This window comes from Apteryx mantelli, chromosome 5 (genome assembly GCF_036417845.1).
Source record: "Apteryx mantelli isolate bAptMan1 chromosome 5, bAptMan1.hap1, whole genome shotgun sequence".
Classification (NCBI taxonomy): domain Eukaryota; kingdom Metazoa; phylum Chordata; class Aves; order Apterygiformes; family Apterygidae; genus Apteryx; species Apteryx mantelli.
This window is the reverse complement of record NC_089982.1, coordinates 42,785,880-42,910,995: the sequence shown is the minus strand read 5'-3', so window position 1 is coordinate 42,910,995 and position 125,116 is coordinate 42,785,880. Positions and strand designations below refer to the sequence as shown.

The 125,116-nt window shown below is 38.9% G+C and overlaps 3 protein-coding genes and 1 long non-coding RNA gene across 15 annotated transcripts; 1 reads left to right on the top strand and 3 right to left on the bottom strand.

Moving 5' to 3' along the window:
- Positions 1–8,905: 8,905 nt before the first annotated feature.
- MSMO1 (methylsterol monooxygenase 1) lies at positions 8,906–17,670 on the bottom strand. Its single transcript, XM_067297887.1, has 6 exons — positions 17,599–17,670; positions 16,301–16,610; positions 14,452–14,600; positions 13,536–13,662; positions 11,573–11,727; positions 8,906–9,872 (listed from the first exon to the last, which is right to left on the bottom strand). Exons 2-6 carry the CDS (start codon positions 16,553–16,555, stop codon positions 9,665–9,667), a joined length of 894 nt encoding a protein of 297 aa, XP_067153988.1. The 5' UTR covers positions 16,556–16,610; positions 17,599–17,670; the 3' UTR covers positions 8,906–9,664.
- A 1,665-nt stretch (positions 17,671–19,335) lies between these two features.
- KLHL2 (kelch like family member 2) lies at positions 19,336–83,459 on the bottom strand. 10 transcript variants are annotated; one of them, XM_067297885.1, is made up of 15 exons: positions 83,340–83,459; positions 80,483–80,608; positions 75,957–76,063; positions 71,193–71,314; positions 44,852–45,014; positions 33,130–33,239; positions 31,591–31,707; positions 30,436–30,585; positions 29,421–29,538; positions 28,565–28,762; positions 27,693–27,794; positions 25,632–25,760; positions 21,127–21,267; positions 20,816–20,959; positions 19,336–20,136 (listed from the first exon to the last, which is right to left on the bottom strand). In XM_067297885.1, the coding sequence occupies exons 2-15, from the start codon at positions 80,518–80,520 to the stop codon at positions 20,108–20,110; spliced, it is 1,668 nt and encodes a 555-aa protein (XP_067153986.1). In that variant the 5' UTR covers positions 80,521–80,608; positions 83,340–83,459; the 3' UTR covers positions 19,336–20,107. The 10 variants fall into 10 exon arrangements, with proteins under 10 accessions (XP_067153986.1, XP_067153979.1, XP_067153981.1 ...); XM_067297878.1 differs by having other exon boundaries at positions 83,344–83,457; XM_067297880.1 differs by having other exon boundaries at positions 21,127–21,234; positions 83,344–83,457.
- Positions 83,460–93,199: 9,740 nt separating this feature from the next.
- On the bottom strand, positions 93,200–95,147 carry LOC106484027 (uncharacterized). The gene is made up of 3 exons (XR_001292500.1): positions 94,918–95,147; positions 94,102–94,274; positions 93,200–93,768 (listed from the first exon to the last, which is right to left on the bottom strand). It is a non-coding gene; the product is annotated as an uncharacterized lncRNA (long non-coding RNA).
- An 820-nt stretch (positions 95,148–95,967) lies between these two features.
- TMEM192 (transmembrane protein 192) lies at positions 95,968–120,731 on the top strand. Of its 3 annotated transcripts, none has more exons than XR_010884389.1 (7): positions 95,968–96,042; positions 99,354–99,500; positions 103,635–103,899; positions 106,034–106,168; positions 110,733–110,835; positions 113,002–113,251; positions 120,331–120,731. XR_010884389.1 is itself a non-coding variant. In XM_067297877.1 (6 exons), the coding sequence occupies exons 1-6, from the start codon at positions 96,001–96,003 to the stop codon at positions 113,123–113,125; spliced, it is 816 nt and encodes a 271-aa protein (XP_067153978.1). In that variant the 5' UTR covers positions 95,968–96,000; the 3' UTR covers positions 113,126–114,799. The 3 variants fall into 3 exon arrangements, 1 of the variants encoding a protein (XP_067153978.1); XR_010884390.1 differs by lacking the exon at positions 120,331–120,731 and adding an exon at positions 116,357–117,702; XM_067297877.1 differs by lacking the exon at positions 120,331–120,731 and having other exon boundaries at positions 113,002–114,799.
- Positions 120,732–125,116: the final 4,385 nt, after the last annotated feature.

The window sequence follows — 125,116 nt, the reverse complement described above, 5'->3', positions numbered from 1 at the left end:
CTTCCATTCAAATTTATTTCCCCAAAATACAATGTAACTAAAAGCAAAGATAAAATTAGGCTCAACAAATCAGTTTTCTTGTTTTAACTATTCAAGTAATGAATTATTATAATTCCACTACACAGAATTCAAGTCTCACAATTAGCCTTGAATGAATTTACATTAATTTCCATACTGGTTAACCTGAAAAAAAAATTAAGTGAATGTGTTCCTGTAAAAATAGATGCATACACACATCCTATGTAGAATGGGGTGTTTTATAAGTTATCAAATAAATCTTTCATTCTGAGTTCACACATGCTGATTTCTTTTAATAAGGGATTTAGAAAGATTAGATTCACAGAGAGCTTAGGAACATTCACAGACCTGAGTAGGTGGAATAAATTGTTGACTTCCTTTATACCCATTCCCTTCTCCTGTTTTCCATAGTTCAGAGATGAGCACAGTCATCAGAGATGAAGGTCAAATTTCTGCCTAATATGGAAAAAGGTTTTGCACTTGCCTGAGTCTCGGAGTAATACCCTAACCACAGCTGCATTCCCAGGCCATACCATAACCAGGCTCCTGGATATTCTAGCATAAACTAGTAATGCTAATTAAAATGGGAATAGATCTCAGGTATTCCCTGTTCAGACAAATCATCTACCAGCAGATTTCAGATCCATTTTCTCTCTCTCTTTGGTGAATGTGAACAATTTGGTGAATGTGATACAAATTTTCAAGTAGTTCTGGCTTGCCTGAATTTTTCTTTTCAGCAAATCAGTGATTCAACAGCAAGTATATACATATCTTTTTTAAAAATTTCCCCACACTCAGACAATTCTACTTTCAAGACTTCAATAATTTCGTACTTTTTCACTTGTGTGACAAGACAAGCAGACTGAGGCTATCATATTCTTTTCTAAACTTAAAATGAGAACCCTAAAGCTATCTACCATTTTTAAAGTACACAGTAGGAACAATAGAAATCTTAACAACACGCTATGATGGAGATCAGAGATTTACTTTATTAATAACAATATACTGTTAATAAGGATGATACAGAAATATGCAGTAAAGTTTTCTGGTTTATATTTGGAAAGTAGTAGGATGGTGCACTATATTGTACGAGGAAGAAGGTATTTTCTAGCACACAAATAACCAAGCAGGATGCAGAAGAGAGTATGTAAGGGAGAAGCATATTCTCAGTAAGAGCAGATCAGTACATCTTTAAAGAACTCCTTAGAGGACTATCTTTGGCCTGCTAATATTCAGTTACACTGCATTTTGGAATCTTGGAAAAATTCTGAAAGACTAGTTAGGGCATTAACAACTATTCAGAAAGAATAGCTATAGATCATATATGTTCTAAAAGACAAGGTCAGATAATGAAAAAATTGATAAAGGATTCAGTTAATCAGGAAATTATGGATAGGAATACAATAGTTAAAATCAGTTTAAAAAAGAAAACATTTGATCTCATTTTTGATAAATTATTGGACAAGTAGGTAGAGATAACTGAAGATATAATAAGCTTTTACAAAGCTGTTTTACTGCTGATTCTGCACACAATCTCAGATTATAGACCTCTCCCTACCTGGCAGCTCTGGTCTCTTGAGGATATCTCTTCAACACGGAGGCTTGTATTACCAGCCTCCAAAATGTCTTGCACAGCTCAGCAGTTCTATTTCTTGGATACCTGAAAAACAGTATTGAGATATGGAAAGTCATGGCTTTACCTAGCTCCTTGAGAGCAGGCTTAATATAAGGCAGGTCAAAGGAAATATAAACAAATAAAGAATGAATTTTAAAAAATCCAAATACAAACAAGGCACAGGAGAGGAAAGAAAACCACCTTCAATTTATTTATTCCAACCTACCTTTTCCTCTCTGTCTCCACCTGACAGATATTTGACTCACCCATATCACCAAAACTCAGCCTCACCAGATATTTAAGGGCTTGCTGTGCTCTTGCTGGCGTGGGGAGCTGAATATTGTCATATATGTAAAAATCTATATAGAAACTTTTTATAGACTGATACATAAGATTCATATAAAAGGTATCTGACAATCATACTGATGCACTATACCTACATAAATGGTAGTGGTTTATTACTGCCCCTTGTTTCAGATTACACCAGTAATCACTCCTTCTGAGGTGATACTAGGTTTGAGAGACAACATCAATGCTGTTTTTGAGAGATATCATGGCGATACTGCAAACATTCTTATACAGAAAAAGTACCATGCAATATCATTTTCAGCATATTGAAAACTGGCTGACAGGTTTTTACAAAGTGGTGACTCATTGTCAAATGAGTTTTTTTTTTCTGGTCTTCCACAGGGATTGGTATTTCAAATCCAGAGGCTAATTTATTCAATTATTACAGAAAAAAATATGAATCAAACCTGATAAAAATTGTGGATGACACAAAGATTGACAGAATGGTGAATAATAAGGATACAGGAGCTCCGGGATGTGATCTGGGTTACTTGGTGAAGCAAGCCCATTTAAAGAAATAATATTTCAGCACAGGAAATTGCAAATTAAACCTAAGAGCAAGAAGTACAAAACACACTTATAACAAGGGGAAGAGCTAACTATCTGGCAAATAATTTTTCTAGAAGGACCTAGAGATCACAATAGATGAGTAACTGAAAACATGTTTTCCAGCATAATGCTGTGGCAAAAAGAGCTGATTTTATCTTTGAATGTTTGTAGACAGAAGGACAGTGGTTAAGAGCAGGGATGTGATTATACCATCAACGTGGTATTGGTGAGAATGACTGGGAACTGTTACACACAGTTCTCATGTCTACACCAGAAAGAAGATGCTGAAAATTCAGACACAAGCCACAAAAGGCATTTGAGAAATAGAGGAAATGTCTTGCTGCAACAGAGGGCATGATATGTTCTGATGTGAAAAATATAATTAAAAAGTGATTTGATTACAGGCATACCTCGTTTTATTGTGCTTCGCTTTATTGTGCTTTGCAGATACTGCGGTTTTTTTCTTTTTTCTTTTTTTTTTTTAAACAAATTGAAGGTTTGCATCAACCCTGCATCAAGCAAGTCTGTCGACACCATTTTTCCAACAGCATGTGCTCACTTCGTGTCTCTGGGTCACATTTTGGTAATTCTCACAATATTGCAAACTTTTTCATTATTATTATATCTGTTACAGTGATCGGTGATCAGTGATCTTTGATGTTACTATTGTAATTGTTTTGGGGCACCATGAACTGCACCTGTATAAGACAGCAAACTGAATCGATAAATGTTGTGTGCACCCTGACTGCTTCACCGACCGGCCGTTCCCCCGTCTCTCTCCCTCTCCTCAGGGCTCCCTTTTCCCTGAGACACAACAATATGGAAATTAGGGCTCCCTTTTCCCTGAGACACAACAATATGGAAATGAGGCCAATTACTAACCCTGCAATGGCCCCCAAGCATTCGAGTGAAAGGAAGAGTCGCACGTCTCTCACTTTAAATCAGAAGCTAGAAATGATGAAGCGTAGCGAGGAAGGCATGTCGAAAGCCAAGACAGGCCGAAAGCAAGGCCTCTGGCGCCAAACAGTTTGCCAAGTTGTGAAGGCAAAGGCAAAGTTCTTGAAGGAAATTCAAAGTGCTTCTTCAGTGAACACACAAATGATAAGAAAGTGAAACAGCCTTCTTGCTGATACGGAGAAAGTTTTAGTGGTCTGGATAGAAGATCCAACCAGCCACGACATTCCCTTAAGCCAAAGCCACATCCAGAGCAAGGCCCGAACTCTGTTCAGTTCTGTGCAGGCCGAGAGAGGTGAGGAAGCTGCAGAAGAAAAGTTTGAAGCTAGCAGAGGTTGATTCATGAGGTTTAAGGAAAAAAGCCATCGCCATAACATGAAAGTGCAAGGGGAAGCAGCAAGTGCTGATGTAGAAGCTGCAGCAATTTATCCAGAATATCTAGCAAAAATAATTGATGAAAGCAGCTACGCTAAACAACAGATTTTCAATGTAGATGAAACAACCTGGATTCAAGTCATAAAAAAAAAACCATACACACTACCTACCTAAAAAGACATGGAATAAATAATATGCTACCATTTCATTTATAATTCTAAAAACCTCTTGAAGAATGGAATATTACAACTCTAAATCGTCATATTAAACTTTTAGTGCTTTGAATCATCTCTCCAATAGTTGATGAGACACTGATCTTTCACAGATACCTTGACTGGAATATTTAAAACTCATAGTTGCATGTAATTTTGTGACAGTGTTGGTGCAGGCACAAAGCAATAGGCTAAGAACCAATGAACAGAATCACATGTGTGATGAAAATCTGAAACACTGAAAGCTCCTTGTATTTTCAAGCTAGGAGTTCAATAAAATAAAGCAAGGTATAGGTGCAGCTCCAGGATGACAGTGGGAGCTGACAAGGCAAAGAGGATAATGGCAGTCTTTGAAACCTAGTTAAAGAGGCCACTTCCACTATGGAAACAAATGCGTTAGGAAAAACAGCTCAGCCAGCAAAACATGGCAGCTGTTTCAACATTATAAAGCAGTAATCAGCAGTCTTGAATACATATACCTAATAGGAATTAGTCACTGTTAGACTTCTCCAGGTCCTACATCACAGGGTGGTTTCATGATACGACTCGAGTAGATCTAACAACTTTCCAGCTGTCAAAAGGGAACAGTCAATTTTTCCTCTTTCCTGTTCCTGGCCATTTGCTCCCACAGCTTATCTTGCTGACAGCAGACTGCTTGACAAACCAAGACAACCCACCCATCTGGCAGAAAACTAAGCAGGTGCATGTGTGCGGGTGAACAGCAGGCAGGTTAGAAAATGCAATCAGCTTGCAACAGAGTCAGAGGAGACCAGCACAGAACTAGAGAAAGTAGCTGGGAACAGTGAGAAGGAGGATCAAGATGTCCTCGTCCTTCCAGAGTGAGGAACCATCAGTTTGGCTCAGCCACAACATGCAAGCACTTTTTTCAGCTTTTATTTTCTCACGACTCCAAAAAATGCATTTTCTTAGACGATGAAAATGACTAAGAGTCTATGCAACTGGTTGGCTCACAGGGTCTGACTAACACAGAATCTGGCAAGTTGTCTTCAACAAATGTCAGCCTCCAGCAGGAAGCCAGAAATATACACTACTTTGCTTCTCAGGCTGAATAAAATTACTTTATTATTAGAGAAAAATAAATGAGCTTTTCATACAGCATGATAGTAAGTTCATCGGAAAAAAATAAAGTACACAGGTACCACAGCAGGAACAATTCTTCAGCTGATCCACAAGATAATGCCACTCTTGCAAACCAGTACAAAATAAATAATAAAAAGCCCCCCCAAAAAATCACAGAAAAGTAAAATCTATAACCAAAAAAAATAAAATATCATCATAAAACCTCATACATTAACCAGGAGCATATAAGCCAGGAAGACAGAACTCTTACCTCAGTATTTAGTATCTCTTCTCATAAATATAAGCTTGTTATGAAATGGAATTTGTGTAAATATGGCATAACTATCTCTATCAAAATAAATGCTGGAAAAAGAATAATTCACTGTGAACATCAGAACCTGTTTTTTTCATAAATTATGATCTGTGCTTATAGACATCTAACAACAACGATCTCATCTTTTTCCATAGCTACTATCTGTACCCCTGTCCAATGAAAGAGCTGCATCCCCTTTCCCACCCCGCCTTAGGGGTCCTTAATCCCTACAGTCTTCTACAGTATCTTCAGCTCTCTCCAACATCCTCAGGTATCCTACTGAGCAAGAGTACACAGCGGCTGCTCTGTCATACACACAAGTTCATTGCTAGTTGACAAGAAAAACAATTTTTTGAGCTCATGTTGCAGCCCATTTCTCAATGGGTGCATTAGCTTGGCATTATCACTTATTAACCCTGTCAACTGAAATGCAGAAACTCAGCATCTTTTAGATCCTTACCTGTCAAATTTAAAGCTGTGCAGTAGGTTAAAAAAATTACAGTGGTGAAGGGATAAGATAGCAAACAGCATGAGGTGCATAAGCTGGCCAGGAGGCTGAGAATGCAGCTTGCAGAAAAAAAACAAGACTTGATTGGTCTGTTAAGCTGTGGTACTCCTTCCTGCAGAATATGGTAGTAATAGATTTACAAAAAAATTTCTGCATTAATTCATGAAAGAAAATGTCTTTAAAGACTTTAAAATACAAAGATACCAGCTCCACCTCATGAAGTCTCTGACTGGAAAAACATTCAGGAAAAAGACTTGCCCTTTTCTCTTATGCTGGCTATCTGCTAATGGCCAGGATACAGGGCTACATGGATCTTGGTTCTGGTGCGTCACAGCCATTGTTAAGCTAGCTCTAGCTTCTTCTAGTCATTCCACAATATGGGATTTGGATCAGACATGGAGCAATTACTGAATTTATCAGGAAGTTTGAAGCCTTTTTGGAACATTATTACCTGTACCACCTCTTTAATACGTCATTTTTTCCATAACCTCTATTAGTATTCTGTGTGTCATTACATGATGCTGTTTGATGTAACCTGGATAATTCAGCTGTAGGTTCACTTGTGAATAGAGTTCTCTCACACTCACCAATAACTTAGTACCATTTCTTCTAACTCATGGGCTGTATATGCACATACTAAAGGAATCTTTCTTCAATAGAGGTTCTCACGTATAGGTAGTGTGAAGAATAATAGGGCAACATCTCTAAGCCTCAATACTTGGTTTGCTGTTAAAAATAAATTACATTTTGTAAATCCATGCTTATTGTGTAATTTAAACCTAGAGCTGTAAAAACTAACACACTTTAAAATAGAGTTGATCAATATTTTAAATTTTGATAAATATTGCATTCTTCAGCTACTGAACAGGGAGAGTAGCTGAGTCAATGAAGCAATAAACTTGAATGTTACCTAGCATTACAACTATTCACATGGCAGGGGGTGGGGTGCAGAGGCTTTGTATAGAGAAATCAGCATTTACATGCTATAAAGCAGATTATTATGGTGGACAAAATGCACTGCACTGGAAAGCAGGCAGTCACTGTGGCAGCCCATGTAAATTTGAAGTTAGAGAATTTTTAACTTACAGAATTTGATAATGTGAACAAACAGATATGTCACTGTCAGGTGGTTTTTTTTTAATTAAAAGAATCTGCACAGTAGCACAGCAAGGAGATGAATTTTTACATGTGGAACAGTTTTTAAGTTTACTAATGGAAAAAACTACTGTAGTTTGTGTACTAGAAAAAAGCAATATGCAATTGAGAAGTTAAATGAATAATGGACACTTAAGAACAGTCACCTTTGATGCAAGGACAGCACCTTCCACTTGAAGAAAAATAGCCATGAGTTTTAAGCTAAAGCTATATGAAAAACTTGCTGTATCTTAGAATACAAAGAATTGTTAGCTTAGTAATTAAAACAATTGTTGCTTTTCCACCCTAGGTTTTGAGAGAAGTTGACCAGAATACAAGCCCAGACTCCAAACAGGCAGGTGATAACTGACCAAAAAAAACCCAAAACAACACCAAAAAATCCCACTACCTCCCCCCCACCCCCATCCCATTATTACTTAAAACCAGCGTTTCTCTTATGCCTTGTATGTAGTGGCAAGGTATCAAGATTTTGATCATAATTTTCCTCCCCTCTTGTAACGGGAGAAGTTGTCTTTTAAACAAACAAAACCAGTGTGTATGCTCCCAGTCTTCGTAGCTGTAGAAGAACTCATCTCAGCTGCTGGGCTGGAGCGCTCTGCCACCTATAGGAATCCGTACTCGGGCAAGAGACTGCTTCCTCATGCAATAGATGCAGGATCAAGGGCAGCTTCACAGGAAACAAGTTTAAAGAGGAGCTACCCAGCAGGTAATCCTAAATCCAGTTAAAACCTAATGGTGGCTCAGCTTTTTTAACTCTCAACTGCTTCAGCAGTCTTTCTATTGCACTGGGTGGAGTGTCTTTCATCACTGGTGTAAGCACACCCCATGCTTTCAGTAAGCTCTCAGAATGGCTTGTTAGTTCAGGCTGGTAGCGCATATGGGCTCAGAAAATCCCAAGTACAAGTCCCTGCTAAAACTGAACAATTAACTGAACAATCAACTGCTACTCACCTGCCATAGCCAAGTGTTTTTTCTTCCTTTTTGAGGGAAGGGGGAGGACAAAAAAGAATCTCACTTGACTGTAATCAACAGGGGTAGAGATAGAAGAAATAAAAGGTACCACCAAACACATGCAGAAGAAGAATCTGAACCTCCACCACATCACAAGTAATATTCCAATCATTCTGTTTGGGCTTCTAACAAAACAGAGGAGCTAATGATATTCATTCTGTACTTTCATGGGAGCACCTCTTTTGAGGATTACATCAGATTGCAAGTGAAGCAGCAGCAGGATTTGAGTGGTCTTGAGTAAGGAAAAGCTGCAAGCATCTCTCAAAGATTTCTAGGATAGATAAAGTGGTATTTGAAATCCAAAGAGCAGCAGACAAATTCAAATGCAAGGTGGAAGATCTTTATGAACATTTAGCCCTAAATACTTTCACTGTTACTTTTGTGCAACACATAGACAAATATTTAGAAAGTAGATTCAACAAAATTAGAATTCTGTTTCTCTCAGTAGTACAAACCAGAATCTTAACATCTAGTGCTTGACTTGTAAAAGCTGTAGCCTAACTTGAAAGTGTGCTTGGCTCAAGAATTGCAGCTACACTGAGTAGCTGCATGTAGTTAAGTCCTTCAAAACATAAAACCAGCAGAATTTACAAGATGTTCTCAGCTTCTATTTCTTACTGCTGCCTCTATAAAACCATTTCAGCTATAAATCATTTAGAAAGCTACTTAAAAAATAATCCTTCTTCATTAATGAACAGAGTAATACACCATATCCTACAGTTTTTGTCAACTTTGTTTTAAAAACCATATGAAAGGTATAATACATCTCAAACCAAAACCACATTTATTCCATCAGTCACAAGTGCAAATATAGCAACAAGTCAGTTCAGCAAATTACAACACACAGAAAGGAATGTAATGTAAATGCTAATTACACTGACAGAGCAACTTCAAAGAGCAGCAAAAATGGTTTCTTCAAATAAAAATTTCTATCTTTTTTTATCTGTAATCTAAAATAATGTAATAAATCAAGATCAGGAATGTCTCTGCTAACTAACACTTAGCCAGCTCTTCTGGTATTAACAGTTCTCATTATTCAGTGTGCAAATGGCCTGCCCAAGCTCCTTATTAACAGATGTTTTGGTTTTAAGCAAATTTTACCCATTATGTAAATAATATAGTGCTGATACCAGTTCATATGTTCTGCTATTTGATATTACAAATTTGAGAATACATATTTTTAAAAAGTTAAGTCCAATTTCAGTATATATTTATAATTTTACCTAGATCCAAAGTGGGCAATATTAAAGATAAAATTGAATAAAATTCCTGCAAACAAGTGGACCCAAGTAATCTAAGATTTTTTGTATCGTCTTTAAGTCTGTAGTTAAAATATATATGCAGTACTTATGTATAAAATAGAAAGCATTCCCATTAGGAAGATACTGCAGTGTAATTAGCGGTTTTTCTCTACCACTTAGTAGCCAAGGAACAAGATTTATGCTTAATACCCGATCACCATTTTGCTTTAAAGAAAAGCAAAAGCAGACTACCAGTATTAGCATCAGAATGTTTACACTGGAAGTTTAGTTAGCCTTCTTTTTCATTATGAGCTGCTGTTTCTTCTCTTTTTCTTTATAGGCAATGAATTGAGAGTCTGTACCAAAGATTCTGTCCCACCATGTGAAGGTTGAAGCGTAATTGCCGATAAAGTTCATGTGATGGAAATCATGAAAACGTGCCCCAGCATAGAAAGGCACCAAATGAAGAGGGTTCAGAGGAACATCATAGCCACTACAGGGAAGGAAAAAAAAAAGAGAGAATTGTACTAAGGTTTTCTTCCCCCCCCCCAAATATATATATATATATATATACACACACATATATATATACATATATATATATATATACATATATACATATATACATATATATATATATATATATATATATATAAAAACTTGTCCTTTTTATAAAATAAAAAAGATTTTTTGATATTCTAAGGCCCAGAAGTAATCACCTTAATACTGGCTTAATAGAGGAGTTACAGTGAGCATTTCCACAAAATGAAGTAAAACAGAAGTTCATTGTTTCTGCAGGAAGAAAGGAAAAACAAAACCACCTCCTATCTTAGCCAAATGCTTCTGTAAACTATCCCACATTGGCTTTGGCACTTGCTGATCTCTTCAATTCAGTTTACTAAGCCACTCAAAAAATCTAAGCAAGACACCTATAAGACTACAGTGGATGACTTCCTGCTGGTTTAGCAGATCCAGCTGGCTCAAAGGGCTCTGTCAGGAAGAAGAATAAAAATTAAAACTATCTTTTAGTGTCAGCAAGCTATTAACATTTTCTCAGCTGCTCATCAAACAGCATCTCAAATCAACTACAGCTGTTTCTCTTGAGTGGCTGTTAATCTCTCTCCTTTCTTAAGGCAAGGACTTTAATTCAGTGACTGAAAGGAGAAGTCATGCTGAGCCAAGCTTGCGGTACTTCTATTCTTAAATTATTTTCAGTTTACTTTTAATGTGTAAATGTTTAATGTTTAAAATTCAAAATATAAAATTACAGTCATATTAAAACCAGAACAGTTTGCTTTAAAGGGTTTTCAACTCTGTTGCTTAGTATTACTGAAAAGCATCCTACCACCACCTAGTGGGGAGAGTGCAAGATAATTTGTTATAAACACCTACAGACAGCAAACTGAAATTGCCAAAGGAGATTCATATCTTTCATCAATCACTTAATGATACATTACAGCATATACTTCTCAATCTATAATGAAAAGATTCCTAAAACGGCAATGATTTGTACAATGAGTTGGTTAGCAGCTCATGTTCCACTAAATACTTGAAAATCAGCTTACAATAAAATACTATATGCTTAATATTGTGTTTACAGATACAAAGTCAAGTATGATACCAGCATTTCAAAAATGAGCTCTAACTTTCCCGCTCTTGAGCGCAGGAAATAAAAGCATGCTCATTTGCAAATGAGCCTAGATAAGCCTACTGGGATTTGTACTACCATTTTGGAGCCAAATTTGAAAGAAGTTACACTTCTACTACAAAGACAAATAAGTCTCTCCAACCCATTCTGATTTTTTTTTTTAAACAGTCAGTGGTTGCATATTGTAATACGCATAAGATGATTTATACACTGGATATCAAACATGAAGCATCAAATCAACCATCATAATAATATACCTAGCATTTGGGGCACTCTTCAAGATACTGTAGTTGACAATCTACACTCTTTCAATCAGCAAGATTTGCTATTAACACTACTTCAAAACAGAAGACAGTATTACTGTTCATTTGCTAGTGGTACTGCAGAGAAAGTCTAGAAGAAGGTGAATATGCATCGACTTCTTTACAGTATCCATAAAAGCACTTCAATGCAAAAGAAAGAGTAGAAAGCTCAGTGGAAGAAGAGCCAGTTAATTTTAAAACAGACTTGGGGAGAAAAACTTAAAAAAATAATGAGGACTTCACCTGTGTACGTCAATGGTTTCCATCAAGCGACATATTACCCATGCCCACAGAAGAATCACGTGGTTACAGAAAACAACAATTCCAATAAAAAAGCCAGTTCCAAGGATAAGCGTTTCCAGAGGATGTGCATACTCTGCTTGCATTCCAAAGGGAGACTACAAAAAACAAACAAAAAAAAGAGAATGAGAGAGAGAGAAAAACAGTTACAATTTTCAAATTTCTACACCTCAGATCAGATTCACCCTTTTGTGAGACTCCCCTCTTCCTATCATCCCACAGTACTGCAACAGGACATGCAGAAATATCTTGTGGATAGAGGAAATGGTCTGACTGAGCAAGTGCCTGTAACACAGATTTTCAGCTCCTCATTGGTAAAACAGAAAACAATACTTCAAGTTCATAAGGGTTATGAATCAATTAGTGATTCCAAAAACTTCACTGCAATAGTTCAAAGTATTATTTAGGTTTATCACTACCTCAAGCCAAAGAGTTATTTCAAGAATATTAAAGTGTTTGGTAAGTTTCTATCAGCTTTGCTATACTTCTAGGCATGGAAGGAGAAGAAACTGGAAGGATACTCAATGTTCTCAGAGCCACAATTCACTTAGAAATTTATTTAAAAATATAAAATAAACAATACAGGAACCCCCCCAAAAACACTCTTCGTCTTTGACACTTTGTAAGTCCTTGCAGTTCAAAATATTATTGGGATATTGAAATAAAGCATTTTCTTTCCTTTAGATATATACACTAAACAGTAATTCCTACATCTGGTTTACAAAAAAAATTCCATATGAAATTTTTAAAAGTAGAATGCTTAGAGAAAAATAATAATTAATTTAAGGCTAATACTGAAGGATATAAGTTTATCTGAAAAAATAAAGTACACTTTGGCTTAAGGAAGGTTTTAAACCTTTTATTATTAGGGAATGTTTTTAGTAAAATAACAATTAGTCTACAGATCACTTCCAAGTGAACTGCTACCCATTCTCACAAGAAAAGTGTCCAGAAGCTGTTCCTGTTTCTGCTGGATACAAGACAGCCCCCTGAGGGGTTGCCAAGATCTGAAGGAAAACAGTAGCTGCTACTGCAGATGTATGCACATATGCATACATTAATTAATATCATGTTCTCTGTTATCTGCAGTCCATATAAACTGTCCCAGACACAGTAGCCTGCAGTTTATTTTGGGCACAGTATAGCTTATAAATTGAACCAAAGTAGTACACAAACGCAATAGCACCTGACTCCTGTGATCCAGAAACCCTGCCACCTAAAGACAGCTACACTAACTATAGGATACAAGCACTGCTGGACCCTGGCTGCTTCAGAACAGGGCCACCTCCAGTCCAGCAGGGCTCATTGCCTCGTGTGCAATGTCAGTGCCAACAGTGATAAACGCACCACCACCCAAACTCTCTCTATTGCACTGTGCGCTTCATAGAGCATCACGCGCAAATGACTACAGCACTTCCAGAGGCCCATAGCCAAGCTATAATCCCTCCCTAGATCAAACACACTGAGCATATGGCACAGACACGCAGGCAGCTCAGGAACAGCCTGTACAGAGTGTTCTGGGACCAGTAAATTCTGGATAACACCCTAGATGGTGGAGAACTGACAAACAAATCAAAACCAGAAACATACCATTCCTCCCTCACTCCTCTAGCAATAGACATCAAAAATAAGTTTACAAAGCTTGATCTCACCTAGCTCAACGGATATGATCAAACTTCAGCCAAAGACTTGAGTGCAATTTTTCATTCTAATTAAATGAAATAAAACTATACATGTTTTCAGAAAGAAAATGGATGACTGTTTTTGTCACAGAGCTCAAGACAAGATATCTATCCCACTGTCAAAAGGATGCAGAACCCTGAAGGCATCCAAATATCACCTTTAAATAAGCTGTATGAAACTGCATGTATTAAAAGCAATTTGAAAGAATTCAAGGAATACATACTACAAACTCATGGTGAACTTTATGGATGTACTTGTATATTCTCTTGTGATGCAACAATCTATGCAGGAAATAGTGCCAGGCATCCTCGATGACTGCACATCCAAAACATTGGGCAAGTAGAACATACCTTTAAACAGTAGAAAAATTATTAGTTATAGAATATATTAGCTTATGCAGAATCTTGAAATATAAAATAATTTATATGCTAATAAGGGTGCAAAATATCTGGGAAATGTCAGATATTACTACTGACTGAATAACAGTGCATAAGCACTACCTATTCAACATACTAAAAATATTAACAAGTACATTAGCCTTTGTACCTATCAGCTCATCAGTTCCTATGGCTACACCTGTAGTCAGTATAAGACCTCGATATACAAAGACAGAACTGTACCTGAACCAGAGGGAAATAACATTATGAGAAAGGTGACCTACTGTTGTAAAGAACAACTTCAGGAAAAAAAGAAAACACAAGGCACTTTTAGCTAGATTTGGTTTTGTGTAAAACTATTAATTTAGAGCAAAAAAGGGGGAATGAGAAGCAGGTGGTGCATTCTCTCCCTTGAGGAATATACTGCTGCTATGAAATAAGACAACAGGGTGGAGGAAAGAAAAACTTAATAGAAGTCACGGGAAATCAGAACACATCGAACTAAACAAAAAGACGCACAGTCCAGTATCTAATCCACAAACTCCCTTCTAATCCCCCTCTTCTCTGAAGAATTTGGGATCATTTAAAAATATACTCTAGAAAGCTCTAATTAGCTCTTGCAGCAGTTAAGTATCAACCAACACAAAATTAGCAGAGTTTACACAACAAAAAAAATCAAGTTATAATACATAACCAACTGTATGCCTCCAACTTGCCTCCAACCGTATGCAATTCAGTATCAACAAAGAAATATCTACCTACCATCTAGGCATTTCTTCCCACTCATATGGGATGTTAAAATATTCTGTGAAGTAATAGGTACCACAAATCAGAGGCAGCTGAATGAAAAAGTGATTGAAGAGGAGTGTTTTGAAACACTTCCACTGCTTTTCCCATGTTTCTGGTTTATCCTAGAAAGAAGCAGAAAGAGACAGTTCTGTTATGTACTTTTATAGCATAAATTTGAAGTGCTGAAAAAAAACTGTAAGCAGTTTAAGATGATATAGCAACTTAGAGACTTTAGCAACTTACATACACTGCTACTCTGCTGGAACAAATTCTGCTTGATAGGTATAAAGTCTCTTAATAGCTGATGGACCACCCCTGAAAAAGGCCATTTCTTGAGAAAGTTTTATCACCATTAAGTTTCAAGACGTTTTTGAAGTAATAGTGAAAAGAGTATGACCTTTCTTGCTCAACCTATGATTTATATGAAAACCCCAAAACTAAACTGTTAGATAGCTTTTAAGGGGGAGGAGAGGAGTCGAGAGGGAAGCAGATTATACCTGCTTCAAAATGATCATAGACTCTGCTTGATACTGTAGTATTATCCTAAACATGTGAAATCTATCCAAGAAAGAAATTAGCTTCTCAGGCTGCTTCTGAAACATCTACTTAAATTTCATTCAGAAACTACTTAGGAAAAAGCCATTTAAAATGTAATATTCCATTCATATAAGAACTGCAAAAGTGTCCAGGCCACAGAACAGACTGATGCATTTCAGTCTGTGGTTCCCTTTCCCTTCCTGAGGACTGTTCTTTTGTGCTGTATTTCTTAAATCCTTTCACCTTAAAAAATAGGTAGTGGCTCCTTCCATAACACAAATCAACTCAGGCAACACAAACTGCATGGAATTAGACTCAGTTTCATCACGAATTCCAAAACATCTCATTTTTCTAAGATAGCTTTTCATAAAACTTAAAGTAAGGATCTCTTAATAAAGTTGTTCTTTACCAGTCACCCCAAACAATTCTTGTTATTTCGCTATTTGTAATTAACAGTAGCATTTCGGACTTAACAGTTTAATGCAAACCTAATTTAGCTTTTCTTTTTCACACCACAGCATGCATTTCCACAGCAAAAAGAATACAAAGAGAAGCTGAAGATGTAAGCATATGAAGAAATAAACTGTTCTGAAAACATCCAGTTTTTGCAGGGAGACATATTACCAGTTACTGTAGTAATTTCAGAAACTAGTAATGTTTCATTTTAAATTCATATCACAAGTAAAGTTAAAGGAACTGGGGAAAAACAAAAATCTTGGCATACTGGATGTGCATTTGCCACTTATTCATGTTTAAAATCCAGTTAGGAGCGGGCAGCCCATTCTAAGCTTTCTCCACTATTAAAATACTTTGAAATCCTTTCAAAAGGGTGTATGCAGAGAAACTTTAAAAGGAACCCCTGCTATTAAGTCTCAACACCATGTAATTTCACCGTGTGAAAGAATTCTTTCACAACACTAACTCACATCTCTACTACAAGCTACCATGACTTTATTGTACCTTTCAGAGATCTTCCTCATCCATGTATAAACTTGCCCAGAGGACAGTTAACTTTGCTAGTACAAAGAACAACACCCTATGTTCTCTCTGTATCACCATGGTGGACAAAATCCCCTCCCTCAGCAAAAGCTTCTTTCCTTCCCCAAATTCACTTCTATTCCTCTCTTCCCACACATTGCAATTTTGTCCTGTCACTTCCAAGGCATCCACAGTTAATAGAGAAGAACACGTGCTCATCTAAATCAGAAATTAATATACCACAGTTATCTCTACTTTGTATGTTAAAAGAAAGATCAGAAATGTGCAGTTCAATGCTCTATCTTACCTGTTGAATTTTGTATTTTTGCATGTATGGTATAAACTGGAAGACAAATCCAGGTACACAGAGCAAGAAGTATGAAGCTTCATGAACTATAAGTGATCCCCAGGTTGCAATCTGGAACTTTGTGTAGTTATCCAGCATGTAGTTCCAAGCATTTTTAAATGGTTGCTGCAGTGGATTATCAGGCAAAAAAGAGTCTACGTACTCCACTGCTAGATAAGCAGAGTTCAAGATATTAACGCTATCGTTCATTGCCATTGTTCAAACATAAAACATCACAGTTACAGTTCTTCTACAGTTGTCTATAAATAACCTGCAAGTTTTGAGAAAAGAAAATTTGAATAAGAAGCAATGTTTCCTGAAAAAACATTACTTAAGTTTCATTTACATACAAGTTGCATACTGTAATAAAAGAGGAAAGGAAAACTCAAAACAGATTTGGAAATCGAACAGTGCATTATGATCTATTGTTTATCCAACCTTGTTCTTTTCATAGCTGTGAGCCAGACGCCATGCAAACTACCTCAGCACAAAAGCCAATGTCAGGCTCATCAGCTTCATATCTGTACTATACTAACCATCTGAACAGCTTTCGGATTGCAGCTGGCTTGAAGCAATCCACCTTTCTGCAAGTCGGAAAGCAGAGAGGCAGCATTCCCACAGGTGCTTGGAACTTCTCCCACTTTAGTAGAGTAAGGTGGGTGCTCGTCTCATCTCCCACTCTCAAATGCGGGTGTAATTCACACACCAGAGGACCCTGGTTAGTCCCAAAAAGCCTAGCCCAATTAATACACTTGGAAAAAGATCCGATGCAAAGAATGTACTGAGCTCAGTATGAAACAACGTTAATCATCGTTTTCTTTATAACAATAACATAAAGACAGCATTATTTTTATTAACAGTCGGTCCCTTATAGCAGCCAGGAAAGCAGCTTGGGACTCGAGCTCTTGAGCCGAAGCAAAGGCTCGCTACTCGCCTTCCCCCAAACGCAGCCGGCCACCCAAGAGGCCAGAGGCGAGGCTAGGCCTGGGGAGACCTTCCCGCCGCCCCGCCGCGCACGTGCGACCACCCTGCCAAGAAGCGGACCCGGGCGCTGAGGCCGAGGCGGGAGAGAGCCCGGGGAGCCGCGCGGCCCCACCGCGACGCCGAGGGCGCGGGCCTCGCACAGCAGCGCAGCCCCACCGGGAGGCGCCGCGCGCGCAGCCGCCCGCTCCCGCGCCCGGGCGACGGCACGGCCCTCCCCGCCTTCGCCTGCCGCGACGGGGCCCCGACCGCCCCCGGCGGGCCCCGCGCCCTCTCACCTCGGTAGCGGCAGCGGCAGCAATGACGCCCGGCGCAGCAATAACAACCGCCAGCGCCGCCGGCTCCTCAAGTGCGCCCTCCCATTGGCCGCGCAGCAACCCCCGGCGCGGCGCCGATTGGCTCGCTGGCGTCAGCGGCGGAGTCAGGCGTGAGGAGGGCCGGGACGGAGCCAGCCCTGCCGGGCACCGATTGGCTGAAGGGGTGGAGTGAGTATAGTGAGATCTCGGCGCGCGGCCAATGAGGCGGGAGGAAGGCCGGGTGACGTCAAAGACGTGATGAGGAGGTGACCGGTTCCTCAGGTGGGCAGAAGCAGGCGCGGGGTGAGGACGAAGCGGGCGCGGCCCTTCCCCAGCGCCCAGGCCCGTTGCCATGGCGCCGCGGGCGGGGGGGGCGGTGGCGGCGGCCGCCGGGACCACTCCCCCCCCCCCCCCCCCCGAGGACCGTTAGCACCAGTTGGGCGGTTTCACAAGGCCAGGAAAGCAGAGGCTGCTGCCAGCCGCCGGCCCGGGCAGTAACCCGGCAGAAGGGAGGATGTGAGCCCCCCACCCGAACCCCTCCCTCGGGTTTTTCGCGTGAAGCGACCGTTATAGCCGTTCTGCCTCCTCCCTCCCCCACCTTTACCTTTGGCCACAAAGGCAACCGTCCCTGCAGGTCTGCCTAAAAATAAAGAGAAAAGAAGGGGAAGTCGGAGGTAGCGTTACCCCTTTCCAAAACGGAGACAGAGCCACGGCAGCACAGCACGGTGGGCTTTTCTCAGACAAGCTGTTGGGGGGGATACATACCTGTGTGAACATAACCTCTGTTGTTAGAGTTGCCCACGATTGCGGGGGACAGGAACCAGCAGTGCACGAAGCCATCCTCTTCCCCTGCTCCTACACAGAAGCTTCCTCGCTCAAATAAATACGAGTGAAATACCAACATATGTCACGGAACCCCATTGTTTGGTAACATGCAAATATACAGCAAAAACAAGGTTTCTGTTTCAAATAAAACCTACTGCCTAAATTCACAATGCATCATACAAGACCAACAGTTAAACAACTACCATCCATTTAACATCATCTCTACCAACAGTGTCAAGAACAATATTGTTATTCTAAGCTCTAATATTAATTTCACAGCTCAGATTTTTTTCCACGAGAAATTAGATGTGTAGATTAGATGTGTAGATTAGATGTGTAGATTAGATGTGTAGATTGTTAACTAAAGATCAAAGCTTTCAGAAACAAACCAGCAGCAAACTAGTGGTATTTATGTTACCAATTCCTACACTTTAATAATAATTCTCTTCAACTCACTTTCATTCAGCTCTTTAAAATGCCATTCCCCTCCAAAAAAACCCTCTTCACTGATGTCAAATTACTTATGAGACTTGTATTGAGAAACACAAGTTTTAAGCAATTTTTCTGGCATTATGAAACAATATACAAACTTTTATTTAAAGAAAGTCTCAAATATGACAATAACTTTGGTCATGTAGAAAGAAGGCCATCCAAGAACAATAAAAAATGAGCTGTTCTACAGACATGGCCACATACAGTATATTCAGATATTAGCTAGTAGCAGCTAAGGGTACACACATAAGTAGACCTTAATACCATGCAAGTTCAACTTAATTTCATACATTCATTATAAATTTTCAGTTATTTTCATGCCAAATCACCTTTTGGATAAAAAGGTAAGAAAGGAGTAACATCTAAACATGACCAAGATTGAACAGAAAAAAAAATCATAAATAAGTACAGACAACATTTTTATTAAAAAGATCTTGGAACTACACCTGTTCAAGGAGCATTACACCATCTCCAATCTCATTCAGTGAAAATTAGTAGTGTTAAGCATTGTTAAATATCAAAAAATACAACTCTGTTTTACAACATAGTACTGGCATATTCAAAGTACTGTGCCAAATTATAAATAGTAAAACCAGGTTTTGAAGAATTTTAATGAAAAGCAACTTATGCACACACATACATATGCACGTATTATAGTTATGTAACAAAAGTTTTATAAAAGCAAACAAATTTACCCCATGCCAGCTTGAATTACTGAGGTGGGATTAAATATCTACTATGAAGACTGACAGCTCATTTCTTTAAATATATTTATTAGTCTCTGGAAAAAATAAGACAAAAATTTACTTTCACCAGAATACACACCATTCTTCACTGACACTCCATTTCTCAGTCATGACTGACATGAGTTGGTCCTTATGAAAGTGGCTTGTTTTGTTTGAAGACCTTGCAATCAAAAAAATTAAAAAAAACCCTGTCCACTAGCCTTTAAAAAAATCAATCAACTCCTGCTCAACTGCAGAATAATCCTACACATTGCTTCTACCTAGAGTAATCTTCATTATCTGTCATCTGTAATTGTAGACAGTCACATCTTCCACTGTGACTCAAGGTGCAGCTACAAGTAGAGAAGTGCTTAGATACTCAGTCACTTCAAATACACTTGTTGAAGACTGCTTCTAGTGCATAATCAAGTTGAAAATCCCTTTACAGATCATAATGGTTTGTCAATAACTGTTACACCTAAAGTGAGGAAAAAAAAGGCATAAAACCTTAAGTAGTATCTTTGGAGAAAAATCATCATCAAGAATATGGAAAGATTTAATACAATAATTTACAACCAGCATAAAATTGAAAAACTGTGCAGTGTTCATATTTTCCCAAAGTTATCTCTGAGAAAAGGTTACCTGAGTCAGTAAAACTCTGCAAGTTTCTGTGATTTGAAGAAATTAGCCATTACTCAAAAGTTTACTTTAACTTTTCTTATCAGTGAAATAAAACTATAACATACACTTAAATAACTCATTTGAGTAACTGCATTTATTAAAGGAAAAGAACCCTGAAACACTTCTGGTTTTCTAAATATTGAATCCCTTTAACAAAGTTCAAAACTGGACTTCCACGGATTGAGACACATTACAAATCTATTGTTAAAAAAAGGCTAGTCATAATAGAATTTTCTTTTACACTGACCACTTAAATGCTAAATCAGCCCTGAGCAGAGTTTAATACCATCTTTTCTTTTTAGCGAATAATTGTTTAAAGCCAAAGTGAACCATCACATTTTTCATACCATTCTAGTATCTTCATAGGTTTTGACTTGGACAGTACTTTGTCTGAATGCTTTGTCAAATTTCTTATCCTATCATGCTACTGTTTAATATACTGTAAAAATTCTATTAAAAAAAATTATACACATTACCTGCATAGCTTCTTCCTGTACTCATACAAGATGACACAACTGTCCATTTATCAGTTGTTGGATTATAATATTCCACTGTTGATAAATTACAGGAACCATCATCTCCTCCAACCACATACAAGAGACCGTTTACAGCACAAACGCCTAAAAAGGACAGGAGATAAATTCTGAAAATTAACAAATGACTTGTTCACACCATGAAAGCATGTTTTTTATTCTGTGACACCAAAGAAGCATAAATATTTAAGAAAAAAGGAACACGTTTGCACCAAATTATATTACCAGTGTTTTAAAGTAACTGTAGCACATACCCGCATTCCTTCTGCACATGTTCATATCTGCAACTTGCTTCCACGTACTGGCAGCAGGGTCATACACTTCAACACTTTTTCTTACCAAAGGACCATCATGACCACCTACTGCATACAATAAATTGTTTAACACACCAACACCTGCGAATATATGAAAATACTCAAAATTAACTAGAGAATGGTATGACTGATACAAGGGAAGAATAATGAATAGCATGTCTACTAACATAAATCCTCCATCCAGTCAATGTTAGAAACTATTTCAGAAGATATTTCGGTCAGATGCATTAAAGCAAAATGACAGTAACTAAAGCAAGACACTGATAAAATGCCTTGCATGACTTCCTATATTGCAGCATACAAAGACAGAGCTGTTCTGCAACAGAAGATTTAGAAAATTTGGGGAGAAAAGTGATGTGCAGGAAAATGAGGACTGTTGAAATTTAGGACCAATTAGAAGTGACAGTAAATGACACAGTATGCTCAGCCAGCATAACAGAAATCTGACATGATGATAAAGCATAAGTGAATTTTTAGAAAATAAAAACTACAGAGTAGAAAGGATAAAAGCAGAATGGGTAGACATCGTACAATAGGAGTGTTTACATTAAAGTGTTGGAATACCTGATAAACATATAAGAAACAAAAATAAAGAAACAATTACAGTGAGTACCTACCTCCTCCAGGATTGGAGGAGAACAAACTTCCTTGAACCAAGCTCCAGTTATCAAAATATCCAAAAGGTGCTGAAAAGTTTGAATATTTCTGGGGTCTCCTTTACTTTACAACAAAGCTTATCAATCTATAAGCATGGGATGAAGGAACAAGGTAAAGCTAGTCTGGATTTACTTGCTAATTGGGTTGAACATATTGAAAAGATGGTAATAGGGAAACCAGAGAGGAAGGCCTGTTTATTTATTCATCACTTTATAATGTGGTATGATTATCCGAGCATAATAGATTTTAGAAATGCAATTTTGGGTCATTAAAACTAGTAAGTAAGGGGCAAGAGCATTAAAATTCACTACTATGAAAGTACATTGGGAGATCTAATGTATGTCATATTTAAGATTATGAAACTCAAAGCATGATATATAGATTTGCTAATATAGTTCTTAAAGGGTTCCATGGAAACAGCACGGTTTAAAAATCTTTATTAAAGATTAAAAGCAAGCGAAAAAGCAAACAGGAATACAAAAGACTAGCTAAGTCCTTCAGAGAAAAAATGATGGGTAAAAAGAAAAAACAGAACTTAAATACCAGCTGAAAGAGCTGTGAAAACATATCACTAAGATTGTGTATAAAGACTAGTCATATATGGGAAGAGAAATGACCTCTGCCGAAATAAATAAATTTTCTTATTAAAAAGACAGATTTTAATAATTAAAGGAAGAGGGGAAAGAAACATGGAAAAGTTGCGTGGTGCAAATCTAAAAAAAAAATCTTCTTAATATAACACTGACTTATAAATCATGCTATCTAATGCTTTATCAGTGATATTCACTACTATCATTTCCCCATATCCCTCCCAGTTAATTTCATTCCTGTTGGATTGCTATTATATCTTGCTATCATGTCACAGCATAATGTGATGGCTTTTCTTTCTCCCATTCTGATCTCACTTTATTAGACAGGATAATATAACATTCGTCTTTTGTAGCATTAAACGTTACAGAACTGGAAGGAGGGCTACAATTTTTAGTTTAAGTGTGTAACGTGCTATAAACCAAGAAGATAAGTAAAGAAAGAATGTACTTCATTGTTACTTTATCCTCCCCCACCCCATCTTCCAACTTTCCTATTTAGTGTATATCATTCTTCCCTCTGCCGCCTTGCCATCTTTTATTTGATAGCTCCTTATTTTTAATGACATCCTCTGTTCCTCTTTGGTCCTTCATTTGCCCTTAAGCCCACACCCAGTTTCCAAGTCCTACCTTATTTCTTGCTCCTTCCATCTGTATCTTCTTGTTGCCGTCTTCCGAGTTCTCCTTTGTTATTTTTCTTCCCTGCCCATTTTCAGGACCCTGTCTTATATCTCTCATCCCTCCCAAATGGCCTACATCTGGATTTGAAGTTCCTCATCCCAATATCTTGCCGGAAACAGATCTGTCCCCATACTGATCAACTGAGAAGCAGTTGGTACTAAAGAAGAGTAACCGGGGGTTAACCTCTGAAGTTGCTTTTGGATGAAGCTGAAGCAGTAGGAACAGAAGAGATGGGCTTAAGTTCCTTGAGATGACTAGAGATCCATAGGTTTAATACAGGAACACAATTCTCTTTGGTTAGTACCTATAACAACACTAGGACTGACTGCCAATTGAAACAGTTCTGGTGGCTTGTGGTATTTGGCCACTGCAGCCAAGCTCGATCAACAGTCATGATTTTAACATCATCCACTCCCCCAAGTACAAATATAATTTCCCATGTATTTAACAGAGTGGCACTGAAGAATGTTGATTTTTTTTTTTTTTACTCAGTTAAATAAATCTGAAAAAAACTGACTATATTTACTTTTTTCCTTTCTCTTTTTTTTTTCTTTAAAAAAAAAACAACAACAGAGGACAGTGCAAAAGGCAGCAGAGACTTGAGTAAACAAGCAAGGTCCTGATCTCTAGGGCAAGGGAAGGGAGGAGAGAGGCAGGAAGATTCTAGTAGTGTACCTAAAGCACTAAATTTCAGTCTTGTAAAAGTAACTGAACATCAAAAAAAAAATCTGAAAATATCTAGCATATAAATGGGCTACAAGGACAAAGGCAGTGTGAAAGAACAGATTTTCTTTTTTTTAAGCACCCAGATAAAATGGGTGTGCTGGCAGATTCCAAAATGAAGCTTTGTCGCAACCCATCAACATTATCTGTCTTCATAACAATTCAAATAATTTGCCTGATTTATATAAACGTTCTCCTCAAAAAATGCCAATATTAGCCAAGAGTACTTAATAGTACCCTTACTGCAACTCTGGCCAGTTTTTAACCCAGCATTTACTTCCAAGATACACAAACTAAATAAGCAGAAGTTTCACAAGACGGCTATGTTAAATACACCCTACTATGTTTCCTTTATTAACTGTACAGCTCTATTTTGAAAATACAACCAAAGTATTACTTTTAGTAATATGAGACAAATCGACTTACCAATTTTGTACAGGTGTAACGGAAATATTAGAGACTGAGTATTTTAATTTTAGTAATGATTTTAAAATTATTATAAATGTCTGTTGAAATAATTAATTTGGACTGAATTTAAACATCATTACACAGATTAAAAACTGTTCAGAGTTAATAAATAGAGAATAATGGAAGGCAAGATGGAAAGCTGGGATAACTGTTAATCATCTACTGAGCATACTAGAAATCCATCCAGTTTTATTTGGAGCAACATCTCTTCCAATTATGAAGCACATTAATGCAATCACCAGTAGGTATTTGAAGGGTGTTGCTAAAAAGCACCATTGAGTACATGGCAAAAAAGGGACCTAAACAGGTAAGAAATAAAGGCAGAAAAATAATATCATGCAATTTGACTTGAAAAAGTCCACGTGAATGCATCTAGAGAAATAAAACAACTTCAGCAAGTTGAAAAAACCTGAAACACCAACAGACAAATAGAGGACAGTGAACAGTAAATGAGACTTGAATCCATAATATAAATAGATAATGAAAATGCTAAAGTCATTTTGGAGCTGTGGAAGCATCATTTGATTTAAAAAAAAAAACCAGAATACCACAGGCACTTTTGATGTTATTAAAGAGAAATAGACATACTCAGAATTTCAAGAAGAAAAAAATAAAATACTAAGAAAAAATTAAAAGGGGATTTTTAAGATTATGAAGAAATAAACAGATACATCTTGGCTAAATGATAAAGAGAATAACATGTAATAGCCTATAAATATCCAAAGGATGTAAACATCAGGTGATGAGAAGAATTACTGAAGATGAAACAAAGGGTACAGAAGTGGAAATAATAGGATAGAACCAACTGTACAAAATAAAGAATGAACAAGGACAATTTCCTACAGTAAACCAGAATGCAGAACAAGTCCTCCAAAGAGGTGGAAATCTAGTCACAGTTCACATATAAAGTCAACCTGAAAACAGTATTAGAAAAAGTAGCCCTTCAGTGGCAAAGAGATGTTTTTGAAGAAATGACATTTTTTCACCCTGGGCATGAAGATTTTGATAGTCATTTCAGTATTTAGCTGATACTGCATTAATTGTCACAAGCTGTGTATATTAATCTGTATGTTAAGAACATTAGAAGCTGGGGGAAGAGAAGGGAATATGAAAAGTACAAAAAGCAAAAGGAAAGATGCTTACTATTAACAGACTCAGTCTTAATCTATAGGACAGTTCTGTATTTATAATCTGCAATACATCTGCCATCTAAGACTAACACATTCCATTAGGCTCAGATGTTAGCTTACCTTTTGTATTTTTTAAATAAGTTTTAAAACCACAAATTTTTTCAGTCTTACTATGAGCTTACTATTCTTGTTCACTCACCTGCTCCACTCCGCCTAGTGCTCATTTCTGCAACATAGCTCCACTCATTTGTATTAGCATCATAGCACTCTACCGAACTAAGGCACTGACGCGACGCCCCATCGTAGCCACCGACAGCATACAGCTTACCTAGAAAAGTAACCACCAGAAATCCACAAGTTTCTAATGCACATTGCATGTGTAACAGCATAGCCTGAGGGGGAAATGTCACTCCAAATTAGCTACTAATCAGCATCTGTCATCAATCAGTTATTGTGGGTTTCTATTTTTTAAACAGTTTAAGATATTACCCTATAGATCTTGTGGGAGATAACAGGCAGCAAATACCTCATATGAACAATGTAAATCAAAAGATTTTGAATCGCCTATCTGAAATACAAAGGTACTTTACCCCATTTTAACTTAAGAATTGTCCAAAGGCAAACTAAGTATGTCCAACATTGGAAGCGAGTTAATAGGCTTCTTAGACATATCAAAAAATTCAGATGAAAATTACTTTTATGCACTTGGTCTATGCTTTCAGATCAGAAACAGCAGAGGTTCCTATGCAGTTAAAAACCACACCTAAAGCTGTTTCAAGACCTGGGAGCCAGTCCAGGTCCACACTATGCAAGCAACAGCATGGCTATTAACCACCGACCTGTCCTTGGAAGCCTGCAGATTTCACAGCACCGTGCTTAAGATCACCCCCAGCATGTAACCAGGAAAACCAATCACATATAACAAGAGTTGACTACAGTTCAGTGCTACATCACTGAAGATTGATTTATAATGTTATCACTTCCATAATCAAGCACTCTAGCTTTGCTGGTATGCATAAGGTAGAGCGTACACGCTTAGGGTGCTTTTCCTCAGTTTGTCTCAGGCGCACTGGACTCAGCATTGAAGCTCTGGCTCCCATATAACTTGTGCCTGAGCTCCAGTACTGCCACTGACATATACAGTGACCACATGTACCTTTCCCTGCAGCTTGCTCAGCAGAGAGTACTAACAGATGCCCCTCTAACACAGTTGGGCTGTGAACGGTTCATAGCCTTTTTCAAGTACTTCCTAAGGTATAGACTTTCTGGACAGATCTACTGTAACACCTTGGGGTTACTTTTTATTTAGTCTACAACAGGCAGGGTACAAATGTAAGCTAAGATGCTCTCAGCATTTAAAATAAAGAATTGCTATTACAGAAAACAATTTATTTACGCTTTTATTAAAAACACTAAAGCAAAAGCAATTTCTGCTAACCGTTATACTAATGGTGAAGGATAACCAGTTTAATGCATAATCTCACATTACATAAAGTGAATACCTTAGCACAGTAATAAAAGAAATATTGAAAGCAACTATGCTAAAAGCTAGCCAGAAACAAGCAAAAAAACTGTTTTGTTCATACCATTTCAATTATAAGGTTGAGCAAAAACCTAAATCTGAAGAATTTTTTCTAAAATGGAAATAGATAGTAGGGTGAAGATTACATTTCACCCTCTTATTTTTCATCTCATTTGTCACTGACTGAAAGTTTTATTAATAAACCCTTTTGATCTTGTTCTATTCCACCTCAGTTTTAGACACTAGCAGAGACTAAATATGGAGCCTTTTGGACTATACTAGTATTATTGTTAGTGAATATGAAGCAAGCTAAGATATTTGCATAAGTATCATGCAAAAATTTATTTCTTCATTTCAGTAACTGAACCAAAAAATTTAACAATTACTTTGAATCAGATCGCTCAATCCCAAAGGGCTTTTTCTTTTAAAAATGGATTGTATTGGGGGTTTGGTTTTGGAAATATTGTTTTAACCCATTTCTGGAATTTTTTTAAACCCTTTATACATCTCCTGACCTTTCTGAAATGATTTTTTTTTTTAAACAATTACCCCACTTTTGCCAAAACTAGTTCTCATAGATGATCCAATTTTGTAAGTAGTCCTGGTTCCTAAGCATATATGCAGAAAAAAAAATTCTTTCAGCATATACATATTGTGTTGATTTGGAAGGTAAGATCCTAGGAATGTCCAAAGTCACATAAGCAGAGAACGAACTTTGCGGATAGCAAAAGAACTTACCTCCAACAACACCTACACCAACACTACTTCTTCTTGTGTTCATTGGAGCTACATGAAACCACTCATTAGTCTTTAAGTTGTAAACTTCAACAGATGATAAACCTATTAAAACAGTAGGGCATTACTTTCTCTACAAATCTAGGAGCAATACGCTGCCTACCTTTCAGAAATTATTCATTATATCTCAAAACTCAAATTATTATTTCATTTTAAGAACTGTGAATTACTGTGCAAAAGGCACAAGTGATGTCCTTTAGATAGCCAATTACAGTCATCACATTCTTGGTATTTGAAAATGGGCAACTGAATAACAGCTTTTGTGAAACTCAAAAATTCTTCCTTGGATTTTTTCCTTTTACTTAAGTCATCCAATGCTCTCTACACAAGTTCATCAGAAATAACTCTTAAGGAAAAGGATTATCTCTACACAAATGGTTTAACGCATCTGTGAGGAGAATGAGTTGTGTGTGTCCAAAGCCTTCCCACAATTCAAACAACTCTGTTTATACTCTTATTTACACTACAGAAAAATTCAGATGTATATCCCATATGCAAACAGATGCCAGATTATTTCTCTGCTTATGTCTTCCGTGAAGTTAAGGAGTTGGAATACAGAAAGAATACTGAAAGGGAACTTGTCAAAGATTCAATGGTTATTAGGCCTAAACTCTAACAACTGAGGGAACAGTCTACTGTTCAGTACCAGGCAGAAGAAGGTGACCATTAAAGCATGTTCCATGCCACAAGATGCAGGCTGTCCTCCTGCTTCGTTTCATCACAACTACCAGGAAAGAGAAATTCAAATTTGATACAATTATGTCTAGAGCAGTCAAAACGAATCAGTTCAGCAGTGTGTAAAGGCAAAAAAATACCTGTACTTCCATCAAATCCTCCCACAGCATAAAGAAGTCCGTTTAATACAGCAGCTCCCAATGTGCTTCTCCTGTCTTGCATATTAGCAACACTCGTCCACTGGTCCTTCGCTGGGTCGTAGGAATCTACTGTGCGAACTCTCAAAGAACCATTGAAACCACCAACAGCATAAACCATGCCTCCCATGTACACCATTCCTAGAGCAGGGGAAATGGGGAGAAAAGCTGAGTGCTGTCTTCTCTTTGTCAATTATTTTATTCCATACTGTGCTAACTATGAAATACTTGACACAATTTAGAGTACTCGGTACACTATCAGGCTTTTAAAGTGTCCTAGAGCCATACTTCATTCAGATTAAACACTAAAAGTTTTGATACTTCTCGCTACTAATAGCTTACACTTCTGAAAATTAGGCTTGCTAAATTTCTTCTCGCTTAGATCTCAGCTGTTTTAAGATAACATGTTCACATTTTTAGTATCAAGTGGCCACTTCTTCAAATTCTTCATATCATTTAATGATAAGGTATTTTTAATAAAACAATGCTCATTATAATAACGCATCAACACATTAATTTATCCTTTGTATCTATGTGATGTAATGAAGTGGTTTATTTTACAGATTAGGAAATGAAGGACAAATTAAGATCAAATTATCAAACTTGTATAGTCCCAGATTAGCAAGTAAGTAAGTGAATTTTCAGGATGATCAACACTCACAACACCCACTAAAGTCAAGATTTAGCCCTTCTCAGGATAAGTTTCTTAAGTACTGTTCCAAAGAACAGAGGATGCTTTAGACAGACACCTAAATTCTGCAGCATTACAAACTGCAACAAAATATTAGATGTCATTTACCCGCTCTACATCTTCTGGAAGGCAATTCAGCCACCTGATGCCAACGCTCTTCTTTAAAGTCATAGCATTCTACGCTGCGAATAGCTTTTGGTGCCTGTCCTCCAACTACCATCATCAACTAGAAGGGAGGTAGTAACATGCATTAATTATTTGCACATATGAGAGCACCTGAAAGACGAAAGAAGTGCTAAAAATAAAGGAAGCTTCTGTACAAGAAATAATTAAAGGATGATTCTCCTAAATATGCAATATGGATCTCGCAAGCTAGGCGAAACTAATTTTTTTTTTTAAATATGCAATTTGTAAACATTGTGTCCAGTGGAAATACCTAAAGTAGAAAAGCAGGAGGTAATTAGAATCTAAATAGAGCTCCCATGAATGAGGCAGATTCTGTTGTATCTTCAGAGCATACTCTGACCTCGCATATGAGAATTCATCATCTATGAAATTCAATGGAGCTGTGAATGACCATCACAGAACAGCCTTAGCTGGCTCTTTTGAGAGAAACGTGCTAAAATCTGCTGAAGTCAAAGGAATGGTTCATCTGACTAGTTCCCATGCCATCATTCCAGAGTTGCCATAATGGTAATATGAGAAAACTTTTGTACTTCACTGGAAAAAAAATAATATCTAGTGCTTGTTTTCTTTATTTTTTTTCTTCTAAGATCGAACAAAAGATTATATTTAGCTAAAAATTAAGTGAAATGCCTCAACTCAGAAGCATCATTCCATAATTTTTACCAGGCCTACCTCTTCTCTAACACCAGATGCATGACTGTGTTTTCCTCAAATGCTGAAGAACTCACCCTAGATAATTTCTTTAAGAGAAAAACCCTATCCATATCAAAGCATAATATAGATCTAAAACTCAATCACCTGCTATATCTTTATGAGGAATAATTCTTGCAGAAATTTTTTTACTGGAACATATCAACTGATAGTCATGTTCTCATCAAATCTGTTAAATAAAATTGAATTTGAAGAAATAAGCAGACTGGAAAAATAAGGGTCTTACTTTTGGAAGGCTAGCAGGCGTTCTCAATTTTGTTCGAGTGCTTTTCATCAATGCTCGTTGCTCAGTTGGCAGCAAGTGATACTTCATAGCTTCAATGAGGTAATCTTTACAAGCACTGCTGTTCTTAACCAGTATTTCCTCCTCAACTCTCTGTTTATTAACAGAAGTTTGACAAGATCTGAGCATGTTAAGGAAGTAAAACACAAATCACAACTTAAAGTAAAATAAGTCTGCATCACAGGAACAAATGCAGATCACTGAATTTTTAGATCGCAGTTCAACCACAGTTAGACACAAAATTATGTGATGACAATATGCAATCATTTAAAAAAGAAAAGAATCAGATGTAGATTCTCTAGAATCTACAAAAAAGTAGTGTTAGGCAGTGGTAAATCACTTTCCTCACAGCCATGCACATTTCTCAACTTTTCAAATACTGAAAGCACAGAGCACTTAAAATGGGGAAAAAAAAAAGAATTTAACGAACCAGTAAACCACCCTACAACAATAAAAACCCACAACAAAAAACACAAAAGTGGAGGAAATTCATATCATGAAAGATAAAATTTCTAACATAAGCACCCACCAACATGCTACTACACCTACTAACTAATGTTAATAGTGAAATGATATTTTCAATGTTAAGTATTTAACCTGACACCAACACATTCAAAATGATCTTATAAAATTTGAAAAAAAATATAGCATATCTGAACCAGGTAAAGAAATATGCTTCCAGACTTCCTTTGTCAGTAATTTTTAACCAACTTAAATAATAGATATATTTAAAATAAAATTCTGAAATTTTAAAATCACTTATGAAAAGTAGTACTGTATCAGAGATCATATTACAAATGAAAACTAACCTGATATCAGCAAATTAAATAATTTCAAATTACTGGCCTAGCACAACAATTAATCTGCCAAACAGAAAAATTACTTCTATGTGGTAACCCCCTATGCTATCCTTCACTTGCCTGAGTGTATGAGCATGTAAGCATGTGGTGGTGGTAAAGGGCAGGTCTTTAGGTTTTTATTTCTATTATCAGTAACACACTATCTTACACTGTCTTTAAAATTACCCATTTGGCATTAAAACAAATAAAGAGAAAGAAGTGTTTGTGTGCACAAGAATTAGTATTCCTTTTTGCTTACCTGAACTAAATATTCCCGGGAAAGCAAAGGCAGCCGAACATGCTCCATCAGGCGTGCCATTAGCTCCTGCCTTACATCTTTGTCATGGTTTACCCACGCTATCACTGCTTCAAATACCTTCCAGAAAACAAACAAATGCGAGGCCCTTGGCTTACAAATTCATGAGTATGAGAGTATCAGTGTGCCTCCAAAAACAACTTTTGCTTAGACTAAAATTCCTATCATAGGAAAAGAGCACAGCAATTACAGCTCCCATTATTTCCATATTTATCCAATGTAAAATTCCAAAGACACATTAGCCAGTCTCTTTCGGTATCCTCCTTCTACTCATGTTTCAAGGATAACTGCACTACACTTACAAAATGTGTTGAGAAAATTAATACCAAAAATCCAATAAACTACATAAACAAACAATAGAGCAAAGAGATTACAATCCACATTTTTTCTTTCCTGTCCTGGAGAATGGACCTTCCACATCAAATAACATCATTATGTCTTACTACAAGAAGCGATCCTAAGCCTTGTTTCTCCTCTACTGCACACAGTTCATTACTTGTATAGAGCATTAAAACTTTAATTATACTCCACAGAAACAGTATGGTAAGTATTAAAGTCAGAGATCTGGATCTTCAAGGTATTAGGGGAATAGCAACATGGCTTTGCTCATTGCAGGTTAAGCAGATAGTTCTTAGGCTCAGAGTTTCTACAATATGCAAAAAAGGTTTTAACACAAAACACTAGCTAGCCATTAAATTGGTGTTCAGACATGTTTTTTGAATATGATTTAGCCTCCTCTTGGAGCAGAAGTGTTAGAATGTCTATATATTCCTTCAAAAGAAACCAATGTATTTTTAACTGCTCACAACTGGATACATAAGCTCAAAATTAATGCAGCTGCACGTGAAAGCCATTGCAGGTTCAAGGACATGGTGCTGGGCTCACCAAAGTTCAGAGTTTTACAAATGGCTTTAAAAGGATGAGATCTAGCTACAGGTGAGCCAAAGACTATTTAAGCTTAGTTTGATTATACAAGCTACCTAGCCATCTCCTTTGCAACAGACATTTGTTCAATTAGTCTCAACAGTCCATAAATACCTACTAACAGAGCTTTAATATCTTTGTAGGACTGCTCACGTTAAAGTTAGTAGGTGGCATATACTCACTCTTTATACTACTGTTTTAGAGTTACTTATTCCTTGGTAAACCAAATTCTTGTGTATATGACTCTTAGCATGTGTTCCGTTTGTTCTACCCAAAGATGAAAAGGAATTTCAATTTAATTTAGCTTTCATTTTTTCAAAGAACAATGGATTAAGTGATTTAAATGGTTTTAGAATTCCTAAGAGCTAAGATTGATTTTCAGCATCAAATTGACAACACTTTGGGGAAAAATCCTTTAAATATGAGCATAATATAGGTTTAATTTCACTGAGTAAACAAAGGATTGAGCCAAACAAGTATACAAGAGCAGTAAGAATAAGCCTTTATTCCCTCTCATCCAAAAGGGTAAAAAGAATACTGTGATACAGATGATCTTACCTTCTCTTCCGAGACAATTGTAAGTTTGTCGCTGGATATCAAACTGCACACCTGCTCTACACCAAGATTGAGGTATTCTTCACTAAGTACAACATCAGAAAAGTGCTGTTCTGTTTGGAGGAAAAAAAAGTACTCTAACATACAGTGCTGCGTGTAACCCAAAATAAGCATTAAAACAATACAGAAAAAATAGAAGAATTTGATTCAATATGCATGCTATTTGCTACATCTTAGAAGCAATACTTTAATTTAAAACATTTTATATAAGTTAAAGCTTTGTCTCACAAACAACTTCTATATTCAAAGGTTCCTTAAAATAATGTAAATACTGAAACACGTTATACTCTAAGTAACAGTTATAGCAGTTTAACATTTTCAGTATTACTTTAGCTCAGTACCTGTCCTTGACAATAACTTAATTCACATTTTGCTAGCTTTCTATTCAAAAGAATACATGACTACATCAAAAAGATGTCAGAAAAAGAATATGCCCTATATGTTGTTAGCAAACATATTTTAAACCTGCAGTTCAACATAAACAATTGCTGATTCATTAGAATTAAACAGCAGTTTCACAATCTAACACAGGTCAAATCAAACCACTGTGCAACAGCTTTGGATCCTGTTGCATCTCTCAGAACTTCCCCAAGCTCAGAAAAATACTACCTGTCACAATCTCCACAAGCTGTAGAAGCTGTGTAATTTTTGTACAGATTTTTTAAATGCCTCAGAATAAACTACGTGACAATTTAGTGATTTGACTGTAGAACCAGATGTTTTCTTTCAACACATAGCATGTATCAAGCTGTCCTTCACTTATTCAGTTGTCTTCTCCCTTCCTTAATATGGCTTTTTAAGTCATTCAACTGCTTAAATAGTAGACACTTCCAGTTAACTGGTATTTTTTTTTGCTCTTCAGCTACACTTAACAGAAATCAAAAGGGGCAGTTGATACTGGGAATTTAAGAATTTGCTCAGAATTAGAATAAGAGTTATCAAACATATTCAAAATAAATAATTTTCTAAAGGCTTTTCTAGCACTACACTAGGCTACTATAGTTCCCCATGCTTGACACAAACTGTTAACAGAGAAGTTAAAAAATACTGAAGTCTTCCAGAACAAGTAGTCTAATTTTTCAGTAGATTAGCTTTGCAAAGCACAGGGGGTTTTTTTTGTACTGAAACAAAGATTAGAGAGCATAAGAAGATAAATCTAACACAGTATGATAATTCCTGTCATCCATCCAGTTCAGCACCCAGTTCCTTGAAAAACACAGCACAAAACCCTTCAGATAAAAGTCCAAGAATACATATGACAGGTAAACATGATGGTAAAACCTCCTCCCGTAATGATGTCACTACAATCATGAAAGATTCCTGGTAGCAGGAAGAACAGTATTTTACCTACCTTACTACATGTCACTAAAACTGCTATAAAGCCCAGCCCCCTTGAACATGCTAAATTCCTGACTGTGATGCCTCCCTATAGTCATAATTCTACAGTCTCATTGAAAAACAAACCCCATGTCTAAACTTAACATAGTTTACTATCAGTTTTCAATGAATGTCCCCATGTTTTAATCCTGAAATACAATGATAAGGAAAGCTTTGGCCTGTCTGCTCAGTATCATTCATTATTTTATATTCCTTTCTATCTTTCCTCTGTTTCAAGTAGACAGTCCTCATTTACAGTCTCTCACCCTGCGAACCTCTCCGGTCATGCAATCATAATCACTGCAAGTCCCTCGAGTTCTGCAGCATTCTTTTAAAATGGATGGATAAAAACTCCTGCAATATTTCAGGCTATGGGAGGGAAAGGAAGAGGAGAAGTACCATTGATTTATATAACAGCACCATTACTCTTTTACTCAGAATCACAGAATCGCTGAGGTTGGAAGGGACCTCTGGAGATCATCTAGTCCAACCCCCCTGCTCAAGCAGGGTCACCTAGAGCACATTGCACAGGATTGCATCCAGGCGCGTTTTGAATATCTCCAGAGAAGGAGACTCCACAACCTCTCTGGGCAACCTGTTCCAGTGCTCTGTCACCCTCACAGTGAAGAAGTTTTTCCTCATGTTCAGATGGAACTTCCTGTGTTTCAGTTTGTGCCCACTGCCTCACGTCCTGTCGCTCGGCACCACTGAAAAGAGTCTGGTCCCATCCTCTCGACACCCTCCCTTCAGATACTTGTACACGTTGATAAGATCTCCTCTCAGCCTTCTCTTCTCCAAGCTAAACAGGCCCAGCTCTCTCAGCCTCTCCTCATAAGAGAGATGCTCCAGTCCCCTAATCATCTTTGTGGCCCTTCGCTGGACTTGCTCCAGTAGTGCCACATCCCTCTTGTACTGGGGAGCCCAGAACTGGACGCAGTACTCCAGATGGGGCCTCCCCAGGGCTGAGTAGAGGGGGAGAATCACCTCCCTCGACCTGCTGGCAACACTCTTCCTGATGCAGCCCAGGATACCATTGGCCTTCTTGGCCACAAGGGCACATTGCTGCCTCATGCTTAACTTGGTGTCCACCAGCACTCCCAGGTCCTTCTCCGCAGAGCTGCTTTCCAGCAGGTCAACCCCCAACCTGTACTGGTGCATGGGGTTATTCCTCCCCAGGTGCAGGACCCTGCACTTGCCTTTGTTGAACTTCATGAGGTTCCTCTCCGCCCACCTCTCCAGCCTGGCCAGGTCTCTCTGAATGGCAGCACAGCCCTCTGGTGTATCAGCCACTCCTCCCAGTTTTGTATCGTCAGCAAACTTGCTGAGGGTGCACTCTGTGCCTTCATCCAGGTCATTGATGAAGAAGCTGAACAAGACTGGACCCAGTACTGACCCCTGGGGGACACCGCTAGCTACAGGCCTCCAACTAGATTCTGTGCCACTGATCACAACTCTCTGAGCGCTGCCATTCAGCCAATTCTCAATCCACCTCACTGTCCACTCATCTAACCCACACTTCCTGAGCTTGTCTATGAGGATGTTATGGGAGACAGTGTCAAAAGCCTTGCTGAAGTCTAGGTAGAAAACATCCACTGCTCTCCCCTCATCTACCCAGCCAGTCATTCCATCATAGAAGGCTATCAGATTGGTTAGGCATGATTTCCCCTTGGTGAAGCCATGCTGACTACTCCTGACCACTTTCTTGTCCTCCACATGCTTGGAGATGGCCTCCAGGATGAGCTGCTCCACCACCTTTCCAGGGATGGAGGTGAGGCTGACTGGCCTGTAGTTCCCTGCATCCTCCTTCTTGCCCTTTTTGAAGGCTGGGGTGACATTGGCTTTCTTCCAGTCCTCAGGCACCTCTCCTGTCCTCCATGACCTTTCAAAGATGATGGAGAGTGGCTTAGCAATGATGTCCGCCAGCTCCCTCAGCACTCATGGGTGCATCCCATCAGGGCCCATGGATCTGTGGGTGTTAAGTTTGCTTAAATGATCTCTAACCCACTCCTCCTCCACCAAGGGAAAGTCTTCCTCTCTCCAGACTTTCTCTCTTGCCTCCAGGATCTGGGGTTCCTGAGGGCTGGCCTGTACTCCTTACATATCTTTGCCTATTTGCTTTACAGACTGCAAAGATAGTTTCTTAAGTTGAAGCAGAGTTTTCTGAGGTGTACCCCTACTGAATAAAATACCTGGGTTTTTTTGTTTGTTTGTTTGTTTTTTTACTATTTGCACATGGCTAACAGAAACGGAGAAAGGTAACTTGCATGAACTAAGTTTATGAGGTACTCCAAATTTCAAGTGACAGAGCCACAAAACAGTGTGTCTGACTGCCAAGAAGCTGAGTTAGGAAGGAAACAGAAAGGGGAAAGAGTTATATTTAAGCAAAACTCATCCAAATCTCAAAGAAATCTGAGGTTCAGAAATCTTGTTCATCTTCCCTTAAGAATGGCAGTTCAACAGCTTATCCAACAAGATACACTTCATAAGCTAGAAATGCCCAGTTGATTTTACAAACTCATATAAATAAGCCTTCTTTTTTATGGAGGTGATTTAGATTCATGCTGTAAAGACATGCTGTAAAGAATAGGAAGAGAACCAGTCCCTAATAAAAAAAAAAGTTCAACATTTTTGAACTAATACAATAAAAGTCAGGCCCTCTTTTGTCTTCATGATGGGAAAAGAATTGTAAAAGAAAAGCTAAAAAAAATAGAATGAAAGTAGTTTAGAAAAAGTAAGAGACTATTTTACTGGATGCCAGCCACTGTGTAAAGCATACAATGAAGCACATGACCTTAAGAAAATGAGGCAAACAGATGAAAAGTGAAAAAAGGAGAAATTAAAACAAAGTCAATAGCTCAAGTTCTCAAGCAAAAGTTGGAAACAAATCTTTATCCAAATGAATCACTGAAAACAGAGAAAGAGGAAGGCAGATGGCTGTATAAATTTCAGCTATGAAAAGGGTAAGGTGAAATCACTTGTCTCTTTAGAACTAGGATGTCCTGTTGTCAAGGAGACCATCTTAACTACTGAGACATATCCTTTTGTCAGAAGCCAATTGAAATTACAGCTAAATGAATAATTCAAAATAATTAGAAACTGAAAAAGAACGAGGAAACTCATAAGCACCACTTAAATAATCTGCCAACAGTAATTTATCTTAAGCTGTTCAAGCACTGAGGACAGAAGGCATTATTTTATTATATGTAAAAATAATGTTTATGAAATTCAAGCCTTTCTGCTTCCTCTTCACAAGAAGGGTATCAGCATCTTACTTTGAAATAAAGTGATTCAGTATTACTAAGTTTTACAGGTTCCAAAAATTCCATTTTAGAGCCTCTTTTTTCAATAATCATGACAGAAAAATAGTTTTTGGGGGGCGATACTATTCTTTTTTTGCTTCTGTGTTTTAAAGATGTTAGGATTCATATTATCCCATATTATTGTCCGAATCTTCGAGGATTAAATCACTCACCTCATTTTTCAATAACATTTAAGATTCCCATATAATTTTATCACTACATAATCTGAGATATTAACATCAAACATCATGAAAATCTCAGCAAAATTGATCACTCTTGTAGTCCATCTAATACTTTATGACAAGACTAAACATTTCATGCATCTGTCTCCTGTAAAACCTCAACTTAGCTTTGGTTTTATTTGGTTCATTTCTCAGTGAAGTCAGTGTACTTCTCTCTTCACAAACATCTCCCAGTTCTAGATAAGCAGATAGCTATAACTGCCTGGTTGGAAGTTTTTATGACAGAATTATTTTTTCCAAATCAAAATTTTCCACAAAGTGAGAGACTTAAATTCATATTGGAGTCCTGCCTTCTTGCCACCTTGCTGAGATAACTAAAGACAGCTGGCTCCAGAGTCATGCAGCCTGGAAACCAACTGGCTTGGGAGCTGTAGGGGCTTGGCTCCCAAATTCGCACTTCCTAAGCCAGCAGAATTTTGCTTCATTATTGTAAAAACAACCCCCCCCCTTTTTTTTTTTTAAACACATCCATACCATTTTAGGAAGTTTCTAAAATATCTGTTCCAATTGCATATGAAAAGCAGATTTTGACATTTTCCACAAAATGGCATTGCTATTTTCTTCATAGCTGGTTAAGACAGTTTCTATTTGGATAGCTAGAGATCTGTCCTTGTCTGCCCTGTACCAGCAGGATGGGACTTCAGCTTCAGGGGCAAACCAGAAGGACAGAAAGGAAGTTCTTAGCAAGACGAAAGGGGCTAGTAACTTGATGTTTGGAGCACAATAAACAATGCCAAAGTGGATAGCAAATGAAGATAAGAGGAGCTGTCACCCACTTCTTGGTACTTTTCATTCTGAGTTCGGAGGTGTGTGTTCTACAGACAGAAGCAGTAAACAGCTGACCTCCTTCTTCTAGCCAAAAGGTGCATAGTCTTGCTGACCCTAAAGATATTGTCATGAAATTTGTGCTTTTTAGTTGCATAGGAAGGAATGCTACATCTGAAATCAACACAAGACATTTTATGCTAGAAACATTTGTGGATTAATTCATAAGCACAATTACACTAATTTATATGCCTATAGTCAAGGCCTTCTCTGGATTAACTGCCTTCAACTGCCACAAATACAGAAGCAAAAGTCTGCTTAAGTTCCCCACAGAAAAAAAAGAATTTCAGAGAATCATGGTGGCAAAATCACCTGTAATCGGTCTTCTGTTTTATGATTTATGACAGTGACTGTTCTGAGCATTTGCCTGTGGGTATGGTCTATTGTTCAAGACAGCTTAAATATCTATTCTGTCATTAACAGATTTCAATCATTTTCTAACATTTTTCCAATGTGTTCCAGCAGTTGATGATAATATCCATTAACATCCATTTCCATAAAACTTTTTAATATTTTGTACATTTTCATAAATCTTCTCCCAAAGACCTTCCCAAATCCACATCAACACATATGACAAAATTTGGCCAGAGCTTATCAGCACCAGACACTGCAGCTAAAAGAGGAAAAAAGCATGACGACCTCACAAAACTCCAGTGTTTGTTAGTTTGTGAAACAAAAGATCATGATCACATAACCTGAGTCTCACAGATATCTTTTGTCTGTTCTGGGCCAACTGTTTCTATTCCAAGAAGCAGATTTTTATAAACCAAATGGAGTACTTGCATCTTTCTGACATGATAATGCTACAGACTTAGCTAGAACCTCCCAGAAATGTAGCTTCTTTCTGAATTAATATCCTCTTATTTTACAGAGATGCAGAGTATTGAACTTAGGAAGAGCCGAGTGGTAGGTTGGCATAAAAGAACAATAATAATTACTCAAGCAGATGAAACAAAAAATACCTACCAAGAACTATTTTTAAACTGATTTTTTTTGAAATTTTACTTCATTTCACGTTGTTCCAACCAAAAAATCATTATGTGGCAAAAGGTCTTTGCTAATGGCCTAACATAAGGCACTGTTCAAACATTGACCCAACCTTATTTTAGAGGAATAGACACAAGGTCTGCCAGTTTGAGGACTGTCAGAAGGTAAATGTTTCAGAATCAAAAAAAAAAAAAGCTGATTTAGTTGTCAATTTTATGCTCAAGTAACTGCTTTTTAGAGCACTATGAGATTCCTAGCAACCAAGGTAACAGCAGCATAGCAACAGAAGTTGCTACTCAAAATAGAATTGTAAAAAGATTCTGCTAAATATGTCCTTTAAATCTCATGCATACCAATGTACACAAGTCTACAGAAGATAGATATGTTTCTAAATCTAGTCAGGATTCAAGTGTTGGATACAGAGCACCTGAATCCAAAAATGTTATGTCCCACAGTTAAGTACAATACAGCAATACATGCTTCTTAATTACATTAAGAATCCACAACAAAGTTCCTTTGACAGCTCCCCAGCATGATGCTAAAGGCCAAGAAGCTTTACGCAGTAATGTGTACAAGTGGTCATCAAAAGACACTTCTTCCACAGAAAATCCAGTGTTTCCAAATACTGTATTGGCCTATACAGCTAGTGGAACTACATTATTATCCTCTGGCTGCAACAAAGAAATATGTCAAGCACTGCAGGAATGCTCTCGTACTGTGGTGCTACAGACCACAACACTTGCGGTAGTAGAACTTCATAGGAAAAGTGGAATATATTCATAGGATTACTGGAAACTCATTTTTTTCCCACAAGATTAAAGGGTAGAAGAGCACTTCTACCTAAAAGCATAAACTTTTAACAATGAAACATTACAAAAAACAACATAAATATTTTATTAGCAAAGATGGCAATAAGAGTTTTTCTTCTGCTTCACAGTGTCAGCTGGCTTGTTAGGCTGTCTGATTACCCTCTCTAGTTTATCCCAGGACTGGCATGACCTAGAGAGCTATGTGTTCCCTACCTCTCTTGTTACAGATGCCTGAAAAAGTCGTTGAGATCAGCTGTTTTCGGCAGCTTGCTCTCCCTCTAGTCCAAGATGGCATGCCCTGCTAAACTTTCTCTTCTCCTGCAGCGCTCTTTCAACTGGAGATTAATTCATTTCCTTCCCCAAGACCTTCTATATAGCATTTCTACTGCTTATCTTACTTAGCACCTTCACAGAGTCAAATCACTTTCCTTTATCATAAGGTTTTAGCAGTCTATCTTGAGAAGGTTATATATAACATTATGACAAGTATAAAATGTACCATGTTCTCAGGAACAATTTTTGTTTCATGAACATTCTCTAAGACTAAATAAGATACATCAGTGAGTAAAACTGAGAATGGGTGCTCACTGACTAACAGCGTTCACACTGCATACTCTTAGGAATCCTTCTGGATTTCTGCTTATGTTCTCTGATACATCCACTTAAATCAGAACTGGAATGGCCTTTCTTTCACACAAAAAGAGCTCACATGTTGTAAACTTGTCACTCAGTGTCCCCTGAAAGTATCAGCAGTTAAGCATTCAACCCTTCTCTGCCACATTATGCATTCAAGTTAAGATACTTGAGAATGGAATATTTCCTCATAAAAGAAAGATGAGAGCCCTCCTTGTTTGTATTCCCCACCTAGGCAAGTGTTATAAGACCCAGACTAGGACTGCATTCTGAATCACCACAAGAACACTTAGAATCTCAGTTACAAAGTTTAATTGTAACAGAAGCTAATTCCAAGTAATTTGTATCAAGTGTCTGCTATTTTCAGACTCCCCATATGTATCACAGATGCATATAAATGACTAAGTTACAGAAATCTAACACACTGCTACAGCAGGATGAAGCCCATCACAGGACTATGAAGCTCCAATTTTAATGAAAGTTGGGTTTTTGCTCCCACTGCAAGGCCACTCCAGAGTCATTATAGTAAATTCTGATCTACATTTGCATCCATATGTTTTTATGCTATCATGTTCCACAGCACAAGTACCTTTTTGCCTCTTTTTCCTAAATATCAAATAGCAACTGTAACAAAATGAAGACTGGGAGAAGTTAAGCATAAGTGCTTTCCATTTTCTGTAGAAAGATGAAATTCTCACAGCTCTTTAAATCTAATAATCCTCTCCCATACTCATTCTAGTTTCTAGAACCTGCAGTCCCAACCTTCCTCCTCCCAGGGGTTCAGCTGTCTGTGATCCAAGGCCTAACTCTGAAATGCCACAATTGCATCTCTTTGGCTCAGACCTTTAAGAAAATCATTCAGTTGTGAGCAAGAGCCTTGACAAAGTACACGGAGCCATTCTAGATAAGAATTTGGGGGGGGGGGGGGGGAGGGAAGCAGGTAAGATGACTAAAAGGTGGACAGTTACAAGCCTGAGAAGGCAAGAGAAAAAACACTGACGTGAAAATTAAGAGCAACTGTATGAAAGTAAGAGTAAGGTATAAAATTCTACAGAAGAAAACCAGGGAGTCAGAAGACAGCAATCCAGCAACACTGAAGATCCCATTCGGAGGCCAGCCCTTCCTCCTGACTGAGGACTGCCTGGCCAGCAAAGACTCCCTGGGCGCTTTTATCAGGAGTAGTGAGCATGCAGGTGCTCAGCCTAGTAGTTTGCAAGTCTTAGCTAGGACTTGCGGGTTTAACCTTTTCAGTTATCTATACCCTGCTTGCAGACTCTCTCTGAGCACAGCAAAGGATACCTGAGCAAAATGACCCAGAAAGGGAGGGTTACAAGCTGTACATGGTTCCTATGCTCTCAAATATATTTAATAGTATTCCACTCAAGGCCTTGCTGAAGTCTTATGTTTTATATTTATGGTAAATAATCTACATAAATATTAACCTCAAGTACTAAATTTAAAGATAATTTAAAAGTAACTGAAGTAGCTTAGAAGTCACTAAGTCAGAACAGAAGTTGGAAAAAAAAAAATCAAATTGAAATTAAGCAACCATTATGTCAAAATAATGTCATGGAGATATAAAATATTTAGACTGCCCTAATATTCTTCAAATGTATCAGGATACTTTGTTATTTCTTCTATTTTCTACACTACTTGCATGTACTAAGCTATGTTTGCCTGACAAAATTCTAGGGATCAATGAAGACAGTGCAATGCAATGAAGTAGCTCACACCCTTGGGCACAGCATATTTATCTTAGGAGCAAGAATAGAGTACTCATTGCTTTAAAACCTACCACACAGATGCATCAAAGTTAAAATAGGAGTTGAGCTGGCACCTAATGTTAGGGGCCAGCAATATTCCAAAAATAGGATGACAAAAAGGGAAGCATATATGAGGGAAGTACTTTCTGAAGGAATCCAAAATAAAGAGTGTAGCTTGAATAAGGAAGAAAGAGAAAGTTAGGTGCAAACACAAAAAAAGTAAGAAGAGAGATATGAAATAAAAGATTCCTGTGGGGATAGTGAACTGGAAAAGCCAAGGATGACAGGTTGGAATTTGATCGGGGGGGGGGGGGGCAGGGGGAGAGAAGAATACTGCAAAAGTAGTAAAATGACCTTAGCAAACAGAGGGGAAGTTAAGGCAGAGGTAAATATCTAGTACAACAAAAGGGAAATAAGGTGTAGAGGTAGGGAAGTTTGGTAGAGAGGGAAGAAACAAAACATGGGAATAAGCAACAGAGCAGTTGAGGAAAAATGGCAGAGGAGAGTTAAAGTTAAGTCTACAAACCTAAATGACTAGGAGAACACAGAAGTGACAGAGGAAGACAGAGGGAAGGGAAAGGTATTTAGAGGGAAAAATAATTCAGTTTTGCTGAACCTGAACTGGAAATGAGACACCCAAGAGACACTGAAAAGACAGTAAAAGATCTGTGACTGGGCAGATAGTACAAGTTCCATCTAAAGAGGCATACCTGAGGGTCACTCAACTTCTGACAATACACAATTTCTAAATTAGCAGTACATTCTAAAACAAATTTGTCCTAGTCCCTAAATATTCTCTCCTACAGCTCCAATCAAAATTTACTGCTTTGCTGGCTACTAAATTAAACCCTATAAAGGAGGGGTTTTTTTGCTCACTGTAACAAGCTTCCATTAGAAGGAATTCCTCAGTATAATGTCTTCCACCTCAACTCAGACATCAAGACCTGAAGGCACTCTACACAAAAGAGCCAGTAAAATCATCCCTACCTGAACAAATTTAAAAATGGTAGTTTTGGTCATATTGTTATGCTATAAACTTACTGCTTTGTGTAAAGCTTACACAATGGCTTTGCGGCTTTGTTTATTTTTTAGTAATCTATATTATGCAACTCTTTCTTGGTGTCAAAACAGTTCAAAAATCAGTAATCTGGGTGTACTAGACTGTATTAACAATTACTGATTTGGTAATACTTTCTAAAACTACCTGTATATCAGTTTCATCACCTTTATAAGGCTACAATTTACAATAGAAAATATATTTAGAAAATAAAGAAAAAAAGGATTTTATCCTTCAGAGAATCATAGAAATGTAGGCTAGAAAGAACTTCAAATCTTCTAGTTCTGCACACAGGTATGATCTAGGTCAATTCAAATGAGAAGCTGGTCTAATCAGTTCTTAAAGCTGCCCAACAGTGGAGGCCTCATAACTTCCACAGACAGCCTGCCATCTATGGTGCAAAATTTTAAAAAGCAAGCAAGGTTCTTGCTGAATCACAAGTTGTTTGGATTCTGGCCCTGACAGACCATGAAGACGTGCTTGGTGCTTATTTTAACTGTTTCAGCCAAGAGACTTCCTTTCTCTGGCAGACTTTTCATATCTAATACACTCTTCTTCATGAGAAATATACGTCTGCAATATCCTGGGTAAAATTCAATTTCTGGCAGGGGGTGGGGAAACACTCATGCATGTGTATCTACACAAGCTATATTCTATGCTAGTGGTAACTTGCCTGCATATGTGTTGGCCTTGTTCAAGAGATCTGTGCAAGCATGCATGTCAGCAAAAGCACGAATCCCCAGGCAATTGACAGGATGAAGCTGAGATTCCAAAAATTCACAGCAAGTCCTTTTCACATCCTGCAGTTGCAAGAGACCAGCTGCTGGGAGCAGTACCTGTAAGAAGCAACAGGTGGTTAGTATCCCATTCAATTCTGAGCTTCTACAAGAGTACTGTCAATATTAACAAGGAAAATGCAAAAGAAAAAAAAACTATTAATAAACTGAAAGACTAAAACATAGAGAGGAAGATTTCAGAACTTCAGGACTTAAGAACTTAAAACCTAAGGACGACATGATTTACCTCCCTGCAAATACAGTTTAAGATCTAAAATCACAAGCAACATCACTTCCCAATATTCATCCTCAAGTTCCCTTCTTACTCATCCCAAAATGCCGTAATTATACCTCATCTCCAATCCTTCACAATTAGATATTTCTTTAAATCAAAGCTTTCTAGACCATAATAGAATATGTGAAACTTATTTCCATGCAACCATTTAGGATAATGTCCAATTTCTTTTAGCACAAATGATAGGTATTTTTATGCAACTAATTCCAGTAGGGACTCAATTCAGTTTCTGAAAACGTCCGAGACTTTCATGGAAGAATGACAATCCAGACATTTCAAAGTCTGAGCACATAAAACTCACTCATTAAAAATCTGTACCAGAAAGATACTAGTGTAAGTGGCATATTCATCCTTCAACTTTCACAAAGAAAGCAAAAAGTAAAGAAGAACTTCAAAAATATCACAACATACATTTTACTTACCCAGCAAAACTTAAAAACAAGCTTTAGGTGAACTATAATTTTGCCTTTAAGCAAGATTCCATACCGTAATCTACAATTTCTTCATAATATTTTTTTTTCTGACAGTTATTTTAAGGAGATTTCTATTTTAAAACATTCAAGTGTGAAATTAATGTTAACTTACATCTTCACTAGATGATATCTGGAAAGATTTTAACATCTAGAACAGTCTTGCAAATTATGTTGCTTATGTATAAAGAAAACATATATACCATAGGGCAGTATCAAGAAGCAAGCAAAAAATACATGAAACAATGGCTGCACTACCTTTGTTAACTATTACTTTCACTTAATTACTTGGAGAGAATTAAAAAGAGGCAGACGAGAAGAAAGCTCAAAGAACAAGAAGATGGAAGAACAAGAAGAGAGATGGAAGAGTAGGGTAGAAGAAACAAGGTAACTCTTACTACACTGAAGTTGCAGAATATACTTCTAAGTTACTGCTCTTCAAAGGAAGTTTTAATTTTAGTAACTGCCTGTAGAAACAAGTACTTGTCATTGTCTCTGTAAGCATCTACCTTGCTTCTAGAGAATTACTGTTATTGTCTACACTTTAGACTTTTTTCTTTAAGTAAAATTAATAATTATGACCCAAACTAAAACAAATGAAAAAAGAACTTTGTGTGATGCAACCTTGTAATACCTTTAAACTTCATTTTTTGGTTCTACTTCTAGTGTTTACAGCTTTTCCTCTCCCTTCAGCCTGTCATATATGAAGCCTGCTTGAAAACCATCTCACGTTCCTCAAGATACTAATTAATCCCTAATTTGAAGCAATAATCCACCATAACCAAATGTTATCAAAGGCTATTGCTATAGTTAGCAAAAAAGAAAGATCATGTCTTGAATAATAGTTTGCTTTGAATATCTACTGTTAATGAAAAAGAAATGAAGGAAACAAACACATATATAAAATACACAAGATTAAAACAGTCCAAAGAACTTATTTTATATTAGCATATATAATATGTTTATGAAAAAGTGAAGATAATGTTAATAATATAATTTCTATTACTAGAACTACAGTATGATCAGTTATATCACTTAGTGGATAATTCATTTGATAATGAATTCTAGGATGAGATAAAGTCATGAAATTAAACATCAAAAATCAGGGCTAGAATTCTAAACACAAGAATTTATTTACACAAATTGTTCCAATGAAGCAAACATGTCACTAGGGCTTACAAATTCAGTAAATAATTCAAACACACTCCTAGGTATTTTCAAGCAGGTTATCAGTAGAATTGAGCAAATAACTCCAAGAACCCTTCTTGGCTGTGTAAGTGAATTTAGTGGAAAAAGATGTACTATTATCATCAAAACAGTAAAAGAAACTGAAAGGTGAAATTTTAGAAGTTTTAGAATATGCAGAAAAGAATTTAAGATTTATATGCACAAATGTTCACACTGAGCAGTTTGCTCACTCATATAACCAGTAAAGAAAAGTTACAAGAACTAGAAGATCAATCTTTATTAGAAGAAATTTAAGTGAGGTCTTAAATCATTGTAATGGAGCTTGTCTGATAACTAAAATGTATTAGAATCTGTAACTTTACAATAACACATTTAAATCTAAACATATCTATGTGTATTCTGCTAGTAAAAAGGAAAAGAGAGGCAATATGCATCAGATTTATCCAATTAAAATTATATGCTGAGCTTTGGTTACTAGGCAACAGGAGCTGTGATAACATCTAGTCATTTCCATTTATACCTATAGAAGTACAGGAAGCTACAACACCCTGCATTTAAAAACAGTTTCACCCCAGGAGGATTCATTCTGCTGAAGCCAGGGACAGAGGCACATGAAAAACAAAACTCCTCCCAAAACCTATAAAAAACTACATTAAAATTGCAGCAGGAATTAACCTTAGCTACTGCTGACTCCAAACTCTGGTAGCATATAGCTCAGATTTATTTCCCAAAATAACCACTAGAGGGTATCCTGACTTTCCTCTAAAGATCATAAATTCTTTCATAAGCATATCGCCTTGTAGCGCAAGAGATGCAGAGGGGAAAAACAATTTCCAATCAGTTATACTATGAAAATGTATCCTCATCATGGTGGTTGTTGTTTCACTAATCAGAGCAACTGAACAGATTATTATTACAGATAGCAAGTAAGGAATTACCTTTTCTCTTCCTCCGCCCCCATCAAAGCAGTAGTGATGACTCTTGGAGGGGCTGCTAGTGTTTCTAGGGCAGATCATTTAACCATTACAAGTCTTTGAGGACTATTTTCTGGCTATCTCCTCCTGATTCTCCCTTTCCAAAGCTATGTGCATCTGCCAAATACACACCAAATACACCTCTCCAACTCCAGAGGCAAAAAGGACGGTGACAAGGTATTACCACATGTTTTAAAACCCACCCACAGGGTCACCCATGTAGTCAAGAGAGATCCACTTAAGGCCCTAAACTCTGGTCCCTATTTTCACTGGACTGCAACATAACCAGATCATCGGCCTATACTTGAGGCTGCTGCCCTCTCTTGTGGCCCTTCAGATACATGCACGGAGTAGCATTGAGGGCTAAGTGCACTGATGTTGCCTGCAGCTTTTCTTCCTCTTTTCTTTTTCCAGACAGCACCACAACTCTATTCACCATCATGCAGCTGGACATACGTACCTCCCATGACCAAAATATACACACACTGAGTTCTAAGACAAGGGGCAGCTGGTATACCCTGCTACACAGCCAGTTACTTGCTTGTTATATGAGGCACATATCCAGTTGTACATGACGTATCAGCTCAGAAGGGACACGGCTGCAATCATGTCACAGCATATACAGCACCAGACAAGAGAGACCACCCTACCCGAAAGCTGCACTAAAAAACAGTATGTGTTTTGAATCACAAAGCACTCCCCCATCTTTTTATATGGGACACTGGCAAGTGAGATGAGCTAGATGACCTAATGCACATCCCGTCATCACAGCATTTCTGCTTCAGGAAGTTCGGTGTTACACTCCCCTTCTCGCTCCCACCAAACACACATGCAAGTCAGCACCACTTTACGCAATGCAGGAGCTCGCAGCATCTGCCCTGCTCAGCTGAGAAGGGAGGAAAACTCACTTATGGGAGCAAGTCCAGGGGAGGGGGCCACCAAGAAGGTGTGAGGGCTGGAGCACATGACCTTACTGGGAGATACTGGGAGAACTGGATTTGTAGTCTTAAAAGAGAGGGCTAAAGGGAGATCTTACTACTGTCTGCAGCTACCTAAAGGGCAGGTACAGAAAAGATAGAGCCAGACTGTTCTTGAAGACGTAAAGTGATAGGACAAGAGGCAGCAGACACAAGTGGGAAAACAGGAAGTTCTGATTAAATATAAGGAGGGTTGTGTGCGCACACACACACACACGTGTGTGTACATAAAACATGAGGGTGGTTAAGACCTGGAACAAGCTGCCCCGAGGAATCTCCATCCTGGGAGATACTCAAAACTCAGCTGCACAGGTCCCTCAGCACCCTGCACTATCTGGACCTGCTTTGAGAGGAATGACCTCCACAGATCCCTTCCAGCCTAAATTATTCTATAAATCTATGAAAATAAAGAAATCCTTACACATAGCAGTAGGATTAATCAGTAGGAATGATAACACACTTATCTTCTGAAAAACAGAGTTTGGAATCATAACATTAAAATCTAAATTTAGTGTAACTGTTTGAAAGGAGCACATGAAAGTTGAGCAAAACACGTTACGAAGTTCAAAGGGAAGATTGCTGCAAAGAGTCACTGGCTAAGCACTTGGAATCAGTTTGATGAAGTGCTAAGCCAAGCTTTGATAGCTGTCGCCTCTCCTATGAGGACAGAGAACATTTTTCCACTTCAGTTTCTTCTATTTATTTCAGTTCTCTATTAATTCATTGAAAATTGAAAACTAAATGGAAGTTTGAAAAGAAAGAATCTTTGATTTCCAAATGCATTCAACTGACCAACTATAGACAATACTTTGTTTAGAAACAAAGTTTGTTTGAAATGCAAAACAAGCTTTCAAAACTTAATTTCTTACTCATCCAGTATATTATAATTGCAATAAAATATGCAGAAAAATGTCATTTTAAAATTTATTGAAAACTGATTTTAAACTTAAAGCAGTTTGGTACAAATCATGAATAAATATTAAATCATTTGCTATAAAGAAAATACCAACTACAAAATTGTACTGTTATTTAGTTGCTTAAAGAAATATTTAATATTTGGTTTAAGCACATAGAAAAAAATGCTATGTATAGTTGAGAAATACTGTGTCCCAATGGTTATTATTCAGCTAAGAAAATAAGCCTTCTTCAGGCAAACTTTATAAAAAGTTCAATGCAAAGTAAAATTTAAATTGATTAAAGTTTGTTGACTGCTGATTTAAATCAATTTGATTCAAATATTGGAGCTTTGTATTAATCCATCCTATCACCTTTGCATTCCTCTTTGAACCACTATATTCTTCTGACCAGAACACATTGTGCTACCGGCTGTACAGATACAGCATGAAGGCAGTATTTAGGCAGTATTTTCATTTCCACTATTTTTAAATTTCCTGGAATTTCTTTCAGATTTCTTTCATAGATTCTGGCCCAAATTCATAGCCACCAGTAACGCATTAAGATCAGTATGCACATTTCCCAGATCACGTTTCCCAGAAAATGTGTATTATTATCCTTACATCAGAAGAAAATATTCACAAATGTTAATGAGACAGAGATTTAGCACAGATTTTTCCACATATGAGTTATTAATCTCACAGTGGAGATAAGGAAAGAACCTATGGCAGGTGTTAGGAATAAAATCTCATTCTTTTCACAGCGTAAACAAGCATATTTTTTTCCATTTTCTGGCATACTTAAATGTTCTGAGAAATTTTAAGTTCTTTGCACACAAATAAGCCAATAAAAATCAAATCAGCTTATGCCAACAGGAGTGAACAACATGCTGTCTAAAAATGGAAAAGTGTCATCCTTTTTATCACGTGCAGGGGAAAGAAAAACACATCAATAACACAAGAGAAAAACTAACCTTGGAAAGCAGATGAGTGAGAATACAAACAACACACAATGCAACATACATGCTCAGTACAGCAAGTTACATGCTTATTAATTGCAAATATTCCATATTTTCAATTATGACATTAAAATGATATCAATTTCAGAGACCAGCAGGCCAGCTATGTTAATACCCCTCATAAAACATAAATCTTGAGAAAACACAGTAAAATTTAACCTCTGTGTTTCTAAGGTTTAAATAACCATTTCAACAACTTGAGTCCTTCACCTGATGTTTATACTGCCATGGCATGAGGAAGAAGGATATTAAGAGAATGGTCAGAGACCATCCAAATTAATCTTATTTTTTTATTCTTATCTAAATACATCTGTGCTGTAATTACAACTGTGGTTTGTAACTGAAGTGTAGTCCAAGTTTTAGTGAAACCACTGAGTGTTGTAATGAAATTACACATTGGGAGTAAGCATATAAAAACACTAAAATACATACAAACATTTGCATCTGTGCAATAAAATTTGAAGTTCCAATTTTGAAAAATTCAACTATTCTGCATTTTTATATGGTCAAGATGTGCAAGTTAAGTGCACTGTTCCAATACTGAAATACACCCACAAATAAAATGCTGTACTGGATTTAAAGATGCACATGAATTGCAAGTTTAGAACATGATACAGCGTATCTTATAAAATGTACCTTTTGGGTATCTTTACAATTCTTGACTATAGGTCATTGTGCAATAAAGTCTTGGATGTGCAAATTTATCCTTTAGCTTAATGAGTCCCATCCAATTAAAAAAATACAGCTGTGAGTGACAGTTTCATAGTATCAGAGGAAGGAATCAAACTACTAATCAAGATACAGTCCTACTCTTTCATATTCCTTCTCAGAACTAGCCAAAGTATTGGTAGAGCATCATTTCAATTGAAAACAAGCAAACAATAGTGATAATGTAACATTTTGAGTGACTGACAATATACAAAATATGAAGTGGCTCTCAACTTGGAAAGCAGTGTAACAGATTAAAATGAAATGCAAGGAAAAAGCAACTGCTTTAGATACCTGCTTTTTAACTAGTGTACATAAACTTTACATAAAAGTCCATTGCAGTTACAATGATAGGAAATTTACAGCAAATAACTGATTTGCTCAAAACCTGGCTTTAGAAAACATACCACTTTAGAAAATTAGGCTGCATGAACTACTAATTATTTGTTTCAGTATTTCGGGGGGAAGGGGTTTGGCAGGGAGGGGGAAAGGAGGTGGAAGGTGGTGGATTTGGGAGGTTAGGAGCTGCTGAAGTGCAGAAACAGATTCACAATGCAAACAAAGTGGAACAGTAGTGGAAGGTCAGTTTGATCGAGTAATGCACTCCAGCTGTGGTGCCCATGTGGGCTACAGGAGCCAACCATGCAGACCTGCTTGGCTGGGGGATTCTCCTATATCCTCCTTCTCTCTCAGAGCAGTGCTCTAATCACCGCGTAACAGCATGTTTTGGATTAAGCCTACATACAAGAGATGGTTTGATTTTCTATCCTGATGGATATTTTTGTTAACAGTGATCAGCCTAGTCTTTCATTTCCTCTTATTCTGTTAAAAGATATTAGAAATAGAAATGAAACATTTTTTTTCACTTTAAGTGAAAAATATTGTTGAACCTAGAATATTTTTAGTTAGAATTTTAGATTTTTCCTTCAGTGAAAAAAAATCCTAGACATTTTGGTTTGATAGAAATAAAGGTTTTGACCACCAACTTTATGTACAGTAAGTCATCTAAAATGAAAGTTCAGAATTCTTCCTCATATTGTAATTCAGTGCTTAAGAGGTTGCACAGCTGCATACAAATGCCTTCTTATTTTCTTAGGGACAGGATGATTTAACCAACATAGTCTGAACAAAGCCACTTGTGCCGATACTTTGTCATTCAGAGACTGGACAATTTATTCTATAACTATGGGAGCTGACATGCTAACCAGCCAAATAACATACAAAGTTTCCCTGAAGAAGGATTTTAAAAAGCTGAGAAAAATTAAGTAGGATAACATAACTCACAATGCGTGGTTTTCCATCTCTCTGTAAGACTGACCCACTTACTGAATTGCTAAATTAGTTGATGCTTTTAGCTAATGTGCTTAGTCTACTGGATTGACCCATAACATCTCACACCTTCAGTACCAGACCAACCTCAGTTTCAAACCCCACCAATAGATAAACTGAGTTTGGTTATACCAAACATTATTATAACCAACAGAAACATTTAAAAAAAATGTTCCCTAATTATACACATAAAACTAAAGATGTAAAAGTCTGACAAAGGAATTAAAATGCTTGCTAATGCTGAAGCGCTGTATTTCCTAAAGTATAAAAGACAACTTTGGGGGGATGGAAAGGTCAGGGGAAGGGGGTGTTTTTTTTCTACATTACAGACAGACTTAGTTGTAACAAGGCTTGTTCTACTAGTGTAATTGAATATTTGCTGGCAACCTTAAAGAGAGGAATTGAAGTACTGCTTGCAAAACCCTAAAAGCATGTGCTGAAAATGAATAGCAACATTACCTGGAGAGTAGGTTGTGAGCCTGTGCTAATCAGCTAACCTATCCTTAGCATCCTATACTCAGGTACAGAAGCAGTATCCATACCACCAATTTGTATATTAATACAAAACCAAGAACTAAGGACAACAGAAATACACACAAAGTATTTCTACTTCAGGTATAGTGCTTGCCCTCAGTACAAAAATTGAGTCAAGATCAACTTCTAATGTACAATAAATGGCACTTCAGGGGACTAAAAACACATTTGACTGAGCTTTTAGCAATACAGTTATGTTTTTATATCATACTGAGAAAAACCTTCTACTCATCATTCAGTTCTTTCTAGCAGATCATATTTATATTCTCTTAGAAATTCATAGCAGAATACCTTCTCAGAAAAAAACAAACGAAAACTTTTAATGACAAATTTCACAGTCACTTCAATCTAGATGATATGCTTACAAAATTCAGTTAGGTATGGGTAGGATTTTCAAAGCAACCAGGATCTCTATCCTCCCATTTGGAAATTCTTTAAGCTGAAGGTTTAATAAATACATTTCATTTAAAACATGACCAATATCCCAAAATAGAAACATTTGCATTAAAGCCTTTATTCCAGCTTCCACAAATTTTACCTTAGGAGCAGATGCACACTACTGAACATACTTGCAGTGAGAGAGGTCAAAAACACATTCTCTTCTTTAAGTGCCTTAATTTACTCGTAAGAAGCACGCTGAATTCCACATGGAGGTGGATGGACACACATACTTTCATTTGCATAGAACACTTTAAAGATGGGCAACTGCCTGCTGCATTTTAAGCTTGCAAAGGCTGTCCTTCAAGTTTTGCCACAGGTCGCTTCATTACCATACACTGAAATAGACCCGTAGATGCCTATGGCAAAGGTCAGAGCCGAGATGAAAGAAGTTTCTTTCATCCAACTCGAGGGAGAGAGAAGAGTCCATAACACAACCTAGGAGCATGATGATTTTAAAGATCACAGACTCACAGAAGCTGCACAAGCTGCTCAGTCTGAGAAGGCAGTTTACATATGAAAGTTCTTATTCATCAGTATCTAGTTAAAGGACAACCACATCCTAGTGAGGCAAAACGAAGGCACCAGATTTAAGAATTAAAAAACTTGTGATCTCAGTCCTGATTACTTCAGATCTATTTATGGTCATCACTGGCATCTGTTTCCCTTTGTTTCATAATTTACTTAAACCTGTAAACTTCTCAGAACAGGGCCAAACTTACAGCTTGTTGCTATACTACTTGGCACAAAGGAATCCCAATCCTAATAAAATAGTTAAAAATATTTTCCAGGCTAACCTAAAACTCTACAGTTTTTTCAGTTAAATGCATGTTCAAATAATGGGTAAAATCTGTCTGTTAAACAGAAAAAAATGAGACATCCCTCCCAAGTCAACTGCATGAAAATAGAAATTATTCATTAATTATCCATTATTTAAACATGCAGTTATATATGTGCACGTGTGGTTTTGTGCATCTCTCTCTCTACGTATCCTAAGGAAAACCTTATTGCCTTTCAGTGCAAGTAAATAATTTGCTCTTGTACCATTAAAAAGGATAAATGGAGTCTTTGAAACAAATAGATATGGAGGAAAAAATATTGAGTCCTTGTTTAGTCATCTCATAGTCAACCTAAAAAAGCCTCTCTTCTGTCCCTCTGTGCCATGCCTCTAACAGCTTTAGTCCCTTTCACCCAAAGCGTGCTGCTCCTGCCATATGCTAGATATCCAGCAAAGTGTTACAGGTGAGGACACTGATTTATATAATGACATAAAGAAGCTGCTATACCATTTCTCACACTCTTCTTTTTAAAGCTCCTATTTCACAATGAGCAGAAGTTTTTTTCTAAACTGACTACAGTATGTTATTCTATTCTAGGAAAAGTTGTTAATGTAGAACACAGCAATATGTAGGAGTAATTCAAATTTTTCTTTTTGAGCATTACTTTACGTTTCTCGGCATTAAATTTTGTCTGTCATCATGTTAGCCCTAGAGCTATCTTAGAAAGCAGTGAAATTTCCTATTTTTATCTGATCTTGACAAATTCTTAATCCTGTTTTATCATCTGCACCTTTTGCTACCTACTTTTCCAGACTTAAAAAAAAAATCTGTCCTTTTCTGGAAACTTGTGACACTTTACCACCATTTTGATACAGTGAAAGCCAACTATTTATTGCTTTTTCTTCCTGTGCTCCCGACAGATTTTTGATCTATTTATTGCTCACCATGGAACAATTTAGAAGGGACTATAGCTTGACTTTCAGAAGCCTTTGATGTGGTTATTTCTGAACACTTAAAGAATTATAAGAGGCTTTAAGGAGATATATACAACTCAAATAGAATTATAAAACATACACAGTCTGAATCCCTTGTGTTACCTGATACCAACCAAAAAAGTCCTTGTAGTCTCTCTAATACTCAGGATCACTAGTAGCATTGTGCTGATTTACTACAATGTGAGCTGAAATTGTAAGCAATATCCAGTTATAAAATAAAACATTTTTATAGAATCTCAGTCACCTCACTTTAAAAGTTTCTTCACCACCCTTGTGGGTTTTCAAGGATATATATATATATGAAATATATATATCCTTGATATACATCCTATATATATATACATATATATGAGGGGGTGGAGGAGAGGGAGAGCAAGAAAGATGGAAAGAGAGGAATAGAGAAAATCCTTTTTGCCTTTGTGACCTGATATTCAGATTAATTTGCTTCAGTACTGCATCTTTTGACCCGTTCTCTAATCTTATTCTTGATCTGTAAGAGGATGCACCTTGAACCATACATTGGCATAACTGGGACTTTTTACCTTAATTAGTTTCTAGCATCTTGCATGTGCGTGGCTCTGGAAGCCTACATGCTCTCTTTCTAAATCACTCATTAAAGAAAAAATATGCAAGAAATGAACAGCTGTTATATTTAGAGCTGCAGTTCTGAGTAAAAGTGTTTTATTCTTTTTATCATTTAAATTAAACATGCCTGTTTAAATCCCTCAGTGACTTCCCCTTTCCCTCCCACGGTAAACAGAATCACATGCTTCTCAAATACAGGATTACAGCTCAGTATCTTTTCTGTAATACACTCCTGTCTTAACCCTACTTCCTTCTCACCCCATCACCTCCTCCATCAGCTTCTGATTCATTACGTGAACTGTCCAGTTGCTTAGACCATTCTGATATATTCAGGCCACAAGTCTCTTCACCTTCTTTTGCCCAGAAATCTCTCTTCCAAATAAGCAGAAACTTATTATTATGAGGGGAAGCTTTTTCCCCTCAAAACATCTTCTGAAGGAACAAAAATTCTGAGATAAAGTCCTGTGATTCACACCATAAGATCTCAGTCTTTTTTTCATAAGAAATTCCAGACTCTCCACCTCCCCTCCACACAGGCATTCAATAGTCCAGGATTACCCAAGATGATCATCTTACAGCTCCAGGAAAATTTTAATTCATTCCTCATACTTTTTGATCCATCTTTACTCTTTATCATTTTTATCTCCTTTGCTTGTCCTTAGTTCTTTCTCCCCTGCATATTTCTCTTCAGAAAACTGCAAAGTGTTTTGCTCAAATTTCCATCCAGATTTCTCTTCATTCTTGCAAGGCTAATACCCTTCTGTCTACCCAATTCTCTTCAATGAACAAAGTTCCAGGCTCTCCCATTCAGCAACACCATAGCATAAAGGATGTTATAGAAAGATTAAATGGCTGGAAAATGCCAGTGCAATGTGAATAAAGCATCACTTGGAAGGCAGGGATAAAGAAGGGCAAGATATCTTCAGCAGCAAGATATATTCAGAAAAAAGAAAAAACAGAAATGTAAAAATGTGAATATCTCAGAAAACAGTAGTTACCACATCTGTGCAACACCTGCTTTTGCCAGCTCTGATGCTCCTGCTGTTATTTACTTCTCTGTCTTAACCAAAGCTTAAGCTCTACAGAAACAGCAGTTGCCTTCTCTACAAACTCCATTTGCTCCCTGCATAGGACTTCACCCTATCATTCATGACTATTCCCTCTTGTTTCATTAGTTAAGAAATTTATACTAAACAAAGCAGCATTAAATTATTCAGCTTGTTGCATAAAACAGTGTGGGAAGATCTAGTGTAGGTCTGGTGCCACAATGCAAAAGAAGGTGTTGGTTCCAAGGAGATAAGACACATCCAAGAGACCTTTTAGGAGAATAGCCCAGTACAGAGTGGAATTCAGACAACAGCTTTCTTTCAGGCTCTGTGATAAAAAGCTTGTCTCCACACACGCAAAGGAGCAGAGGCACAATGGCAGTTGGGGGAATCCCAATAATCCCATCAGAGAAAGGGAGTACCCTGCCCCAGCAACTCCGAGGGCTGTCATAGGAGAGCTGTCAGCCTCACAGACCTGGGAAAACACCCATCAAGACAAGTCAACAGAAGGGCTCTCCAGATCACCTTAAGATTGAGGCAGGTCACTGCCTACAGGGGTATGGGACATATTATGAGATGCAGGAAAGATCATTTGGGGATTATGCAAAGCTTCCTATGGGATGTTTAGGGGAGGACCATAGGCAGAGAAAGGGAGGAATCAAGGAGGTTTTGAAAGGAAATGTGGGAAAACAGAGGGATAAGAGGATAAAAGGGTCCAATCACAGGTTGCTGCTCAGTATGCTTGTCTGGCCATGCCCTGTGCCTAATAAGCACAGTCTGTCCCGTCTTCTCCTTAAACTCCATTTCCAACTATTTTCCTGGGTGAGAGGACTTTCTCTTCTGTGTGCACGTGTGTGTGGAGGTGCCAGCAAGTGGAGTGCAACCACAGGTCACAGGGTCCCATGTGTCCATGGTGCCAGCAACTCGAGCAAGTGAGGGTGCATAAGTCAGAGTGCAGTCATTAGCAAGTATTGTGGAGGGCCATGACAGGGTTAAACTGGTGGAAAGTTGCAAGTAGCAAGCAACAGGAGTCTCAGACAAACGTACCCAAGGACACTGGTGCAGCTGGAAATGATACATCCTGAGAAAGTACAGATAAACTAGCAGAAGCCAGTGGGAACCAAGGTTAAGGGCTAGACAGTTTTGCTAAATAAGTAGCAAGGTACAAGGCATGACCGCTGCGTGCGTGATCGGTGCCATGATTGGCTACCTGTGACATAATCTGTATGAACCACCAATCAAGGGCCAAAGCACCGAATACCTGTACCTATAAAATGGGCAAATTGCTGAATAAAGATGGAATTGAATCTGCATTCTGTGAGTGCGTATGATTCTTTCCCATCACTCCCGCGGACCGCGACAAGTATCAAGCCAGACTAGCCAACGAGTAGGTGAAGTGGTTGGGGAGCCAGGTATCGAAGAGACCGTAAGTCTGGACTGGACATGTGTGCATCTCTGGGTGCGAGACAATTGGAGGAGATGGCTACTAGAGGGAACAGGAGGTCCAAACCAACTGCCGGAGAGAGCAAGGAGTCTGGGGTTGCATGTCTGTGTGAGAGGCAACTGGGCAGAGCCAGGATCTAGAGTCAGCTACTAGATGAACTGAATGTCTCAGCCCAGGTAGTGGAGGGACCCACAGTGCACTTGTGCATGTGCAGGTGTGCGTAAGAGGGGTCTGTACCAGCAGCTGAGGACCGCGGGGGTTTGCGTGCCCAGGTGTCAGCAACAGGGGGACCGAGGAACCAGGGCCAGTTACTGGATGGACTGAGCGTCTGAGTCCCGCTGCTGGAGGGATCCACATTGTATATATTTCCGCAATGGAGCTCCATCTTGATCAGCCAGAGAAGAGAACAGAATGAGGTCGTTGGTGCTGTTTGTGTGAGTGCTGAGTGTTTCCAGCTATGTTGATCTGTGTGGCTGGCCATACATATATGTTTGTATACGTGTGTTTGTGTGTACACCTACTGGGTGTGCTCAGCCTTACTACTGGTTGGACCTGGGGGTACAGAGCTGCATCAGCCTTACCTCTATCAGGCTATCAGATTCAACAACCCCGAACACCTTCCTCATGTCAAGTACATTTAGTGTGATTTCCTTCTACCATATATCACCGAATAAGCAAAATCAGAAGAGGGTAAGTTTTTACTAGGGCATCCAAAAAAAGACATATAGATACACACGCACATCTCTATCAGCCAGGAGTGAGGCTCTGGAATATATTTTCAACCAGGGCATTTACCAAAATGAAAACCTCAGTTTTTCAGTCTTTGGAAAAACAAACACAGAAAGGGGAGCAATGATACGAACCGTATCTAGCCTTCAGGGCACATAATGAACTAGTATTGTGCATCAAGAAATGAGTTTCTGTCCTGCGTGTACATAATAGTTAAATTCACAAAAGATAGGCAAAAGGAAAACTCTGTATAGTCAAAAATATCTACTACTCAATACACATCTGAAAACTGACACAGACAACAAAATACTAAGTTTTCCCACAAAGTTATTTGCTCAGTATTTTGGTTAGCGGACTCTGAGGACTATTGCTTTTTATGCAAGTCTTACTCATTTAAAGCACGTATTAATGAAGCTTATATTGATAATAAAACACAGCTATAGAAAGATCACCTTCCTCTTTTCCCTTCCCTCCTACACTCTCCTGACAGGCAGTCATGTATAAGCAAATGAAAAAAAGCATAGTAGGATTTTTTCACTGGAAAATTAGATCGTTTACTGTAGCCTGACATGTCTTACAATGCATATAAATTCTAGAAACGCGCCACTGTCTCTCCTCCAGCTAAGCCACATATAAGTTGTGCCCTCACAATATTAAAATCCTCAAAGCTGTTGTCACAAACACCAAAAATTGGGTCACAAGAGGTAACCAGATGGTTGCTGGAGGCATAACATATAAAATATGTATAATAGCAAAACACAGTGGTACTCCATTGGTATTCTTTCAGCACATGGTCAAGCCATTTAAAGAGACATAGCATAAGGCTATTTAGTCCAACATTAAATTTGTGCCCAGTAAGACTTTAAAATGTTTCTGCAAATAGGGTTTGTAATGAAACTCCTGTCAGCTTGGATTTAAATATCTCTCTGCAGTGTCAGCAATCCCCTATTATAAGAACTGTGCTGGTATAAAAGAATAAAAGTAAAAAAGTTTGGATTACCATATAAAGAGTGTTTTCAACACACATTAGGATTAACTGATTTTAGTTCAGTTTTAATCATGAAGTCATTTGGATGAGCCAAATAATTTTAAAACATTAACGTGAATGACTCTGTATGACCTCATAAACGGCAAGATCTTCCAGAATACAGTAGCAATGTCACTGTAGCCATGATGGAGATATGCAGAAAGACAAAAAACTTGCTTATTTTTCCTGCTCTGTTAAGATCATCTAATAAAGAATTCCCTCTCCTCCTAAAGCTTTAATAATATCTGTCTCAGGGAAATAAGTTCACCAATCAATTTTGATATTCAATAGCTCTATTACATAAAATGCTGTAAGTAAAAATGCTTTCAAGCATCAGTGCAGTTGCCTGAGACCTATTAGCAAAGAAAGAATGAGTTTGTTTATGGGCAAAAGGTTCTAGGTCTCCACAGAGGCAGCGATGATGGTAAGCTGAAATATGACAATGAAAAGCATAAAAAGGTTTCTGAGTTTCAAAGTCAAATTGAATCCACCAAACATCCACTGGTGGAGGCTATGGAACATGAAGGAGCAGAAGACTGCAACAAACATTTAATTTCTTCAGAATTAAGCAGGACTAACCTGTGACCTCAAGGTTCAAGAGTTAGTACCTTACTAGTCTCATATTGAATCAAGAAGTGGGTGCTTCCAAATATTTCACATGAATTATCACACAAAAGATTGTTGAAGGAACACTAAGACTGCCCTATCAATTATGAAGTTGAAAATATCAGAGCTGAGATACCCTCTGCCCTTAAGACCTTAACACATGCTACTTTCAACCCTTCTCCTTCCTCTCTTCCCAAAATGTTGTCATGAGGACATAACCCCAAAACTTCAGCGAAGAGAACAAGCAGTAAAGCTGCACAGCTTTTCATTCATGGAAGCACCACATGGTCTTCAAATGCTTCAGTGCTCTTAAGACACAGGACAAGAGTTTTGTATTGGCATTCCTGAGTTTTAGCCTTGATTATAAGCGCATGGTCCCATAATTAAAGCAGTAGTTACAGACAGCATTGTTAATTGTACATTTTTGACAACTATATTTCATCTAAAAATTAAGGCAAATGATACAGTTTAGTCTGTAGGGGTATAATCTGTCTCTGCCTGATGAGACAGGATGTACCTGTACCCCATTTGTAAAAGTCATATCTGACAAATTATCTTCTGCATAAGGGAGATCACAGAAGTAGTAAAAAAGTCCAATTACACGGTTTAACATTCAGTTCTTTACACTTCAGTTAAATTATTTTGGAGAGAAATATAGAGAAGAACTTGAAGGAGATCACGGGGGATCACTTGTTATGCCTAAGACTTCACTGGCTACAGGAGCATGTATGACAAGCAGTTGTGACATTCTGCAAGATGATTATCAAGTCTTAACATATACATCAACACAGGACTGCCCATTTGAGGCACCAGAACGCAGTGCAAAGATCACTTTTGTTTAAATGACGCAGAGAAATTATGCAGTAGGGCAATTCAACATTTCATGTTATTTAACTTTATATGGAAAGAAAATCCATTTTTGAGCAACTCTCTCAATTGCTATTGACCAAAGCTGTCCAAAATGTTCAGCTTTCAGCAGATTATTTGGGCATTAGATATAAATTCAGAAAAATACAATTATATGAACAGCTTGAAAGATATCTGTATAGTTTTAATAAACATTTGGCCTAACAGTTTGTCTAAAAAAACTGCAGGCTGTACCAGTATACTTAGCTGAGAGTTTTTAGCATGTTAAATCTAAGTCACAGGAAGTACAAATTCACAGATTTCAGCTCAAAAGATGCTTAGATTGTCATCAACAATATTTATGAATTTTAATGTATGCTACATAAAAATGACAGCCATTTTATAAAAAAAAAGAAAAAAAATCTACCAAAACCAGTACCAAAGAAATCAGTGAAATATTGCTTCACCATTTTTTGAGACAATAAAGGAAACAATTAACAATTAACCGTCACTCAAAAGAAGTGTTTTCTAGAAGATAAAAAGGTATTCTGTTCTATTTTACAGTGTTGATATTATCTGACATAACTTCATTCTTCTTTAAAAATATCCAGAGTTTAGCAAGCCACTCATAAGAAAAGCCGTACGGGCTCAGAACAACACTCCACGCGGCCCAAGAGTCTGTTCCCAACAGCAGCAGCTCAGCAGTGAGAACCCAGGGCCACAAGCCTCCCGTGCTCCCTTCTCACCCAGAAATGGGCAAGTGCCCACGTTTGCCTGGTAAGGCTTTAGAAACTACGCCAAGACCAGAAAGTTTTAAAGAGTGGCTCTCTGGTACTGTGGAGACACACAAGAATAGCTGTGCAAAGAACTGGGGTGGAAGAAGGGGAAATCAATCACTGATTTAAAACATACATCTAGTAACCCAAAACTCACATTCAGTGAATAAATAATATAGTGAAAGTTTCAATGGAAACTATAGGTATACTCTGAAAAATAATTTTAAAATGCTCCCACAGGGCAACTGTAGCCAGTAGACATGATTGAAAATAATCAAAAGGGGTTTATCAACAATCAGCCTGCAAACTTCTGGGATCAAGAATTTAACTTGTGGCACAGCACTAACCCAGTTTCATTAAGTTATTTGCATCTGCTAGAAGGTTTTGACTTTTTCTAGCCACAAACATTGCTATCATTACCCATGTTTTCATCGCCAAACTGCACTGCCTATTGTATAATATTGTACTTGGAAACTAGAGATCACTGTTAATTCAGGATACAGTCTGCTTAGGGAGCATTGCATTTCAGGAGAGTACATGACTGGGGAGGTGCTGGACCTATATTAACTCTCTGCCGGTCTCTTGGTGACATGCAATTTGTTAATTATAATCGATACACCTATAACTGCTTAGATGCAGCCTACCTCACACTATTACTCTGCAAGATATACTTTCACTTAAAGCTGTTTCACTTTCCCTGATTATCACAAACTCCTTAAGACGTGGACAGAAAAGCACATCTGCAAATATATCCAGATAAAACTCATTCCCTTCCTGCCATTTTTAGGTTCCTAAACCAAGTGTAGCAATTTTTTTCCAGGCATTTCTTTCATAGGCTCTCTGAATAGCCAAGTTCCTGTGGAACTAATTTCAGCATTACTTTGACTCAAAGCAATTTTATTTTTGTGTGTATATATATATATATATAAAAAATATTTTCATAAAGTAGGCTCTGTTTTAAATAAAAGATTCAGTTTAAGTTTCACAACAGTCAGTTCAGTTGAATAAATATTTCTTTTCTTGCTTCCACCCACTTACACAGCAGCATGCTTACTTCCAGGACACAGAATGCACTTCTCTGTTCAAATACTTAAATGGACTCTCTCTTCTTATGATATCCAACCATGTGCTTGAAAAGGACAGTCTTTGGTTTTAAAAGGGAAAAATCCACCCTGTTCAAAATGAAACATTTCCAGTGTTCATAAAGAAAACTAAAAATATCCCTTTGAGAGGTGAGGTGCATCCTTTGATTCAATAAGGGAAAAGAGATGCTATTTAGTGTTCAAAGGGTATAATTTATTGATAGGCTTTGGAAACTCTTGAAAAGAAATTCTAAGTTGGGTATTTAAATTGAATCTAGTCACAAAAATATGCAGCATGTGTTTTATGCTCTTTACACATCACAATGCTGCTAACTCATACAAAGACTGCTAGTTTAATCACCAGCTTATAAACACAAAATATTTCTTCTGAGGATAAAGCTTGGTAAACATCAAAATATTCCTAGGTGTATTTTGACTCTTAGCTCAGATATAAAGACATTACTGCTCTGAAGCTTACTGGAATTTAAGCTATAGTAATTTGATCATGTACTCAAAGACTGGCAGATACCAAGTAAACTGATGTGAGTCTTAAACTGGCTTACACAAAGTCATTTTATACTTTCTTCAAGCTGAAAGCACACATAAACAGCTACTGTCGTTCAACTGATGTGCAGCAACTTGTTAAACAGGTAATTCCATCACGATCCTGAACCCCTTTGGAATTAAACTTCAATAAACCAGTGAGTTCATCCCTTAATGAAAAGAGCAGTGAAGGAGGGAATTTGAAACAGTCACGAGAAAGAGGCATGGAGGAGGGGAACCCGAAAAAAACAGCCATTACCTAATCAGATATTCTGGAAATACAGCAGTTTCAGAAGAAACTGTTAGCCCCTAGAAGAGATCATTTTACATGTCCCACCCCCATAAAACTGTAGGTGACGTATCACAAGGGGACCACTTCTAAATGTGATATAACAATTTATTCTGAATATTCTGACCCTAAGTTTATCCTAGTGTTAAGCAGAAAAACAAATAAGAATTTATGTTACATGCTGCACAGAATTTTTTTTTTTTGCTTTAAATTCGGACTACTTTTAGCATGACTGTTCTCTGTGGGATACTATATTTATGTGAACTTCACACTGATAGCACCAATTTTTATTACAGTCTATTGCAACTAAAATTTATTCCTTGTATTTTGCTTTGTTCTCAACAGAAACAAATATGAATTATTCATGTCTGCATTCTATTCCATGTAATGGTCTCCTCAAAAGATATTCTACATATTTCTCAAACATTTTTAAACAGCCTTGCACACATTTTCTTCTTGCTGTCCCCCCACCTTGCAGAAGGTTAGAGATAAGTTTACACAATCTTCAATAGTTTATTCTTTTCTGTTCTTGCTGAGTTTCAAAAGATAATTGAGCATTTCTTGAATTCAAGGTTATGAGTCAACCAAAACAAAAATAGTTAATTTTGTTACATTTTTTTATTTAAATCAATTTTAACACATGGCTGTACTCTGAAAACTGACTTGCAAAATGACATCTTTTTGTAACAGATCAGTTCCTGGTGTGAAATTGAACTCTTGCCTAATAAATTTATTGAAAAATACTTTACTATAATTCAGATTATGACTTCTGGTGGCTCTGTTTTCAATGTATTATTAGAAGTATTACATTAATAAGTATAAATATTTAAAACAGACTACTGAAGTTAGCACATATCAAAATTAAGGGGAACCACAAGTCCCTTCTCCCACTGACCTCCACTGCATGATGACCTTATATGTTCATTCTCTCTCCCCACTGGCATATTTTTATATTCTCATTCTCTTTTTCCACTAGCATAAAGAGACTGCTGATGTCAATGTGATGTTATTGGAAAAGAGATCTCACCCAACGACACAGTAAAGAATCCTGCCCTGTATTTTACACAGAAGCTAGCAATTTCACTCTAGTCTGCATTAGTCAGGCCTCAGATGGACCACTGGCTCCAGTTTTGTATGTTAAAAATGTAAATGTAGATTAAATAGGAAGAGTCCAGGGCAACAAGAATGGTAAAAGATTTAGAAAATATCGTCTCCAAAAAAAGTCAATGTTTAGACTAAAGAAAACAAATTAAAAGAAGATAACAGAAGATAATAACAGTCTTTCAACATATAAGACTTATAACAAGACTAGCAATCAGTTGCTTTTCAATACAGCAGAGTCAAGTACCAGAAATTGCTCTAATCCAGAGCAAAGACAACTCAAGTCAGATATTACCTTTTTACCTATAAAGGGTATTGAAGCAAACTACGTAAGAGATGTTATAAAATTTCCATTGCTAGATTAGATATGCTCTGTCATGGTTAGGCTAGAAACACACTGCCACTGTTTCATGTACAATAATGGTTTACACTATTCCCACTTAATCTTCTATTCCTTCTTCCTTAGGGTTCTTTAGCACACCCTGCGTCCTGCCCATCCAGTGGTTTGCAGGGCCATGACACAGACAAGATTAAGCAACTGACCATCTAGAAAAACACACCTGTTCCCACAAATTTGGAGATTTTTCTGGTGCGGGGTATCTGTTCATTTTAGAACTAGAGCGCTTTCCTGATCTGGACTGAGACACAACCCTGCAAGTTGTTCAGTCAGTAGAACCTAAGGCTGACCAGGTGCCGCAAGACTACTCCAAGCCTTCATTACAAGTACCACACTAGAGAACCACAGCCTCAGTAAGACATTTGGACAACATGAGGGCCACTGCCATCCTTTTTTCTATTTCACTACAATCATTTCTACAATAATACACATGTAACTCAGGACTTAACACAGGCTATCACATCTTTATTAACGGTGCCATGGAAGAATTGTTTAACCCTGTTTAACTTAATACTATTTTCAGTTGCTATAATTTAGCAAACAGGGAAACCAAACTGTGAATTGAGCTTTCTTGCATCAAATGAAGACATGCCTAGAAATCAGGATGCAGCTTTTTCATAATGGAAATCAATGATTATCCAAGGACTGCTTAACAATAATAATATAGAAAGAGACTTAAATAGTAAGATTTAGTATGTAGTTCCAAAGCCCTTTCAGACTTCTCCCTGATGGAGCAGCTGCAATATAGTACAGCCCTTTGTATAAAGGAAAACACACAAATTTATTTGTTCTGTTTGTAGAAATGGATTGTTTGCTGGCTAAGAACAAATCTCTGAATGAAGGCTTTTATCTGCAGCTGGGTCACTGTTCTTTTCCTCATGGATCAGAGATACAAATACAGAAATCTCTCTTTTACCCCATATCCTGTAAGTTGATGTCTGCACTAGAGAAACATTTAGCTGAGATTGTCAGACAAACTCAGCAGATACCTCACTGCTTCTCTTGAAAATTCTTAAAACTTCATGAGAAAATAAGCTGCTTCTTTGGTCTTTTTGTTTCAAGAGCACCTCAGACTAACTATGCTGTCAACCCTTATGACCACGTCCTATGATAAACACTCCTATTCACATGGAAGCACATGTTGTACTTTAAGTGGCAATAGGTGCATGAACCGTAAGAGTTACAAAGGAAATATATACACACGTATTGTGTGTTTCTGTGTATATAATATGCTCATTATATAATATGCTCATTACTGTGCAAACATTGTCATTGAATGATTTCAAAAAATGAACACAAAAACCGATACATACTAAAAAAGATCCTATTCAGGATTTTGGATTTTGTGTTGGCTATAACTAACAAATTCTTTAAAGGGAGGGACATGCCAGGATAGAGCTCTGTAAAAATAGTATTATTTGTGATTCTCTTTTTTGTTATCTCTTGTGCACACTTCTTGTTCAAAAGCAAGACAGCATGTTTATCAATAGGTCCAAAGTGAAGCTACATGTAATGTTTTCCTTAGGCAGTAGGGAAATGTCCACTTCCACCATGGGTATACATTTCCACACTTTAATACACTAACCCACAATATTGCATCAAAAACAGGTTTATAGCCATGCTATAAACCAGAACCTTGGAAAGATCAAGGTTCAAAATAACACCTCAAAAAAAAAAATCTGTTCGGGGAAAGGCCCTTTTTTTTTTTTAATAATAAATTCAGTGATCTGATTTATAATGCAATCCAGCAAAAAGTTGTATCAGCACAACCAAGGGAACAGAAAACTGTAGCACAGAATCCTAAAGGAATAACTAACTGCCAGAACTTTATAACATCTTTCCACAATTCCATTCCACTTACCCTGAACCAGACTGACTTCTAAAGCCCTTAAGGTCACAGCTCTTGAACGAATCCAGGGATTTCTCAAGTTCCTGCTCTCATATTTATGCTCAGTAGAGGCCCTAGGTATAAAGCTGACTAAATACATGCTGGAATGCACACGCATAGTGTGGGAGAGTTATTCATGCATGAGCTTCTTATAGTAACTAACTCTCCCACATTGTGCATTGAGTGTAGTTAATACCTATATGGAAATTGAAAAAAATTTGATGTGTGAGAAAGTTGATTTTCCCTCTGAAAACATTAACTTTGATGTTACCTTCTTAAAACGCAAAAATGTTATATTGCATTAAGTCTGGCATTTAATTTCCTTTCTGAAAAAAAAGGAATGTAGAGAGTTGAGTACGTAGAAAAACGTGACATAATATGTAAATATGATAGAAACATTGGTACAGCATTATGCAAAGTGAGTGTCATTAGAGATGAACGATGTACGTAGGTTCTTGATTTCCTTCTAGTATTTGTTCTTCATTTAGAATGAGTTATTTTATCATTTTCATATACCAGATGTCTTATGCTGGGGGAAAAAAAACACTATTGACATTGAACTAAAATTAAAGAAAAGAACAAATGTTCTCTTTTATGTTTAATTAACATAGTGACAACAACCGCAGGCCTCCAATGTTCATAGTTCATGCTCTAAATTAACATGTTTTTCACTCACTCACTGGCTACACCTGACTTTTCTCCCTCCTCCTTGCCCAAAAACACATGAGAACTCAACAATGGAAAACTAAAATAATGGTCTTTATTTAGAACTTCACAAGGCACTTTACGGAAACAATTCCCTGCTCATGTCTAAATCAAGTAAGACATTAATGAAAGAAGGTCATAGTTATTTGCCTGTTGAGGAACAACTTGTGAGCTTGGCTATACTGTGGCTATAGATTTTATAAACACACAGTGTAATTATGTTAGTGCCAAAGTATTTAGGAATTCTGCATTACTTAAATGTGAAGGGCTCAAAAGGGCTCATGCCCTTTTGAAACATTATATCATGTGTAAGAAATTAATTCAATACAACTTCTTACTATGGATAACCTGAAGAGACAGAATAATGAGCTTGAAATCCCACAAAGGATATCAGATATAAGAAACTTAAGTAGCTACCTACAAGCTGAAGCTCTAGTTAAGCACTGTAACTAAATATTAAAAAGTTAGAGACAGTATTATTGCATCTTTGGTATTCAAGGTTTTGTATTCCTACAAGAATTCTTAATCATCAAAATATTTCACAATACCTTCCAGCTCTACTTAGCCCTGTTATACAGATAGGAAATTGAGAGCTAGAGCAAGTCTTAAGACCATGCAACTTGTTTATGGAGAGAACACAGTTTTAACTGAGGTCTGACAGTCTGTGCTAGGATTCTAAGTTTTCAGAAATTCACAATAACAATTTCCCACCCTGGCTTTTAAACTTAAAGAAAAGAACTTGCATCAGTTTATTTGGTCCTACTCATAGTGTTCAGCTCTACCCTACTGCAAACAAATAGTACATATTTAGTGCTGATAGTACAAAGAGGATGAATGACAAAGGAAGAATAGCTTTACATTTATTACAAGTATATCCAATATCAACATTAAATTAAAATGCAACTATTATTGCAATAAATCCAAATCCACTTAAAAGCTCAGCTGTCTTTCCAGTACCCAAGAAACTACAAACTTGTAATATCACTCACCAGGTCACATTATTTATATTATCAACCCCAACATCATTAGATATATCTTCAAACAGCCAGGTAATCTGGAGCTGTGAAAATGAAAGCCTGCATCAGACTTAGGAGTTTTAAACTTGAAGCTTTCTGGCCTTTAATGAGTCTTGTATGAGGAAGAAATAGAAGACTGATTTTTCTTCCCCATGAACATAGAAGAGAGTCAACATTGTCAACATCAGGCTAAAATGCATCCTCCTAGACAGAACCTGCAGTCAAAACACACTAGACTGCTTGTTAACCAGAAACAATCTCTGACACCTTTGGATTTGGCAAGAGGTCTTTTGCAGCATGACTGAGATTTGTACAACTGATAGATTGGCAAAATACAACACAATTTCATACAGGTTTTTCACTATTCACACCTGTCATCTGACCAGGAGTAAACAATACCTTAAGGAGTAGGTAACAGAAAATTAACCCTGCAGAATCAGAAGACATGTGGTATGACCTAAAACATAGCAGTTCAGTAGTAGGGTATTTCATTTTGAGTTGGTAACATGAAATCTCATTCTAAAACCTTCAATCAAACATAGCTAAGACAACACCTGATTCAGCAGCCAGTAAAAAGTAATTAACTTCAGCCTAGCGCTTAATAAAAGCGATTAATTTCAGGATGCACAGTTGCAATAGAAGTTATCAATGCCATATACAGTAACATGTTTTTGTCCCCTGCAAGAGCAGCAAAATGACTGCTAGTAATCTAGCACTGAGCAAGAGGAGAAACAAGGGCATAGGATCAAGGAGGAAAACAAGAGAATTACATATGCCACCTGTTAAGCAATTAGAATTAAAGTTTAAAAAAAAAAATCAAGGCAGATCTCAAAAGATATGAGGGGGAAGGGGGGGGGGGTTTACCCTGCCCATCTTCAGGATTTGTAGTTAGAAAACATTAATGGCATTGAAGCTATGTTTTTCCTAGGCTTGTGTTTGTTCTATTCTGTTTGAAGCCTCAGCTTTTAAAACAGTTCTGATAAGAAAAACTGATTAGCTCTATTTGTATGGGATGGCCAAAGCCTTCATGTTAAAAATCAGTTGATTAAAAAAAAAAAAAAAAAAAAAAAAAAAAATCAAACCAACTAAAAATTCCTGAACAGTTGGCCACAGATAAGGTAACAATTTATTTTTTAGATTAACAGGAAAAAAAAAAAAAATCAAACAAAACACTTATATTGGAGGACATAGTTTCACATTTAAGAGTAAATCTACTTTGTAAGTCACTAGTAAGTTGCACTGAAGTCTCAGGGAGGGAGCAGTATAGATGTGGCTGACAGCAGTAATTTTGGGCAGAGGAGACCTTCTACTCTGTTGTATTAAATAAGGATTGTTTCTAAGGGTCATTAAAGTCAATTGACCCTTTTTATTTACTTCAGTAGTCTCTGAATGTGGCCCAGAATTTAAGCAGTATGGCTACTTGCTTTGTAGGCATGGGGTCCGAAAAAGCTTGCAGTTTGCAGATGAGATTTCCCATGTCTGAGTCAAAACACATTGGCAAACTAAAGGATTCTGCACATTAACATCTCTTTTGCTGTAGAAAATATCCTCACTCTTACCTGTACATTTTCTTCTGTAACTTGAATTTCAGCAGTGTAAATATAATCAATAAGCATTCTTAGCGTCCAGCCATCAACTTCCTTTATTCGAACTCTCTTCGCTCGGCTTTCACTCATCTCACCTAAAAATAGAGTTTGGTAGTCAAGTAAGTTAGATTAAAACAGAGCACAAATTAGAAAGAATTTAATAGTAACTGCTCTTGCCTGCAGCAGAAATTTTTTGTGCATGATCACTTGTAATAATAAAATCACTGTAAGAAGAATTCAATTTCCTTCTTTCCTTCCTCCCTTTAGGAGTTACCATCAGCTGAATGCTACATGGGTTAATACTATTATTGCAGGTGACCTATTTTCTCCAGTGTATAATATCAGTAAAATATGGTTATGAGACCTAAATAACACCCTTCAAATGCATACAAAAATATTTTGCTAGCATTGTAAACCACTGAAGTACTTCTTGCATTATTAACTCCTTAATTGAAGGAGCATATCAAACAGAGTCTGTAGAGATTTTACAAAAAAAAATTTTTTAAAAATCTACCCCCAAAAAAGAATTAATATACATATTTCTTTGCTTGCCTACTTATTATTCCCTCAGCAATTGCACCTGTGTTACAGATCTGATTTAATTGTGAAAACTCAAGCTAAGATAAAATGGTAAGCAAGGGAAAACTTGTTGGGTCTTATCTTGTGGAGGCTGAAATACTGGCCATATTCCAGAATTAATCTTCACAGAAAGGCCTGCAAAATAGCTTCTGCCTTCTGAAATATAATAATTCTCAAAATGCAACATTTTGTTTGTATCTGAAATAATCGCCTAAAAATACACTGAGTAATGACCACAACCTTCTCCATGACTACTAAGCAAACATCTGGTCATCTGAGATATTTAATTCTTTTTTCATTGATTATAGATTGGGAAGTGAAACACAAACTACACTGGTCATATTGGTAGATATATAAACTTTGGCTTCAAAAAAGTGTATCTCAATATTGATACATCCATTTCTTATTCTTATATATTGTATATATTCCTATTTCTTTCCCCTAAGCATCTAGAGTAAAGGGTACTGATGAGGTAACAAATTCAGTCCATATAACACTAAAAGCAGACAGGATGGGGAATGATCAAGAAGATGGCTATCACTGCTGATATTTCCCTGCAAATTACATACATATTTTCAATGTTCGTTATCCTAACTGTGGGCTCTAGGATTGATGACGAACAATGCATTTTACTGAGTGCAATTTGGCAAATGAGAAATTCATTATTGTTATTCATGCCCTTCTTAAGCTGAATGCTCAATGGCATTTTAAATCAACCTTTTAAGTGGTAAGGAATGCAGGAGAACATCTACAGCAACATACTACTACACAATGGTTGCTAGCATTCTGGAAAGCACTGATGAGCCACACGAAAAAAGTAAAATCCAGCCCCTGCAGAACTTTCTCTTTTCACCTGTTCCACTGAAACATTTCCCGACACCTTTGAAAGATGACTGCAGCATGTTCTTTGAAGGGCCATCTATTTCAAGTTTCTCCTTCTAGTTTGACAGATTAAACCTATTGATCTTCAGAGCATGCATGCTGCAAGTTATTTATTATGCAAGCTTCTGCGGAGGTGGTCCTTTGGGAAAATCGTGTGCGTGGGAGAGCACAGAGTTTGATATTCTGCAGGCACATTAGTTTTGTTTTCAGATTTTGTGTCAAGGCTTCTAGAGCCATGGATAGGTACCTTCTCTGTTTAACAACAAAGCCCAGAATTTACAAAAGAGGAGAGCTGCTTCTCCCTTTAATGCTAAAAGGGCACACAGTCTTATTACGATTCTAGACCAGTCCACTTGTGATCCAAACCTTGTTTGAAAGATCATATGTTGAAAACCAGAGGTTCGTTTGCTAGGCATCCTCAGGCTAGAACCTGGCGTTCCAAAGATGTCATTTCACCACTGGAAAGCTGCAGCAAAACGTTTCCACAGAGTTTGTAGTGATGTAGAAAGGAAAGCACTGAGCTAGTCCAACCTCTCAGGCAGGAGCAGCAGAGCACTCAGTAGATCTGAAGTTACTAAAAGGTTATCTGAAGTACTAATATGGTTCCTCACACCAGTGATGTAGGAAAGTGGGCTTGTTTTTTTGTTTTATTTTACAATTTTACAGGTGGAGAATGGAAGTGAAGAGAACGGAAGTGAAGAGAACAGGTAATTGCCTAAAGATAACCACTGTGGCAGCACAGAAAAATAAACTCAGGTCACCCTTGTCCCAGGTCAGCTCCTAGGGCCACTGAAGTACCCCTTCACTGAGGTTTTGTCACCCTTTCTTTAATCTTTTAAAGGAATTCAATTCAGGATTATAATAAATATTTCTAAAGAATTTCACTGTATATAGAAAGAAGAGTGATTCCTTGTGACACATACAGCCCTAGATTCTTATTCTTTTTTTTACTTTGTTTCTTAAAACATAATCATTATTAACCTACTAAACTTTGTACATTTTTCATTCTAGGTACTTAATGTAGCTGCTTCTACCATTATAATGAGTGGAAACAGACAAACCCTTAGGCAAAGGGTTTGATCACAGCCAAAGCCGTACCCTGCCCTGCACAGGAGGCACTACTTAATGACTCAGAGAAAGATGGAAGTAACTTGCAAACATGTGTCTAAAAATAAGCTTCTAATTTCAAGTCAAGAACAAGTACTCCTGTAGCATAAAAGTGTAATTTTTTTTTTAAATGTATTTTCAGTCACTCTAACTTTGGATGGAGGAAGACATTTTTCCTTTTGGCTGTAGCTGGTTAATGGAACAAATTTGCTTATTTGAACTTCCAGATTACTGGATAAGAATACAAGTACATCTGAGAAGTATCAATTGCAGTTTTCATAGAGATAACAATTATGATGAACTTCAGAATTATGTCCGTGGAGAACTGCCCTAATACACTAAAAACATAGCTGGTCCTTGCTGGGAACTGTATATAATGGTAGTATAAAATCTGTTGACAAATCTTGAAGCCAGCCTGGAATTCTATTGAAACCTCCACTGACTTGGTTCACTGTAACTACACAAACATTTCCACAAATGGGTTAAAAGGTTCCCAGCCGTTCACCAGGTGAGCATTCCCACACCCTGCACCACAGAGGATCAATGAAAACTTACATTTAAAAACACAAGACAAGAAAAATTTTCTAAGAGGTAGTGAAGTTAGAAAACAAGGATTTCAGCAATGCCACTTGGAGAGTGACCACACACAGTTGCATTGGCACACCGAAAGGGTGATAAACTTCTGTGTAGAAAAAAGCAGCCAGGGGCAAGCAGGAATGCTTTAACCAGGATTTGCTGCCACAGAGAGCATAATATAGAACTCTACTCTGAGAAAGAGTATTTTCCATGTGAAAGTAAACAATAGTCAGCCCTTACCACAGGACTTAAGAGGCTTGTGTTTCTCTATTATTAAGGTGAAGAAAAGAAACTGGGAACAGGTGCTTTCATTTTAACTCAACACAAAACAGTAAAAATTAAGAGAATGCATCACTTACTCAGAATGTTTGTCTCAACCACAGATGCAAACCTAAAGACCTGCTAGAGGAATAGCTATTTATACAGGAGCTCTGTGCTGTTCTACACATATGACTTAAAGCCTTTGTTTCTGCTAGGACTGACTCTTTGTTTAGCTCTGGCTGTGTCAAAATATCCATGTATTAAATCAAGAATATGCTGGATTATATACCTATTCAGTTTCAATAAAGTGATTGCTGACAGTTAGCTTCTTCCCCAGGATACTGAAGTATTTCAAATTGTATCAGTTGTCCAGTTGCAAACAAGGATAGTTATTAAAACTCCATTTTGCTTGCATACTAGCATGGCAAGGGCCACACTTCTGATTCAACCTGAGCTAGTGGCCAGAAGTAACATGCTGCAGAGAACTCTTAATTTCAGACGGCTACCATTAAGGACCAAACTGGCACAAGATTTGAGAAGGAATAAACAAAACTTCAGAAATTAATTTTAGCATGCATTTAGTAGTGTTCTCACTTTGACACCAAATTCCACAAGAAGATTTCAACATGATTTATAACCATCATGGAATTAAATTCACAGCACAGGAATCCAGCTGGGAAGTACTATGAATCCGAACCTACTTTAGCCTTGCAAGCCCTCAGGCTTTCCTGTTGTAGCAACAGAGCAATAACTTGGCCAGCGTGGAGCAAGCAGAGGCAGAATCAAGCCCGCACAGAAAAGCTGTGGCAATGATGCACAGTACATCTGTCACAGAGAATTATCCAAAGAATACTGAAACATGCACTCTAGCTATAGGCTGCCAAAGTCACAGAAAGCTTTCACATCTACTAACAGCCCAGAATACTCAGGGACTGAAGAATGTAGCAGCAGGAAGAACAGTTGTTAAAGAACATCATTTACTTCAAAATTCAAATGAAAGTTATTTTAACCTTCTTTTGTACAAGCAAGATTATTATAGCCATAAGGGTACAACAACTCTACTATTCCTGGCTTACTTAATATGTAAATTTGTCTATATAAAGGAGTCTTTTTAAAGCATGCAGCATGTGAACTAAGATTAAGATGCCAGTATGTCCTTATACTGAGAACAAATTCATAAAAGAAAACCCAAAAAACAAAAAACACACACACAAGCCTCCTATTATCTTATTTACAAGTTAAATAAGATCCTAAAAAGCATAAGTCATTTAATTTTGTGCTTTACACAGTTGGACTGGATTAGAAGATAGTAAGTATTGAAACATTTGGTACCTGTAAACATGGCATGGAAGTAGGGGCTGCAGGCGGCTAGCACAACTCTATGCGCTGCAATTTCCATGTCTTCAGCTACTATCGTCACATCACACAGCAAGTTTTGACTATTTAGAAATATCAGAGAAAGTAGTTTTACATATGCAAACTACAGTAGAAAAACATATAATATCACACGATTTCTCTTCTCATACCCTCAAAAAAAGGTAGGAGACAATGCTGATGAAGCAATGTTTTTAAAATGTGTTACAAAACCACATGACTCTTACTCAGTAGGATTACAGATGGTGCTTGGGTACAGAGAACTTTCTAAAAGCAAATAATTGAACTGTGCTTTGATTTGTGGTTTCTTACATAGACAAAAAGTTTTCTGCACTGAATAACTAAAATTTGTATCAGCCTAATCTACCAACCTTTTCACTGGAAGTCTGAGCCTCTCTTAATACCTATGATAGAAAAAAGAATTTGATGTACACAAACACTAAAAAGTTGAGGTAAGAAATAAGACTGTCCAGATTACGAAGAATCCAAACTTTAGCTGTGATCTCTCTATTTAACACTGGAAGCTCATGCCTACTTAAGTGTTCAAAACCATTACTAGATTATATTTATGGTTTTCCAAGTATTTTTCATATACAGTTCATGTACAAAATAGCAATTATTTTTTAATCAAATTACTTTAGAATTTGTTAGTTAACTCCATATTCTGCCTGAATTTTTATTTTCATTACATTCATTTGCATGCTTGTCTTTTGTAATTGTAATACATCATATTTCCTCCCTCTTCTGCTACAGTAAAGAAATCTCTCATTTTTAACCATTCCTAACACAGATGTTTCCAATGCAGTTTACAGCTACTGGATATACATCTTCCAATTAAATCCATCACAACTGTTAATCTTTATAATCAGATTTTTTTTTGAGGGAAAGAAAAGAAAAAAAGAAAAAGAAAAAAGGTTGCAGTTTCCCAGCACCTAAACAGCCACCTTTCATTTCCTCCTTATTCCAGCACTGTCTTTACAAAAGCAACATACAATTGACAAAACTCAGAACAAGAGCAAAAAAGGCGGGGGGGGGGGGGGGGGGCGGCAGAGAGTGTGCTTTAACAGAGCATATTTTCTTCAGGGACCAGAGCTGTACGCAGAGCTGTACGTCAAACCAGTAATCCCTGCTCTCATTAATTCTGAAGTTAGAAATTTTTTACTTTTCTTGAATATACACCATGATTAGAAGGCAGACCTTCTAATAGTTTGCCACTGCCACACCAAGTAGTAGCCTGCCTTGGTGTGAGCAGTTGCGTTTTTGTTCTGCAGAGCGCTGGAGCTGCCAGCCAAACTGCTCGGACATTCACCTTGGTCCCAAGAAAACACCGTAACTGTTCAGCCTCTGCAATCAGCCAGTTTCTTTGAGCACAGCCTCAAGAAAGAAGCCCTTGTGGAGGCCACACGCCAGAAGTTTTTCAGGCCACAACTGACATTTGGGGCCATACTGCAAGCCCTGTCTTAGGCTTTGTTTTTTTTCCACTTTCAGTTCTTAATACTTACAGTATTACTAGTTTAGGCTGCAATATGATCATTAACAAAAAAATTTATAATTTAAGGCAATGACCAGACCCATACGAAACACAGAATTCAGAGGAGCTTGAGAACAACCACCATTAAGTTTATTATACAAAAGTTGACACAGAAAGCCACAAACAAGAGGTCACCAGCCATATACCCAATCTTTTCAGAGGCACTTACACTTATCCTGACAACAATAACAGAAAAGGTTTTATACGTGGTTGCACAGAGATATCAAAGCTAACAGTGAAGCCTGAAGCAATAAAATTACATCATGAAAAACTAACTACATTGCACAATATAGACACAGTTGCTTATTTTGGGGATAGCCCAGATGCATCTGTAGTCTGGAACTGCACTCTGTGAATATGCCCTACAGGGCTGATAAGCTAAATAAACAAACAGTCAAACAAACAAGCTCATAAACTAAATTATATACTCTGGTGCAAGCATCTTGTGGCTTCCACAGCAACTTAGCACATTTATTTCATGTCAGCAAACTAACTTATTTTGGAAAAGCTTACATTCTGCTGCAATTTTGTAACAATTCACTTATACAGACTGACTGAATACAAAGAACCATAGCAGTACACCATCTTGATAGATGAAATGAGAATAAAAATCATCATTTGCCAACCTGCAGATTATTCTCCATTGAGATATAGGGAAAAAGGTCATTATTCACATCTTCAAAAAAATTCAGTAAGTCTTATTTAGAAGAACATGAATTTTAGCAAATATAGGCAAGGTCAAATTCCATTGTGACGAAAGCAAATTATAGTGAAGAACAAAGATAGGCATTAAAGTGTAATTTCTTCATATGTCATGAACTAATTAGATATCCTAATGATTCTCTGACTCAGTGTTGAGGTGACGGTGAGTAATGAAATGATAAAAATTACCACGGACAAAATTACTCAAATTTGTCAAAATTTGAAGCAAAGAAAAACTCTCTTATGAGCTAATAAAACCAGGTAAGCTGGCAGCAGCCAAAAATGTAACATAGATTCATAGACTTAAGCACTCTGAAAAATAATGGGTTTTAAGTGTTTCAGGAGAGGATTTCTTCATTAGTTGTACACTTTCAAGAGAGTATACCTGTGGCAAATACCTACTTGTGCTACACTAATAAAAGGAATGGAGATAGAAACCACTTTAACAATATAGCCAATAAAATCTGAAATATCATTAACTTGATTAAAATCAGGTCTTCATTTTGAGTAATGAAGTCTGGAACAAGTTTAAAATATTTCAGTTTATCATTTCAAACTTAAATAAATGCAAATATTAATGTTTAATGATTTACCTAATTAGCACTTAACATTTTAAGAGAAGCTGAACTCAAATGAAATCATTTTTCAGCACTGAACACTGATGTGTCAGCTACCCTACTAAGTAGAAGCCCACTTAAGGTTTACATGGCATTGTTCCTGCTCGAACTTTGACTATTTATAAATGTAAGACAAAATTCCTCAAATTGTTTCTACAGCAATCCGAATTTAAGTAACCATGGAAACTAGAGTATATTCTTAAAATAATCCACAGCCTTCAACAATGCGCTCTGCTGGAAGATCATGTCTGTTTCACTTGCAACACAAGAGAATGTAGGTAAGATTTAGTACTTCTGGAACTGCTATAATCTAAGATTCATTCTGGGAAATTGTTTCTTTATCTAAACTCTTCCTCACCTTTACAAAGTCACGACCTACTAGTGCTCTATCATACTCCTTGAGACAGTGAATGCAGTTACTGGGATCCTTGAAAAAGCCAGGGGCAAAAGGTGAAGCAATAAACATTCCGTCCTTCCAGCATCAGGTAACTAAGCTGTTGCATACTGGAAAAATAGTTTCTGCTCTTGTCTCATCATCAGACTATGGGAATCTTTGAGCTAGTTTTAAATCATTTTTAGTCAGAGTGTATGATTTTCTCCAGTCTTCTAGTACAGCAGAAACTGTCAAAGCTAGATAAATACATTGATCTGATCACAATATCTACCATGGTATTAAAGGTTTACCCATAAAAAACAAGTGAAGATCAAAGAAACAGACATATTTTAATAAGATATCAGTTGCTGGGTTTTTTTTTTTTCAAATGAAGTATCTCCAATTTTTAAACTCATATGGGAAATAACAATGGGCTACAGGATTTTTAGCACCCTCAGGTATTGTCTAGAGAAATTTATTTATTTATTTAATTTCTCCATTGTTGCTCTTAGCTATAAAGCTGAAGTACTGTCAGTGATAGTTGTGAGCCCTAATTACCAGAGCTCAGTTGTGAGCTCTAATTACCAGCTGTCACAGCTTTCAGCACCATCTCACCTACCCATCTGTACAAAATAAATCAATATGGGTGCTAAGAACAGCACCAGCACCAGTCTCCCAGTTTTGCTGAAACTGATGGTGATATTACTCAAGGTCTTACAAAACTTTATCTAGAAAAGCGATTTTCAGCATATTATTTGTAGCCCTCTGGGAGTTCATTAATTTCTCCTAGGGGACATGCAAAAGATAACTAAGAAAAGAAAGTCTACTGTCAGTTGGTTTACATTTGTTAGACTGTGACCTGTGTCTCCAGATCAGAAAATTTTAACATTTTTTCAGTCTGCAGACTACTGCAAAAATCAATGAGACATTAACAGTCTCTTGCTCAATTAAAAGGTCGTTTTTAATCTATCCAGGATCAACGATATACAATACAGGATCAATAGCTGTAATTCCTTAACAACATCCTCCAAGTATTTTTCAAGTCCCATAAACCCAGCTTCAACTAACGTTTGAGGGGCAAAAATATACTGTACCCATTACATCACACAATTATCATTCAGCTATCACTTCATTGCATATTTCACTTTATCAGCTACAATTCTGGAATTGCATATTCTATTTTTAGAACAAATTTAATACATGCAATTGAAACTAAAAATGTATTATGGACTCCGGGAAGATGTATACAGTAAAGTAATACCTTCTTAATTCATTCATAACTTTGAAAGCTTTCTTCATGTGCCATGGATTCACCGTAACAGGACAGTGTTTTTCAGTGTTATCATCTTTCAGATCCAAGGGCTTCTGATGGCAAAGTTTGGTACATCTGGAAAGAAAAAAAGAACAGAGTTAATACTTCTGTCTTCTCCCAGTTCTGTTGCTCTATTTTATCCCCTGTTACCTTGGGGGGGGAAAAAAAAAAAAAAAGCACTTCAACTTATTCCTTACTTCAGCTAAATTCAGTTTCCTTATTAACAGCAACAGTGTATGGGGGAAAAAAAAGTGTTGGCAGAATTCCCTAGCTAGCAATAAGTAGGTCCTCAATACTAATGAGGTTGATAGAGGCATTCCAAGCTAACAATAAGCTCCATAAACAAAGACATGAAGGTGATGCCATAGAATGTTTCTAATAAATTCTGAAATTCTAGGAAAAGCAGAGGTCCTTAAACTTTTATCCTGGTGCCAGTACAGATTCCGACCGGAATGAAGCATCCATCATATGAGTCCCTCAAAGTCGTCACCGCGTGCTAGAAAAGAGAAGTTCTCTGCCCTTCCACCAGGGCCTCGCTTACTGATTCATGCAGCTTCGAGCTCATCTCCCCTGATGGAAAGCCCGCACGACGACAACTGCAGTTGTTCAGTCTTTTCCAAGCAGTGGCATGAAACATAAATTGGCATGAAACATAAATTGGCATGAAACATAAATTGGGTAGTTTTACTGATCCGCTCCATGTTTTGAAAAGCAAAAAAAGACCAAACTCTTAATTCTTCTTAATCTCCAAAAAATAATAATAATAAAAAAAACTTAAATAGCAGGAGAAAAACTCTGCAGTGTGAAAATCATTAGCTCTAATTATAATTATCTCTTTATGCAAGAAAACCTAAATTCTGTAGAAAAATTATTATGTACACCCCTCATTTGCTAGGACTATCTAAATTTTAAGCCATGCCAATGAGTTTCATGTCTGCAGCCATGATGCTATTCTTACATGGCAAGTTACATTATTGCTGTACTTGCAAAACACTTAGTATCAGTCATGTTTTCACCTATACTATGTAACTTTATTCCCTAACCTCCAAACTGGAAATAGGCAAAGTATTTTTGGCACTAAAGTCAGTCCATGGGGCAGCTGACTCTGCTACATCAGAGAGTTGATTTCAAATAAAAACTTCATCTTACTTACTTAAAGTAAGAATAGTCAAGTTTAACATATGCTTTGACTGCCAGAATTCCAATCTCTCTTCTACCACACCTAAAACTTTTTCCTTAGGCATGTCTGAAGAAGCTCTAAAGAAAAAATAAAATAAAAAATCAAGGATAATTAAGACTTTTATCTGGAATTCTATACCTTGTGCACTACAACAAATTGTAAACCAGTTTGCTTTATTTTTCATGATTCTAAAACTAGTAACAAAATTTGGGGGTAAAACAGCATGAAACTGCATCAATCAAGAAAGGAATAAAAAAAAAAAAGTGTCTGAAAGATAACGGTTAACAAAATAAGTTCCATCTACAGAACTTAAACTACTAGCAGCTTACTACACTCCACAAACTGCTATGAATTTAAAGTTTCACACTCACTTTTGAAAAGGATACAAAGGAAACAAGAAAGGGGTCAAGTAACAGAGAGCAATTTTTGCATCAGTGAGGAAAAGTCCATGTTACATGTCACAAAACACACATAAGTGATGCTGTTCTGGGGTTTAAAAATTAAAAAAAAAAAAAAGCACACCTTCCAGCATACTCATTTAGACTGAATATTACACTTCCAAACTATGTGACACACACAGGGATCAGCGTTCAAAAAAACCAATACACAGAAATCAGCGACATCAGGAAACACTCACCACACCGTAGACTACCCTTGTGGTAGGGACCCAGGCTTTAACCAAACTACTGAGTTATCAAACCCAAGCAAGTAACACCCTCCACGGTACCTTCCTGCATCCCAGAGCAAGGCATCAGCTGCTGGTGCGTACACACCCGCACACGTACACAGGGTACACGCGCATCGCGTGCTGATGCGCAAGAAACAGCGGCAAGAGCTGCCCGTAGCTGCGGCCGAATGGCCGAGGCAGGTGGAGCAGCTCCAGCGAAGTCTAAGACCATCTGGTGAAGGACCGGAAAAAGGATGATTTGGTTTAAGGTACTGAAGCCCACAAAAGCAACAGCAATACGCCTCCGGTTTCGAGGACCTCTTTATCTACTTCGAGTTATTTGAGCCTGTCTCACAGCTTCACCGATCGGGCCGAGGCCGCGCCGGGCGATTTTATTTCGTTTACGAGCCTCAACGACAAAGTGCCTGAAAACACAACACCCCGAAGGAGGCGGGATGAAGCTACACCGAACTGTGGCGTGCGAAACAAGCAACGGACCCAAACGAAGTACAGGGGGAAACACGCGTTTTGCCTAACACGCTGTTCCTAAGAAGAAAAAGAAGAAAAAAAAAAAAAAGAAAGCTTAACTAAATAATCAGAAAAGTGGGAGTGCGATAATCGCGACTGCGGAGCCGACCCGGGAGCGGCGTGGGACACGCAGGGAGGCGGCAGAGGGAGCGGGGGGGAGGAGGGAAGCGACGCCCGTCCCCGCGGCCAGGCCAGGCCAGGGCAGGGCAGAGCAGGAGGCGCCCGCGAGCCCCGCCCGCCCCGGCCCCGGCCCCGGCCGCAGCTCAGTGCCGCCGGCGAGCAGCGCGCCGGGTAACGCGGCCGCCGGCAGCGACACGGAGACGATGGAGGCCCCGGGGGGGGGGGGGGGACGAGAAGGGAGCGCGGCCAGTCCGCGGCGGAGCCCCCCGGCCCGGCCCGGCCCGGCCCGGCCCCCGCCGGGCCCCACGCACTCACACGGGCGGCAGCAGCATCTCCATCGCGGCTCCGCTCGCGCGTCCTCCGTGCAACGCGGGCGCCGCGCGCTGCCGCCAGCACCATGCCAGCCGCCGCCGCGCCGCGCCGCGTTGCGCCCCGCCGCCGCCCGCCCGAGCCCCCGCTGCCCCGCCCCGCCCCGCCCCGCCCCGCCGGGGCCGCCGCCACCGCCCGCTTCCGGGTTCCAGCCCGCGCGAGGGAGTTGGCGGGCCGGGCACCAGCGCGCAGGCGCGGCAGCGGCGGCGGCGGCGGCGGCGGCGGCGGGAGCCGGAGCGGCCGGGGCGGGGCGGGGCGGGGCGGCGGCGGCCACCCCTCCTGTGAGCCCGCAGGGAGCCGCGCCGAGGCCCGGGAGGCGGAAGGGGCCTCCCGCCGCGCTGCCGCCCCGGCTCTGCGGAGGGAAGGGCGCGCTGCTGCTCCGCTCTCGGCTGGCGCGGGGAGTGAGGGGCCGCCTGGGGCTAGCGCCCTTCGCAGCCCCCCGAATATGCCGCCTTCCTCCTCCTCGGAGAGCCACCACCTAGCGCAGGGCCTGCAGCAAGCCTTAAAGCTGTTTGTTCTGCGTGGGGGCAAGCCGGAGAGCGCGCAGACCAGACGGCACTTAATACCGAGGGTGGCTCGGGACGCCCACCTGAGGACACGGATGCGTTTTTGTCCCTGGACACGGGCGACTTTCTGCCTCTTTTTCTCGCTTGGAAAGAAAGCGGTCGCAGGTCTGCGCTGCGGGGAGGTCCGCAGCCCGGCGCAGGCCGTGGCGGGGCGCCTGCTGCCTCATCGCGGGCAGGCCCAGAGGCAGAGCTGGCCAGGGCGCGAGGGCCGCGCCGAGGCGAGGGGCGCTCGGAGCCCCAGCGCAGCGGCGCAGCCTGCGGACACGGCCGTCTGGCTCGCCGCGGCTCTCGCTGCACCAAATCTGTGGTTACTTCACCCGGTCCAGCAGAGCAGCGATGGTTTTGCTCGGAACAGCTGCCTTCCTCTAGTCTTCCGTTACATAATCACATTCTTCCCCAACATTTAGGACTAAGTGGTTGAATTTTTTTCTTTTAATGTTAGTTTAAGTAGCTTCTGTGACGCGGAATGTCAAAAGGAAACAAGTAGGACAGGGATCTATTTCAAGTACATATCTCTGCAAACTACTCTAATGCAAACCATAATGAAGACTACTGTGTTTAGCAATTTCTATCTTGGAGGGTTCTAGAAGATTTTACTGTACTTAAACCTCTGTAATTTACTTCTAAATCTTAAGGAGAAGACTGTGTAGTGGTAGCAGATGTGTTTATCAAGCTGAAGACAGTTAAGTTACTTACAACTGATAGTTTCTGTAAAAATAAAATGCTCCTCCACTGGAGTGAGAGATTTGATTATCAACAAAGTTTATCTAAAACTAAGAAATTTGTCACTAAATGAACAAAACTACTTTTATAAAAGTGAGGGAAGTTTGAGGGCAGCACATTTTGAGAAGGCGAAACAGAAAATGGCAGTGTATTTTGGGTGAAGAAAATTATAGATGGACACATAAAGCCTTCCCCAGTGTTTCTAATGAAATCATAGGTTATTAAAACTAAATGCATTTTATGATTTATCATTTTATGTTTGCTAATCTTTAATAATATTCTCACTAGGAAAATGCAGTTTCAGTTTCTCAAATTATCTCTCCGTTTACCAATTCTCTTTCACTATGCTGTGATGTTTAATTTGGGAACACTTCAAAAAACTTTCAACAGGTTTCCACTGGAGGTTTTTCTAAATGGATTAATCGCTACTGACAGTGCCTGTTTTTACAAAGTCTCTGCTTTGTAAGTGTTGAATTTGCCTCTTCTCAAGAGACAACCAAGTTTGCCTCTGGGCGGTATTGGAGAAGACAAGCTACTTGTTAAAGATCTGAAAGAGAAACAAGAAAACCCGCTTGCATGGCAATCTGCTCCAAAGGGACCAGCTTGCAATAATGCATTCCGAAATGGAGGTTTAAAAGTCTTGCTTTCTGTCTGCTCGATGGGGCATATTGGAGATGAGTTCTGAGTTCCTAAGCAATCTGGCCCTCGTACATTAGATTGTTACTGATCACTGTCACATCAGACTTTCGGGTTTCTGTATCCCAGAGTAAATGGGTTATTTTGAAAGACAGTGGTCTTAGCTTTTGCTGATCTGTGAGACCTAAGTGAATCTTAGTAGCAATAGACTGCACAGTCTTTAAGGCTTCACATTAGTCTATGAAGTCATTGAAAATTTGTCTGGAAGCTGATGCAGGGTTTTTTTATGCTGCTTGGCTATAAGCACATAGGCAGTTGCTGATTCTGCCTCTTGTTAACAAGGCAGAACTTTTAGTAATGTTCATTCTTAAATAAATGTTAAGCATTTCCAGCCTGTGAGTTCTGTCATTTTTTAGCTTTTCAGTCAAACATTTAATATTAGTTAAAGAAACTTCTGTGATGTAGAACATCAGAAAGATACAAATAGGGCAGGGATCTTTTTTCTTTCTAAAATGATGTTTTTGTACCTCAACAATTCCTGAAGGGAATCATACACATAGAAATGATTGTATCCAAATATGTTACATGGTTATGGCAAAGCAAATATTACATATCCTTCTCCAACCATGAGGAAATACATTTTTTAAATACAATAGTTAGATTTTTGTAAGATTCTGTTTGATCTAATACCTCTTCTGCTTAGAAAGAACTTTTAGAGAAAAATGTAGTTTACATATGCATGTGGATTATATATATAGTTTTCAAAGGAAATAGGCTGTTTCTTACCTATGACAAAACAGTTGTCATTTTTGTTTAAGAAGCAGCAATTCAAATCACTGCATTTACTGAGGAAATTCACTTTTGTGCTTAGGACTGCCCCTGTATTAACCCTTGGTCCTTTCCCACTTGTCTTGGAGAGCTGCAAAGGAATGCAGCCAGCTCTGCGCTTGCAAGACAACACTTAATAACTATTGCAGAGTTCTTGGGATATATTGACACTAGCAGTGCTTCACCAGTATAGAAATACTGATATTATACATCAGCAAACTACATCTACTGAAAATGCAGCTATGTTAGCAAAACTATTCTTTCTAGTAAGACAGTCCCACAAGTAACCTGCTCCTACAAATGAAATAAGCAGTTCTGGTAAAAGTCAGTGTAACCGCAGGCATATATGGTGTTTTACAAACATCTTTAAGGGATCACGCCATGCTGACGTGGTCATGTTAGAAGAAATCTGTATTAGATTTAGCCACAGATAACACTAAAATAAATTCTTACTAGTATTTCTAATGGACAGATCCAGATTAGGAAGACTTCTCCAAAAAGGACAGAAAAAATAACTTTGTAAGAAGGAGAGATTTACTCCTGTTTAAGATATTAAAAATCACAGCTTCTTAACAGTTTTGGTAGAATGCTTATGAGAAGATACAGAATATATGATATTGCTAAGGCTAGGATTCTTTTTGTGAAAAAGGAAGTGGAAAGAAAGGGGCTGGAACTGAAAATTTAGGTACTGCTCTTTTGCCGCTGTTGCAAATAGAAAAAATGAGGCCCCCCCCTCCCTTTCCTAGCTGTTATTTGTTACATTTGTAACTTACTGAATTTTGTTGTGGGTAATTTATGTATAAAATTTATTTTAAAATATATATTTTCTGTTCAGCATCTTTTAGGGCACACATCCATTCTTTTTCCTGTGCATCCTCAGTAAGATCAGCAACAGACTTTATATGAGAAGACCCTGCATCTATGTAGCTCCACAAGAACTCACCTATGTGGAACTCGTGGCAGGACTTCAGGTCAATACAGACATTACCTATTATTACATTCTTTGTCTAACATACTAGCACTAATAACAGCATTAATCAAGCATTAACTAATGTTACAATGTATTATTCTAGTGTAAGAGACTTTTTTTTTCAGAAGAATGGAATATTAAAAGTTTCAGAGAAGCACTGATCTAAGGACATGAATGCAGTTGAGAAGAATTACGTTGAAAAGTAACATGCAAGGGAAAAGCAAGAAAGCACGTGCAGCAGACAGAGGAGAAGGGAACCAGATTGCAGAGGAATATGTACTGGAAAGTAGGCAGAAAGAGGGGGTAAAAAAAAAAAGATGCGTAAGTCAGGAGTGTGAAATAAAGAAGAATAGCAGAACAGGTGCTATCAAAAATGAATTGTACTGTGACCAAAATCAGTTAAATACAATTAAGCATGGATAAATTACACATTATGTGGATAAGCAGGACTATTATGGTAGCCTTCTTGTTCTAATAAGTCATCTCGACGATCATTTTATTTAAAAAAAATAGATTAGTCCTATGTTCCATAATGTCTGATTTGTCAAAAACATTATTTTCTTGAAAAACAAAGTGAAAAGTTATCTTCATAGACAATACCTGAAAGGTGTATTACCATACCCATCAGATATATGTCCAAAGTCAGTGTCCTTGTGGTCCATCATAATTATTCCCACTCTAACAGCAGTATTATAAGATAGTCCTAACCAATTCAATGAACTATTAAACACCTTTTTGAGAAGATAACAAGTACAGCTAGTAAAATAAGTTACATTTACATTTAACCAATTATTATACTGCCATCTAGTGTTCACTGCATGTATAACTATACAGAGAAATTTGATTAATTTAAACAGTTCTGGCTATGAGTGCCCTGAAGCAAAATAACCGTAGTCATACATACAGTGAACTCACCTGAAAAACAGTAATTGGAAGCAACTTACACTGTGAGGAGTGACAAAGTATGTTGAAAGGATCAATCTGAATATATATGCTGTTTCATATGCATATAAATAAGACTACGGGAGTAGTATTTTCAGACTCTATGCTACTTGAGGAGGCATTCAACAAAATGTAAAAATATTGTTGATTGAGCAGCAGCAGGTGGCAAATCCAGTTCACATACTGTACAGATCTTTTATTGTACAAAGAAGCAAAGATTGAAGATAAAATATTAAAAGATAGTGTTTGGGGAGTCATAACAATGACAATCACAGAGATGTGGTTACTGCATATAATTTTGCACAGACAGATCACAGAAAATGAAAAGCATGTCATGCTGCTGTTCAAAAAATTGAGTAAATCCTTGTTTAGAATAATCTTGTATTTTTGGTGTCTGGACTTCTATTATACTAAATTAAAAATCAGGGGAAATTTAAGTAAAAAAAAAAAAAGTATGAAAAGGTTTAGTGAAATAATACTGCTACAGAACAGATGCTCACAGATTGAGTATTTATTATGGTGTTCCTGGAATAGCATTTTCAGTGGCATCAGGGAAAGTCTCTTGCCAATTTTTCAATGCAAATGAAGAACATCGTGATGCAGACTTTATATAGTGGAGAAAAAAATAGGCAACCTCAAAATCTAAAACATTCAAAGGAATACCTTATCAAAATGCTAATAATTAACTATACAGCCTAAAATTAGATTATGCAAGTTAGTTCCCAATAAGTTAATTTAATGATTTTCAGACAAAAGATTTAGAAAATGGGAAAAGAATTGTGGTAAAAAGTATTTTTTCTTGAAATTTCTTCCCTTATCTTTATTTTATTTTTGCTAGTAATTTCTTGAGGCAAATTATCTGAAATATCCCTCTTTGTCTAGGAAAATCACACTAGATTGCATATAATCTAAACCCAAATATTTTTAGAAATAGCTCTGCATTGCCCTTTCATAACGTAGTTCAAATACATGCTTGACCTGTTGTGATGGCTTTATAATACAATACAAACAGAAATGTGATTTTGAAAAATCAGAAGTGATAAAATCTGTACTTAAGAATTAATCTGTGAAGTGAAACATTTTCTCTCTACACAGCAAATAAGGGGGTTGCTTAAGCCTTAAACCATTTCAAATGCTAAGTCTTTTTTTAAGGTAAGCTAAATAAAATATATTGTGATATTCAGTTTCAAAGGTAGATTTATATTCTACTGTATAATTCTAATGAAATTTCTACAAATATATATAAAATAGAAAGTTGTATCACAGAATCACAGAATCACAGAATGGTTGAGGTTGGAAGGGACCTCTGGAGATCATCTAGTCCAACCCCCCTGCTCAAGCAGGGTCACCTAGAGCATGTTGCACAGGATCGCGTCCAGGCGGGTTTTGAATATCTCCAGAGAAGGAGACTCCACAACCTCTCTGGGCAACCTCTTCCAGTGCTCTGTCACCCTCATGGTGAAGAAGTTTTTCCTCATGTTCAGATGGAAGCGTCTGTGTTTCAGTTTGTGCCCGTTGCCTTGTGTCCTGTCACTGGGCACCACTGAAAAGAGTCTGGCCCCATCCTCTCGACACCCTCCCTTCAGATACTTGTACACGTTGATAAGATCTCCTCTCAGCCTTCTCTTCTCCAAGCTAAACAGGCCCAGCTCTCTCAGCCTTTCCTCATAAGAAAAATGCTCCAGTCCCCTAATCATCTTAGTAGCCCTTCGCTGGACTTGCTCCAGCAGTGCCACATCCCTCTTGTACTGGGGAGCCCAGAACTGGACGCAGTACTCCAGATGGGGCCTCCCCAGGGCTGAGTAGAGGGGGAGAATCACCTCCCTCGACCTGCTGGCAACACTCTTCCTGATGAGCCCCAGGATACCATTGGCCTTCTTGGCCACAAGGGCACATTGCTGCCTCATGCTTAACTTGGTGTCCACCAGCACTCCCAGGTCCTTCTCCGCAGAGCTGCTTTCCAGCAGGTCAACCCCCAACCTGTACTGGTGCATGGGGTTATTCCTCCCCAGGTGCAGGACCCTGCACTTGCCTTTGTTGAACTTCATGAGGTTCCTCTCCGCCCACCTCTCCAGCCTGTCCAGGTCTCTCTGAATGGCAGCACAGCCCTCTGGTGTATCAGCCACTCCTCCCAGTTTTGTATCGTCAGCAAACTTGCTGAGGGTGCACTCTGTGCCTTCATCCAGGTCATTGATGAAGAAGTTGAACAAGACTGGACCCAGTACTGACCCCTGGGGGACACCGCTAGCTACAGGCCTCCAACTAGACTCTGTGCCACTGATCACAACTCTCTGAGCTCCAAGCCCGGAGAGAGGAAAGGGGACGGCGAAGGCAGGCAGGGAAGCGCTCTCCCTGCCCCGGGGGAGCCAAGCAGTACCATGGTTATCCCTGTCAGCGGGCCGGGACTGGGAGGGATGCGCCGCGCCGGGGCTGCACCGGGTTACAGCCACGCGGCTGCCTCAGCTGCCCCCAGCGCCTCCAGCAGCCTGGATCCAGCGCCAGCAAGAGCCGGGTATCCTTTCCTTAACCTCAGTGTAACTGCTTTTGAAAATAGTTGGAAATTCTCCTTTGGTAGCATAAAAGAAAGCAAGTAGGAGTGTTCATTCTGTTGTTCACAGTTCCTTCATTGTCTATTATTTCCTCTGTCTCATCTACATTAAGCATTCTTTCTCTTCAGATGTAACAACTTTTATCTACTTATTTTCATCAGCTATCTCTGGACTCCTTTATGGACATGTAGGACATTTTCCATAATAAAGTGGAAGAGTTATCCAAAGGCCACACCAAGTCTCCAGCATTCAAATTTGTACTTAAAATGGTGAAAGACTGTAAGAGTTTTATTTAAAACAGTGTTATGCTGCTCTTTTCTTTTCAGTATCTTGCGTTTAAATGAAAATGGGGCCACAGGATTTTTAATGAGTATTTTATTTATGAAGCCAAAGGTTCATAGCAGTTGGCAATTTAATTAGGTGATTAATATGTATAAACAGTTCCATGTTGTTCACCAGAGAAACCTTAACATGAAATGTACCATACATCATGTGAAGACTGGAAATTATACACAGGGAGAAATATTCCTTTAGTTTAAATATGTATTTACTAGTGAACTGTTTTTTAATTTCAATAGAATTTTAAAAATTTACAGAGGCTTGAGATAAAATAAGAAGCTGTGATGTGTCTGTAATTTGAGGCCAGAATACAGGCTTCGCTTACTGCAGTATGACTGTTACAACCAATTCATGCAAATGCATTTGTCTTTGCTGTTATTTTGACCTTCTGCACTTCCCATTTGTATTTTTAGTGCTGGTATCTGTCACAATACCACATTCTCAAAGCAGAGACTGTATTCTTTACACAGAACTGAATGCAGTTTAAGTCCTAATTGTGCCTGCAATATGAATAACAAATAATGATTACACCTTATACCTTAATGTGAAAAACATTGTGAGCCCAATCCTGCTTCTGTTAATGCTAAATTGGACATAAAGTTGCAAGGGGAAAAAGAGTAATCTTTAGGCCTCTTTGTCAGGATACAACTGTGAAATTAGTCCCCAAATATTGTAATTATTACTCATATGGAAGGGCTTATGTCTAAGTACAGCATTTAAACCTGGGCATGTTCTAATCTATGTTAGCTTTCCTAAAGGGTAGTCTGAAAATAAGGACATCATAGCATAGCATTTTTGGGCCATTCCACATCTTTTTTACCCTACCTTTACCAGACTCTTTCACTATTGGGGTTGCAGTGGAAGTAATATAAGAATGGGCCACATTTCATACTGTCTTAGACTCTTAGCACTGGATCAACCCTCAACAGTGGAGATTCAAGTCAGGTGCAATAAAATGACAATGTCTACAAAATTTGCCAGAGGTTGAAACAAGAATTGAGCAGAAGAGAAAGAACTACTCTATTTACATCACTAAAACCTCTCACAATAAAAATTACCTATGAATCTAGTAATTCAACTGATTTACCAAAGCACAGCACAGATTGTCATACTAAGAACAAGAATAGAGTGCTATGATGATTATATACTTATTTTAAGTAAACTGGTTGAAATTCATAGTCACATATTTCCGAAAATGTTAACTAATCTTGTATACAATAAATATTTGTTCATTTGAAATATTTAAAATTTTAATTTTTACCCAACTGTGCCCTTCAGTAACCCTTTGAAAACAATTAATTTTAAATTCAGTAGAAACATTACTTACAAGTATATATAAAATTATACATATTCAAATGACTGTTGATAGATGCAACCCTGCTGGCACTTTGGACATCTAAAATTATACTTCAAAGAATTTATGTATTTGATTTAATCTCAAACACATGTATAATTGCCTGTATCATGCATATTTTCTATTGCATATCTGTGTACAAACCATTGAATAAAGGTGTTTTATAAGTATACAACAGTTTGCACTAATGGATTATAGATAAGACCAAATTTCTAAATCTCTGAACAAACAGAGATTGTTACAAGATTATCTCTAAACAAGCACAGAGAAATGACAGCTACTTAGCAGCAGTAATGTTCACTTTTTATATTATGCTACTGACATAATGTAGAGGAATTATGTGTTTTTTCATCTGATTGTATTAGATATATGCATGCAAAAACAGGTTAAAAACAAGACTAGAGTTAGCATACAGTATTCTACTGAGGCTGGCAAGAGGATGAGTAAGAGTGCTTCTACAAATGAAATTATTATGCTAATAAATAGCTATACAAAGTAACAATAGTTACACAAAGATGTGCATCCAAGTAATGAATCAAGTCCCAGATTACTGGCTTCTTTGTTCATAGATTGCTGAACTGTTCTAAATCACTTAATTTTTTTGATTATATCTCTCCCCCACACATACTATTTCAGCTCAAGTTATCATCCATGCTAAATTCAGAATTAAGGAGCAAAACGTGTGCATTCCTAAGCATGCACCTAAGCAAGGAAGCAAACAAAATGTGGGAGATATAAGAAATAAACGCGCATTTGAGCATTTTATTTGTCATAAATAAAAGCAATGGTAGCTAAGCAACACAAGATGATCTATGATTTTTTTTATGGAAGATTAAAGTGGTTTGTGATTTCTTCAAAAAAGTTTAATGCTGTTTTGATTTAAATAGCTCTGCTGTATTTTTAAAACCATTATAGATAAGTGTATTTATATTCAAAGAAAAATATCAAATACATTAGCATTAGCTGGCACTCTAGCTAGCTTTTTAGCTGTGTGATTAGGTGCAGCACCTTGCATACTAGTATTTCTGGTTATTCCAGAACATACACGTTAACCAGAAGGCAGACATTGTCATTCCTTGCACAACATACAGAACGTGAAGACCTCGTTCTTTTAATGCTGATTAAAAGCTGAGTCAACAAAGGAACTATGCAGATAAGTTATATAGTTACACGAAAAAACGGGAGGCTCTAGCAGTCATAGAGCATCCTTGTAAAAATTGTGCAATCAAGTTTTTAACTGATCTATTGAAATATCCTTCTCTTTAAAGTATATGGTCATTAGATCTGTGTGGGTGTAGACCACACCTGGCAAGCTAACTCCTTTGCAAGATAATACACCTTACAAAAGTGACAGCGATTATTGGAGCAGCAACACGTGAATTGCGGTCTTGCTTCAGTGTCACAGAAAAACGTTGTCTTTTTTTTCAAGTCCTGTGACTGCTGATCAGCAGGATTTGTGTTCTCCTGAGAAAGGAGGAAAAAAAAAAAGAGGAAGCACAATAGGAAAGAGGAAAAAAAAGAAAATTTGGGCAGAGCAAATGAAACTGGAGAGATTCATATCACAGGAGCTTAATGCTTTTATAGTTAGGCTTAATCTTACTGAAACCAGCAGGTTTAATGTATGTTTTTTCATTTAAGGTAGTTGCCCAGGTAGTTAAATATGTATATCCACACAAAACAAGAATGAATGCCAGTCATGAATGTAAATGGTTTGGGTGGAGGGTTTCTGTTGGGGATTTTTCTGGAAGAGAAAAGTTATAGGAACAGAGACAAAAAGCTTGAGACAGAAGTTCATACCTCAAAAAAGCAGCTTTTCCTTTTGGCACTGTTTCAGATGGTCACAGTCCTGGCTTCTCTCAAGTAATATATGAAGACTGCTTCCAACCTGGAGATGATACAGCCTTGCTTTCTTTCAAGCCACTGTCACAGCTTTGATCCTCTTCAGTGTCCTCAGTAACATCAGGTCACAGCTTGGGGATGGTCAAATAAAGCAAATTAAAGGTTAAAAAGTATTAATAAATGAACAAAGCACAAAACAGATAATAAATATGCCACTTTGTAAGTGCATACAAGGCACACACTTGAACATTGTGTGCAGTGCTGATCCTTCCTGTTTCAGAAAGAATACAGCTGAAAATTTTCAGAGAAGCTAACAAAGATTATCAAAGGTTGGGACGGCCTCTGTGTGAAGAATGACGAAGCAGGCTAGAAGTATTCAGCTTCCAGAGGGTGTCAAGGAGTAGTAAGAGAGACATCCATAAAACGAGTAGCTGGGACACTGTGAATGGGGATCAGCTGTTCTTTGGCTCTCCCAATACAAGAACAAAGGGTTATAAAATGAAATCAGCAGTTGGCAGGTTTAAAAGGAAACATGTGGTTCTCCATAAAATATTTAACTGAGCTAGAAACATCTCTGACCGAGATCCTGTGCATGCTTAAATTTTACATGGTCTAATGTGGCAACAGGACTTCATGGAAAAGAAAAACACTGGAAATGATTAAGTACATCGACGCTATCCTTTTCTCAAGAATTCCCTGAGATACAAATTGTTGGAGATGATAAAATATTCTGCAGAGCATGCTGAAAACATGATGCTGGCCTGACTCTCTTACCTTTCCCCAGGCACCTGCTGTTTGTTACCGTCACGGACAAGACAGTTACAGAGACAAAACACAGGCCTAGACTGTGCTAGAACTTTCTCCCCGGTTCAGTAAGGCTGTTCTTATTAACCTCAAATACCAGGTTTTATCCTCTGCAAGCGCATGATCAATCTCATCCCTCAGCCCAGCAGAGCCAGGGCCCAACCTGGCACCGCACCTCAACCACCTGCCTGGCACACGGCTTTCGGGGGAACCGGCTATGGGACTATTTTAATTACTTTCTTTATTATTTTTTTTTAATTTGGCCCTAGACTGCACGATAGGCGCCACCAGACTATGAGGAGGGAGAGCTTTGCAACGCGGGACACCCAGGACAGGTGTGGGGGACGCGTCTTTGGGCCTCGGCGCCACTGCCGCGCAGGCCCTGGGGCGCCGCCGCCCTGCCCCATCCCGCCCGGCGCCCTGCCCTGCCCCGTCCCGCCCGGCGCCCTGCCCTGCCCTGCCCTGCCCTGCTCCGCCCTGCCCCGTCCCGCCCGGCGCCCTGCCCTGCCCTGCCCTGCCCTGCTCCGCCCTGCCCCGTCCCGCCCGGCGCCCTGCCCTGCCCTGCCCTGCCCCGCCCTGCCCCGTCCCGCCCGGCGCCCTGCCCTGCCCTGCCCCGCCCTGCTCCGCCCTGCCCTGCCCCGCCCTGCCCCGCCCTGCCCCGTCCCGCCCGGCGCCCTGCCCTGCCCCGCCCTGCCCCGCCCTGCCCTGCCCTGCCCCGCCCTGCCCCGTCCCGCCCGGCGCCCTGCCCTGCCCTGCCCTGCCCTGCTCCGCCCTGCCCCGTCCCGCCCTGCCCTGCCCCGCCCTGCCCCGTCCCGCCCGGCGCGGCAGCAGCCCACACGGGCCGGGCCGCGCCGGGCCGCAGGATCCCCACACGGCGACGGCGGCGGCCGCACGGCCCCGCCCCCGGGCCGCCCAGGCCCAATAGCGGCCGGGGCGACCATGGCGGGGCGGGGAGACGCGGCCTGCGTCTGGCGCGGGCGGGCGGCTGCCGCGGGCAGGCGGCGGCGGGCGCCGATTAAATCCAGCCGGGGAGGCGGGGGAAGGGGCGCGGAGATGGCGGCGGCAGGGGCCAGGCGGCAGCGGGACCTGGACAACGTGAGCGCGGGCCGGCGGCGGCGGGAGCGGGGCCGCGCGTCCGGGCGCGGCGCGCCGGGCCGGGCCGGGCCGCGGCGGGCGCTGCCCCCGCCTGGGCCGAGGGGTTGGCGGGGGGCCTCCTCCGGCCGCCTCCTGCCGCCGCCTCCTCGGCGGCAGGAGGGCCCGGCGGCCGGGGGCTCCGGGCTCTGCGCTTCTCGCCATCCCTCCGCCCCTGCGGGCCGCGTTGTGCCGCGTTACGCGCCCCAGCCTCTCTTCCCCTGCCCAGAGGCGGCGGGAAGCGCCGCTGACCGAAACTTCTCTGGCGCTGCCGCCTGCGCCGAGCCGCCCGGTGCTCGAGCTGCCGCATCTGCCTCCCCCCGGCACCCCCGCGGGCACCGGGCGCGGGGCAGGCCCGGGGGCGGGCGGGGGCCGCGGCCTGCCGAGCCGGCCGCCCTCCGGCATCGGTTGGGCCTCCGAAACACTGGGGCCTTGCGTAAAATACCCCGTGTAACTGCCTTTTTTTGTTTGTTTGTTTTGGTTTTTTTGCCCCCCCCCCCAGTTGAAAATATTGACCTAAATCCTTGTGTAGCTTTGGTTTCTTTATGTGTGGTGTCGTCCCCCCCCCCCCAGCATATTCTGTAAGTGCAAGCTCTGGCTTGCACGCTGGCACGGCCCCGACGTTTTTTTGGGTTGTTCCGGGGTTTTTCCGCCCAGCGGGAAGGCTGTGCAGGTGGCCGTGGCACGGCCCGTGCTGAGCAGCGGGCCGGAGGCAGCAGCTCAGAGCCTTAACCTGCCTGTGGTGACAGTGGTGACTAGCAGAGTGCCCCCCCCCATCACCACTCTTTTTTTTTAATATGTTCTGATTGTTTTGGCTTTTAATAGCAGCTGTTATAGCTCATTCTGATTAATTGAAGTCTGAATTTGATCTAATTAGGATGCTTATTAGATTTTCTTAATGTCAGATTAATTGTGTTATCACCGTTGTGTCTCATGCTTTTATTCCCTTCCTCCCCACGCTGCCTGTAATATCTATTCCGGGAGGTTATATTGTTCAGGGTTTCCTAATGTGAGCTGTATTTCACGATGCGGAGGTGAATCATAGGCTCTCACAGTAAGCAGTGGAGTCAAACATCTGATGAAGCTCTGTATACAAAGGAATAAATTAGGTCATCATTGAATTCTACAACCAATCACATATTCCCATGATACAAAGGATATTGTCCTGACTAAAGAAGATCATTGTCTTGGTGGGAGGCGTAAGGCATTCCCTCTGTGCATTAGGGAGGGAAGAGTCGAGATGTCTTGGTTACTGGAGATGTCTTGGTTACTGGCACGTCAGTCCCGCACACTCACTTCCAGACCTTAAAGTTACACCTGGCCTCCAAAAAGGAGGGATGAAGGTCAGAGGCTGTACCAATAGCACAAACAGTCCAATAGCATCTGTAGATCTTCAGGTCTACAGTAAAAGGTCATCTTATCAGGCAGGCATTTTAGGAAGGGTTGTTTACAGTTGAAGGCAAGCCTAATCAGAAGGTTGAAAGCAATCAAATAGGTGAGGAGACTATGTTCAGTCTTCTGTGTCTGGGCGAGTGTGGCGTTCACAGTACTCAAGTAAAACAACACTGGCTGAAATAACTATTGATGAGTAGTTCCTTCCTTGTAGGCAACTGTATGTAGGTGAAATAAGACTGGGGAGCCAATAGATATCTGCACTGTTGTGGTTAATATGAAGTATAAAACTAGTTCTAGTTCCAAAACCTCTGTCCCTCTGTCTTCTTCCTGTACTAGTGTCTTGAAGAATGAAATACTTCATTTCTCTTTAGCTTTACCCTGCTTTCTATCATGGCGATGAGGAGTCCTCAGTTTAAAAACGATAAATATCCCAGTGGACTATGGCATATTTCTTTGAGTAGCCAGGACTCTGGAGTGGTATTGGGCCAGCTGTTTTGTTATCTTGGCTTTGATTTCCCCCATCCATAGGAGTGGGAGGGCTTGCAGCAAAAACCAAGTGTTTGTAGTGTTTCCCAGATGGTCAGTTTGTGATTTCTGCTGATCATCCCTGGAAACCCCTTTGACAATGCTCTCATCAGCAGGGATTTCTCCACTCTGTGTGCTTTATTCTCGGCTGTGGCTGGTATCTTTCCAGAGGAGAGCAGTCAAAACTTGATCAGGGATCTGGAGCATTGCTGCTTATCTTTCAAAGCAAACAAGCTATATAGCATGAAAAGTAACAGGAGACAAGCTTGAGGTCTGAGTTACCAGCAAGCATGTTATTCATTCAGAATGGCAGTGTACGTTCACCTTCAGGTTTATCAGACTGCTGTATTCTAGTCTGGAAGCGGCAAAGATACAGGCCACTGGGGCAAGTTTCTTGTCTGTGAGGAAAGGAATTCCCTCCACCCGTGCTTATTTTTAGTCTGTATTTTTAAAAAACAGTAGAAGTTACTTTGTGAAACATGCATAATGAAAACATCTGAGGTGAATGTGAAGTCAAAAAAGGCCCCTGATACTTGGCACCAACCTGACAATAAGGGCTACGTGTCCTCTGGTGAAAGCAGAGGATATTTTGACCAGTACCTGGGAGCATCCCCCTGCCACTGCACTGCCTCTTCACTCTTGCCTGGATTCAGTTTGAACCAGCTGACATCTATTGAAGAAATATTCCTACAGGCATTTTGATATGCTAGTAGTATCAGCAATTGAATCATTTGAAACTGAAATTATATGTGCTGCTGGTACGCTGCAGCTGTCTATGTTATCTCTTGTAACTTAATTTTGACAAAAGCAAGAATAATAAGGATTTTTGCAGTACCTATATGAAATATGAGAGAATTTAATTATCAATGTTTCTGCCTTCTCATGTAGGCATACTAGTACCTCATGCCCTATCAAAGGCTCCAGAGAAGTTCCTCATGGAGATCTTGTCTATATCTGTGGTCATCAGGCACTGCTTTAAGTGACAACCAAATGCAAGTTTACTGTTTGGGGCTGTCTTTTTCACTCATCTTCTTCATCTTATGAAGAGCCCCTGTAGTAAAGTCTTATGAAAAACTCAATAAGCATATGCTAACTAAAGTTCCTGAAGACTCATTGCAATGCTAGGTAGTAGATTAGTGTCAGATTCCTGAGTGATTATTACATAAAAATGTGTTGAGAAACAGTTTGCCTACAACTTAGGGAGCATGTCTCCCAAGGTGTTAACGTAGTTCTTTCCCCAAAGCTGAAGTTGCTAACAGGATGTTGCTGAAACTTTGTACCTTACTTGATAAGCTTACCTGTGATTACTTTCCCCCCCCCTTTCCTTTTTCCTTCCTTCCCTCCCCCGGCTTCAGGGTTCCTTGGAAATAACACAGAGTTTAGAAGATGATCCTCTACTTGATGCACCGCTTATTTCGTCTCGTGCATTGCATTCCCAGCTGAGGCCAAGATTTCGTGCTATCCCAGCAGTCCTGCTTGCCAATTTTCTGTTGTTCATACATGTAAGTGTAAAACATGATTTCCTCATGAAAATTTACTGCCCTTCTTGAATTCTTGCTGTTCATGTGGACAGTAATCTCCTGAGATGTGAATACACTGTTCTTGCAAACCAAGCAAAGCCTCGCTCTCCAGTGAATTCTGATAACGTATGTGCTATATGATACTCACTAAGTTTTCCTTCTGATTTGTTTGTTGGTGCTAACATACTGTGAGACACCTTAATAGAAAGTCCTCTAAAATGTAGTCCTTTTAAAAGTATGTTTCCATTAGCGTAAAATAATATTACTGCAATAGCAGTGCTTAGACTAGATGTCTAAGATCATGTTGACCCTATGCCTTGTTGAGACTGAACTTAATTTCACAGGGTATTGAGGTATTTCTTCTCATTGTAACTAAACAAGTCAAGCTGGACTTCCTCCAGGGTGTGTGTTTGTGGTGTGTGTTTGTGGGTTGTTGTTGTTTTGTTTTGTTTTTTGTTTGTTTGTTTGTTTTTAATGGTAGTGGATGGAGAGATAAAGGAATCTGTATGTTATTTCCTGCTCTGACTGACATTTGGGGCTTAAGGAGGAAGAGCCCAGAAAGAGTAAATTTCGCAGATCTTGTATGTAACAGTATGTAGGACTTGTGAGGGCTGCTAGACAGAACTAGAGTTTCCTGTCTAGTAGTGAGCTTATACTTGATAAGCTGGAGATGTTTATTGTTGCTAGTGCACATGTGGAAACCAAACTTGGAAAAGGAAGGGTGAAGAGCTCTAACAAAACCAAACTGAAATGGTACTTGCATAGTGGCATAATTGCTCCTAATACAGACCTGAAGATAGTGTGTATATAAAGCCAGAGAGTGCACAAGATATATAGGTATATAGCACTAGTAGAATTGGAGATTTGTCTGATCTTAAACAAAAAACCTTATGTTCAGTGTTCCCAAAAGCTTCGACTCTGCTAGAACTTCACAAATATGTCCTGACCTCTAAGCCATCTCTTTAGGCAGCTGCATAAAACCTTTCAAACAAAAAGCTCTGGCCTTATAATTTTAGAAGTAAATGTTTTGTGAGCTTCTCAGTAATTTCAAGAGAAGACCCTCTGTGTCTGTCAGGCAGACCTAGATAAGACTTTTACTGCAATTTTGCTGAACAGGTTGCAGAGATCCTTAATGGAAACTGGGTATCCAGCTTTACTCTCTTCACCAACCAGAACAACATTTTGTTGCCATCCTTTTAGGATGGTGCTTGAGGTCTGCATTATGAAAGTAGACACCTGCATTGATGATAGAGCAGTAAATGTTTTTCCACCTAGCCTTGAGACCTTTATTATATGCTGTTGTAACTGATGTAGCCAAATGTCAGTCACCCAGATCCTAGAATACTGCTGCCTCTTCTGTTCCCATCATTTTCCCCTCTCCTGCAAATGGAGAGAAGCATGAGGAGGTGAAGATGGAGAAAACTACCAAGACCTGTCAACACACATTTTTCCAGGTTAAGTCTCGCTGCTGTTGCTGAACTTGCTGCAGTAGCCGGTCAGTCCTTGGATCGAAACACAGAAGTATCATTTCTGTTGGTGAAATGCAGCAGTACAATTGTGATATGAAATAGTGCTGTCTCTTTCTGAAAAGAAGCATTTTCAAGGATGGGGAAAGCAAGCTTATTGGATTTCCTTCCCTTCTACTTCTGCAAACGTACACAAACCTTGTGGAACATGGAGACATCAGGTTAGCTTCCGATGCATAGCCCACCAAAGTGGCAAGTATCCTGGAGATGTTATAAGGAATAAGTGTAATGTGGGACTGTGTAATGCACCTCTAAAATACTTTGTGTGCAACTTGAAGCATTTCTTCTCCTCCTTCATGTGACAAGGTATGGGGTTAGGCAGCAAATAGCTCTTCCAGTGCAGTTGCCTAGTTAAGTTCAATTCTCGAGTATGTGGGTGAGGTATGGGGCTGTATGGTGGGAGCTGGATTTTTTTTATTATTATTATTTTTTCTTTTTTTTTTTAAGTGGCTCTTCTTTTGCCAAGCCTTGCTTCTGTGAAGGCTCCTGTGTAGGAGACTGCAGAGCAATGTAAAATGTACAAGCCAGAAATAATTTCTTTATATTAACTCCCTCTTTTCCCAATCCCCCCTTCATATAGACGTACATAAAACCTAACCTCTTAAATTTTGCTCTTCATAAGAATAAATAGTTTTTTGTATATAAATTCCCTGTATTGGGGTGAAGTGCCTGTTGTTGGACTATCCAAAAATGTAAACAAATCATCTGTAATACATCATTTTTACTGACAGCTATCTGTTTCCTTTTGCATATATTGTTATAGTAGATTAATACAGCTGCCATGCTAGGCTATTCCAGCTTGCAAGAGTTAAATATAGCCATCTTCTGCACTGAAATACACTTCTAACACCTGCAGGAGTCAAACTGGGTCTGTTACTGTATTAAGATGGCAAACCTAACACTGAAGTGACCAAATAAAATAAGGGTTAGTTGGATCATCCTCAGCTCTTTCAGAGAAGTAGATGGTAAAATAATTTAAATGAGTGTTTTGCTGGCAAACTCCTTATTTCACTTAATCTGTCCACTTCTCCCATACCCAAGATGACTTGGGGTTTAAACTTGTGTTTGAAGTGGTGGTCTTAGGGATAATACAGAGGTCCAATTCTCTTCTCCTCCCCGCCCTCCCAGCCTTCTCTCCTGGTACTGATGACCGTGCAGGTTACTTCCCCCCCACCCCCTGTTACTGCCTAAATTCATTTGCAACCCAAGTAAGCTAAGAGCAGTTTGTATCAGGAGTAACTGAGTGCTTCTGAAAAGCTGGTTTCTGTGAACAAAGCTGCTTGAGAAATGACAAAAATATGAAAAATGAGTTGAGGGGACAAGTTTATTAAATAACCATAGAGTTAAGTCAGTATAGCTGAACTGTTGAATAAAGATAGGAAAAGAGAATAAGATGTTTTTTCCATCTTCAGCTCTGTTTGTTTCTATTAATCATGAGGTGTAGAATATTGTGGGTTGTGGGTTTGTTTTTGTTTTTTTTAAGCCAGGTGTTTGTATATAGGGAGATTAGAGCTTTGTAGACTTTATGCAAATGCATTTTTGTTGTATATAGAAATGCTCCATTTACTTCTAGTGGTGGGCTTGTCTTGTTTTTTTAGTTCAGTTTGAAAATACACCTATTGTGTATAGTGAACCAGAATGAGAAAGTACCATATTTTTCTTCCATTCACTGAATGAAAATTGTAGGGATAATATCTTATGAGAAAACATTCTGTAAGGATTTAAAGAAAAAAACCTGTGTATGTACATATACCCTGGGTAACCCACAGCAAGAGTCTGTCTTCTAGCTGGCTAAAAGATTGCTGATGCTGCTGTTCACTGCTGATGCTCAAAGTTTGGAGAAAAGCCTAGAAGACAGGAAAAGTTCTGGCAGAATGTCACTAGTCTTGAAGGACAAGCATATGATCTGACTGAGTTCTGAGCAAAATGTAAAAACCTGGTATATTAAATATATTAATGAATGATTATCAACTGAGGCAGGTGCCCATCTAGTGTTAGTGATTCACTTTAAGTCAGTATGATGTCATTTCACTTGTTTTAATATCATGACCTGGAGGTTATTGCTAATGAATTTAATAAAGGGTGATTATCCCTTATGAAATGTACAACTCTTATCTAGAGAAAAGAATGCAAACCATATGGTCTTACCGAATAGTCTAAAAAGATGTTATTTATTTATTTACACTCTCCAAAAAGTTCTCATTAAAGCAAAAAGACATAATAAAAGGTGTCCAGAAATAAGATGAACTCACTCTGAAGGTGAGACTCAGGTAAAAGTGAAACTGCTGTGGAAAAAGTACTGAGAAGAGTGATTCTCATCTCTGTCCAGCTGGACACTGTTTGCACTCCTGAAAGATAATGTTATTACTCATAAATTTCATTAATGGACATGTGACTGAAATGACATGTGGCTGTGGTAAGAGGGTCTAATGTTTATAAATATCTCAACTTTAATAAAATCAATTTGGAAAGTAAAGTGTAATAACTAGATTACAGAAGCCTATCTCTTTTTTTAAGTTAAGTGTATGTGTTTTGGGGTTTTTGTTTGTTTTTGTTAAACAATTTTCCTGTCTCTTCTTTTCTCTTACAGGTTGCTTTTGTTGTTCTAGCGTTTTTAGCAGCTATGTTTTGTTCTTATCCCAATCCAAATCAGGACAAGTGCCCTGGAAACTATACTCATCCACTTAAAGTGCAGACTGTCATAATCATTGCAAAAGTAATTTTATGGATTCTGCATGTCTTTTTTGAACGATACATCCATCACCACCACAGTAAAGTCAGAAGCAGAGGTTACTTCTCAATCTATCGATCAACAAGACATCTAAAAAGGCTTCCACTGGTGATACACTCTACAGGTGAAATGAGCTGTTGTTTACCTATGTGTCTGGGGGGGGTTCCTTCTCTTGTAAAGCTTTGAATTCTGTAATGATAAAAGCACTGACTGAACAGTTGATCATATCTTTTATGAACTTCTAAAATTCTACCTGCAAACTTATTTACAAATGCTATTTATTTTAGTCTGATGGACCTCCTGACTGACTTTTCTGGACTGCTAGATATATGTTGTAAAGAACTCTTCTTAGTAGCATGTCCACAAGTGTGAGGTAGAATTTAGTCACTAGCAGTTTCCAACCACAAAATGTTCAGCCAGCAAGATCTGTTTGCTTGATGATAGTCTTGATCTGCATACTTGCTTGTCTAGTTGGATATGTGGCAAGACCACTAATCCTTCCAAGAAGTGTACTGCCTGATTTATAGCATGAACCCTCTTCATTCCTCATGCTCAGCATTTTCAGTAAAAAACAGACGAATTGCCTATTGCTCAGCAGCTGTCTGCAACTAGCAAAGTGAATAAATCTCTAACCATAAGGTGAGCTAAGTGGCATTCAGCTCAAACTCTGCCTGTCTCCTTCTGTTTTCTATGGACAGTGTGATGTGTGGTGGTGTTCTAACTCTGTATATTCTGTGCTTGCACTGGCCAGTAAAAGCTGAAAGAAGTGTTTCAACACGTAGCTGCTGTCGCTTTTCTAAAAGAAACTACTTCAACAGATCTAAAACTTGTCTAAGTTGAGGAGGGTTTTCACATAGGAATGTCAGGATACAAAGGAAGCATGGTGGCTTTTGCACTATTTTTTGCCTCTTATAATCACCACCTCCCTACTGTAAACCTTCTGAATAACTGGAGTAAATTTTTTTTTTTTTCCCACCAGCCTTGGTGGGTTACATGGTCTTACTTTGTATAAAACCCTAGCTTGCTTCCCACCCAATCACTAAAAGACCATCTAGTCAACCTGATTGTGCAAAACTTCAGGTTATGGCCACTAGGTAGAGCTCTGAAGATAAAGATGTTTCTTAGGTGCAGTGACAAGATCAGTCTACAGCTTTTGGGAGAGAGTAAAAGGCTTGTTTCTGCCTATTGCAGTAAAGTCTGGAATATTTAACTCAGCCCTGCATTCTGTCTTGGATGTAGTCTATTTCTCCACACCAAACTGTGGCCACATGTAAATGTTCAGATGCAGTAAGTTTGATGCAAATCTAATTCAGAAGGCAATGAGCTCCATTACTATGAACTCCTGCCACACTAATAATTCCTGCAGATATGCTTCCATCCTGACAGTTCAGTTGCCTAACACAGTATGAAGGAGAACTGTATAATCCCCTAACTACTTTTATGGTCTTAATACATGTAGTGCTTTATTAGACTGGCTGTAAAAAAACTTTAACAGAAAAGAAAAGAACATTTCACGTGCTGTGTCAGAAGTATGCTGTGGAGAGAGGGTATCTAAAGAATTTGGAACACTTGATTGCAGCCCACAGAACTTCTTAAGCAAGAATATTAGATAGATAACTCTAGACCTTTTGAGATATAGATCTTATTCTCCATGATTAATTGTGCTCATTTCAGTTTAACTTTCAGTAACTTGTAAGTGCTATAGTAAAACTAGGCAACTGGAAGCCTATGCAAGTTATCTCCTTGTGAAAGGAAGGTGGTTGTTTTTGTCTTTTTGGTTTGTTTAATGTTAGTCTCATTTAAATACACTCAAATTCACCACTTGTAGGGAGATACCCTCCTACTCTGAATTATGACTGAAATGATGTCCTAAGAATTTTAAAAAATTAAACTACCCACACCAGTTTTTTTTTTGGGGGGGGGGAATGGCAGCAGCAACAAGGCAAGAAACAGTTTAAGGCCATGCATGTTTTATATTAGGTATTTCTAGTCCATTCCCTTCACATCTCCTTAAGTCGGAAAGATCCATAAGAAAACCTGCAATTTTGTACTATTAAACACTGAAATGGAATCTCATTTTACAACCAGCAGCTGTGAACTGGCATCACCTGCATTAAAGACATTAACCAAAGTGGCAAGTATGGGATGAGCTGGAAAAGTATTATTGAAATATTTCAGATACTGGGGATGAGAGAGTGGTAAGTTATTTTCAACAGTTAATAAGACTGTTACACCTGAAAAATGTATTTGTCTTCTAGGAAATGCAGCTCTGCTTTTGATCCTGTCAGCCCAGCATTCCTTTCCTGATCACAGCAAAGTGTACCTGTATCTTATCCTGGGAGTCCTGGGCCTGGAGCTGATCAGTTCACTGACATGCTTAGTGATTTACACAGGTGAGAGTGGCAGTTCTTGCCTCAATGAGCAAGATGTGCAGTAATAGCTCACAGAGTATGGCACAGTACTTGGGGTACCCCAAGACATTTAACTGCAAGTATAATACAGAATGACTCTGTGGCTGTAGAAGGAGAGCTAAGGCTAGCCTGAACAAAGGGGAAGGCTGTCAGACTTGATTTGGTCTCTAACTGTTGCCAGATAAAGCTTTGTTATCTCAAAGCTGCTGATCCAGTGAAGTGGTGAGAAATGCAGAATTGTTGCAAAGTATCCTGTGATGCTGTGCTTTTTCTTTTTTCTTTTTTTTTTTTTTTTTTTTGGTAGTTTGTTGTGAAGCAGCAAGAGCTGGCTTTATCAGAACTGCTTCTGGGATTTAGATGTGGAACTTGAGCTTATAGTGTGATGTGCCTCTGTCTCCAAACCTTTAAATCTCTTCTTTTTTTGTTTCCCTACTCCCACCTCAAAAGATCAAGATCCTCTTTGTCACTATAATGGAGCAATCCTCTTTAAAGAATTTTTAAACTTTTTTTTTAAGAATCTGTGCTAACACTAAAATAAGATATTGCCTCATAAAATTGTGATATATTATTTTGTACTGTCACTGTTGTCTTGTAAGGTTATCTGCTGATGGTTTGGTGTAACTTATCAAGACTTGTTAAATCTTTCTGTTAAATCATTGCTGTAGTATCTAAAATACCAATTAATAAGTGTTTGAACCAAATAGTTCTCTCTAATCTCATCTTAAAAACTACTTGGGTTTATGTCTTGCATGAACTTGAATGCAAATAACTTAACTGAGCTGAAAAAACACTGAAGAGGTACGAGACAGTAAAAATGCAGTTATGTCTCTTGTTCCAAGAGACCTAGAGGCGCTCAATGTTACATCTGCATCTAAGTGATATGGAGTTCTGATCCTGAGTTAGATGCTTCATGTTCCCTCTTCTGAGATGCTGCTTTCTGGTTATTTATAGCTACAAACAAGGGGATGGTGACAGCCTAGCTAAATAGGCTCAGTAGCACTGGTTTCTCTGGTGAAAGAACAGATGGGCAAAACTTAATAGCTGGCTCCTGACTTATAATCAAACAGGAGGAGGATGGAAATGCCTCATTCAGTACTGCATGGAGCTTAAAACTTAAGCAAGAGCCACTTCTATGCTAGTCAGTGTTTATCCTGAAACCATAAAAGAAGTCCTAGATTACTGATAATTAATCTCGGATGCCTTTCCTTTTGGAAAGGAAAACTTTGGTGCGACCTTACTAATGTAATGGCATGCTAAGAAATATTGCTAAGTGAATTGGTCATCTTGGAGGTAAAAGCTAGTCTTGACTCTCCTGTAACAATATTGAAATCAAAATACACCAGGAAATAAGATCCCAGCTCTAACCTACATTCTGCACCTATAACTGTGCAAAGGCCTGAATCCTATAGGCTTGTCGGGTATTCCCTTGATTAGACCAGTGTTGCCCAAGTAGACTAACTGTCCTTCAGAGTTATGGAGACTGATGAGAAGGCATAAGCATAGCAGTTCTAGAGAATTAATCCAAGAGTGACAGAAATCATTCTTTCCTAACATAGGCATACTTACTTTCCTGGGAAACAGAAAAATAGAGGTAAGTTACAAAGCTATAACAGGAGTTCAGGAATTCCAGTGAAGCATTATTTCTTACCCTGAAGCCCGAAAAGAGAAGTACATTTGAGCCCTGTAGCTCAAAAGGAGAAGTACATTGTTTATCTTTTTATCTTGGTTAAGAAACACAACTTCCACAACTGGAAGGAAGTTGGCCTCTGTAGTAAGGTCTGAGCCTGGGCTTCCATAAGAGCTGCCAAACTACCTTCCTGCATACCTGTCACCAAAAAATCTTGCTTCCTAGCTTGTATTACCCTGGTTCCAGTACTCATCAAATGGCTCCATTAACCAGCTTATACTAGAAAGTTGTGGGATGTTTTGTTTCCCAGATGGATGAGCTGAAGGAGGCTTGAGAAAGGGGTCCAGTGAGTGCTGGAACAAAGGCGGGACAGAGTTGCAGTGCTAGGAAGGAGCAAGGCTTTCCCTTCTGGCAACAGTGTGTTGCCTTGCTTCCTCAGCAGCCCTAAAACCACAGTCCAAGCCTCCTTCTCTAAACCTTGATGTGCAAAGACAGAGTTAATTTTAATGGAATTTAGCACTTGCCTCAAGATCAGAGTGATCTCTAATCTCCCTAGATTGCCTTTTCCAATCTTGTTTTCCATCCCAATACATGTTGAAGTAAAGCTAAGAGACTGCCTGCATGTCTGTATTTTGTGTGTAGTGGTGGTTTAAGTGTCTTTACATTAAGCTAAAGCTGTTCTGAGGCAAAACAAATGTATTTGGTCAGTTTTGAAAATAGCATGGGAGCCTGTGGTTAATAGTGGCCATCAGATTTTTCCGTAAGACAGAGCAGACGGTGACTGGAAACATTAAGCCTCCTTAGTTGGATACTCTAAGGGGAGCCGTTTACTCACCGTTTGAGTGCCCCTCTCCAAGGAAAGCACTTAGTAGATATCACTTGCTGTTGAGATAATGTCAGCTCATGTAGCTCTGCAACTAAAGGAGCAACACTTGGTGGGAGGGGAGGAGGTCTAGGCTCACTTTACACTAGAAACTAATGATGACAAACCTCTCCCTTGTGTTAGTTTGTTTACCCTGAAAGCTTTTGGGGACGGTAGTGTCAGTGTTCATACATGCTGTTTCTCCCCTGTGGAACAATTAATTCTAAACTATTAGAGTGAGATGTAAATACTTATCTATAGCAGGTTTATGTACCTGATTTCATTTTGTTTAAGTAGTACTATATTTAGTGCCTCACAAATGAAAGTGGAGGGAAATTCTAGGGTTTTCTTTTTGCTTATTGGAGCATTTTGTGAATTGTGTGATGTATAATATCTTGTGAAGTACAGCTGTCCTTAATCTCCAATCAGCAATATATATAAAATATATATCAGGAAAAATATATATATTTGCTGATATATGTATATTGAATGATATATATTGAAATCTACATGGAATTGTTCTGAATGACCTATAGTAGGCTTGACATTTACCTCACTTGAAAGATTTATATATGTGCATGGACCAAAGTATGATATAGAGAGCTCTAAATGTCAGTTTAATATGTTAAGTTCATTGATAGGATAGGGGGTCAAGCTTTCAAAGGTTTACTAAATATATGTATTTAATGGCTTTTTCCTACATACTTTTAATATTACTTGAATAGAAGACTGACATTCCCACAAACAAAGCATGTTGGAAATTCCTCATCTATTCCTCCGTGGCTTTTTGTAGAGGAATACCATCACAGAAATAACTAACCTTTGAGCTTAACTTGTAGCTAACCTCTGGAGGGCCTTGCATTGTTTTATCAGGGTGGCCTGTAATAAACCCTATCACATTATTGACTTGTAAGGACAGTATTTCTCTGCATTTATGTGGATTTCTCACAGAGCCAGACTGTCATGTTTTTAGTAGTGTTAAATGCATTTCTTCACAAGCACCCCGACTACAGAGACCAGAATGTGCATTCTGGATCTCTCCAGTATACTCCCTTTGTTATTCAGTATCTGATATGGAATAGCTTCAGATGTTTTCAGCTTCCATCCAGAAATAATGCAGAGGGTACCTGCAGCTTCTCCCCATTCCATGTCTGTTAAATTTAGTTTTAAACCTTATTCATGGATACCCAGGAATGACTTCCATCTTTGGTAGCCAACTGTGTGAGGTGGAGGCTGACCACAAAGAGCCTCTTTGGTCTGAAAACCTCATGGCTTGCTGTAGAAAGTCTGTTCTAGTTTTAGAGCAGGCAGACAAGCTGCTGCTTCATAGCAGATAGTCTAGTTAAAACAGTATTAATCAAAGTGTTTAAACCAGAAGTTCTAACCTAGATACTAGTATCAACCTTTACAACTTTTTTTTTTTTTTTTGCATGTTGCTTAGTTATGGCCTGAAATCAGAGACTGAATCTCCATTCCATCTCACAGAATCACAGAATGGCTGTGGCTGGAAGGGACCTTTAGAGATCAGCTAGTCCAACCCCCCCTTCTCAAGCAGGATCACCTAGAGGAGGTTACCCAGGACCCTGTCTGGACAGCTTTAGAAAACTTCCAAGGATGAAGACTCCACAACCTCTCTGGGCCACCTGTGCCAGTGCTCAGTCACCCTCACAGTAAAAAAGCTGTTCACTGCTCAAAGGCAACTAAAATTTCTTCCTCCCTTAGATGACAGACTAAACTTTGACTGCAGATGTTAAGCAGTATTTTCAAGCTTCCCCATTCAGATCTTCACTTGTGGTGTTCTGAGCATCAGGACAGAAAGGAAAACATACTTTCTAACTTAACAAAGCCAATTCAGAGATGAGTGGAGACTTGATTCTACTTTTTCTTTCCACCCTTCCCACTCCCCAGATTCCCTTATTGCCTTTCTGTCACCTATTCTGAGGCAAGCTCATGTTAATCTGTTACGGGGTTTTGTTTTTAACTTGGAGCCTGGTGATAAAGCTTTAATTTTTTTGTTGTTGTTGCTTTTCCAATTACTTTATGAAACTTCATTGCAGTGAAAATAAGCAACTTCAATCGTGCAAAGCCAAGACCTGATATAATTGAAGAAGAAAAGATGTATGCTTACCCCAGTCACATTACCTCAGAAACAGGATTCAGGTGAGATCTTCTGTATTAATTTTCTCATGTGTGCAAGTCTAGTCAACCATGGTATGCAGGTAATGATGACTAAAGTAACTGCATTAATTTCTGTACAGACTTATGTACAGTCTTAAATCTGTCAGCCAAAATAGAGGTGGGGATACTAGTTCTTAAGGAAATTATGCATTAAAGCTGCTATTTTACATGCACAAATGAGAAGTAACGAAGTTTTATGCTTCCTACGTAGTATGGCAATTTGTTATGATACAGAAATCTTCAAACAGAAGGACAAATGATTTGACCATTTGTGGCTGGTTACATGAATCTTTAATGTGCTATAAATAACTGTGCTTACTCTGTTTTAGTTGACTTTATATGGGAGTTTGAGGAGAGATACTGGTGTGTTGCACTGTTACTTAAAGTATGCCTACAGAAGCCTAGCTTCTTCAACCAGTTCTTTCAAGGGAATGTATTGTCGCATATTGATAGATGAAGAAGACAGCTTTGCAGCTTTGTTCTGTGCCAGCAGTTCAACATGTGATTCTAGCAAGGGATTTGGAGTATGTTTCCAGTTTGGGAAAGAATTTTAAAGGTGGATGTGACTTTTAAGAGGAAAGGAAGCTGTGAATGAGACAAAGTTTTCCAACATTAATCTTGCAAGCACTGAGGCTTGCTGCTTGTTTGTTTTCCTTTGTTTTCCTTTGGTCAAGCAGTCAGAAGGTACACAGCGTCCAGTTGCTGAAATGAGTCTGGTATGGCTAAACAAAAAACAATCACAAAACTAATTTAGATTTCTATATAAGAATATATTTCCAAATTTTCTAGTACAGCGTGACTTGCTTCTGTATGTCTTAGTAAAACAAGTTCAACTGCTGAAGTCTAGAGATGACTAATACTTCAGTACTTCCCCAGGTGTCACAAATGCAACATACACATGGGTTCATGGAACTTGGAAGTAGAAGTCCAGGATACAGGAAGGCTTTAGAGTTGTCTTGATTGTCTTGATACAATGTCTGACTTCCATCTTGATATAAACACTGGTGAATGCATGGGGGACCTCATTCCTTCCTCATTCACCTTCTCCCCTGAGAAACCCTCAAATGCCTAGAGAACAATTCTGCAACAATGTGGAGACTGGCTGAGGAAAAGAGACTGATCTTTTGATTAAAAAGGGTGCAAACTTCCTGTGAGAACTGATTGCAAAACAGTTATTTTAATTCAGGTCTATACAACTCTGACTCCTCCTTTCCCTAGAGATTTAAGGTCTATTGAAAAGTGAATCCTGTCAGCCCTGCAGTTGACCCTGGTTCTAAGAATGTTTTTTGAATCTCATGACCTCTGCAATCTAAGCTACTGATTATGAGCTCTTCTGGTGCTTGAAGTTGGTAGTGTAACTTACTGGTTAAGGCTGCAAACTTTTTATTTACAAGACTTTTTTTTCTTTTCAGTTTAGCAACAGTAGTGTTTTTTTAATTGAACCTAAGTGTGAGGGTTGTTTTTTTTTAACTCAGCTTTACTTAATGCTAGTGTCACTAACCCAGTTTAATGGGAACATGTATGAAAGCTGAAGATATTCTAAGCTGAGACTGAGCTGTATGTGAGTCTGCAAAGGAGTGGAGGTCTGAAATATCACAAATGTTAGGTGCTGATGCTGTTAAAGTATTGTGACAGTATCACTATCAATAAATGTTACTGTAGGCTAATTGCTATCTGCTACTGAAGAAATTGCTGTCTTAAACTGCTTATGATGTCTGTAGCCAAATAAAAATGTTACATCTGCTTAAAAGAAGCTTGCTAATATAATCAGAAAAGGTGTCATGGGTTTCTTGCTTGGTATGATACTAGCATGTAGTCTGGCTTACTCTGTTTTACAAACTTAATGTCAGCACACCCATACTACAATAATTCTTCTGTAACTGTCTAGCAGAAAATATCTAGCTATTACTTATGAAATATGGCACAAAGTTAGCCAACCCTTTTTCTTTTCCTGCCCCCTCATGCAAGATTCAGGTTAAACATGTAAGTATTGTAGGCTGCCTCCTCCCTGAAAAGTCATCAAGATCAACAAAAGCAAAACTGAAGGAAGCGAGTTGTCAAAGTCAGTAATTAGCTCTGATCTTTCATATGTTACAAGGCTTCCATCTTTTATTTAATAACCATATTCACTTTCTTGTTTTTTTCAAGGGAAAATTCAAGTTTAGAAGAGATAGTTGAGAAGCAAGGAGATGTAATCGAGTATCTTCAGCGACACAATGCACTGCTTAGCAAGAGACTATTGGCACTAACGTCACAGCAAATCAAAACTTAAAATCATTTGGAAAACTGCTGCTGCAGCTCAAGAGGAAACATAAAGCAACCCAAGTTGTACAGATGACTCTACTTCATGAGATGACTCATCTTTCACATTTTGAAGTAGAAGTCTGTTAAGCTGGAAGTGAGTTCTGCATATACTGTAAACATGTTACAACTAGACATATTCTGGCACTACCCCATTCCCATCCCCCAGTCATCAATTCTGAAAAGATATTCTGGAGGTTCTGGAGTTTTGAGGATTTTTAATTCCTAATAGGTTAAAGTTGGACCTGAGGTAATGGTTTAACTTTCTTCAGTTGTTGCTATTATTTAGCACTGTTGTAACCTTTAAGCTTCAAACTACCAAAATATTTTATATTTCTAGAACACAAAATGTTTTCTAGAAAATCAAGTTTTGCAGAGGATGTCTTCTCAGTTGAAGTTTCCACTGGCTGAAGCTGAGACTAGGTGTGTTCTATCACTGAGTCTTGTTGCTTCCAGTTATTAGCAGTGGTGTACCTCAGTAATCCTATACGAAGTAGATACTTGGTTTCTAGATCTGTCTTGTTTTCTCCTTTGTCAAGAAAATGAATGAAACTGTAGCTGATGCCAGTGGGGAAATTTGACACACAGTTTATGACTTTTTTAAAAGCACTGGGTGCACTAGAATGCCACATCTCACCTCTGAATGTGTGGTAGGTAACAATGTCATGATAAGCAATTTGAGCAGCTGTTCAGAATTCTGGCTTTAAAACTCCTAAAAGGGATCTCCAGGGCTGTTGACATTCCTGTTGCTAGAATTTGGTATTAGTTAATACTAAACAGGACTCCTACTTTGCATATTGAATTAACTTGAGGCAACAATGTTTAGAAACTCTTTTTATTAAACTGACCAACTCATGTTGAACAGGTTTGAACTCCTAGGATTGTGCAGTATGAAGTTAGATCCTGTTAAAGATGCTATCACAATTACGCACATGCTGGCTCTATACTTTGTGACTCTTCAAAAATGTCAGCATCCTGATTCAAAAGCTAAAATATGTACACAGGTGACAAAAACTCTAGCAGGAGACAGAACTGAAAAATTGTTTCTCAAACTTCTAGAACACCTTACACTTCAGGGATTTATTGGGAAGGCTAGTCTTTCGGCTTGAACCTTGCTGTCTTGGATAGCAATAGCATGTGCCTGCCCACCCGTTCTCCTTCACTGGTAAAAGAACCATTCTGTTCTCAGTACTACTTTGTCTACCAATGTAGACCAAGCCAATATCTCTGTAGAGATACTGGATGATCACTCTTCAAAACAAGAAGAAGGCTCAAATGAGGAGTGGTCTTGTAGGAATATAGAAAAATCAAAAGAAATGACTCCATTCTATTTTGATCCTGGGACATATCTTTAGAAATCAGTTGTTTACCTGTTTAGTGTGTAACAAACACATGATTTGTCTGGTTTGAAGGAAAACAATGGATTTTGGAGACTTTGCTGCTATTCAACACTAAACTCTGTTCCCCTCTAAATGTTGTTTCTTGAAAATGCAGCCAGGATTTTATTATAAACTTGAGGGATACAAATATTTTTGGTTTTAGAACTCAGGTTTTGGTGTGATTGTGAATATCAATTTATATAATTTCTATGAAAAGCATACATGTGACTGTGAAGTTTACGCACAATAAATGCAACTAAGGAAGAGCGTGAATTCTATCATTACTAAGATCCTATTTTCAATACCCTAGAACATTCATCTATGAAGAGTTACAGGTTGCCAAGCCAAACAGCATTTTAACTTTAAGCTCTTACAGAATCACACAGAATGGTTGAGGTTGGAAGGCACCTCTGGAGATCATCTAGTCCAACCCCCATGCTTAAGCAGGGTAAATGAACTGAAGGCTGGGATGACTGAACTTGCTTACTATGATATAACTTCTCAGTTAAATCTTCTTCTTGAGGGGAAGGCTGTAAATGGGATGGCAAGAGTTCTCAGGAAAGTTGGAACTTTAGACCAGTAAGCCTGACATGCTTACCAATCAGATGAGTAACGGTCATTCTAAAAAGTAGAATTGGGGGACATGCAAGTCAGCATAACTTTTTAAAGGGAAATTCTGCTTTATGGAACTCAACAAGTTCTATGAGGAAAGTAATAAGCTTTTTGCTGAGAGAGGTCTGACTGATAGTCTGCTTCGATTTCCAAAACTAAAACTTCAATAAAGTTCCTTAAAGAAAGTAAGCAGCTTTAGGGTTAGAGGAAAGGTGCTATCATGGATAAATAGTGGGTTACAGATGGGAAAGAGGCAATAAGAAGCAGAAGATGAGAAGTACAATTCTGCAGGATTCTGTGTTCAGCCCCAGGCTATTCAACTTAGTGGCAAAAGACTGGGAAAGGATGAACAGTGAGGCTTGCAGATGTTACTGAATTACTGAGCTTAGTACAGATGAGAGGTTGCCACTTAAAAATACTAGAAGGTTGTTAGAAGACTGGTTGATAAAATGACAGATGAAATTAAATATTAATACAAGTGTGCATTGGAGGTGGGACAAAAAAGCTGAATTTTATATAAGAAGTGATGGGATCTGGGCTTACTGTTAACTCTTCCTGTTACTGCTGAAAGAGTAGTGTTGTGTGGTTTTTTTGTTTGTTTTGTTTTGTTTTTGTTTTTTGTAATTGATGTTTTCATGAAATCTGTCAGTTCAATGCTTGGTAGTTGTCAAAAAAAATTAACAGCAGATACATTAATGTATGCCTGTGTTGTAATAATATGCACAGTTGTAGGTCCCCAACCCAAAAATGATACAGTAAAACTAGAAGAGGCTTATAGGTATTCCAAAAAACATTGAAGGTATGACATCACACCTTCTGTGTGACGAATGCTGAAGTAAAATAGGAGGACTGAAATTTGACAAACTGCAAATTGCATATAAAAGATGAGTCCAGACTGACTGCTCCCTAGACCTCCCAGTGCACGAGGCAGGAGTCACTGAGTGATGCCAGCAGGTTCAGCAAAAGAAAGGGGGGAGGGGGAGGGGAAGAAAAGCTTCCTCACTCGTGGAACTCCTGGCCACAAAATGTTTAAAGGTGGAAAATCTGCATCATTTCTGAGGCAACTGAACGAGTTCATAGAACACCTTTAAGAACAATAGATCCCAAGATACTGTCTCTGAATTAGGAGTATTATGGATAGGATATTATGATACGGTGAAAGAATGGGATTACGCTGAAGAAGTTTCAGTGCCTTTTTTGCCTCTTCCTAGACCACAGCTGGGGACAGGATGATGGAGTAAATGGACTTTTGAGCTGAATAGTGCACAGTTCTGTATGGTGTGGATCCAGGTGAAGAAAACTGTTCCAAATGGTAGTCTGTGCAAACTTTCCATTATTCTGAAGTCTTAACAGAAATGGTAGAGTGCCTGGCTGATAAGATTAGCCAAAAAACATGCTGTGATCAGACAACACAAGTCTGTTTGCTGGCTTATAGAGCCCACTGTAATTTGCAGAATGACATCTGTATTCATGTTTTCATTAATGCGCTTGGTGTTCCTGATAATGTCCTTGGAAACAAGTCATTTTTGGTAGAATTTCAGTTTCGAGGAACCAGTTGCTAAACTCTTGGTGTTCTTCAAGCTCAGTAGTTGCCATTACTTACACACACACACGCGCGCACACACACACACACTCTTTTGTAGTTATGGCAAGGTTAGCTTTTGAAAATAAGCTCATTTTGAAGCTCATTGTTTCTAATGTCTCTTTCATGGATAAGTGTCTTTCTAGCATACTTCTGGCCATTTTTCCTGCCACTCTTGGAACTAGGTTGCATAGTGTAGAATAACCTGACTGTATTTTGAGGGAATCAGTCCTACTGATGATTTCTCCTTCAAGACTGATTAAGAGGAAAAATGCAGATTAACTGGCAGTATCCTTTTCTCCTGTGAGCTGTACGTACAACCACAGGGAGGCTGCAGCTGGAAAGCAAGGTGCAGCTCCCCTGTGCTGCCCTAGGCAAACCAATGATGAAAGGCAGGCAACAACCACCCAGCATTTTTTCTAGATTTATTGTAGCTCCATTGTGTCTCCTTTTGCCGCCTGTATCTTTAAGCTTCTGAAAAAAACCGCACTTTCCGCACTCGCAGTGCTCAGTACTTGCTCCCTGCTTTACCGCGGAGCCGCCGCCGCCGCTGCCCCGCCAGGTGCGCTGTGACGTCAGGGGGCGCCCCGTGACGTGGCTCATGGGCGCGCTGCATGCTGGGCGTTGTAGTCCCGCCCGGGGGGGGGGATGCGGGGGGCGGCGGCGCCGTCCCGGTGCTCTTGCCGGCTGGAAAGGCGCTGCCCCGCGCCTGGCTCAGAGGATCCCGGTGGCTTGCAACAGCGCAGCAAGAACATAACCAAAAAGAATTAACGTTTCTTAATATGTGACAGCTCTATATGAAAAAAATATATCATGTGTTTTATCTTTATTTCTTGTTATTCAGTTTCTACCCTGCTAGCTTTTGGTTTCTGTAGAAAAAAATGTGTATGTTTTTCAGGTTTGGAAAGATCTTGGACCACCAAGCCAAACATAAAAGATTTAGGGCTGCCCCAAAATGTTCAGATTGGGGGGGGGGGGAGGTTAACTTTTTTTTTTTTGATTAAACTACTGCAATGTGCTAAACACTTTGTACACTTTGTATGCATTCAAGAAAAGACATTTTGGTAATCTCTTGTGTATGGCACATTGTATGTAGAGGAAAAATTCCCAGTTGATACTTGTGTTCTGTTACTGAATAGTTTGTAGTGGAAATTATTTTTCTGTTTAAACACGTCTAGTATTTCACCTCACAAAGGATATCACTGACTGGAAAGTACATTGACCAAATGTTCATGTTTTAAGCTTCTGTGTGAATATACAGGTAAGCAGGCTTACCCTGTAGGTCATATTTAATCTAAAAGTAATGCCAAAGAGGAAAGGCACTTGGGTAGCAAACAACCTTGAGGTAACACGAGACATAAAAAAGCATCATGAGCACTGGAATTAAGCTTTTAAGCATTATTACTAATAAAAACTTATGTGGCAATGTTCCTACTGTTGGAGTTTTTTCCCCACTTGGCAAAAATAGTTTGCAGCTGATCACTAGCAACAAAGATAAAGGCCCTCTACAGCTCTAAGAGCTTGGTATGCTAATTATACCTGCCTGATGGTACTCAAACAGCTGAAATTTACTTACCACACTAATTCCTGCCCTGATCAGTGTTGATATAAATCTTATGTGACCCTTAACAAAATTTGGCTTTGTGTATATAGATAGGTATTTATAGCATATGCATGTGGCATAAGGGAAGTATTTCCAGTCTTTATTCTTCTATAATTTCCTTTTTTCCATACTGGAAGGGGAAGAGGTGAATTGTTTATTATCCTTTGGGAACATACTAATCTGCTGTTTCTCACCACAGCCTTACATTTACCTCCATTTCCTGTTGACCTGCTATTGTATCATTTTGTACTTCATTCTAAACAGCTAATGTAATTTAAAGACTTAATGAAATGGAGTTTCAAACAAGATTTAAAATTACCTCACGTAAACTCATTCTTTTCTTGTAGATAGTTATTCCATACTTCAAAAACTGATGTTTTGGGTTTCAGAGTTTGAGGTTTGAATGTACCTTTGGATACCACCATTCTGAATTTAACAGACTACTTGTATTTGTACAAACCTCCTTTAAACATACATCCATACATGCACAAGGAGAATTCAGTCAATGCTGCTGTTGTAGCACTGCAGCCAAATGCTTTATGTTTATAAGTGTAATCACACTTTCTCTTGCAAACCTTTTTACCAAATGAAGCTTAGGTTATGCCAATTGCACAAATCGAGTGAAGAGAGTAACTTCAAACCTAGTCAAGGGTAAGTCCTGCTCAACTGAAAATCAGGACCTTTGAAGTCCTCCTCCTGCTGAAGTTAAATGACAGCACAATACTGTGCTGTGGTAGCAGCAATAGGCACTTAATTCAGCTGTGTAAGATTTTAACACTTCTAACACAAGTTTTTACATTGTATTCAACCTCTAAAGGGACAAGTTAGCAGACATCTTAGCTTCTTACTGCTTCAAATAGGACTACCTCCTTTGCTGCCAAAGTTGTTTCCTTGTCCTAAAATAAGGAAAGGTGATTTTCTTTAATTTGTAAGAACATTCTGTTTTCAAGGCCTAACCTAGTCTGAGTTAATTAAAAATCAGGCTTATTTTAGCCATGAAGACAATGCATAGAGCATCCTAGTGTAATCCTATTGATATCGTGATGCCATGTTAGAGCATGCTGTGATTGTACCAACGAGTAGTTTTAAAATAAGTTATTATATGGATTTTATCAGAATTAGTTTGATATTTTTAGAAAGGTAGAAAGTGTGAGGAAAATAGTTATTCATGTAAACATACATGTGTCAGAAACTGAGCAATAACTTTTACACATTGATCCCATGTGAATTTACAAGGAAATTAGACCAATTTTCCATTTTCTTTGGATACATAGCCCTTGACATCTGAAGAATGTAAAATTTAAACAGTGTACAAAGTTTATTTAAAATGAGACATTGAAATGTTATTTGAAGTGCATACTATTTTTTACAAAATATACAACCAACTAGCAAGTTTATAAACATATCTATCAAAGATCACAATCAATGTCTTTTACAAAGATTTTATGGTATCAACATTACTGAAAAAGAAGAAAGACATTCAAGATAATTTTGTAGAGACTGACAACTTCTGCTTCCTAGGACATTTCAGTACTTCTTGTTTTATTTTTCCATCTGCAAAGGAACATGCATATATAGCTCTCTGATAGGTAATTTAGGTTTTTCTTATTTTAGCAAAGCTAATTGAATAATTATGGTTATATAAAATAACCAGTGCCACACTGAACCCATATATTCATTCATAAGACATAACTGTTAAAGTTGCTTACTCTTCACCCTTCTTGCTTTTCCATACTCTTTGCCTTTACTTCTAAATAGAAAGATAGCCATGAATAGACATGAAAGGTAAGTTATAATGATAAAAATAGTTGCAATTTTAGTAGTACTATAGTATGGCTCTAGCTTTGAAAAACTGCTTTTTTCAAAACTCTGGGCATTTACCCGGATGAATTTTTGTTGCTGTATTGACAAGTTTAACCATTTTTCCATGGTACTGATGATTTTCCAAAGCTTGAGAACAGGGTCATGTTAAATTTCCATTTTTTTCTTTTCCTATACAGAGAACTCCTGTGAAGTTCTTCCAGTAGGAATATGGCAAGGTTTTGCATGGACACCTGCACTGATTAGAATATTTCAGTTATCCAGTTTTCTTGAATGCTGTTCTTTCACTTTCTTGTTAGAAATTATGTGTTGGGAGACAGAATAACTAATCCTCACACATCTTTACACAGTCCCCTCTATTTAGAAAAATCTTGCTATTTCAAGACTCGTGCAGTGCCTTAAAAATCTGGATGTGAGTTATTTTCAGGTTTGTTTTTAGTTTCTGTTAATGGGAGTTTGGCTACAATGTTTTGCCTTATCATATGTAGCAGGTTTGTAATTTCTGCTGATATAAAAAGGAGCTGTTAAAAGTATGTTTTTAAAAACAAGAAGTAAAATAAAAACTTTAAGTATTCTTGACCTCCAAGGCTGTAAAGAATGCCGTGTTTTCTGTTTGAAGTTCTCTTTCATTGTAACCCCAACACTGGGGTTGACCAGACAAAGGTTTCTTTTCAATGGTCTATTTTTATGCTCTATGTGTAATATTGTAGCTGGTATTTTAAGAAAACTACTATTAAGCAAATATCTGTATTACTGAATTTCCAAATATATTTTAGTTGTCTGGTTTGACAGCCCAGTTTAAGAAAACAAATGTTAGGCTCTGCAGTAACAGCTCATTAGACAGGAGGATGGGCTTGACCTTAAGGCCTGACTGGGGAGATCTGAGTTATCAGTTTTGCACTAGGCTTTGCATGACCCTTGGCTAATCTCTTATCTCTCTGTGCCTCAATTCTCTATCTATAGAGTGAGGGATAATAATACTGCCTTTGCTTTCTTATACTGTAAGCTCTTCCGTGTGGGAACTCTTACTACACATGAAGCCAGTATGATCGTTAGTGTGGTGCTGACTTTGGTACTATTACAGTAAAACCTTCTATGTTACTATTAAGGTAAATCCATAGAAATGTAATGTTAGGTATTAAAAACATATATTAATATATGAAAGTATAAACTAAAAATGGACTTTTACAGTTCTGTGCTGGAGTTTGACATTGTTTCACACTAAATACTTCCCCTACACGCAGCCTGAATTAAATACAGTCAATGACATGTACAATTTCTCTCAGTCTGAACAGTACAGACCATTAAGAATCTGCATGGACAGATCTTTCTTAATGCCACTAGATACCCATTTCAGGTGCTTGATGCTTCATTTAATCTTTAACTTTTACTGGCCATTATGAAATTCAAAGAATTTATACTGAATGTTTTAACCAGATAAGTTTCATGTACATCTTCCCCATCCCCACCCTTGTTCTCCCTCCCTCCACTTCTAGTCATGGGCCTTTGTTCCAAGTCTTTCAGAATGTGATATTCAAGACTGTTGAAAACTTTCTTTTCAGATGGACAGCTTCAATACAGGACTGTTGTATTTGTATCAGGTCAGCTGTTGTTGACCCAAACCTAGATTTATGACTAATTTCTCTGTCAGTGTAATTGTTGCAGCTTCTCATTCAAAACATGAAAAGCTCATTATGAATTTGCTGGGGAGAAAAAAAAAAGAAATAGCCATTAGTGAGAGATTTAGTAATCTAATGTCTTATAGAAGATGGAATATATTATTTCCAAAATACATGGTTGAAATTGGAGAAAGTTTTTCTTAATTGGGGAAACTGAAAAGGTTTTTTAAAAAAAAAAAAGGCACCAAAAGCAAGAAGGCCTCTAACATTAGATTTTCTTCCAGTTTTCTGTCATTTTTGCCTATGTAACTGATTAAAAAATCAAGTTCAATTGTTTCTCATTTCAAATGTTGTTGCAAAAAAGAGAGGCTATTATGTTCATCCCAGTTTCCAACCACCTGTTGAAATTCAGGATTAAGGGTCCATCCTATTTGCATCTGCAAATAGCTTTATCCATATGTACAACTGCATTGACAATCAATGAGATTACTCACATGAGTTGAGTTACCCAGGCATGTAAATATTTGCTGAATTAGGACCTAAAACTGGAAGGGAATGTAAATGTAGATGGTAAATCCTACTTAAGATAAAGGGCTGAGCACCCACAGTGCTAAATGAAGCTAACAGAGTTGGTTCAGGTGCCTGTCACCCCTCCTCCCCCATTCAAGCTTTATAGATTTCTTAATAGCTTTATGAGGCAGAATTATCTTTAACTACATGCCTATAAAATATATTATGAATTAATAAGTATACTGTTTTGCTTCATCAGTGACCTTTGTTACAAGAAATCAGCACCCCACAGGAAAGGAGATAACTTTAAGGATAGGTTTTAGCTTGATATTCTGTACAGAAAATAATTCCAGTGTAAGTGCACTATCATGCACACGTTGCAATCTCAAGCCAAATGCATTATAGTATTTCAGAGCACATTACAGAGAATGTAGATGTTCTCTGCACAGACAGTCTCCAGTCTATGGATGTTGGCTTGGGGGTAGGTATCTTAAACTTACTCTTAAGAGGAACTGAAGCAAGCCATTCAGTAGTGATTCAAGAAGTCTGTAGACCGAAATTCCACTGTCCCTATCGTTCAGCTCACTTGGTCTCTGCATGCTGAGTGAATTGATCTGATTGCTTATCTCGTTATGTTTACGCTTAAACTGATGAGAGATCTCATTTAATCTGTCTCTTGTTGAAATGAACACAGTGATGGGACATGACATTCAGTAGTAAAACATCCTTCTGGAACATCCCTCTTGAATATAAAACCTCAAAAATATTCTAGTCGCTGCTTAATTCTGCCACTCAGATGGCAGCAAGGCTGAGATTAAACTGAAGAGATGGCAATCTTTCTCCAGCCTCACAAATTTGCCAGTTTACCATCCCATATGCACATTCCATGTGTTTATAGGCCAGCACTTAAGAGTGGATGATACCTTTTTGAATGGTTGCTTGGGCAGTGGTGTGGCTTTTTAAACAAGGTAGTTACTGCACTGACGAGGCGCTTGGTATAGGATTGTTAAAAGTTGGACTTTGGTCTCCTTTTCACTGTGAACTGCTTAGTAAATTGAAACTTCTTGGTTCCAGAGTGTGGGTTCGGCACTTATTTTATTTATGATGCTGTCAAGCCTGGGGCTACAATATTATTTTGATATATAACTAGTTTAGAAGATGTGAAACTATTGACTGCATATTTTATTCATTCTTAAATTGCAAGAGAGGCATGGCCTCCTTTTGATGCCTTCCCTATTTACATATGCTACCTGTGTGCTCTTAGAGCCACTTAGTATTTGAATCTATATGCCCTCATAAGCTATAAAGCATTAATGTTTTGCACTTCTATGGCCTTTCATCCAAGGATCTCAAAGTCTTTTACGGACAATGATGAAGAATTACAGTCCCCTTTGAAGTGGGTAGACGCTGCTGCCTTCTGGTTACTGACAGGCAGAGTCCGGAGCCACCGAGCCCTGTCCGTGAGAGAGCCTAGAAATCTCGGTGCCTCGTCTCCAATCCTGCTACTGGTTTGTGCCTCCCTTGGTCATTACACCCTGGTTTACCTGGCAGCTTTGTCAAGAGTCTTAAATTTTTGTAGAGCGACACTTCTTTCAATTTTATCAATTTGAGTGTGCTTCACCCTACCCAAGAGAAGCGAGCGTGCGTTTGCCCAGAGGGCGGTGAAGTGCAGGGCTAACGGTGAGCGCACCACGGCGGGACAGACATCCCGTGGGAAGCTGGGTTCCTGTCAAGGAGTTCAAGTACAACAAGCGCCCCATGTCTCGCCACACGTTTCCCCCAAGACCCTATTTTTGAAACAAATCACCGGGCCCAGAGACCACACGAAACCACGTCTGTGGTTTGGTCAGTAAAATGCACCTCCGGCGGTTTTGAAACGTAACGGCCAAACGCGCCCGCGCCGCCCGCCCGGCGCCTCGCCCGCGTCGCAGGCGCGACCGTTACCTCCGGCGGCGGCGACGGGCGCCTCAGGGGAAGGGCACTCTGGAGTGGAGCGGCACGCAGCGCCGCTGCGAGCAGCCGTGCCGGTGGAGCTTCCTGCGCAGGGCCAGGTTCGCTGCGACCGGGGGAGAGAGAGGGGGTGGGGGGGGAGATGGGGTGAGCCGCCCTGCTCGCTATTTGCAAGCGAAACACGGCCCCGGCGGGAGGCGCCGCGCCGCCCCCTCCGCCCGCCCGGGCTGTGTGGCGAAGCGCCGCCTCCCCGCCGCGCCCTCCCCGCGCCCCTGCCCCCGCGCAGGTGCCGCGAAGCGCGGCCCAGTGACACCCGGCCCGCGAGCCCCCCCCGCCCCTTGGTGAACGCCGGGGCGGCCGCTAGGGCGGGGGGACCCCGCGGCGGCGGCGGCAGCAGCAGCGCCGCAGGTGCCCCTGCCCCCCCCTCCCCCCGCGGACCGTTAGGCGGCGGCGCCGCGCCCTGAGGCGCCTGTGTCCGGCGGCCGCCCGGGCCTCTCGCCGCCCCTGCCCGCTGCGCAGCGCGCTTGGGGGGCTGCGTGCGCTGCCCGCGTTTCAAGCTCCTAGTTAACACCGCTTTGGCGTGTCGGGGACGGAGAGCAACGGGGGCGCCGCTGGAGGTGTGAGCGAGCGGGGCGCTGCGTTAGGGGCCAGCGCGGGCGGCCCCCGTGAGGGCGTCCGGCGCCGGCCCGGCTCTCCCATCCGTGAGGGCGTCCGGCGCCTTAAAGGCGGGCGCGGCCCCCTCGCGGACCGGGACCGGCCCCGCTGCTCCCCGGAGCCGAAAGCCTCGCGGGGCCGGCTGCCTCTTCCGGGGGGGGGGGGGGGGGTTGCAGCACCTCGAGGTCCTCGTTCCCCCCCCCCCCGCCGAGTTGCCACTCATGAGATACCT

Coding starts and splice junctions, on each gene's coding strand:
- MSMO1 (XM_067297887.1), bottom strand. CDS start 16,555: ATGGCAATGAACGATAGCGTTAATATCTTGAACTCTGCTTATCTAGCA. Junction 13,663..14,451: donor TGGGAAGAAATGCCTAGATG/GTAGGTAGATAT, acceptor TACTGTTTAAAG/GTATGTTCTACTTGCCCAAT. Junction 11,728..13,535: donor AAGTTCACCATGAGTTTGTA/GTATGTATTCCT, acceptor TGTTTTTTGTAG/TCTCCCTTTGGAATGCAAGC.
- KLHL2 (XM_067297878.1), bottom strand. CDS start 83,366: ATGGAGATGCTGCTGCCGCCCGT. Junction 45,015..71,192: donor TTACAGAAGAAAATGTACAG/GTAAGAGTGAGG, acceptor TGCTTCTTACAG/GTACTGCTCCCAGCAGCTGG. Junction 31,708..33,129: donor CAATTGTCTCGGAAGAGAAG/GTAAGATCATCT, acceptor GTTTTCTGGAAG/GTATTTGAAGCAGTGATAGC.
- TMEM192 (XM_067297877.1), top strand. CDS start 96,001: ATGGCGGCGGCAGGGGCCAGGCGGCAGCGGGACCTGGACAAC. Junction 96,043..99,353: donor GGCAGCGGGACCTGGACAAC/GTGAGCGCGGGC, acceptor CCCCGGCTTCAG/GGTTCCTTGGAAATAACACA. Junction 110,836..113,001: donor ACCTCAGAAACAGGATTCAG/GTGAGATCTTCT, acceptor GTTTTTTTCAAG/GGAAAATTCAAGTTTAGAAG.